This window comes from Amphiura filiformis, chromosome 5 (genome assembly GCF_039555335.1).
Source record: "Amphiura filiformis chromosome 5, Afil_fr2py, whole genome shotgun sequence".
NCBI classification, from domain to species: Eukaryota; Metazoa; Echinodermata; class Ophiuroidea; order Amphilepidida; family Amphiuridae; genus Amphiura; species Amphiura filiformis.
Window position 1 is genome coordinate 28084798 of NC_092632.1, and position 144179 is coordinate 28228976.

Here is a 144179-nt window from a genome sequence, read left to right on the forward strand (position 1 = left end):
TGCAAAGATCGCCGCCTCAAATTACCAGATCCATTGCTCAAACGATGTAGCAAGAGAAAGAAAAAAACATACAGAAAAATGGATCATGCCTAGAGTTCATTGTGCTAACACAATGAGCTAAAAACTGAAATGGCCCCGGGCCCCTGGGCAAAGTGTTATAAACTTATTGTACACATATTAACAGTGTGAGTTAATTGGACAACCAGTAGCTGTTTTTGTACCCCGTTTTGTACCATAAGTTTACAATTAACATTGGGCTCCAGTGGGGGGGAGTGGGGGGGGGGGGCATTTAAACTTTCTGAGTACATACCACTTTTAAAGGGTGACTCACATTGTGCCTCATATAATAGAGAATTAATAGTCAAGCACAAATCACGTGGTTTTATTTGAAACAAACTCAAATTGACCATAAAAACGAATTAATACAGCTGTCTCTCAACACGCGATATTCAAAATTTCCGGGCACTGAAATTGTAGCCTACAGTGCAATGACGTCCTAGTATATGGCCCGTCATTACGGCGCGGGAATTTTGAATATCGCGTGTTGAGAGTCGGCTGTTTTTATTCGTATTACAAATATATGAGTTTGTTTCAAATATGAGTTTGTTTAAAATCTTTGCCAATCTTGTTCTTCTCCTAACCCTTTCCAGCCTCATCCCAGACCCGGTCTACGAACCCTCAATTCCCGCGCTGTTCAAGTTCCTTTCCGCCGGCTTTCATTGTCCCAGAGATCATTTTATCCGTTTGCCTCCTCCATCTGGAATTATCTCCCTGAAGCTATTGTCAATGCTTCTTCCCTCCAGGCCTTCAAATTGGCCATCCAGTCCCACCTCCTCTAACCAGTTCACATAATTTATTTGTTGTTTTATTTTATTCTGTATTGATTATATGTTTTTTCTTGTAATGTTCTGATTTTAATGAAGGGCAATCCATCAATTTATTGTGTAATCAATATTGGATCTGCCTGGCCTTGTGCCAAATGTTATAAATAGTAATACAATGAAGGCTGGCAACAATTGAACACAAAATCATCATGAATGATGTCATTGCACTGCATAATTACGGCGCGGGAATTTTGAATATCGCGTGTTGAGAGTCGGCTGTTTTTATTCGTATTAAAAATATATGAGTTTGTTTCAAATATGAGTTTGTTTAAAATAAAACCATGTGATTCGTGCTTGATAATTGTTTTTCTAACATTACAAGGCATAATGTTGTGATTGCCGGAGTCATCCTTTAAGAGACATATTTTTAAGCTCCTACACTCATAGAAATGACTTGTTCGCCTTGTTGGCGCAATTCAAAAGGAGTAAGTTTGGACAACTCAAAAATAGTGTAAAACTTGCCAAAACAAAATTCATTTTCGTTATCTGAACTTAAAAAATGCTGAAAAAGCTCAAAAAGTTCCGCCAACTAATCAACTTTGTTGGCATTACTTAAAAAGTTGATGTAAGTCGTTGCGTCAACTTTTAAGTAATGCCAACTTCTGAATTCAAGTTCAGGGAATTTAGAAAATAAACAAGGTTCAAAGAACCAATTAGTTGAGTTATTGTAACTCAACATGTAAGTTGATGTAACTCGTTCATATTAAGTTACTGGTACTTATTGTTTTGAGTTATTCCAATTTAGTACTTTGTTACTTAATTCACGTAATTGGATCATTTTCTGCACAATTAGCAGTATTCGAATATTTATTTTTGTAATCAGTGCAAAATTTTGTATACTATAGCACACCTCTAGAAAAGTATGCTAACCTAGTTTTATTTTCTGAGTTGTAACAACTCAGTAAAGTAAGTGCAAATGAGTGCGACCAACATAATGATATCGAGTCAGCGTTACTCAAAATTGTACGCGTTGGCATTACTCGGAAAGTTGACGCAACGACTTACATCAACTTACTGAGTAATGCCAACGAACAATTTCTATGAGTGTACCATTTGAAAAAAATGGTACATTGCAAGTGTATTTCATCAGCTCTGAAGAATGCCAATTGCTGACGAAGTTTAGAAAATATCACCTCAAACCCCAATCAAGTTGATAATAACAGAACAATGTTGCATAAAGTCCGAAATTGTGCCCCCCCCAGCTCGAACTCAACCTTTTTTCAATCCGCCATTTTAGGCAAATGCACTTCATTATGAGTACCATCTCCCGACACACCCCAATAAATATTTAGCCCGTGCGGTTTATGCAGACCCCTTCCCGACGAGTCTTAGCACTTCGTGAAGAAATATTCCATACTAAATGTCAAGTCTGTACTAACACAGAGGAATCGGATATCAACGTTTGCACATATTTTTTGTGGGACTGAGAGCAAATCAGACACACCAACTTACATTCTGAATACGAGGAATGTCCTTCTGATATAAAATAATTTGATTTCTTTGAAATTAGCGATTTAATATTTTATATAAATCTAATGATACTTAGTGTAAAAGCCGTCCATCATTTGAAACTTCTGACGTTTCGTATACATCCCCCCAATTGTTACGTCTTTCGGGAAATAAATGTATATCTTCAATATAAAAGGTCAACATTTTCAAATGACGGTCGACTTTTGTTAAAGTTTATTTCGAATACTATTTAAATGTCAAAATATCAATATTTAATCACGTGCCATAAAATTTGTATTATATCGCGAATCTCAATAACGAATCATCAAGGCATTCCTCGTATTCAGAATGCAATTTAGTGTCTGATATGCTCTCATGTCCCACAAAAAATACTGTGCAAACGTTGCTAACCCTAATTCTACCCCAAACCCTAACTTAAACTGTTTTCGGACTACATATGGGTCAAATATGGAATGAAGTGCTCTCTCAAGGAATCCAATTACTACACTGAAATTTCAGTGACTCAAGACAAGCGGTTCAGTATATATGATCGGAAATGAGGTACATCCTAGCGGTGCCTTATTTCTGATCATAAATAACGAACCGCTCGTCTTGGGTCACTGAAATTCCAGTGTAGTAATTGGATTCCTTGCCCCTATAATATATAATAATTTGCAAATATGAAACTTTCTGCTTTTTCTGAAATTTTATCAATGGACAGACGAACATGCGTATTAAATGCTTGCAGCATTTCACAATCACAAGAATCAGATTTTGCATTTAGGGTTGTTTTACAATCAGGGTACACCGTTTGTGTCACTAGGGGTGAAAAATGAAGTGTCTAGTTTTTCATAAATTTCTTGTATTGTGGATGGGTCAAATAGGAAATCTGTAAAATTTTTAGGCGTCAAGTGTTCAGATTTTTAAGTTATGCCAGAAACATGTTTATGATGTACATGTTTCTGTATACCCAATTTTCGGAGAGGACACATTTTGACGGAACCATGACTTCCAACTTTCAAACATGCGATACATGGAAACTAAGTGCGAGTGGGCTAAGTGTTTATTATATGTTTGTAGGATATATATTAGTGGTTTTCAAGAAAATATAATTTTAATCTTTGGTCAATTTTAACTATAGATTACGAGCCTGAATTCGGAGAGGACATTTTTTGACGGAATTTTCAACATAAATTTGAAGAAATGGCGCAATTAATAAAACAGTCGCAATCTTACATGGTTCTCAATTTTTAATAATCATGTTTCAAACATTACTTCTGAATTGTCAAAATATGTTTTCATGTTATTGCTGGCAGTGATATTTCATTTGCAAAGTTCACTAAGGTCAAATGAGACAGCTATTTTGTCCCAAAATGATACAGAAATGTATATTTTCATCATTTGCTAAGCATTTCAAACAGTTTCTTCGTGGCTGTAGGTGGAACTAATAGGGGCCAATAATTAGGCATGGCAACTTAATTTTCAGTAAATCTTATGTTTGAAAGAGGGCACAATATGGTGCTCAGCCGAAATGTACCCTGATTGTAAAACAACCCTTTATAAGGTTCTATGTTAAAAATTACTTCACACAAATGATCAGGCCAACACAAAATGATTTAAGTCCACTGCTAATGACCATCGTCTTTATTGATTCGGCAAAGAATCACACAAAGTTCACAAGTAACCAATCGGTAAAACATTTGCATTAGGCTAAAAAAACCAAGTTTGTTTTCTGTGGGTGGCTTGAAAACCAAAAATGCGGTATGCGTTTTTTTGGCTCAAATCATAAATATTTAATATCCTATCAGTGTAGAGTAGGTGCCCCAAAAACAAAATGCTCGCACGCGGCTAACGGGATACAAACTTGATTTTTGTTTAGCCTTGTAAACATTTTCTGCATTTGAATGACAACACTTCAAATACACTCAACTCAGTTCTTATACATACTGACCTGACTTAATTACTACTTTCCCATTCTTTATCACCACATAGAAAGTATTAATACACAACAACAATAATGAGATCTAAATACTTGCAAGTTTTTTAATGCTAATGCAATATAGAAGTGCTTCACAGAACAAACTCATGACAAAATTCACACTATATATTTTTGTACGTAGCCGTAACTGGCTCATGCTTTTAATCAACTGTCTTTTTTTTTTATGGGAAAAGCTATAGAGACAAAAGTTAAGTCAGGTTGGTAAATGTTCAGATTTTAACTGAAAAAAGACACTGTAGTTAACCTATATATTGAACTGTTGTTATTTTAAACATGTACTATACAAAACACTCATGCCCAACAGTTATAATTACACAGTAAACCAAGAGAACCAACTTTTAAGAAGTTTTCTTTAACTTATGATACTATGTTATTAATATATGCAGTAATGATTTTATGTTAACTTACAACACACACTGCAATTTCAAATGACCTGTTAATAGCAAGGCCATAGAAAAGACATAATTTGACGATTATGATTATGTAACTAAATATGACATCTTCATTGAAGCAGTATTGGAAGCTATAATAATATTTTTTCATTCATATTTTGACACACAAATCCAATACAATCGGAACAACTGCTATCGGGTATGCAAACTTGTAGCCAGGGAATGTAAGCTTATGTAACCGCAAGTCATTTCAACTTCAATCGCACATTTTCATGATTAAAATGATTTTATAACCTGTGGTTAATCAACATTAAACAACTTTGTGACACAATTTTGCACCAAACAATAATTATTTTTACCAACTTACAACAAAAAATAAAACAAACATTAGAATTTTGAATGGCAGGGCTAGAATTTCGGCGAGGATCCAAGAATAGATTCTCGCAAACAACTAATTCAAGTATGATTCACGCACTGTGTGACAAAATGTTATCCCCGATGGGTGCACCCTCTGAATACCAATAACACATGTGTTGAATCAAAATGTATCAGTTTCAAACATTTCATCACCAAATGTTGTTTTTTAATAATGTAAAATTTCAAAAATTATGCTATCCTTAAAATACGTCACAAGATATCTTGGCACCGGTAGATTTGAAAGTATACAGGAGAGCTGAAAAAATGCTGATGATTGGGCAAAAAATGAAGGTATATATACTATGCTTATCGGTGCGACTTAATATAAAGACGACCATCAATTGCGAGCACTACCAAAATACTTTATGGAATAAAATTTACTATGAAAGGACATCAGCTAATTCACAGACAGTAAAAAACAAAAGAACAGTAACCTAATTTACAAACTCAGACCTTTTTGACTAGTACCTGCTACAGAAAAAAAATCCCTTGTTATAGTTATGTTTTTAATACCTGAATAACAAGGAGAGTATGTACGTCAACGAGTGCAAGTCACAGCCTGCATATTGAAGAGACAAGAAACGTTTTATGATGCCTACGACATTCTAGTTTCCCCAAAGGTATAGGAAGTTTTGATTTTGTACACAAATTAGGCTACCAGTGCTAACCACGTGGTATAGCAATACATAATTTACAAGAGTAGGCTTTTTCTCTTCTTCACATCTGTTTTTCAGTCGGTTGGTTCAAGGTGAGTTTTACTTGCTTCCTGCCTGAACTCCATCTGTCTCCATTTCACTTCCATCTTCCTTCTTATCTTTCTTACCTTCAGCTGCAACAAATCACAAATGGAGAAATTTACGTTATTTACAGCGTAACAAAAAAAGGAAATAAATAACCACAAATAAGCATGTCAAATTAGCAAAAATCAAATTTGTTGACACCAGACAGCAAAACCATAATTGTACAGTGGAAACTCAATATAACGAAGTTGTCAGGGACAGAGAAATTAGTTCTTTATATCCAAATTTCGTTATATCAGGGTTGTAAAAACAATGAATAACAAAAGAATTTTTATCTTGGTTCTGGAAAAATACTTCTTTATAACAGGGTTTTTCTTGTATCAGATTTCGTTATAATGAGGTTTTACTGTATATACAATCCAATTAGGTCCTACTGGAAAGATATGAATTTTCTGTTATGAGCCAGGAACCCTATTTGTATAACATTGGTGAATGTTACGCAAGAGTTAGGCGGGTTATACGAAGGTAGGCGCTAGGGCGTTGGCCAGTCATTGACTGTTTTCCTAGAGACCAGTGCACATCACGGATAGATTTAATTTTTGTTAAAATTGTTAAAAGGTGGGTTTCAGCCCAAATTTAGCTTGTTGGAAGTCAATTGCAGATTCGGATTATTCTGGCTAGAAAGAAAAAAGTAACAGCAGGACTACGTAGCCATAATAAGTAAGTTGTGTTCGAGTTGTCGTGATTGGAGGTGATCTATTATAGTAAGTATGATATAGGCCTTGCCTGTCTAGTTGTGATACTAATCATGCTAATCGTGTCGTGGTCGGGTAGTATCGTGTTGGTGTGTTCAAAAGGTGTAGGTTACTTAACTTACTTAACACAAATTTTTCACGATAGGTTCTTGCACTGTCCATTGTCTCCTCAAGAACGGTGTTCCCCTATTCTTAATATTTTTTATGTTCCTTTTAGTTAAAAGGGGAGGGGCAAATACGGGGGAGGGCGGTATAGAAAATATTTTATTTACGTTTGAGGGTACCGAATTAGTAAATAAAACAATTTTAACACTTACTCAAATATCAACATTTTATGGAATCAAGAGTACCAATGTCCAGTTAAACCACTATTTGCTGTTATTCCACCCACTTCAAACCACAGAAGTACATAGACCTTTACAACTTATCACCTCAATGAAAATGCACTTAAAATCATCCTTTACCCATTTTTTCTTTAAAAAACAAAATCACAATTTTCTTACCATCATCACCATCGGCATCGTCTCCATCACGTCGCCTCTTGCGGTTGCGGTTCCCACGACGACCAAGATTACGAGCCTGGGTATACAGTGGCTCCATTCCTAGGACCTTGTGGATTTGACGGAATACTATTAGCCGCAGAGCATGCTGTAATGGGAATAGAATAAAAAGTTTGCTTTAACCTTTCTTGAACCTTGTGTAGCCATAGAATTGGTTTCCTTAAGAAACTGTGTTTGGATAATAGCGAATAATTACAGAAATTACAGATGCCAACAGTGAAGACATACGAAAAGTTTATTCTATCCATATTCTTGAATTACACAGGATCTTTCACAACATGCAATGGTTGTCTGTGACACGTAAGTTTTGCTGCCATATTTATTATCCCTATGATTGGCATCATTCAGCCATACCAAGAGATTGCGAACAGTGTAGTTAAATTGTCTACATGCCATACAGGTTGAGCAATGTCTTGCACACTGAATGACCACATGGCAACTTCAATGGACAGAAACATTAGTTCCAATGATAACATATTTTGTACCTTTCAAGTTCCAAGGCATTTTTATTTTATGCAATCTACATTAGTTTTGAACTATTTTGTGCATGTAACATATGCTATGAAAGCAACTGATTGGCCAAAACAATAGCTTACCTGAGCACTAGCAGTGATGTCTTCTCTCTGCTGTGGCGTTAGATGTGACAAGGCATCGGTTGCCTCCCTTTCACATGGATCATACAGACCAGGTCCTCCTGAAGCAAGAAATATCAATATGTACATAATACAATGTTGATCACCACTAAATTTAGGTTCAATAATTGTAGAATAGGCCAAAAGTATGCCAAATTTGGGCTATGGAAATAGCTTGTTTGCTTAAATACAATTGAGCTAACACTTAGGGAACAGTTTACCTTAATCAAGATATTTTTGAATCTTAGAAATTTTGACAGGATTACTTTTGGCGGCCAGGGTATATACACAACACATCAATTTTCTTCTTTCAATTATACTTTATCACACAAAATGCTGCCATACACACTGATTTCAGCTGTACCATTCATCTGATAACTATTATAAAACGTACCTGGTAGAAGCAAACCGCCAGCAATAGCTTCAAACACACGACGCAGAGCATCTCCTGGACGAAGTGGTTGTCCAGTGCTTGCTATGACACGTTCACACAAAAGCTCCATGGGCTGTAACAAAACAGGCATTCATTGAAATGAAAATCTCATCTAAACACATCGTAGCTGTATTGTCCAATTATGTATCATGCCCTCAGCTCTCATAATCTTATGGATCATTGGTGGCCTCCTCCAGACACTTAAGCACAGTGGGAAAACAGGAAGCAAAGAAGTGGAAAGCAAGGAAGGGGAAGAAGTAAAAGAAATGAAGAAGAAGAAGAACGTGGGTGATAGAGTGCCTTAGTATCCAGTAGCTACACCTCTAGGCATCATTTCACATCATAGGGCATGGCCTTATTGTATCTTACTATAAATAGGGGAATGTTGTATGTATCTATGTATCTATCTATGTATGCACATAAAGGCTCCGTCAGTTTCGATCCAAATGTCACCAAATTCATACGGGAGATTGAGGAATATACGGAGACGGTAATGCGGAAAAATTTGGTTGAAAAGCGGTCAAGAATTGGCCTCAAAATCAGTGAAAATGTGGTCCGTTGCTATACTAGGTAAACAAAAAAGGAGTCAGTTACTAAGCTAGCCCTGCGCGTCGCACGGGCGTATCTAATGCCAAGCCGCTCGCGTAGCGCAGCGATACCCCGCGGGTAACGCTAAACGACGCAGATACCAGGCATGAGACTGCACTTTCCTAAAAAAAACTGAAAAAACTGAAAATGCGCGTGAAATTGGGCAAAAAGTACCCAAAACAGGCTGAAATTAAATAAAGTTGCGGAAATTTTGACTATAAAAAAAACTGAATTCAGTTTTTTACCTGAAAATTCTCATGCCTGAGAGACACGTAATGAATGATATTAACGACCGTAGCGTAATAGATACGGGAAAAAGGTGGACGGACGGGTCACGGGATTATGATAATAAGTGAACACGTCCGCAGACACGCTATGAGAGGACGTAATAAATGCGGCGGGAAAAAGATGTGTGCTGTATAAACACAACATGAAGCGGTACTATAAAGAAAAATTAAATTATAATGTGGACATAAAAGGTACGAGTAAAAGGCCAACGGGTTAACTAAATGAAACGGGAAAGAATCAAAGAATTGAAGGAAAGAAACTGATCAGGAAATGTAAGAAAAAAAGAAGCTAAAATAATTAGAACAGAATTCAATAAAAAAAAACATGGAAACGGGATATCACAAACAGTAAATAAAGAAGAAGCTAAAAGGGAAATGTAAGAAAGAATAGAAGATACAGATTAAGATAAATAAAATGTACCTTTTCAATGATTCTACCTGTTCAGTAATTATTCCTGTTATAGTGAACGCTCCCATTTACTCATCTAGCGGGGACCCGCGCGAAGCGCGGGTATCCCGCTAGTCTTACTATAAACAGGGAAATGTTGTATGTATCTATGTATCGCTATAAAGGCTCCGTCAGTTTCGATCCAAATGTCGCCAAATTCATACAGGAGATCGAGGAATATACGGGAAATTTCCTGGACATTATTTGGTTGAAAGCGGTCAAGAATTGGCTGCAAAAACAGTGAAAATATGGGTAAAAAAGCGGGTTTTTGTTATGAAATACTGCAGCTGCGCAGGCAGCGAGTCAGCGCCGCGTGCGTAATGCGCACTACGCCAATGGGCGAGTAACGGCGCAGAGCCACGCGACTGCGAGCCAGAGACCAGTGGACATGATATGCCTAATACGGAAAGAAGGAAAAATAAAGGACAAAAAGGTACATGGACGGGTCACAGGATACCGGGTGAACACGTCCATGAGACACGCTATGAGAGGACGTAATAAATACGGGAAAAAGATGTGGTTAAATAACGGGTTAAATAAATAAATAACATGGAAACGGAAAATCACAAGCTAAGCAGAACAAACTAAAAAAAGAAAATGTAGGCTAGGCCTATCGAAGAGACAGATTTAGATAAATAAAAATGTACCTTTTCAATGATTCTATCTGTTCAGTAATTCTTCCTGTTATAGTGAACGCTCCCATTTACTCATCTAGCGCGGACCCGCGCGAAGCGCGGGTATCCCGCTAGTACTTTCAACTTTTGTTTTTTGCATTTTATATTTAGTTGCAAAAATATTCCAGTTGGACACAGATGCTATGTCTGCAGCAGTGTATGTTGGTTTAACTCTTGCCATCACAATATTGCGAAAAGTTACAAATTCAAACCAAATAGATTCCTTACCCATCCATTGAGTGGTACCCATGTTGGAATGCGTTCACACAGATCTCGTAGGACACGGATGACTATGACACACGACTGCAACCCTGTAGCCCTGGCCTGTTAGTAATACCAGGATATAGAGGGGAAAAATTGGAATATTTCTTTAGTGACAGTGATGGTAAACAACTTCAATCTTCCCCAAGCATTCAATGTCCATTCATATACTGAAAGATATCAATGAACATTGAAGTACTTGTACACAATGGGAGCACAAATCTAGCTTATGTTTAATTTGTTTAACTTAAAATCTATCAATACATTTACAATCTTAAGAATTGTAATTAATATTTAAGTATCTTAAATAATTGCCTTAACAAATTTATGAAATGATGAGTAAAACTGAAAAATGATTTTAAAATTTAAGTATGTCTATGCCTCATTGGTGCTGAGGGAATGACATACTTAAAACATCAATGTTAAGCTGTTGTCAAAAAAAAGTTACCTCAGTAAGATAAATAGCAAATTCTGTTCCAAGTAATCAATATTTAAGGTTTTTTTGCTAAATCCTAGTTAGGAAAAAAATTCCACAGAATAAAAATTTATTATTTGGTCTAACCCTAAGATACAGAATGTGCTTTCTATCTGAGTTTGTTTAAATGGTTATGTTACTTATTTTTTACTATTAGTTGCTTTACAAACAATTCGCTCAACAGTCACACAGCAATTTCACATAGTAGGTTTAAAAGAAGAAAGCAGTTATCGTCTTGCAACTTTTAATTCCCTTGGAGAAAAATTTCCAATGTTAATTAGGAGCAAAGGAACATTTTCTTTGCGGAATTTTGTTTCTGCACTTCCACCACATAGCTTTCTTAAAACACATCGCTGTAATCCTCCAATGTAGGATGTGAAACAACAAACTACAGCAAATAAAAACCACTGAGCTCTTACTGTTGATTAATGTATAGATATTTCCAAGTATTTTTATCGATAGGATTCATATGTGAAATTACTGCGATCAAGGGAGAGTGGCAAGACATTGTTCACACAACAACTTGTCACTCCTCTTGAACAGACTGTGCTCAATATCGTAAAAAATTATTACAAGTATTACAACTAAATATTTAAAAAATAGAATACATGGATGTCGAACCTGAAACCACTTAGCATGGCGTAAGGCTGCCAAGGCTTCGAGACATTTTTGCCTGTCCAGGACGTCCGGAGGATCTTTGGCAGTATCTAAGCAAAAATTGGTATCACACCAAGTTGGGATGGGTGTTTGACCAACGTGTCGGGCCCACTTGGCCACGGTTATTGCCCCCAGCTATAGGGCAACTGTTGCAACCTACAGAAGGGCCACAACCAACCTGTACTGATCTGGGGTAGCGAAGCAAATGTGAGGAGTATGACACAACACTACTATAGGGCTTGCAATATACTGTGCTCAATATGTAAATCACTACTCAACATATTAGTTGTTAACAAGTGAACAAATTAAGCCTAGCTCCTAATGATTTTGTCTTGACTCAATCACCAGTGCAGGATGCCGAGATCAAAATACCCTTGATGGTAAAATGGTAATTTTGTTTAAGCAATGAAAAAAGCAACAACCATTGTAACCACAATTACACCTACCAAGTATATGTGCAAGCTTTCAAGTGCTAAAATAATCTTGTGTACCAAAGCACAGTGCCGACTTCCACAAAAATATATAAACATTAAACTTGTGTAATTTTTTTAAGTCCAAATATAATTTCATGTCTTCTAATACCCACCTCTTCCTGTGCCTGACTTTCCCAATAAATACATTCATATGAAAAACCAACAAAAACCAACATAAATAAAATTGGCTAACACTGGTTAGACTAGCCTGTGGTTTAATCTAGCAGCTGTCTAGCCCCTTGGTTCCATGAAATAAGCTCTATTTGCACTTGCAGTGCTCATGCATAATAGGTTAAGCATTCAGTAACTGCTTGGTAAACATGCTCAGCGTGGGTTGATATCAGGGATGACACAAGACAGAAAGAGAGAGAAAGAAGCCTCCTCAAACAAATAACAAATCATTTTTAGCAGCCTCAAGCCACCCCCAGATCATGGTAGTGTACATCGGTCAGTCAAGGCGGCCCTCGTGTGCGGGCCCAACAGATGGTCAAAAATCCTCCTCAGGTGAATGAGAGAGAGCTTGCCCTGTGCGTGCGTGATTGGTAGTACTGAAGCTGTATGGGCAAAGAATCTTTGCACGGAGAGAAGACTGAGAGAAGTAGAAGAAGGCATCTCACTGGCATATTGAAAGGCCAGTTAAGTCGCCAATTAGTCAACACATTTCATCATAACAAAAACAATGGTAGAAAATTCATAGTGCTGTTGGTTAAGAGAACGAGGTGACTTTTAAGGTGTCAGGGGCAATTATATCATACCTAGCATTATGCACAGTCTTTGCCTTCAACTGTCTACTTGGCTTTTTACTCTCAGTGCAAATTAATAAGGGACATATCAGAAATAAAACATGAGCCAAAAGCGTGTGCTAAAACCAGTTGTGTCCAAAATATATTCCAAAAGTTTTTATTTTTTGGTAATGGTGCCAGTCTAGCCATTGGCCTTTTGCTGAATTTCTTACTTGCCTGACCAAATTTATGTGTGTTTGTGTGTGATCAAAGAACAGAGGAATTTCAAGCCTATCCCAGAATACTAGTTTTTATTGGAAGGATTTTTAATACTAGTCTAGGCACAAAAAGGTTAAAATGTGTCACAACAGGGCAACTAACCAAAGCTGGCATCATTTTTGAACGTCCAAACCAAAATGCACATAATTTGACTAATTAACACTGATTTTGCATGTTTTAAAATATTTTTGAATCAATTACAAAAAAGATCTGCCAATTTACGGGTCAAAGTTCAATTTACCATGTGGAATATACTTACTTCTCCTGCAAAGAAAACTTGTTAATAAGATGCATTTGATGAAACACAATCGATCGTTTCTATTTCAACTTTCAATTCACAAATAAACAAAGATTATACATTTCAGAAGTTTTCAAATTGGGCAGTTTGCAACTAAAATTTTTCTCGATCAGATATTGCACTTTCTTGTTGGTGAAGCCTCTTCCACAAATCAAGAGACACTACTGGGAGAGAAATATAAGAATATGTCACTTATTACAAAATATTTGCCATGTGGAACAATCAACTTTGCTTTTCCCCTAACATTTTCATTGTGAATTCAAAGAGCAAGAGAACTGCATAGAAAACACCCACACCATCCACCATCACCACTGCTTTCTAATGGATCATGTGGAAAATAAATGTTCTTCTTTCTTTCAATGTATTTACTGGAAGATTGGATTCCATAGGCTGACTGCTTACACATGTAGGAATCAACTTGTTTTTGAACAATTCCACCAAGGCTCTGATCTCCAGCATCAATACATCTACAAGTTTAGTTATGGTGCAGAGCAGATGCATTGTGTACCTCATGTGCAGAGTGCAACTGTTATACAACTGAACTGCTCACTGTGCATGAAATACACAGTGCATCAACTCTGCACTGTAACTAAAACTTGTAACCGTTCTTCACAGTTGTGTTCACAGCAGTATTGCTTGGTCACTTCAGATAACTTACAATTTGGCTGTAAATTGGCCTGCACACAATCGTTGCTAGATGTTAACTTTGTGTTTGCCTGCTGTGGTACACCACATGATCCATAAACAGTTTTTTGGATTCCAGTTAGAAGTGGTTGAAATAATGACTATGGATGGAAAGATTATCAATCAACTATCCTTCTAGGGTAACCAAGACCCATCACCAAACCATCTCCCGTTTCACATTGGGAAGCGATAAACTAACCTGTCTCTGGCTGATCACGCATAATAGGCGAGGTGAGAGTGATCTTCATGGTCATCTGTGGCTCAGTCTGATTGGTCACTACGATACTGGCTTCCTCAACACATAGTTTGATGTCCAGCTTCTCGTCAGATTCCTACCAAAAATTAATATTTAATACATACTGTTCAAATTAATCTGAACCATCTACAGCAGACTTGTAGTATTGGGACCCGTCATGAGTGCGGGTGCGGGTCCCGGACCATGAGTACGGGTGCGGGTGCGGGTCCCAAGCCATGGGTGCGGGTACGGGTACGGGTCCCAGGTCATGGGTACGGGTCCCAGTCCATGAGTACGGGTACAGGTACGGGTCCAAAGTCAAAATAGGGTATGAGTACAGGTACGGGTCCGAAGCCACGAGTGCAGTGCGGGTATGCAGGTACGGAAATTGGGACTCGAGTATGCGGGTAATGGGTCCCAGTATGGAATGCGGTACGGGTATGGGTCCAATTATGGGTATGAGTATAAATAAATTAAATTAAATTAATTAAACATGTACAAGAAGAGATTAAATATTTCAAGTCTGGACTCGGACTCAAGTCCACTTTTTGCTGGACTCGGACTCGGCTCAGAATTGAACATTAAAAGGCTTAGCTCAGCTCGGTCAAAAAATAGGACTCGGGCTCGAAGTCGACCCCAGTCCGATTCCAGTCCAATCAATCCATGTACAATGTGGAAAAATTATTTATCTTAAACATCAATTGGAATTAAATTAATTGTCAATTTTCCAAGTACATTCATGCACATATACACAATACACATCCAACAGATTTTCCATTAGCTTAATCATTGTAATTATTACCATTAATTATGCACATCTGGATAATTATATCCATGTTTTATTTTATATTTTAAAACTCCTTTAAATCTCTTTCAATATCAAATCCCAAATTCCTGTATGGTAAGGCCCTCTCTATTCATTTGTCTCAGATGCACTAGCCCAAGCCTGGCACAAGAAGTATGTACACTGTATGCTCATATGTGGCTGGCAGAAAAGTCACACCAGTCACATTATCATTAGTTATACATGTGTGCAGCATACAAGTAGTGGAGTGTATTTGAATGGAAAATATCAAAATGATTAGTAGAAGCTAAAATAATGATATTTTAACATGATAACTTGAAATTCACCACAAAAGAAAACATCTTTGCTGGGTCTTTTTCTGTATTGATCAGTCATTGTGTGAATGAGACATGTGTATGGGTGGCAGTAGTGTGCACAGGCTGCTACATTGTACATGTGCAGCATTCATGTTCATTTTGTGTAGCCAGGGCTGGATTTATCTTTTTCAGGGCCCTGGACCAGGCTAAAATAAATTTAAAGGCATTTGCTATAGCTTTCCATTTACTCCCCATCCAACCCCATCCATGATGTAGGCCAAGTGGGCCTAACCTATTTGTTTTAATTATGAATTTATGATCAGAGGACTCACAGTGGGATTCATGAGTGGAGTTAACATGCATTTGGGAAGTGAGAGTATTCTATTCTCACTTTCCTGCATTTTGTGTAACCATGTACTGTATGGTACCCGTACCCATGGGTACGGGTACGGGTCCCTGACCATGAGGACGGGTAAGGGTACAGGTCCCAGGCCATGGAGTGCAGGTCCGGGTCCCAGGTCATGGGTGCGGTGCAGGTCCCAGTCCATGAGTACGAGTGCAGTGCAGGTACGAAGTCAAACCACGGCATGAAATGCAGTGTACGGGTCCGAGCCCGCAGTAGTGCAGTGCGGGTGCAGGTGCGGAAATTGGGACTCGAGTGCGGGTGCGGGTACTACAAGTCTGATCTACAGTATCATTTATACATACATTATGTGGTATCATTTATAGTGTCATCTTTGTGGTTTTGTGATCATAAAGAACTTCCATAAAAATATTCCATATATGGGGTCATAGGTCCACTTTCCCTTCTTACCCAACAACCCAAGTAACATACATTACATACCTGCATTTGTTTGGGCAAATTATTGGCGACTCTCTCTAGTAGAGTGCGAGTTGGTTTCTCAGTACATATGACCACAAGTCCCATGTTGCGCTCTCCCTTGAGAAGCAGGCCCTTGGCAAGGACTCCAACACGCATGACTCCCTTGAGCACCCTCGGTGGTGGTTGGTTCTCATTCTTGGTCCTGTATGTGTGCATAAATTAAGTGAGAAAATGTAGATCACGGATGATGACACATTGAAGATAATGATTGCAGTTGATCATCTTGTTCCCTCCCCCTCACTCTTCTCACCCAGACAACTGCATAGCGTGTAGATACAGTAATGACAGCAAGTCAGCGACTCAACTTTAACATGTCTTCCATCATATTACTATATTCCACAAAACATAGAATGTATGTGCACTGAATTTTGAATTCAGGCTCACATTTTGATACCCTCAGCTCTCATAATCTTATGGATCATTGGTGGCCTCCTCCAGACACATAGGCACAGTGGGAAAACAGGTAGCAGAGTGGAAAACAAGGAAGAGGAAGAAGTAAAAGAAACAAAGAAGAGGAAGAACATGGGTGACAGAGTGCCTTAGTATCCAGTAGCTACACCTCTTGGCATCGGTTCACATCATAGGGCATGGCTTTATTTTTTAACCATCTACATAATAGCTCAAAATAATTTTTAACCATTTCAGTTTCATGGACATAGATGTATGTTGGTTTTAAGTACCCAGTTGATTGGTTTTGCAAGCAAGATCTTGAAAATTGGAATATTTATAACCAATCATATCTTAAATGCAATCTTTCATTACTACATACCCTTCAGGTTTCTCTCCATCAGCTGGCTCTGTCTTGATCTCTGCTGGTTTCTTTTCTGCTTCCTTGGCATCTGTCTCCATACCAGCTGGATTGTCTTCCTCGGCGATGTGGTCGGATACCAGGCGGAGGGCCTTCTCTACAGTGGAGACCATGTTCTGTACACCACCCAACTGTGAGAGTAAACAGAGGTACAACACTAATCAGGACAAGTTGGGCTATTATAGTCGGCATAAACTACCAAATTCCTATTGTTGCTATCCAACTTGGTCTGCCAGAGATGATCATCATAACTTCCTACAAATCCTGGAATGCCCTTTTATGGAGCTGGTTTCTATGCAGTTCTAGTTTTAAGCAGGACCAGTTATTACTAGTTGTCAACGTTTACCTAAATAGATAACTGCTTGTGCTGCTAATGAATTTGGTATATATGAACAAAAGCTTGCAATAACTGACCTCTTGTTCTGATGGATAAATGGTGTTGTGCTTAGCCATTACATGTCTGTCTATCTGGGTGTCTGGTCTCTTCATGTGCATCTCGAGGGCTGCTGGTGGTTTGGGTGGTACGGGACGGGGATGAGGGACTCCACGGCGGCGCTGCCACTCGTAGAACTCCATCTCTTCCTCATAGCGCCTGCGCTCTTCCCAGTAGTGTTCCTCTTCCATGCGACGCCAATACATGTCTTCTTCATAGCGTCTACAAAATCACAAGATATTCAAGTTCAATACTGAGGTAATACTACAAATATCCCTGCAAGTTGCTTAATTTCTCCTTTCTTAATTGCTATTAACGTTTTAATCCAAGTCTGCCATGCCAAAACTAATTTAAAGCCCCAAGTTTACATCTTCAAATCAAACATTACAGCCACTTAAGTACCTTTTTATGATAGTAACACTACAACACTTACCTCATCTCCGCTCTCCACCGGTTCTCCTCTTCACGTTGGCGCATGAACTCTTCTTTGGCCATCTGTCGACGCATCTTCTCTTCCTGCATTTTGCGAGATCGAGCTGACGGTTTCAAATCCACCACGTACGATGGATCAACCTTTTTCTGTAAACATAACAAAATTTGTAGGTTTGATTTAATAGAACAATTTATGTTGCTCACAAAGTGTTAAAAATTACAGTGAAGGAAGATATGTGGAAAGAGAGAGGGATGATGATGATGAAAGGAGAGGTAGCAAATTCCGTTTACACTTTTATTTTATGTAAAGGAGGATTTGGTGATCCTAGCATCCTCTATTTATGACATTTTTCAGTAGATATCCACGAAAAAAGCCTATTCCCAAAATTTCAGTTGATTCCGATTTTGCGTAATTACGAGTTATGCATGATTATGTGTATTACACTTACACTGCTCCATAGGCCACTGTTGTATTTTCGTTCTGGTATACCAGAACGAAATTCAAATTTGACGATATTTTTGCTAAACGAATTAATCTGCAAGAAATATTTGGTTCACAAACATGCAGCCATAGGTTTCCAGTGGTATAAAAATCTCAACTTTTTTTGAGGAAAGTGGGGGGAGGGGGGATGAGGCTGTGGATCACAAAACGTCCTTTTAATGTCACTATTATTTATTATTAACGGACATCACCTTGTACTGCAGACGATGTCTGCGTCCCTTCATGTGCATCTCTTTGGCATTGGGGTCGTTAAAGCGGCATTCACACAGCTTACAGTTGAAGCTGATCACTTTGCCGGCATCACTCTTCACCTCCTCTATGTAATCTTCACCCACAGGTACGACATCTTTATCAAAGTCCATCAGAGATGGAGTATCTTCCGGTGTGGTGGGTGTTGCCGGCATAGACGCTGCAGGAGGGATCTGCGTGGTCTTGACCTCGACCTTCTCAGAACCAGGAGTACTCAAAAGTTTGGAGCCACCTGCAACAAATAAACAATGTTATCACATTGCTCAACTATGATCTAACCTTAATGAAGAAATGTTGAAAATATTGTTTTACAGAACTTGCTTGTGGGAAAGAGAAATCACCATTGTGGAATTTGGCCATTTATATAGTTTAGAAACAAGCATAAATTTTACAACATTCCTACACTCAATCAGTTGAAAACACAAGTAATCACAGCGAGGAAAAAGATGTACCATTATGCACAAGTTGACTCCTGGTTTAACCATGGCAAATTACAGAATTTATCACTTCAATCATTAATACATTGTACAATTAAACCTGTTTGAGGGGGCATTTTAACAGCAAAAACAATCGCTTGGTTGCGTGGAAACATAACAATCGCCATTTTGATTTGGTGATGGATAAAGGGCAGCATCACAGCAGTATTTTTTATTATTTTGAGGAGGTAGATAAGTAAATCATTACCAATCCTAAATTTGTGTGAATCAAGGATTGGCGCCATATTCTCCTGTGAGAATCCAGGCCTGACTAGACTTACAATCAACTCAATTTACATGTGCAATGGTGTACGTACCAACAAAAGTGATTTTAGGTGTGGCAGCTTTCTTAACAGTAACGGCAGGCTTCTTAGCAGCTGCCGCAGATGCACCAGCTCCTGCAGTGGTGGGCTTGGCAGCTGATGCGGATGCTGCAGCCGCCGCCGCCTGCTTCACTGGGTCAGTTGACGGAATTGGTTTGCCAAGTTTGGTATGGAGCTTCAGTACCTACGAGATTAGAATTATTTTATCAAGTAATTAGTTAGTACTTAGTTATGGATGATGGTTAACACCAAGTTTTATTTTTCTACACTGATCCCCCGTTAAATAATAACACACTTATGCCACACAGGATTTTAATATTTTGTTAGCCCACAAAGAGTCAAAATTCAGGGCTGTGATTCGGATTAAGAAAAAAAAAAAAAAAAAAACCCAATGTTTCTGTGGAGCAAACCCCAATTATTTTTTACTTACTCTGGATTATTTTTTCTCTTTACATGAATGGGAAAGAGGAAGATGATATATAAAAACATAAACAAATATGGACAAATCAGGTATATCACAAGGCTGAATCTTATTTGTAATCAACATTACAATACTAATGTTTGAAATTTACCTTCTGATGCTTAGCTCCTCTGATGTGAGCATTGTATGCATCTACGCCAGTACAGCACACATCGCACAGTTCACACTTCAGACCCTGCTGTGAACCACGGCTTGCGGGGACGGCTACACCTGTCTTAGAAGCATTTTCCTTCTTCTTGTGCTTCTGTCCTTCAAGATGCTCTCTGTAAGTCTGCAAGGGACAAAAATAAACCACTTTCTTACTTATCTATATTTACAAATTTTGTGGATTACACTTGCGATTACAACTTGGTAAAATCTGCAGTAGAGTTAACCAAAATTACCTTTAAACTGAGCTGTTCAATTAGACTTCAAGTTCATAGGTACAAACTAATGCAGATTCCAAATTGGAAAATTTGGTGCTTCTGCCTTCTACGCAAGCTTGCTTTGGCCGATGCCCACCACAGGTTTTTACACACTTCTGTGAATCACTTGAAAGATGCTACTTTCTATATATCTTAGTTGGAAATGCAACATATAAGATGGATTCAGACTGATCAATACAAACAAATTTGCTCCACTGATCCACAATTTTTCATTGCAACAACTATGTCTGTTCCACATTCAGATCTTACCTGAGGTCCAGCACAGCTGATCTTGCACACCTCACAGTAGTGAATCTGTGGTGCTTTTGGTGGGGGTTTGTCCTTCTTCACCTTGTTCTGAGCAAATTGTGCTTTGCCCTTGAAACCCCAGCTATTGCCACCAGTCTTGCTGGCCTGTTGCTGCTGGTAGTAATTGGTGGCTGCAGAGTAGACAGCCTGATCATATGGAGTGGTTGTGGAAGCAGCACCGTAATTGCTACCTGAAAATTCAACAGGATCAAATCATTGAATATATATGGAGCTTTCATGCACAATTCATGATAAAATTACTTCACTGTCTTGCCATATTCATTGCAGTTTAAATTAGAGACCATACCTATTTGCAAGGGCACAGCCTTCCCCATCTTGGCCGGGGAATCCCTCCTTCAATGCTAGCTGCAGTTTACCCAAGTCTGGGTGGGGAAAGCTGCACCTTTGTAAATGGGTATGATAGTAAATCGGATATAGTTGGCAAACTTGGCAAAGAAAAGCTTACGCTGGACCAGATGATGTGAGTGCACTTTTATTGTTTCAATATTAGCTGCATGCCCAAATTTTGGACTGGATCAATTACATCCACCTTAGGGTACTTTGTTTTATATCATCTTATTTCGGTTGTTCTTGCTGCTTCCAATACATTACAAAGGCAAGCAATGGATGGAAAATTGATTTTAACATCCCAAGTTGTGGTCTTAGCGCAATTGGCATTTACATGCATATTTTTTTCGCACACATTTCAGTTACTTTTATGAATATAAGTAAATTACTGGTATCATAATATCAAACCATAAAGCAACAGATCTCCATGAACCTGAAGCATTTGCAGTCAGTGTATTTTGCAGGATGGAATGTTCCTGTATTACCTGCAATCCGAGCAAGTCAGCTTTTGTTTGGTTGCTGTTGCAAACAGCACAACTAATTCATAACATAAAGCATGCAATTTACATTCTTGATCTGAATACACAAACAGCTTTTCAGTGCTTCATATTTATTATTGACAAAAGCAGAATATGATGGATAAGTAAGTATGCTATTTGAAATTGATGGATGTTCAGTCATCCAGTTGTAGTAACATGAAATTTGGAATTAAATCAAAATACTGGACTTGCTATTTTAAGCAATGCTACGTTGCATGTGATACCATCACACTTGATCAGGCAACTGCCTAGTTGGACTGGTTATGTGACAGACGGCTAGGGATCGGCTTGATGGCGTCTGTCATGTGACCAGTCCAGGGGGTCAGATGCCTGATGAAGCGTGATGGTATCACATGCAACGGAGCATTGCTAAATATAGTAAGTCCAGTATTTTGTTTTAATTCCAAATTTTATGCTAACTTTGATATGTGAACAAAGGAGGAAGTCCCAAACCATTATTCCTATAGCTATACTTTTGAAATAAACACTAAATATTCAGGTTTGAAGCTATCCCCACAAATTTCCATCTACCACAACATCATGAATGCCACAATTAAAATGTAAATGTTTCTATACTCTGTCCAACATGAGGAAATCAAGAAAATAGTTTGATACTTTTTACACAATAAGCAAAAAATTTGACCACAAAAAATGCAGTGTAATTCCTAGTGAAACCTCTCTGGGTAATATTACGTTGCATTTATTTCATTTTTCTACTTTCAGGCTAGACAAGAGTATAAAATCATATTACTAAATCATAATATTACTGCTAAGTCGGTTCAAATCATAAGTGTTTTTCAAAAATAGGAATAAAATACCCAACAGAAACGGCAAAACGCAAAGATAGAAAAGGCAAACACAAATTGTGAAAGAATAACACTGTTGTTAACAACGAGAAAGGCAAGTTGGATTATTTTTTATCAATTGGGACATCTTCCCTAACCAGAAATCTAAATTTGTAATTTAAATTGGCATCATGCAACACAATAACATAGTAAAGAGTAATTTTAGTAGTAGTACAGCATCAGTTAACGATATTGAAATTTGAATGTGTTTCGTTTACGGTGGGTAAACAAACACTGTCATGGGGGCACAGAATCTATATAGTGAACTTGTTTACTAAGAAAGTGCAAATTGTGTTGAGTTTTTCTACACTGTTCAAACAACAATATTATTGACAATAACGACCTTAGCAGGCAGCTTAGCACGCCGAGAAAGCTGCACACTTGTAAAGTGCACACAGTACACAGATTTGTCAAGTGCTGTCAAAATAATAGAGAAATCGTTTGAAACTATGTGAAAAACAAAACACTTCCAACTGGTGTTAAAATAAATAAATCCCTTTTCTTCTACATGCTGCTTAGGAATGGAATTACCTGGCATGCCACATACAGCTTGCCATCATTCCACCCAAAACAGCACATTTGCCCAACAGATTGCAAGCAGCATTCTATCTACATCAATACATTTTTGTTTCTGAAAATTATTGACAAGTGCTTGGAAAACCGTGTTCAACTCAACGTGTAGATTCAAAGACCGCTTTGGCAAGCGACATTCTTGAAATATGCCAGCGCTGAAAAATGTTTAATATCACTGTTTTGAGAAGACATCATTTATTAGGGGCAAGCTGCATTAACAGTTGTTTTTAAGCTTCCAACACAAGTCAATAACGCATCAAGCTATGCTTTTACAAAGAAACCTTCGCCATGCATGCAATAGTGATTTTCTCCCATGCTGAATCTCTACAACATGTGAATGAAACTTGAACATGACAACTCCCATAAATTACAGCCCATAACAAAAAAAGAAAAAAATAGAAAAAGCAAATTCCATTTAAAATTGGTCTTGTTTCGTCATCTTTTTGTTCAATCACGAGCAGTAAAACATGATTTGTTAATAAGTGAGAACTCCAATGAGAATATATAAATGATGTTAACACCAAACACAAGTCCACATAGCATGGTTTAGCGACAATATACGACAATTTCTCTCTCACGATTGCTTCCTGTAGCTGTAGATAAACCTTGCTATGTTCTGCAGTTTTCAATTTACCTTTGTTGGGGTTGTTGTAGGTCTTGTGTTGACCTTGCTGAACATCTGGATATCAAACAAAATGTCCATAAAACTGTATGCACTGGGTACCCACTAAACCAGATGCGATATATCGAACACAACATCATTTACAAACTAGTGTCTTATTGCTCTCCATTGTCTTATAAACAAGCACACCCTTTTGCATTTTCTGGTATGTACATGTCAACTGATCTGAAATTCGATCAGGTCCTTGGCCAGCTGGCCGAGAGCTTGAGTGCGACATATTTATGGGGCTTGTCCGGGGAATAGGTAACAGCTGAGGTTTAAAGGGGCATCACCACTCCCAAAAAATGTTTCGCTCTTTTAATTTAATGATGAAACACCATCACCCAATTCCCGAAATGTTAAACAAAATTAAATAAGGCCAAATAAAAAATAGATTTGTCTCATGTCCCCAGCACGCATTAGATTTATGGTGTGCATTTACTCATGAAAAATCTATTTTATTTTTCATTTTAACGAAAATTTTGCTTAAAATCTGCTATATTACTGTTCAGTTTCAAATGTGAAATAAACACATGAATAATTCAAACCCATGAAATTGCAGTAGTGCAGGGTGAAATGCCATTTCAATTTTCAATAAAATTCTGTAGACCATACTTTCACCTACATTGGGATGTGCTGTATGACAAACTATAGAATTACATTTGGGATTAAAACAATAACACAAATTGGCATTGTTTTAATTATAAAAAAAAACCCAGCATACTGCATTATATTTTCAAATTCCCAGGAGATGAGACATATCAATATTTTTGTTTAGCCCAAGAATGATTTTTTTTTAAACATCTAGATTTATTACATTTACATGTGTATGGCCCCATTTCCGGAATTCTGGAAGAATCACATCCTACTTCTTGAATATTATCTATGACACTATGTAACTTTTATCATGTTAACATGTTAAATCCAACCAAAATTTACAAAAATCATAGGGTAATTTTGGGCAAGTCCACTCCTTTTCAAAGTATGGTGGCAATTTTAGCGGTTCATATAAGATTCAGAAAAGAATATGGCAAAGTATGAAGCGTAGAATCCCTTGCAGACATGCTACTTTGTTTCATTATAGCCTGACGAAAGCAAAGGTGGGCAGGTTCATTTGTTGCGATCAACACAATGTGCATCTGCAATGTAAGCACCTGTATCATTCCAGCATCTAGAGAGATTCTACCCCACAAACCAATTTCAAACAATTGAAAAGATTCTGATGCTAACATGATGCACTCTACATCAGTCAGAAGTCATGCTCATCACATATATTTGATTTTGGCAAACAAAAGATAATTTGTATGAATCCACTGCAATTCATCAATAGGAGTTTCCCAGAGTGAATCAACACAATAGTGAAATACCCAAAATTACCCTACAATAAGTTATCAGTTTCAATTTACCTTTGTTGGGGTTGTTGTAGGTCTTGTGTTGACCTTGCTGAACATCTGAATATCAAACAAAATTTCCATAAAACTGTATGCATTTGGGTGCCCACATAATATGATAACAATTATAATTTACTAATTTAAATTGTCTTGCTGCATTGTTGAACATCATAAACAGTTGAATCATTATGCGCCATAGAAGCGATGATGTAACAGGATTAACTACCATAGCAATAGGTTAAAACAATTTTTGAATATATCGTTCTGCACTATAAGCAGGTTGCACTCATCACTTATCTGCAATCAATAGATTGAGCACAATACCGCATCACAGATTGAATACAATACCGCTCTTTTCAAAGATACTAATCAGCATGATATGAATATTGACAATATTCTATAGAATTACGATCCAGGTCTTCATCCCTGTTCTTAGACAGCTATGGTTCAATACAGAGGCACAGCATGAACGTACTAGCGCAATTCAATATATATATATATATTCAAAAATTGTTTTAATCTATTGCTGTAGTAGTCAATCCTGTTACATCATCACTTCTGATAAAAAAATTGATAAAATTCAATCAAGGCAACCTGTACAATATGGAACAGGAATTTTGAAAATGAATAAATGAATATGAATAATGTAGGCCTACTCTTTTATATCCGTTTTAAAACTCAGAACTCAACAGTCATGTAGATTATTACAAAAGTTAATTTAAGGGAGGTCTTAACTCTGATAGTACAGAAATTTTTGGGCCTGCTAAATTATTGGTCCAAAGTATATACTTAGAATGGCAAAAACTTGATGATAAATTCATCTGTGAGATCAAATTTGGGCAAAAATGCTAATTTTTGGAGATATTTTTATCTAGTTTAAAAAAATTAATAATTTCTTTTTTTTACGGGTCCAAAACAAATTGAGCCAAAAATGAGCATTTTTGCCAAAATTTGACCTCACAGATGAATTCATCAGGTCTTCACCATTCTAAATATGTACACTTTTTATATACTTCAGAACAATAATCTAGCAGTTATGAGGCCCAAAAGTTTCCATAATTCCAGGGTTAAGAACACTCATAAAGCTAGACTGAAGTTTGCCTACTTCTACTAAAATTCTCAATTTATAATTTTTTTTACCCAAATGTAGTCATTTACGTCTAGTGAGCATGTAGCAAATTTGTATTGTCCAACTAATACATGTATCCAGGCGTTTGCTGCATTTCAGATATCACTGCATCAATTATATTGAAACACAGGAATATATTATACGCTGCCATGTTGAAAATTATCATCACTCCTGGATTGCCTCATAATATGCCAAAAGGAAATAATTTTTATTGTTTCTAGCGCACCCTTTCTAAAGTCTCATAAAAATACAACAGAAATTAATGAAGGTCACCATTCAATTTTGGCCACCTCATACTAGGATCACAACCAAGCAGTTTGGAATCTCATCACTTTCACATGCACTAGTCTGACAATCTAGTTTGGGTACGCTAGTTTATTTACAATACAAGTTTGCCAGTTGCTCAACTTTTTTACAGATATTATCCTACCTCTGTTACTATTGTAAGTCTTGTGCTGTGGTTGAGCTACATCTGAAAAGACAAAAGTTAGTTAACATTATTCTCTCTACTATTAATGTAAGGCAGCAAATTATATTAAATGCCAAAGTTTGAATAAATGATCGATTGGATCGATGAATCAGACATTTGTTAAATTACGCTTTCAAAAAAAGAAAATGAGGTGTTTACTTCCTTAATTTAATATTTGGCAGGCAAAATACAACTGAGCAATTCCAGAGAGCCCAACCTTCAAATATAAAAGTGTGTAATTTTCCTTAAACTTCCCCCATTGTATGTTACAGAATTCTTGAATTTGTAGAATAGCGGAGTACAAGCAAATCTATAGAAGAAAAGCCAGTTCTTTTAGCTATTCATTGCTCTACCTCCCAATACTACACAGTCTAATTATGAGATGATGCTAGGCTGTGGTAAGCTATGAGAGGGGTTAATAATGGACTTATTTATAAATAAGGCTAACATTTGCAACACATCAGTAAGGATCCACAACTTTACGAAAAGAGATTTTAAAATAAACCTACTTGTTGGTTTTGTGTAAGTGGCTGTAGTAGTGGACACATATGCAGGTGCTGTGGTCTGTACAGCATAGGCATAGGTCACCATAGATTTCTGCTGGACTGGTTTCTGTGCAGGCTGGTGGGCTACTGCTGTGTAGGCAGAGGCTGCTGTGCCACCATAAGCTGTGCCAGTTTTCGCTGTAAAGGGAAGATGAGGCAATAGAGCAAGTACTTGATTAAATTTGTCTGACATGTCAATAATTCCAATCATAAATTCTTGGTCCGACTGGATAAGTTTACAACGTAATTTGACATTTCTATTACTCATGAATACCAATCTAAAATTGTTACTTTTGACACATTTTTTCCACGTCCAATGACACAGTAACCTGCCACAGGAATACGGGTTGATGAAATGAAAACAGAACTGGCATACACTATTAACTATATAAGTGCGACAGTCAAAATATAATCACAAGGTGAAAGATTGGAACAATACATCTTTCATCAAGTGATTATTTAGACTGTACAATGTATACATATGCACAACTTGTTTGACACTCATACATTTATTCTATTTAAAATACAATTTATGTTACCACATAAATTTTTTTCATCAACATTTAAACACATTCCACCTGTTTGGGTAACCAAATCGGCGAGTCAAGGAGTCGGTGCACGTAAGGGTGGTTCTTAATTTTCAAAAGTCTGAAATACCTTGCTCCCACCCCTTCAAATGGTGATCCTGGATGAAAAACTTATTCTCTGAAATTTTCAGAAATATTGAATATGATTTAGAGGTAGCTCAAGAGCCCGCAATGTGGCGCTTGACTTAGCGAATTTTAGTTGTCGGACATTTTAAGGAAGTTTACAAGGGTCTATTTTCAAAATAAAGTGTTTCTTGATACCCAGTCTTTGTAATTGCATTAACAATAACTAGTTTAACATACAAATAGCAAAAGATGTCTTGTATTTACATCCATTGTGATTATAAACCAGACCAAAAATGGCATTTCGTGCCACGGAATGCTAAAATACTGCCCGTCAGCCTTTTTGGACAATTTTGAGGGACACTAGTTTAAAAAAAGAGAATATCATGATGCTCAAAACTTTGTAATTGCATTAACATTTAACTACCTAAATATATAAATAACAAAAAATATCTTGTATTGTCATTCATTATTGTTTAAACTCAGCCAAATATAGTACTTTGTGACATGAATACCCCAAAAATACCGGTACTATGTATTGGCCATTTCGGGCAATTTTACAAGGGTCTATTTTCAAAACGCAGTGTCTCTTGGTACTGAATCTTTGTAATTGCATTAACAAAAAGTAGTTTTACACATTATATAGCTCAAGATGTCTTGTTATTACTTCTAGGCCTGGCATTTTCGGGTAATTTTGTACCCGGGTACCCGCCGCATTTTTTCGGGCGGGTAACCAGGTACCAATACCAAAAAAAAAAAAAAAAAAAAAAAAAAAAAAAAAAAAAAAAAAAAAATTTTTAAATTTTTTTTTTTTCGGTTTATAATGTCCCTGGACCTAGACCTAAATGCCAGGATCATTCATGGTTGACCTAAAAAAAAAAAAAAAAATTTTCAAGATATTTTGTATTTTTAATATGAAAATCGATACTTTGTATTCATGTCATACTCTATTAATGATTTCAAAATGCATTCAAATTCAATGCATTTTGAAATCATTAATAGACTATGACATGAATACAAATTAGGCCAAATAAAAAATAAAACATGTTTCACGTCCGGGTTTTTGAAAAAAAGGAGGAGGAGGGGGCTTTTTATTTTCTATTTTTTATCGCAAAATTGGTGTAAATACCCATACTTAGAGCTGTTTTAGCGTATACAATAATGCCTGGAAAAAGAAGGAGGCCCTTTTTTTATTTGTTGTTCTGAGAGTTACACCCCCTCCAATGATCACAAAACCTTCCTAAAATGTTTCTTGTATCTTAACAAGGCTATAGAAAGCATTCCAACTTCCTAGACATATTTTTTGAAAAGTTATAACTGAATTTCAAAAAATAAAAATATTTGAGGAAACCTCAAAAAGGAAGCGGGAGGGCGTGAAACATGTTAATTTTTTTATTTTGCCTTATCAATTTTCATATTAAAAATACAAAAACATCTTGATTTTTTTTTTTTTTTTTTTTTTTTTTTTCCATGAATGATTCTAGCATTTAGTTTTGTTCCAGGAACATTTTACAAAACCGAAAAAATAAAAAACTTTAAAATTTTTTTTTTTTTTTTTTTTTTTTTTTTTTTTTTTTTTGAATTTGGTACCCGGGAGGGTATTTCCTACCGGGTAATGTTATCTCGGCGGTACCCGTTTACCCGACCGAAAATGCCAGCCTTAATTACTTCCATTATTGTTTTAAGATAAACCAAATATGGTACCTTGTGCCATTTGACCCCGAAATAATGTGTGTCAGCTCAGTCGGCCATTTTGTGCAATTTTACAAGGGTCTATTTTCAAAACACAGTGTCTCCTGATACTAAATCTTTGTATTTGCATTTACAGTAACTAGTTGAACACAATAATCTATGTCTTGTATTTACTTCCATTATTGTTTTCAAATGTGGTACATGTACTTTGTGACATTGCGTGTCAGTTGGCCATTTTGAGCAATTTTACATGGGCCTATTTTCAAAACAGAGTGTCTCTTGATATTAAATGTTTGTAATTGCATTGAGAGAAACATTTCCACATATTTTTAAACAAAATATGCCTTGTAAAGTTGTATTGACTGCCATTGCTGTTTTATTCTAATTTTAAATTTATTAATTGTTGTGGTCGTTGCGATAGATATGTTGTATGTTAAATTTACAGGTAAGTTCTAGGCACTCGAGAGCTTTTTTATTGTCATTCCCCTCTTACCATGCTTACAAAGGTTATTACCCCTCACCGCGAGTTACTTGAGCTCTCTATCATCTTCCTTGGAGGCTTTCCCCCTCATGATACCCACTTCATGAAACAGGGTCCCTTGAATCACGCACCGTTCGATGGCCAAGATCATTTTACTCATTGGATGTTCCAAGGGCAAAAATTCTGTGGCTCTAAGCATGGTTCACTGCACCCCTAGCATGCCTAGCAGCCTGTGCTCCACATAATGATATCCAGCTAATTGCAGGCTTATGAAGACAACCATCATGTTTTTACAAACACATAGCACACTATGACAATGAAGTCCAGCTGCAGTTCCTGCTTCAAGTTGTATCTGAGCATCGGCACCAGTTTGCTAGTCAACCTTGGCAGATTCTTAGTTTAAAATGAAAGCAACTAAGGGGAATCTTTTGTTATAAATATGTTGAACAAGTTGCTGCTAATGCAATTACAAAGATTTATTATCAAGAGACACTCTGTTTTGAAAATAGGCCCCATTATGTACACATGTAAAGCTCAAAATGGCTATTACTGACAAACAGTTTTTGGGCCATGGCACAAAGAATCATATTTGGTTGATCAAAAAACAATAATGGAAGTAAATACAAGACATCTGGTACTATAATATGTGTTCAACTAGTTACTGTAAATGCAAATACAAAGATTTAGTATCAGGAGACACTGTGTTTTGAAAGTAGACCCTTGTAAAATTGCTCAAATGGCCGATTGACACGCAGTATTTCGGGGTCAAATGGCACAATGTACCATATTTGGTTGATTTTAAAACAATAATGGAAGTAAAAACAAGGTATCTAATGCTATATATGTGTTAAACTACTTAATGTTAATGCAATCACAAAGATTCAGTACCTAGAGACACTGTGTTTTGAAAATAGAACCTTGTAAAATTGCCCAAAATGGCCGATACACAGTATTTTTGGGGTGTTCATGTCACAAAGTACTATATTTGGTTAAGTTTAAAACAATAATGAATGACAATACAAGATATTTTATGTTATTTATATGTTTAAGTAGTTAATGTTAATGCAATTACAAAGTTTTGAGCATCATGATATTCTCTTTTTTAAACTAGTGGCCCTCATAATTGCTCAAAAAGGCTGACGAGCAGTATTTTTTGCAGTGCGTGGCATGAAATGCCATTTTTGGTCTGGTTTATAATCACAATGGAAGTAAATACAAGACATCTTTTGCTATTGGTATGTTAAACTAGTTATTGTTAATGCAATTACAAAGACTGAGTATCAAGAAACACATGATTTTGAAAATAGACCCTTGCATTCTTTCTAAAAAATGTCCGGCGACTAAATTTCGCCAAATCGGCCACATTGAGGGCTCTTGAGCTACCTCTAAATCATATTCAATAATTCTGAAAATTTCAGAGAATAAGTTTTTCATCCAGGATCACCATTTGAAGGGGTGGGAGCAAGGTATTTCAGACTTTTGAAAATTAAGAACCACCCTAGTGCACGTGCACTAGCACTACGGCACAGCACTGTGATGGTTTAAACTTTCACAATGAGAGGCCGATGGTAAAAATGATGAATGGCCATCAACCAATGAATTGTAAGGACATTTTTGCATGAGTATTAACTTTAAAATAAACTAACAGTAACAAGTTTGTAACAACTTTTGCCGCTTTAATATCAGTTGGCCTGATGATGCATCCGAGATAGGATGTGAAATATTGCCACTCACAAAAACGTATTCAAGTCCAGTAGATCAGATTATAATAATTTCATAGTTATTTATACCTGGATGAATGATAATCTTCATAATCGTAATAACAAGTTTGGTTTGTTTAGAACACATTGGGACTGGAGACCATGGTGCATTCTATAACATACATTGTACCATGGTATTCATTATTCAATATTCCTTTTCCCAAGCACTTTGACAGGCAAAGTAGGCCTACACTTGCGCAATTTATTCTTTCAGTAAAATATTCAACCATTCCTCATTATTTGTTATAAAAAAGATTATTCTTGAATTTGTAGAATAGCGGAGTACAAGCAAATCTATAGAAGAAAAGCCAGTTCTTTTAGCTATCCATTGCTCTACCTCCCAATACTACACAGTCTAATTATGAGATGACACTAGGCTGTGGTAAGCTATGAGAGGGGTTATGAATTCTTTTTTGTTTCTATAATACCAAATAGAAACATCAGACAAGACTGGAACTGGGTCACTTACCTAAATATCAAGTTAAAACCATTTGCCTGAATGTTTTTAAATGTGTACATCATCAGGGTTGTCACTGCATCATGGTTGGTGCTGGTCAGTAGTAACCAGCACTCAGACTGACACCAGCACTCACTTAGGGAATTTAAGTCTATGAGGACTTGTCAACTGGCACAGAAATAGATAATCTGTACTTTTTTGCCCTTCAAAAGAGCTGAAAAAGTATTAAGTATTTGGACAAAGTACATGAAAATTAAGTAACAACCCTGTCATGAGTACATGTATAAGATGACATGGAAGAATTAAAAAAGGGGGTACTACACCCCTAGCCAATTTTGTGCCTATTTTTGCATTTGTCTAAAAAATTATAGCACATAGGTGACAAGTAAGATGTATATTATAGGGGCAAGGACTACAACTACTGCATTGAAAATTCAGCAACTCAAGGCAAGTAGTTATTGATTTATTGATCAAATATTGGTTTTCCCTCATTTTTTACTGTAACTCCACAACTGTTGTATGTGCTGAAATAAAATTTCCAGTGCAGTACTTGCCCCAATAATATACATATCTTACTTGTCACCAATGCGCTGTAATTTTTGAGAAAAATGCAATAGGCACAAAATTGGGCAGGGGTGTAGTACCCCCTTAACATTGTGTAATATGGCAAATGAAACGCTTCTCCTCAAGGTTATGGCCAACAGGAAGATGGTTGAATTGAAAAGCATGTACAGAGCAGCAGATGAGATGGCAATGCTTACCCTTACCACTTTGTTGTGTATAATATGTATCGCTGGCAGCGTGCTGCTGAGTCTGTGGTTGCTGATAGTAGGATTGTTTGTCATAAGTACTTGTCGTTGAGGACTGGGCATAGCTGTATGGCTCCCTATAAGTTGCCTGACTGGTGGCAGAAGCCTGTGTTACAGGATCTTGCCTTTGTCTAGGTGGAAAGAAAAGTTGGTTATCAGAAACAATGACTATTTGGGGAGCATTAGACCTTGACCATAGGGAACAGCATAATTGATCTTCTTTAAACTGCAGAAAATATGTGTGAAGTTGTCTATTCTTTGGTTCACCTCAAGTTCAGTAGTGATGTCAATGCCTTTTTTCAAGACTGCTCTGTAAGTGTCGACAACCAGCCCTTGTACGCCCTACGTGATTAACATTATTGATACCACTACCGAACATGCGGTGAATCAATGTATCCTGGAAATTGGTTTAACAATAAGAGTTACTACTATTGTCTGTCCAATTAACTTAGACACCCAGTTTTTGTTACTTAAAAAAAAAAATATACACTTTGAAAGAAATTCATGAAAGAAAAGTGTTAACATTCGCTGCGACCTAACGGGATTTTTGTGTTTCCAAAGCATTGAGTGAGAGTTTACCAGAAATTCTTTTGAAATTGGAAGGTTTTTCTCAACACTTTAAAAATAATCCGGTAGAAGTTGGGTACCATTATTTTGGAAGGTCTCATTAGACAGATTTGTAGGTATGGTGATTTTGGATAGTGAATGGATGAATAGTAAATTAATTATACTCCTCACCAAAAACATTTTATAAAAATGAAAAATATAATGCATATATTTATTCTTAGTGTATTAACTCAGTGATCCCAGCTGTCCCTCAACCAATTACAACAATTCGGCGCGGTATTTGAATCTTCTTCTGTGCATGCTTTTGGCTTGGCACAATTCTAAGAAAATACAAATTGTATGCCATATAAATGTTCTGATATTATTGGTGAGGAGTATAATTCACAATACACTCCAGACGCATAGCAACTTGCCCTATCATTTGTTATAATGCACCAATTGTGACATCTTTTGAGTTATAGAGGTTGTGCATGAAATTATTGATTGGCTCAAAACAAAGGATTTGAAACGGTGTCCTTCACCGAAATCATGGCACAGTGTAGTCCATTCAATCAAATATTGTCATCAACCTATTTGATCGTAGTGTATTTGTTATGCGTGTGACGACCTCTGTGGTAGATTGCAAACATGCTTTTGTTGAATGCATTTGAGTAGACCGCCATTATTGTGAATTAGTAAAAGGATCAAAGGATCAAGGATCAAAGGGTGGAATCACTGATCAATATGCATGATTACAATGTTCAAACACCCCTTACTGTAAATAGATTATCCCATCAAAAGTTTCAAGTCATTAGGAATATTCGGCTGGACCCAGATATCTTGCTGTAAATTGGTCAAAATTGAATAAAAGTAGACAAGGAAGAATATTTTTTTATCGCTTTACTGATCATTTCTGTTAGGTCTGACCGTGTTTAGCCACTTTTCTTTCATGACTTTTTGCCAAAGTGAAAACTTTTCGAAATATATCCTAAAAACCGGGTGTCTAAGTTATTTGGACAGACAATAATGCAATTAACCAATGGCATATTCTCCTTATGAATGTCCTCAAACTTCTAGCGCCTTTCCCATAAGGATGGTTCGTGGCCCACTTTAACACACACACAAAAGCATAAAAATTCACTTACGCATAACTGTACTGTCCGGTGGTCTGATGTGAGGCTGCTGCTGCTGTGTAGCTGGTATCGTAAGCTGCAGCAGCAGTGTGAGTTTGACGAGCGGGAGTTGCTGTAGCGTAAGTTGGGTTATGGGCAGCTGCCGCAGGGGTTTGATAGGCAATGTGGCCAGCAGCTCCGGCAGTAGCAGCTGAATGCTGAGCGTAAGTTGTAGCCTGTTGGGTTGGTTGACTCACTTGGCTGAGGAAAATGAATACAATGTACGCAAACGTTTAAATATAACATTAAGTAATGCTGCAGGAAATTAGAATCTAGTGAGGGGCAGCTTTAAGGGATCGGATAGCGACTCTTGCACAGTATTTTTTGTGGGACCTGAGAGCACATCAGATACACCAAATTGCATTCTGAATATGACCTTCTAACAAATAATTTGGAATTTTTTGAAATTCACAATATAATACTTATTTTATAGCAAATTAAATATTTGTGTTTTTGGCATTAAAGGGCAGGTCTATTGCAAAAACAAGTTTATCTCTATTCGAAGAAAATAATTATTACATTACAAGTTGACACTCGTTGCAATTTTTTTTATGCGTATTTCTCCTGAATAAAGAGAAATTGTGTGGGTAAAGTGCATTGGGAATTCTGTATTCTGTGCATTGGGAATGTTTAATAGTCCCTTCTTGCAAAGCAGGCAGTCATTTCATGACGTCAACTTTTTTCTAGGTCAAATCTGTCTCGTTCGGAGGAACTCATCGCTTAAGTTGGTTTTTGCGGAAAATCAATTTTAAACATCTTATTTTCTCAAAAAAAGTGTCATTTTCATTGTCCTCATAATATTAGCTTGCCAATGATATGATGTTGTCCGAGCAATATATGACCTTTAAGGGGGTACTACACCCCTGCCCAATTGTAAGCCTATTTTTGCATTTTTCTCAAAAATTATAGTGCATTGGGGACAAGTAAGATATGTATAGGGGCAAGGACTACAACTACTGCACTGGAAATTTTATTTCAGCACAGACAACAGTTGTGGAGTTACAGTCAAAAATGAGGGAAACCAATATTTGATCAATAAATCAATAACTACTTGCTTTGAGTTGCTGAATTTTCAGTACAGTAGATGTAGTCCTTGCCCCTATAATATACATATCTTACTTGTCACCAATGTGCTATTATTTTTGATAAAATTGCAAAAATAGGCACAAAATTGGCCAGGGGTGTAGTAACCCCTTAAACAGTCAAGTTGACTTTATTTATCCAATATGTAGTACTTACAGCAATGCCCTCCACTTGCTACTGCCCTCTATTGCTACAATTATTATTAGGCCGCATTGCAGTCACGCTAATGCTGCATTTTTGACCCCATACAACCTTTGACCTCGGTTTGATTTTGTTCATGCTCCCATGATATGGAGAATACTTTTAGCCAGATTGGGTGAAGTTTGAAATGTTGACCCCGGTATGATTGATCGTGAATTTCAGATGGACGCATGTCTGGACGCATGTTTTTGCAACCTTGTCAGCAAATTTGCGTCACAACGGACGCACATTTTTAAAACCTTAACGGGAACCCTATTTGTGATAGGCCTACAATATAATACAATACAAAAAGAGCATTTGCGCCATTTCCAAATATGTTGGTCCTTGGTGATGTAATCAAGCAAAATCAGTTGGAACTTGGAAATATTAAATCTTCAGTTTCTTAGGAGCCCAGGGTGGAAGGTAAAATGGGGGGGAGGGGGGGAAGAAATTTTTGACGAGCGAAGGGGGGAAGCAATTTTGGCCAGCCGAGAGGGGGGGCCAAGTGATTATTGGCACACACGTTTTTCTAAAAAGGCTTCGGAAACAGTACAGAACCCTTTAATATGCAAATTTTCCTGCTCGCTGTGCTCGCAACATATCTAGACCATAAAATGTTTGCAAATTGGGATCCCAAAAATTTGGCATGTGCAAGGGGGGCAAAGCTTTTTTGGCGGGCCGAGGGCAAACGATTTTTGCCAGGCCGAGGGGGGGGGGGCAAGCAATTTTTGACGAGCCGTTCGAAATTTTACCCCCAGGAAGCTCATAATTATTGCACAGCCCCTTTAAATAGTTAGTTTATTAGGCCATGGGAATTAAAGTAGTAGATTTGCGTCCAGAACTTTTTTCATTATTCATTATTTCTATTCTACTAGGCACAAACGAACTACCCCCGTTTACGCTGTACAAAGTTAGAAGTAAAGGAGCCGGTTAGCACGCCAGGCACCACAAAGCATGCAAAGTGCATACTGCATAGCATCGGAATTTTGGTGATCCCCGTCATCTTTTTTACCGTTTGAGGCAGTATCGCGCAGCTCATTAAATATTCATGAACCCAATCACGTGGTCTTAATCGGTAGCTCGGAGTGGTTGAGATTGACCAGGCATGTTTTTATGAATGAAATTATGACCTTAACAGGGCAGGGTCATGCATTTATAGCATATTCATGTGGTTTTTTTTTTCCAAGATGGCTGTTGGCTACCAGCATTGCCTGGCCTGTCACCTGTCATGCGTGTTGTACTGAACTACACGTCCGGGACTCGCTGTGAACAACCAACACGGGTGAACAACATCATTGCAGACTCATTTTCACGGTTTTTACGACTGTTTTACCAACTTCAAACTTGTTGATTTTATGTTTGAAAGCCATTTTTTCATGTTTCTGGTAAATAATGAAATTTTTTGCAAATAATGAAAAAATATGCAGTAGGTTTTGGAGCATGCGGGCGGTGGACGCAGGCAGATCTACTACTTTAATTCCCCGCCATGGCCTTAAATAGTAAAAAGCATTACAAATCTGGATTTTGCAGAAAACGCCATTCAAATCTTGAACATCCATTTCCAATGAACAATCAAAGAGTTTCCAAAATAGCAGAAAACAAAAGGAAATGGTTTTAGGTATCCTAGGTGAATTCAAATTTGCCATCAAATTGCATCGTTTTATATATCAAATTAAAGCCCTTGAGTAAACTAAGCCAAAACTGAAAACCTTTTTTTTCATAGCACTTTCCGTAGCAAAGTTACATCTTGTCAAAGATTGACTTTCATCAAAAAGATTCAGCTGGCAAAATTCCCCAAAACGGCATTTCGGGGGTGTTTCTAGATCTTAGTCTCATGGCGATGGCAGCTTTTTTAATGGAACTGCTATCAAAATCCTCTAAAATTCCATGTGCGACTTGATTATCACCATAAAAAATCATATATTTGGGTCAAGTGAAGTATAGAAAACATATTTATGTAGGTTTCCTTCACCCACCTATTCTCGAAAAAAATTCAAATTTCTATGTAAATATGCATTGTGTTGGGGCCCCGGTCTCGGCGAATTCGCTGACTAGTAAATGTGTAACTAAGGTTTGCCTAGGTTACCTAATGGTTTGTATCATGATTTATTTTAGAATGTCAAATGTGCAAGCAAAAATAAATAATTTTTCCCTTGCATTCGACTTTAACCAGATAATATCAGTTTGTTAATTAAAACAAATATGTGCCATGTTCATATTTTTAATAACAAAACATGAACAAAAGACGAAAACTTGGAGCTAGAAGTAAGTAGCAAACATGCATGCATGAAACAAAATGGCCCTGGCCTTGTTGTCTCGTATGCAAATGCACGCATGTCTGATTTTTCCAGACGCTGCTGGTGCACATTTTCATGTGTAATAGAAGGGCAATTTTTTATACTTGTAAACTGTTTTACTACACGAAAATGGTATCAAATTGTTCTGTGCATTTTCATTTATAAATTAACTTTATTCATTTGAACAGGAAACCTACCTGTACTGTGTACCGCCGTGAGTAAAAGCACTAAAGTAATTTCCAGACGCCATGCTTCCTCGGCCAAAGCGAAAAGGATGACTCGCTATTCGGCACGTGTAATTTGCATAAAAGATATTTAAACCTCAACTACGGCGACACGGTTCGTTTTTATTTATGTTATGTTATTGTAACTGCGCATTCTAAGGCCGTATCTCCAAAACCCGAACTTATCCGGAAATTTATGAAGAGGCAGGAATAATCATTAATTTCCATAGATAACACGAATTAAATCATGATATCCTTACAAAAGCCTTTACTACATGTTTATTTTATATTCTGGTCAAAACATTACACCCGTCTCTTTTTCAATAGTCGCTGAATTTAGAGGTGGAATTTTCGGGAGTGGTATTATTTCCCCATTGTTTCGGGTGTTTCCGTAAAAAGTCGAAATGTCCCGAATATGAGGTCAACAAACCGCAAGATAAGGGTCAAATTTGTCAATAATCTCCAGCCAGAGCTGGAGTTGAGCGAGAAGATTGCATGGCAAAGTAACACTGCATACTTGATGTTTTTTGACATGTAGTGTTGTATATATGTTACGCTTATCATTTCTGATTGTTTTGGTAAGCAAGAGCTTTACTGGAAATTATCAAAATCATTTAAACTCGGTGACCATTAATTTTACTGCAAGCTTACCTAACATTCAACCGGGGTTCGTTCAGTTTCAGACGTCGTACGTAACTACAAGCCAATCTCAGCTCCGCTAGCTAGCACGACAGTGCATGAGTGCACACTCAATATCTGTAACAGCAAAAAACTTATTTGCTGATTGACAAGAAGAAGCAAGAAAGTGCCATATGTTTCTTTCTCCACATGACACTTCAAGTTCATGAAGTTCTGAAATAAAAAATGGAGAGTAATGGACGCAAAACAAATGGTAAGGAAACTGTATGTGCAGGCTGCAGCCATGCCAGTGAATCATTTATCATGTTTATTACTATAACATTCATGACCCTTAAGCTGAATTTATACTCAATCGCAGAGCGATTGCGATTAAACGCTTTTGAAAAGCGATGGGCAATCGCCGAATTTTGCGATGCATCGCTCGTCGCTTTTGCATTTATACTTATCACGGCGATAGCGATTGCAGACGGCAATTAAAATATTCTAAATGCCACAAAATACATTTTTAAAACATCAGTTGCTGTCAATAATTATTGCTTTGAATTAATTCATCACCAAAAATTAATAATCGAGAAAGGTAAATTAATTAGCAAAATAATAGATCCAGTTGGTTGTATATGATTGGTTGGCGCATTCACGTGTCAAGCGATATCGCTGGGAAGTTGAGATTTCTTCAACTTGCAAAAGCGACATCGTTTTTTTGCCTCCGCGATTTGAATCGATTGATCGGCTTGATGCTCTGGAAATGTAAGTAAACATTGAGCATGCGTGAAAATCGCTTTTCTGCAAAAGCGATCAAGTATAAATTCAGCTTTAGTCCCTACATTTATCAAGTACTTTGTTCCTTCCTCAGGTCAGTCCTCACTCGCTCTGTGCAGGTACTGAAATGAGGTGTGAGTAAAGTTGTTTTCTTTAAACTTCCGTGGTCCGGGTACGCGCTGGTGAAATGCGAACGCGTAGAAGTGACAAGGTCGCCTACTACGTGCCGCGCCGAAGTAAGACCAATGGGTCAGCCGGCTTGTTGTCAAGTGCATTGATCAGCCAATCGGCGTGATTGTAATATTGCTTAAATTGTGTTTACGCTCGTGTACGCGATACGCACAGACACGACCACGGAAGTTTAAAGAAAACAACTTTAGTGTTCTTAACATGTTTAAAATATTTTAAAATTTATTTAAGGTCATTAAGGGGCCATAAAGGGATCAAAGGTCAAGTTTTTCAAAATGCTCCAATTGAGCTGAAATTTAAATGCAATGATCCTTATGAAAAAAAAAAAAAGCGCAGTGATTTATAGTGCGCTACGCACAGGCACAATGCCTAGACGTTGATCCACAAGCCTCAGCACACTTTACAGGGTGTCGCTGACCACTTCGACCCCACATCATTCCATAAACCATTAAACAACAAATCAGGGACTTTGCTGCTTCAAGAGCGCACACCCTAGACATTCCACAAATAACCATCGCAACCAGGATCAGCTCCCCGAGTTTCGTACGGGTTACAACGAGACAAATTAGCAGTAAGTTCCTTGTCCAGGGGAATTTCAAGCTAACTCAATTATTTTCCACGAGAGCGTACTAGGCACCACCAGGGTTCGAACCCGCAACCTCTCGCACCATAGTCGAACGCCTAGCGCCTTATCGATTGAGCTAACTTGACTGCTAAAGGGGTCATAAAGGGGTCAAAGGTCAAGTGTTCCAAAATGCTCCAATTGAGCTGAAATTTAAATGCAATGATCCTTATGACATTCTAAACATGTTGAAAATATTTTGAAATTCATTTAAGGTCATTAAGGTTAGCCGAGAGTTTTTCATGCGCTTGATTTCAGAGGGCGTAAGTTCATAACAGAAACAGCCATGCAGAAAATGAACAAGCGTGCGGGACGTAGAGCCTACTTACAACAGAATATCGATCCACGGTCAAGACATGAAAAGGCTATGAAACTTGGCTTAGCTCGTGCCCGGAGCTCGGATGCCGGGGGGGGGGGGGGGGCACACGCCGTTTTCGGCACTTTTCACAAGGATTTTATAAATTTTAAAATTGATTGGGGGCACTTCGTCAAGCTACGCCCTGAAAAATGTGTTGATTTTGAATTTATAGCCTTGATATCTTTGATGAAATCAATGCTGCTATTCCCTTGATTACAATGTAATAGGGTAGGCAACAACAACAATATCAAAAAGCAATTATTTGTAAATCGAATTTGGGATGAAAATCAACAAGACAGATTTAGCAGGCCTACAAATTTCTGAATTATATAAAGTGAAAAACAATCAATCACATCAAATAAAACTAAAAAGAAAGGAGCAAGAAAGAATAAAGAAATAGGCTAGTGAAACAGACAAAGAAAGAGAGAGAAAGAAAATGAACGAAAAAGAAAGAAAGAAAAAATAAAGAAATGAAAAAGAAAGGGAGAAAGAAAAGAGGAAAGAAAGGAGGTAAAAATGAGAAAAGAGAAAAAAAAATGAAAATTCAGCCACACGGAGACTCGAACCCACAAAAATAGTTCATATTAGATTCCCAGTCAAACGCTCTATCCACTCCGCCATAGATCAGCTTACGGAATTGACTGTTCTCAAAGCGAATGATATAACTATAATTGGATGCAATTACATATGATTACAATCACGTCCGCATTATGGCTCTTAGAATAAACACGCATGTCGGCGCTGAAATTTTGAACGAACTGATGGAGGAAAAACTCGTTTTTTGCAAAACAAGCTTCAATTTGGAGTGAAAATCAAATGGAATAGCAATTGGCAGAATATTGAGAAATAATGTAGGTATTCAGATGTCTAAATTAACGTCTCGTAATCAAGATATCGATAATTTCACAAACCAGCTTTTTCTCAAGCAAATTCTCCAAAATTTTCCCCCCCAAACGTGCTTTTAAAATTTAATCGGTACTGTATTTGGTTCTTCCCCATGGCAACATTATTTCTTTGATCGATTTGTAATACAATAAGAAAAAGAAGAAAACAATCACTCGGTGTGGATTTATACGGAGCGCACATTTGAAAAAACCTCATGGAGCGTGTTTTTGATCTTGTGAACATGGTGGGTAAAAATGCTTTAAACGAAGGATTTTCAAATTTATTCTAATAATTTGTATATAACACACACAAAAATGTTAAGCTACATCCAATGCACCAACATTTCACTCGCTGCGATATTTGATTACTGAGAAAACTCTGTTTTAGAGAACAACTTTATACGTCTTTTATACGTTTTTATATCGTCTCTTTGTGTAACCTTAAGGGGGTCAAAGGTCAAGTTTTCAAAATGTTTCAATTGAGCTGAAATTTAAATGCAATGATCCTTATGACATTCTTAACATGTTTTAAATATTTTAAAATTCATTTAAGGTCATTAAGGAGGTCAAAGGTCAAGTTTTCAAAATGCCAGCTTTCTACGATCAAGGTATATTAAAACGGCAATTAATGAAACAGTCTGATTAAAATTAATACTATCCATCCAGCACAGTGTTGCTGCTGTATCAGATCGTCACAGTCATCCCATCCGCCTAACTTACCTCGTGCCCTTGCAAAGGGCACAGTTGCTCTAGTTGAAATTGTTTTGTTTAGAAAGGTGATTAGGCCAATTACAATTGATCCTTAGTTTCCTGTTTCCCTCGCGCGTCCAAAATCAAGAATGGAAAAATATTTAATTATTTTATTTTTATTTAGGTATTTCCATCTTTTAATTGACTTTGTAATTACTTTTATTTGCTAATATCTGTTTTTGATCATCTCAACTTTGATTATGAATATAAAACAAGAACATTGTAGGGTCCCCTACAAATATTAATGTAAAAAATCAATTATAAAGGTAAAATAATTAAATCCGTAGTCTTAGTCAAAATGACCAAATGGACTGTTGATAATAGTCGCGACCACATTTTCAAAATAAAGAAAGTAATAGATAATTAATAATTAATAGATAATTAATAATTAAAAGTCACCTCGTCCTTCATTTTCAAACTTGAAACAGGAAACTAAGAATTAATTGTGAAGGGCCTTATTTTATGCACTATGCTTCAGCTGACGTCATAGTTACCACGTAAAGAAACCTTGAAGTTGCAATGTCAGTAAATAGCTGACCGGCTTTACCAAGCCTCCCTCCTCCTGCATGCTGTGATCCTTCTTGAAGGACTATTGAATCATGTAATATGTCCGTGTCAGTCAGTGGATCATTGTTTGACATTAGTTACATGTATACAAATGATATTAATTATGGGAGATTCTGGTTCAACTTGGTTCATTCATTGGCATTGCATGATCAGGCCTCGAAATAAGCCAGAATTTCTCAGGGCCATTTGGGGGCCATTTGGGCCCTCGATCATAAATGTTTGAGGGCCCAAATTTGGGCCATTGGTTTTAATCTATGAACCCCACAAAAAAGAAAGAAAAATTGTAAATTGTTTGCGTGCCATTTGGGCCCACTGGATCATGTATCTTTTGCGGGCCCTCATCAGTTGCTGTCAATAATTATTGCTTTGAATTAATTCATCACCAAAAATTAATAATCGAGAAAGGTAAATTAATTAGCAAAATAATAGATCCAGTTGGTTGTACAATGTATATGATTGGTTGACGCATTCACGTGTCAAGCGATATCGCTGGGAAGTTGAGATTTCTTCAACTTGCAAAAGCGACATCGTTTTTTTTGCCTCCGCGATTTGAATCGATTGATCGGCTTGATGCTCTGGAAATGTAAGTAAACATTGAGCATGCGTGAAAATCGCTTTTCTGCAAAAGCGATCAAGTATAAATTCAGCTTTAGTCCCTACATTTATCAAGTACTTGTTCCTTCCTCAGGTCAGTCCTCACTCGCTCTGTGCAGGTACTGAAATGAGGTGTGAGTAAAGTTGTTTTCTTTAAACTTCCGTGGTCCGGGTACGCGCTGGTGAAATGCGATCGCGTAGAAGTGACAAGGTCGCCTACTACGTGCCGCGCCGAAGTAAGACCAATGGGTCAGCCGGCTTGTTGTCAAGTGCATTGATCAGCCAATCAGCGTGATTGTAATATTGCTTAAATTGTGTTTACGCTCGTGTACGCGATACGCACAGACACGACCACGGAAGTTTAAAGAAAACAACTTTAGTGTTCTTAAGGGGGTACTACACCCCTGTCCAATTTTGCGCCTATTTTTGCAATTTTCTCAAAAATTATAGCACATTGGTGACAAGTAAGATATGGTCGCATGTCATAAGTTGGGTACAATTTCCATTACATGGTAAAAAATGACAAAAAATGTATTCTTTGATATGTTGTATATATTGACAATCTCTAATAATTAACACCATTTTTAACCTTAACACCTGCTTAATTTTTGAGATAATGCTTAATTACTAATTAATTAATACACAGGCGTCTATGTAAATCTCAATTTTCAAATGCGTTTTTCTCAAATCGAACCTCAATTACAAAAATGACTGTAAAATTTTTATTTTATGCAAGAATGTCATCAGATTTGGAGTATATGTTCTCAAAACATTAATGCTTCAAATGAACTATTGAAAATAATTGTATACATGTATGTTAATTACATTGTAAAGGTCAATGACCTTTTTATGAATAATTGGCGAGATGGTTATTCTATTATTGAGGAAATGAATATCAAGAAGAGAATTGTACATTAGCATATTGCTAAAAATACTGAAATTCAACTTAGGATTTCATTAAAAATGAAAAAAATGGAACATATAACCCTTTAAGGTGGTACTACACACCTTGATAAATTTGTGACTATTTTTGCATTTTTCTCAAAAAATAATATCACACTGGTAACAAAAGTCATGTATATTATAGGGGTAAGGAATCCAGTTACTACACTGGAATTTCAGTGACTCAATCCAAGCGGTACGTTATTTATGATAAGAAAAGAGGTACCGCTAGAATGTACCTCACTTCTTAACATATATAATGAACCCCTTGTCTTGAATCACTGAAATTTCAGTGAAGTAATTAGATTCCTTGCCCCTATAATATACATATAACTTTTGTTACCAGTGTATAGTTACTTTTTGAGAAAAATGCAAAATTTGTCACAAAATTTATCAGAGGGTGTGGTGCTACCTTAAGTAGTCAGTTATTGTTTTAGTTGTACAAATTCAACATTCAAAGCTGTCAATACATCATACCCTCCCTAGATTTGAAAAAGTAACCAGTAGTTTTGACATGCTGACATGTGAATTTTCACATATGCCCTATTGCACACTCCCGCATCCGCCTGCTCCACATCCGCCTGCTCCTCCACCCCTGGCATTTTTATTTCAACTGCTGTGATTTTTTTACTGAATAATTTATAATTATATGCTTCAGTAGACTGAAAGAGTATAATATTAGGCTTAAAATGAGGTATCGACCACTGCTGTAGGATATGGGGTTACGGAAAGCCAATCAAATTTGTATCGCAATTTTCAGAAAAGTGTAATCCCTCCACCCTTTTAGCATACCCAACTTATGACATGCGACCATATGTATATTATAGGGGCAAGGACTACAACTACTGTACTGAAAATACAGCAACACAAAGCAAGTAGTTATTGATTTATTGATCAAATATTGGTTTTCCCTCATTTTTGACTGTAACTCCACAACTGTTGGCTGTGCTGAAATAAAATTTCCAGTGCAGTAGTTGTAGTCCTTGCCCCTATAATATACATATCTTACTTGTCCCCCAATGCGCCATAATTTTTGAGAAAAATGCAAAAATAGGCACAAAATTGGGCAGGGGTGTAGTACCCCCTTAACATGTTTAAAATATTTTAAAATTTATTTAAGGTCATTAGGGGGCCATAAAGGGGTCAAAGGTCAAGTTTTTCAAAATGCTCCAATTGAGCTGAAATTTAAATGCAATGATCCTTATGGAAAAAAAAAAAAAAGCGCAGTGATTTATAGTGCGCTACGCACAGGCACAACGCCTAGACGTTGATCCACAAGCCTCAGCACACTTTACAGGGTGTCGCTGACCACTTCGGCCCCACATCATTCCATAAACCATTAAACAACAAATCAGGGACTTTGCTGGTTCAAGAGCGCACACCCTAGACGTTCCACAAATAACCATCGCAACCAGGATCAGCTCCCCGAGTTTCGTACGGGTTACAACGAGACAAATTAGCAGTAAGTTCCTTGTCCAGGGAATTTCAAGCTAACTCAATTATTTTCCACGAGAGCGTACTAGGCACCACCAGGGTTCGAACCCGCAACCTCTCGCACCATAGTCGAACGCCTTATCGATTGAGCTAACTTGACTGCTAAAGGGGTCATAAAGGGGTCAAAGGTCAAGTGTTCCAAAATGCTCCAATTGAGCTGAAATTTAAATGCAATGATCCTTATGACATTCTAAACATGTTGAAAATATTTTGAAATTCATTTAAGGTCATTAAGGGGGTCAAAGGTCAAGTTTTCAAAATGTTTCAATTGAGCTGAAATTTAAATGCAATGATAACTTACCTCGTGCCCTTGCAAAGGGCACAGTTGCTCTAGTTGAAATTGTTTTGTTTAGAAAGGTGATTATTTTATGCACTATGCTTCAGCTGACGTCATAGCTACCACGTAAAGAAACCTTGAAGTTGCAATGTCAGTAAATAGCTGACCGGCTTTACCAAGCCTCCCTCCTCCTGCATGCTGTGGTCCTTCTTGAAGGACTATTGAATCATGTAAATATGTCCGTGTCATTCAGTGGATCATTGTTTGACATTAGTTACATGTATACAAATGATATTAATTATGGGAGATTCTGGTTCAACTTGGTTCATTCATTGGCATTGCATGATCAGGCCTCGAAATAAGCCAGAATTTCTCAGGGCCATTTGGGCCCTCGATCATAAATGTTTGAGGGCCCAAATTTGGGCCATTGGTTTTAATCTATGAACCCCACAAAAAAGTGAGAAAAATTGTAAATTGTTTGCGGGCCATTTGGGCCCACTGGATCATGTATCTTTTGCGGGCCCTCACCAATTTTCGGGGGCTTAGGGCCCTTATTTCGAGCCCTGTGCATGATTGGTAGACTGAAATTATAAATTAATAGTTAATACTATTTCTTATTTTGCATGACAAACCCAGAAATATTACTCACGGCTTGAGCTTTCGCCATCTTGGCTGATGGTGATCAAGCCATCAGCCAAGATGGCGAAAGCTGTGAGTAATATTTCTGGGTTTGTCATGCAAAATAAGAAATAGTTTGATCTACAACCCTACTGATGCATCTGTTTACGGTTAATAGTTAATAGTTCATGATTCCCGACTTATGTCTTCCCCAGATTCAATTGTATTTTTCATGTTTTAAAAATCCTTTTCACCGGTTTAAAAAGGCATTTTGTGATCCACATCATCACCCCCCCTCCCCACTTTTCTTTAAAAAAGGTGAGATTTTTATATCAATGAAAACATCTGGCTACATAATGTTTATGTACGGTACAAAACATTTCATGCAGATTAATTCATTTTGCAAAGATATTGTGAAATTTGAATTTCGTTCTGGTATACCAGAACAAAATTACAACACATTGTCTATGGAGCAGTGTAATACACATAATCATGCATAACTCGCAAAATTAGAAGCTTTTTTCGAAGATATATAGGCCTACTGAAAAATGTCATAAAAAGAAGATGCTATTATCACGAAATACTTGTTGAAGCCAAGGTTTGACAAAGGGTGGTACGTATTTTCTGGTGGGCTTTTTCAAGCGCTGTTTGATTTTGACCTCAGATTGTGAAAACTGAAAAAGGCAATTTAAAACCATACAACATGCTCATTTAGTTTTTGGTACACCCTGTATATTTTCTCGCACACCCTGAATATTGATTTCAAGTTTAGGTCACTGTAATCTGTGTTCTTTTATGCTTCTACATGTAGCAATGTATACTTTTACATGTATTTTGTACAAAGATTATGACCATAAAAAAGTGATGTTTTCACCTATATGAAAAGAGTTCTCATAATGTATTTATCACAAAATAGGGTTTCAACTTAGGACACATTGCCTTTTAGCAGGGCAGCGAAAAATAATTTCCTTTCTGGGAACGTGAACTGTTGTTTGAAATATTTTCTGCGATTGCGGAGCCGGAGCGCGAGTATGAACACAACTATTGAACAGGTGCGGCCCAGGGGCAAAGCCCCAGCGCAGTCCAGGCAGGGGTTAGGAAGTGTTCATAAATACTTTGGTGGAGTCCAGTGAATCCAGCACCTTTTGCTGACAAAATAAGTTTATGGTACAAATGCGCACGAAGCGCGCAAAATTTTTTTGCCATATTGAAGCTAAACTGGTGAAATATAGTACAAAACTGGAATTGACACTTTTGATTTTAAAGCCAACTATGGGTTTATTTTGGTTAGAAACCCATAGTGATACATGGCGTCAATGTTTGGGGGATGATTGTATGGATCATATGTAAAGCTATACATTTTGCAGAAAACCCCATTGAAATTGAACATTAATTTAGTTCCAAAGATATGAACAGTTGAAGTTTTTCCAAACAATATGCAACAAAAGAAATTATTTCCCTTGACAAATCAATGAAAACCCTGCTTTTCTGGGGGACGAATCCCGGTTAGGCTCTACTACTGCATGTTGAAAAACTTATTTATCAGTTATCGTCCAAGTTCGCAGAAAATATTTCACGAGTGGTATAGTAGTATTCACAGAATATTTTCAGAGCTTCAGAAAAATGATACTGCACCCTTCGATAAATTTGTGACTATTTTTGCATTTTTCTCAAAAACTAATAACACAGTGGTAACAAAAGTTACGTATATTATAGAGCAAGGAATCCAATTACTACACTGGAATTTCAGTGACACAAAACAGGCGGTTCGTTATTTATGATAAAAAATGAGGTACCGCTAGGGTACCGCTTATCTTGGGTCACTGAAATTCCAGTGTAGTAATTGGATTCCTTGCCCCTATAATATACATAACTTTTGTTACCAGTGTGTTATTAGTTTTTGAGAAAAATACAAAAATATACACAAATTTACCACAAGGGGTGTAGTACCCCCTTAAAGATTAGGATGTTTTAAATTATTTTTCCCTTCTTGATTTTTTTCTGCGACTCTGAATTTTTTTTCTGGGAACGCCGGTACCACGATACCGGTGATTTCGTAGCCCTGCCTTTTAGGAGCATGGGCGGGTATTATCGTCCCTGCCGTCACTGAATTTTGGAGATTTTGTTATTCTTCTTATTTGCTCCCTTTTTCTTGACGGCTGTTTCTGGTTGGAGCTGATGTATGTGGCGCTGTTAGGAGTTGGTCATAAATACATGTACCGGTATATACAGAAGAAAGTAAAATCCCCTTGTCTCTGTTGAGTGTTTTGGTCTCCTTTAGGCAACAAGATCTTTTCAGTGGAAATTGTTTCTTTGAAATAATCCTGCCAAAACAACCAAATATCATTCATAGGTATTCTTATGTACCGTAGAATGGGGTGAATAGGGACGCAGGGGTGAATAGGGACAGGAAAGAGAACAGTTTTTCAAATCTCATTTTTTCACGTAGACATGGTTAACACCTTTTTTTCTTTTTCCACAGATTGAAAGAGCAATCAAACAGTATTTAGAAAATGGTTCAGCAGATGTGAAAGAATAAATTTAGGATACAGGGTGTCCAAAATAAAATTATCTAAAAAAGGTTCTAAAAACGGGGTGGTCAAAACTTTCCTGCTCCCATGGCCACTATTTTAGAAAATGAGCTGAAAATTCACCAGGACCTAGCCTGCTAGGTCCTACAACTTAATCTATAAAAGATTATTTAATAATTCTGACAGGAATTGTTATAACAATTTTTTTAATATTTTTCAGATAAATGTCACCTAATACGGGGTGAATAGGAACACCCTTGCCACAACCACCCTTACTCCACCACACCCTACCCTGCCTCACCCTTACCCCACTACCCTCATGAACCTACCCCACCACCTAAACCCTACCACCACCACCCTTAAATCACTATACCACACCTTGACCCCACTAGCCTCATTAAGCCTGCCATCCCCACTATCCTACCCCACTACCACACCACCCTACCCAGGCTACGACCCTCATCCACCCCTAATACTATCATGCCACTGCCAGAACTCACTACCCCAGCACTCCACCACCCTACCCCACCCATCTACCCCACCACCCCCTCCCCTACCCACCACCCTATCCACTGCTCCACCACCACCACTTTAATCCACTACCTCTACCAACCTGATAGCTTTTCTCATACCCCACCACCCTGATCCCACTACCCCAACACCCTTCTCATACCTACCTACTTCCCTACCACCCAGAACCCTACCCCAGCCACCCTTACCCCACCACATCCTACCCCACCTCTTCTTGTACTGACGAGCCTGATTAATGTTGTCAAGAAATCAGATTTTAATCAGTTATGATGGTATGAATTACCCTGACATGTTTCTATTGCTTTTTAAAACACACTTGGTGTCCCTTTTCCCTCTATGTGGGGGTAAAAATGCATGTAAACTCCTTCAAAGTTGTACTTTCCTTATCAAGACCAGTGCTGTCCCTATTGACCCCGAAGTCGGGGGTCAATATGGACACCAAGATTTTATTTAAAAAATATATACCCCCACATATTATTAATTTTTTATTATGGTGGATTAAAGGCATCATGGGTGGACATAATATGCCCTCAAAAGTTTGGCTTAATATGGGGCTACAGGAAAAAAACTACAATCTAGAGAGTGCCCAAAATGTCCTTATTCACCCATTCTACGGTGCGCTTGATTGATTAGTTCCAATTATCACAGATAATTCGTAATAAATTGCTTTATAGAGTCTTGACCACATGAGCCAAGTAACCTCATGTACAAGTTTTAAACTTGTTCTACAAAAAAGGAAATTTGGGCATTTCTGACCTTAGTATTTGCAGTCTTGCCTACATGTATACAGCGTGGTTACAAATTTCTGACTGAGTGAGGTCCCCCCTCTTCCCTGTGGCTTCAAAGAGCAGGTACCCAGTACTGGATTTTTGTTGTATGCTACGGGTTACCGGTACTGGTTTTGAGCCACATTATCCAGTATATTTTGTCACAATTTACAGAAAAAATGTCAATATTTAGAATTCATACATGAGCATATAGTTACATGTATAATAATCCTTGAATTAAATTTAAAATCTAAAACTTGCAAAGTAGTATGTTTAGTTTTTAAAACAGTCAAAGCCAAATTCTGCAGTACAGTGTATAACTTGGCAATATAGGGATTGCAGCTTTATGTACATGTCCTGTGGGTAGCCAGCTGTTATCAAGAGAAATTTAATACATGTACTGATTGGTAGCAAGAGGCTCTAATTGATAATTAAGAGCTATCTTGTCATCATGGCCTGCATTTTCCACTTACATTTGTAGCTGCACAAACATTGATTATCTCATACCAGTTTAAATTAAAGAACTTTGAGATCAGATTAAAAAAAATTAATATTGCACTTCTGAAATGGAGGAGCTAAATTGTGGGTTGGGATACAGGGTGATATTTTTGCATGGCGCTGGGTGGTTTTTTTCCCAAAAGGTGTGTTGCTTTTTGCAGGGTGTGAAGTGATGTACTTACAGGGTGCGGGTGAGTCACTTGCAGGGGTGCAGGGTGAGTTACTTGCGGGGGAGAGCCACTTGTGAGGTGAGTTACTTGAGGGGTGAGTTACCTGCAGGGTGAGTTACCTGCAGGGTGTGGGGAATTACCAAACTTACAGGGTGGATTACAGGGTGTGGGATGGATTATGTGATTAGTACAATTTTTTTCTCTCAGTGCAGATCCCTTTTTTGCAGGGTACTTTCTTCAGCCAGTTTTATAATGTAATGGCCAGAGCAATGCTCAACTTTCTAATCCCTTGGGCACTCCACTTTAGAAATGACAGGTATGTGCCTACAGACGTCAGGAAATATCTTTAGCAATACTGGCCAATGCTTCAGGTCTCCAGGATCTGGTGTTCAGGTGAAACCAGATGGGCACAAATGGTTGTGCATATATATGCGGATTGCTTTTTATTGGAGTTCCTTTGTGTGGTTGTTTATCCCATGATTCACCCTGCAAGTAACTTGCCCGGCAAGTAAGTTTTACCCACCCCACACTCTGCAAGTAACTCACCCACACCCGCAAGTAACTCACCATGCATCCTACAAGTAACTCATCTATCAACCTACAAGTAACTTACCCACCCACACCCTGCAAAAAGTAACACACCTATGGGCAAAAACCCACCCTGCATCTAGCAAAAAACACCCCACAGCAAATCCACCCCGCATCCTGCAAATTCTTAGGAGCTTGTTATTGATGCTGATATAATAGAGTGATTTATGATCAAATTTTATTAAGTGAACTTTATTTAGGAGGGATAAATGTGTATCACTGCATAATCAATCAGTGACTGTGACATGAGTTGAGGATTGGTTGGTACTCCGGGTTGGTACTTTTTGCTAGCATGTTTGTTGGCTAGCTGTAAAATGTAGGGTAGATGGTAAAACAAACAATAACAAACATGTTTTTGTTTTCGTTACAAATGAAGCCCATGATGCCAGTTCACAAGAAGGATGACTGACTGCATAAACCAAAATACTCTCTTGTGAATACGGTTATACTTATAGTGTCAGTTAAAAGGCAATTTATAAATTAAAGTCAATTTCCCATGGGTATGTACAAAGTGAGAATGTATACATGTCTGCATTGTATTCTACTTTTGTAGAATATAAAAGTTCAGACTGATACAAATTCTCACAAGAAATCTGTGAAATGGAGCTTTTAGTCATGGCTCAATCAACAAACAAACAAAAAACATGCAAAATACACACAGATGAACCAGAGAAAAAACTCTGGACATACTTGCCCGTCCAGGGATTTGAACCCCAGACTAATCACTTGCTCGGTGAATGCCCAACACTGATAATCAGGGCTCAAGTCTGGTACTTATGGATATGAGCAGTCTATGCGTGCAGTGTTTGAAATAGGGCCGGTCAGCCGGCCATTGGCCTGTAACTTTTTGGCCTGGCCGGTAACTTTTCTGACTGGCATCAATTTTAAGGTCAAGCCCGGCTGGCCTGTAACTTTCTAAGGCATGTATTTCGAACACTGTATGCGTGTCATGTTTTCTTGTATTCATGTTTCATTGTGCTAGTGTGCAGGGTTGTAGCTAGAAAACTTTTGTGCCGGGTGGTATTTGAGGCCATTTTAGTGAAATTGACAATTCTATTGAAAATTGCCTAAATTTGGCAAAATTCTATGTGATTTTGCAATTTTTGACACCTGAGTGCTGGGTGCTAGAGCTTAAATTGTTTATCAGTGGTGGGCTCAAAATACGAGTGCCGGGCTCTGCTACCCGCCACTGGCCACCGCCCACCGTAGCTACATGTATGTCCCTGCTAGTGTGTGATGCATGGTTCTTCTTTCGCCTGTATATTGATAGTAAGAATTACGATTACGCATTATTCATTTGATCTCGTGCATTAGTTTGTAATGTTTGAATATTTCTATGTTCCAATGTACGATGCGTAAGCATCTCCCTTGTTTGTGGTAATTAATGTGAAAAATATCAATTATTCTCTATTTCATGTCTGTACAAATAATGAGGGCCCTGTAAAATTTTAGAGCTACAGGCCCAATTAAACGGCCCTTGAAAATGTTGCCTTATTTCTAACACTGGTGGTATGTCATGCATGTACAATGTAGATTGCAATAACAAACAAGGTAACTGCTAACTGCTAACTGATTCCAAATTTCACCAGGAAGATTAATTATCATTCAATATATATTGGGGTTTAAAAAAAACTTGCCAGCAATCTCTAGTCTCTACATTAGAAGATGCTAGTTTCATGTCTTGCAGGGAATATAGATAAGGAGGAACAAATGCCACAAGGAAGGACATCCTACATGTATGTAATGTTATTTGAATTCATCAGTGACATACCACATTATCTACATAATTTGCAGTGTTATTAATGATATCCTTTTTATATCACAAGTACTACTAGGATGTTTATTCATATGTCTAGAACCGTAGATAATGAAAGACGTCATTCATTACAGTCAGTGACTGATCAGGGATGCCAATACTGCGGTTTAGCATGCCACGCTTCTGAATTAGGCTACTTGATGATTACTTAGCTCAGCGCAGAAAAGATCATGCCAAGACTTGCCTTAATTGAGGTACTTTTGTAAAACTATGTCCAGCCAAGAAATATTTTTGATATAGATTTTTTTCTCCTTAAGGGGGTACTACACCCCTCGATAAATTTGTGTCTATTTTTGCATTTTTCTCAAAAACTAATAACACACTGGTAACAAAAGTTATGTATATTATTGGGGCAAGGAATCCAATTACTACACTGGAATTTCAGTGACCCAAGACAAGCGGTTCGTTATTTATGATAAGAAATGAGGTACCGCTAGGATGTACCTCATTTCCTATCATATATACTGAACTGCTTGTCTTGAGTCACTGAAATTTCAGGGTAGTAATCGGATTCCTTGCCCCAATAATATACGTAACTTTTGTTACCAGTGTGTTATTATTTTTGAGAAAAATGCAAAAATAGTCACAAATTTACCATAGGGTGTAGTACCCCCTTAAATGTAATATTAGCCAATTTGAAGGGTTATAATGCAAGAACAATGTCCATTTTATAACCATCAATTGAGCGGACACTTTGTTTCTTCTGGCCAGCTGGGCCAGATTCAGTAAAATCACCCAAATATTTTGTCTTACAAGTTTGTTTTTTGTGCATGGCTATTGGTTGAAATTTTGTTTGCTAAAGATATTGTCAACACCGTCAGTGATGTTTATGGTGAAAAGCAAAATGTTATCAGGAAATTATCTGAGTTGTTGGCATACATCTGAAACCATCCAGAGGTTCCCACTGTGATATGGATGATTTATTTAACCAATTTACATTCTTGTCATTTTCAAAAATGCTTGATTTACTTCACCAGTGTAATTAGAAGAATAAATAAATAAATAAATAAATAAAACTTTTTAAAGGTGGGTAGTATTCAAGGCATATTAAAGGCTGCGTTCACATAGAAATATACTGTATACGGTATTCGCTATACGATATACGCTCATTTGATCAGGCTGAGTTCATATAGTATACTCCTATGTAAACTCAGCCTGATCGAATGAGCATATAGCGAATACCGTATATTTCTATGTGAACACAGCCTAAAAGCAATCTTGTTTATTATTGGCTTAAGGGATCTAAAATGAGCATTTATTGCGTTCGACAGTATTTTTTGTGGAACATGAGAGCACCTCAGACCTATCGAATTGCATTCTGAATACGAAGCATGTCTTTCTGATATCAAATAATTTTCATTTTTTGAAAATCACAATACAATACAAATTTTATGACAAATTATAAAAATTTGATATTTTTCAAATTTTTGATATATAACAGTCCTCAGTAAATTATATAAATCTAATGATATATTCTTAAAGTGTATGTAGCAGGGAGGAAAAGCCGACGGTCAATTGAAAATTTTGACCTTTCATATTGAAGATACAGCTTTTTTTTCCCCAAAAGACCTAATTTTTTTTGGTGTTTTGGGGAAAAATCCACATCTTCAATACGTAAAGGTCAAAATTTTCAATTGATCGTCGGCTTTTCATCCCACCTACATACACTTTAAGTATAAATCATCAGATTTATAAAGTTTACTTCAAGTACTGTTAAGTATCAAAAATATCAATTTTTAATGATTTGCCATAAAATGTGTATTCAATTGCGAATTTCAAAAATCGAAATTATTTGATATCAGAATGACATTCTTCGTATTCAGAATGCAATTCGATATGTCTGATGTGCTCTAATGTCCCAAAATAAATACTGTCCAAACGTTCATACCCCACCCCTTAATGCTAGCGGGAAATATTGCTGTTATTTATTTTTTTGGTTTTGGAGTATCTTCATACTAGGATCATTCATGATTGAAATAAATCAGGATGACCTAATCGACAGCCCCATACCACCACTTTCCCTCATCAAAACTGACCAGAACATTGAGTTAAACCTGTAATAGAATTGTTTTACTATCATTTTGTATCATACATGTACACTGTATACATCTAAAATATATTGTTGTAGTTGTTTACCTAACACCACAGATGAGTGCGTCATTGTTGGAAAACGCTTCCTATATTAAATGGGACATGTGTGCTGCTTGGATGATGTTACATCAAGGTCACACTTTGAAAATCGTATCCAAGGATTATGCACTCCCCGGGCTCTTAATAAAATGGTTTATTGTGTGTGTGTGTGCAGGGGTGTGTGAGATTGAGTGAAAGAGAGTGAGTGAGAGAGAAATGCGGTTGGTCTTTAATACAACATATCGGTTTCTTTGATCACCTCCTTATTGTCTCGCCTGAATGTTCAGGGAGAGACTTAGTAATCACTATGGTGTGTGTGTGTCCGTGTGTGTGTGTGTGTGGGCGTGTGGGCGTGTGTGCGTGTGTGCGTGTGTGTGTTGGGAAAAAGCTTGTGAACGCGTTATCTTGAGAACCGTAAGTGCTATGATGATGAAACTTTATAGGGGGTAGCATGACCAGAGGGTGTCGACCTGATTAGATTTTGAGCGCAAAATATGGTAATTAAGTACCTAATTTGCATAATTTATGCGTAATAAGCAAAATACCTTGTGAACAGATTATCTGGAGATCCGTATGGGGTACAGTGGACGTAACTTGGTGGGGAGTAAGCGTGGCCAGATGTTCTCGACCTGATTAGATTTTCAGCGCAAAATATGCTAATTAAGTACCTAATTTGCATAATTTATGCGTATTTGATGCGGATCAAGCAAAAAAACCCTTGTGAACAGCTTATCTGGAGATCCGTATGGGGTACAGTGACGTAACTTGGTGGGGAGAAGCGTGGCCAGATGTTCTCGACCTGATTAGATTTTCAGCGCAAAATATGCTAATTAAGTACCTAATTTGCATAATTTATGCGTATTTGATGCGTATCAAGCAAAAACCCTTGTGAACAGCTTATCTGGAGATCCGTATGGGGTACAGTGACGTAACTTGGTGAGGAGTAGCGGGGACAGAGGTTCTCGACCTGATTAGATTTTGAGCGTAAAATATGGTAATTAAGTACCTAATTTGCATAATATATGCTTAATAAGCAAAATACCTTGTGAACAGATTATCTGGAGATCCGTATGGGGTACAGTGACGTAACTTGGTGGGGAGTTGCGTGGTCAGAGGTACTCGACCTGATTAGATTTTCATAAGGTCAAAGGTCACATACAAGGTCAAAGGTCAACTGAGGTCACCAAATCTTTTAATAATTAATTTTCAACTGTGCATCACATATCCCAATAACAGCTTGATCGGTCATGTAATTAAGGAAATATAGCGACTTTAAGATAGTCGCTTTCTTTGTAAAGTATAGCAAAGTAGCACTTTCAATGAGTGATAACTTTCGTAAAGGAAGCATCTTTCTGTTTTGATTTATTTGATGAAATAGTTCTTTGGTATTGCCAAATTTGATTTTTCAGCGCAACATACTTTTTCCAATTTCGTGAGGTCAAAGGTCACATACAAGGTCAAAGGTCAACTGAGGTCACCAAATCTTTTAACAATTAATTTTTAACTGTGCATCACATATCCCAATAACAGCTTGATCGATCATGTAATTAAGGAAATATGAGCGACTTTAAGATAGTCGCTTTCCATGTAAAGTATAGCAAAGTAGCACTTTCAATGAGTGATAACTCGTAAAGGAAGCATCTTTCTGTTTTGATTTATTACTTTGATGAAATAGTTCTTTGGTTTTGCCAAATTTTTTGTATGTTCATTACGGGGTCATCCGAGGTCACTCAGGGGTCATCTGAGGTCAAGTTATTAAAAACTCGTATGGGCATGAAACTTGGTGGGTACAGTCATCATTTAAAGCCAAATTTTTGGAAGGTCATTTTGGGGTCACCAGGGGTCATCTGAGGTCAAATTAGTAAAAACTGTTGTATGGACATGAAACTTGGTGGGTACAGTCAACATTTAGAGCCAAGTTTTGGAAGGTCATTTTGGGGTCACCAGGGGTCATCTGAGGTCAAATTAGTAAAACTGTCGTATGGACATGAAACTTGGTGGGTACAGTCAACATTTCAAGCCAAATTTTTGGAAGGTCATTTCGGGGTCATCTGAGGTCAAATTAGTAAAAACTGTTGGATGGACATGGAACTTGGTGGGTACAGTCAACATTTAAAGCCAAATATTTGGAAGGTAATTTGAGTCACCAGGGGTCATCTGAGGACAAATTAGTAAAAACTCGTATGGGCATGAAACTTGATGGGTACAGTCAACATTTAAAGCCATATTTTTGGAAGGTCATTTCGAGGCCACCAGGGGTCATCTGAGGTCAAATTAGTAACAACTGTCGTATGGGCATGAAACTTAGCACGAGGGGTACAGTCAACATTTAGAGCCAAAATTTTAGAAGGTCATTTCAGGGCATATTAGTAAAAACTGTTGCATGGGCATGAAACTTGGTGGGTACAGTTACCATCGGCCAGATAATCGTGCCCAGCCGATAACCGCCAAATTCATTTACCTCTCTACCAACAGTTATCGCAAAAGCAGGCGGTCACAAAAGCAGGCGAGACTCGTGGTTCGAGAACCGCCTTGTATTATATAAACTTCATATTGGATATCGACTACATTAGTAACCTCATCATGTGTGTTTGTTTTCTCCATTGTAGCATTCCATGTGACCCGTGTGTATGAATATGATGAGAATGATGCCACCTTCCATCATGCTACCCTGCTGTCAGATCAAGGTTGGATTACATCAGACCATAGCTTTCTAAAACCATTTACCTTCCTCAAGTCGGTGATCATTGGTGATGCCAAACAGGGCTCAAAATACTTCTTTGGTTATGCAAGCTATTTCGAACAGATTTCATGAAAAGTAGCTCTTGTGTGTACATTTCTTCACGCTCTACAAATATGGGGGGGGGGGGTATTTTGTCAAATGTGGGGGAAATTGGCCTTGGACTTTGGGTATTTTGAGCCCTGCTGCCAAACTCATACAGACCGTGGTTAGAATTTGTCACACTGCGAAAGAATGAATCCTGATTCTTACAAAGCAGAGGCGTAGCCAGGACTTTTTTGGGGGGGAGCAAACTTTGATGAAAAATATCAAAAATGTGCCAAAACAAACAAAAAAAAGCCTAAAAATCTTTTTTTAAATATCAGGGTAAAGAGAGTGGGGGAAAGACTCACTGGGTGTCAGTCCCCCCCCCCCTTTCCCCTGTCTATGCCACTGTTGCAAAGTAATCTTGTGGGTATCATTTGATTCTTGCAAAGTACCTACTGTTTAGAATTTGATCTAAAGTTTAAGACAATTAACTTTGAAAGTGAATACAGATCAATGTACTTTACAACAAGAATCTATTTTGCGGATTCAGGTTGAAATTCTAACCCTGACAGGCTATCACAAAAATGACACAATGCTTGCTTATTTTTGCACAAGGTGAGAGGAGGGAAAGCATGAAGAAGTAATTTAGTATGATCATGGTTACTTTCACATAATCTTTGCACTGGTGTCACTGACTTGATGAGGGAGGAAATAAAGCATCACTATAAGGTCTTTGATTGCATCCAATGTATTAATCTGCATCATGAGATTCTTGATTGCATGACAATTGAATATGGACTTTGAAATAACTACATGTAAGCTTTGTTGACAATAACAAATTTGTCTGATTTGATTTCATTGATTTGATTTGCAGGTTCTTTATGTTACATTGAAATATAATGGTATAGATACATTAATTAATTAATTGAAGTTCCTAGTTGCATGAGATAATTTTTATCTAAACAATATAAAAACACTGTTTACTAAATAATATTGTGATTTTACTAGCCAAATTGCCACTCAATCTGTCTGGCAAATAATCTACTGCATCCACTTTATAGCTTATATATTTTTATATTAGCTTGAAAGAAGTTTCTATTATTTTATATTTAGCCTATATCTAATAGGCATATACATTTATGAATAACTATCTAATGGCTAATATATTATAATCTCTAAAAAGTTGTAGCACATTAACAGCTATAAATATAAGTGATATAATATCTTCATTAATCATCAGTTATTAGCAACAAGTATCTATTAGCTTATATATTAGCAAGAATCGAATGTAAATTAATGGCTAATATCTTGTAAAGTTTACAACAGAAGGTATAAAAGTAAGTATATGCAATCCACATTATCAGATATTAGCAATAGCAAGAATGATTTAAAAAATAGCTCATATATTGGCAAGAAGTAACTATTAGTTACTATCTTACCTTGATACATCTAATGAATTTTTGGCAAGCTGCAACTTCGTTGAGGAGAATCATTGCAAATATCCCCACCAAATTTTGTCCTTAATTGCTGATCTTTGCTGACAAGGCCATGCTGCATCTCAAATGTTTATAGTTGCACACAAAATGTATAGCCACCTTTAAAGCCTTAATGTATGATCTTTTTTCAGAATATACCTTTATTTTTTCAAAACTGATTTTTTGGCATATTTGTAATACTTACATATGTTCCAACTTAAATTTATGAGCAAACTGTCAAATTAGCCCTATTTGTAATAAAACGGGATGATTTTCTGTTGGTCCGACATATCATAATTTTTCAGATTATGATAATATGTCTGAACGATCTCAAATTGTAGTCTGCTACAAAGCCAGTTTGGTTACGTTCCCTCCACATGTGGAGAGAGCGTACGTAACCAAATTGACTACGTAGGAGACTAACTCTGATGCCCCACTCGCCATCCTAATCCAAAAAGTGTGAGATATTTCGAGTGATAGAGGTGAAGTTTATGATGTTGTTTCTTTGCAAATTCCCAATGTTTTTCATGTCCGTCCAAATGTATTGGGAACTATCATAATGATTGCATATTATCATTTTGGAAGAAAAAAAGAAAAATCTAAAAATTTAAAAAGATTGTACATTAAGGCTTTAATGTCAGCCCTATTGTTTTGCAAGCAACCTTGTACAAACCCACTGTAAACAATATTCATGGCATTCAGGGTATTATCATGTAGAACATTTTAACAGCCAAAGCCAAAAATAATATTGTAAATTATTGTACCGAACTATTGAGCTTCAAAAAACCAATGGGCATTTGCTTCAGATTATTTATTAGAAAATGATTCAGCCTAACTCTTGAACAAATTCATCAGGACTGTTCTATAAAACTGTATATTTTTTTCATATACTAGTCCAGGTAAAACACACTTACGTGCAGACGTTTCGATAGCTATCAGCTATCTTTCTCAATGCTACTGTTGATGTGATGATCGTTGAACAGCTGTTGTTGATTGCTGCTTGGCAACAGAGTTGCCAGACGATTTCTCCATCAACAGGTCGTCAAAGATGTGACTTAGGTTGTACTGGCCCTCGTCTCGTTCATTGTGGTGCCTTGTTTTCTGATAGTGATGGCCTCCTTTATCCATCTTGTGTATTTGTCACTCTCTTTACCAACGATCTTTGCCTCGTCCCAATTGATGACATGATTATTGTCCACAACATGGTCAGTTATCGCTGATTTGTGGATGGTTGACTGCGATGCTTTCCTGTTGGCTCTAGTGCGGATATTAGTAGCAACCTTCTCTGCCTGATTTCTGTGTTCGTCTAAGCGTTGACCGAATTTTCTGCCGGTTTCACCTATGTAAGTAAGGTCACAGTTTTTGCAACGGAATAGAGTAAATGACGCCGGTAGAGTTGTGTGGTTCAAGCGTTTATCTTTGGGATGGACGAGAAGATTGCGTAATGTACTGTGGGGTTTCATTGCGGCATGAATGTTGTATGATTTCATGATTCTAGCAACGCTCGGACACCCCTTCTACATACGGTAGCGTCACCAAACCTCTGGATTTTTCACTGTTGTCTTTACTAGATTTCTTTGCTTTTTGCTTGGGGGTGGCCATTTTACTCTTGACATTTTCCACACACCAGTCCGGGTACCCACACTGTTTTAGAGCACCTTTAATTATCTTTTCCTCATCTTCCTTATCCTGATCTTCCGTGACAATTTTATCTTTCCTGTCAAGCAGTATGCGAACTACACCAAGTTTTTGGTGAAGGGGGTGGTGGGACTTGAAGTTCAGGTACTGGTTGGTGTGTGTGGCTTTCCGATAGACTAAGAGCTTCACGGATCCATTTTCACGACGAACGATAAGCGTATCCAAGAATGGTATTTTTCCGTCGACTTCCTCCTCAAAAGTGAATTTGATTGACTGCGTATCGTCCACTTGGTTGAGATGGTCAGTAAGCGGCTTAACTGCGTCTTTGGCTACTACTTCCAGGATGTCGTCGACGTATCTTTTCCAAAACTTGGGCTTACATTCAATGGGGGCTGTCATGATGGCTGCTTGTTCTAAGTATTCCATGTAGATGTTGGCTGCTAATGGGGATACGGGCTACCCATCGCCGCTCCAAGCGTTGTCTAAAAATCTTGCGCGAAACGTAAAGTACGTGGTGGACAAAATGAAGTCTAAGAGCTCAACTACATCCTCCGCAGTCAGATTGAAACCTTGCGATTGGTTATAGTCTTTGAGCCAGCGTTCTTTATTGACTCTTTCTTTCACTATTTCTAATACTTTGCTGATGGGAGTGCAAGTAAATAACGCGACTACGTCGTGGGAATTAAATATGTCCCCTTCGTCTATGAGAATATCCACAAGCTCTTCTGCAAGATGACTTGAGTTCTTAACATGATGCACTGTGTTCCCTACCATAGGGGCTAGGATATCCGCAAGCCATCTCGATGTGGCATAGCCAATCGTAGATGTGTAGTCCACTATGGGTCTAAGGGGTGCATTTGGTTTGTGGATTTTTGGAGTGCAGTACAGCCTGGGAATATTCTCGGCAGTCGGGTATAACTGTTTGTATTACTCTATTCCGTGCAAAAACTGTGACCTTACTTACATAGGTGAAACCGGCAGAAAATTCGGTAAACGCTTAGACGAACACAGAAATGAGGCAGAGAAAGTTGCTACTAATATCCGCACTAGAGCCAACAGGAAAGCATCGCAGTCAACCATCCACAAATCAGCGATAACTGACCATGTTGTGGACAATAATCATGTCATCAATTGGGACGAGGCAAAGATCATTGGTAAAGAGAGTGACAAATACACAAGATGGATAAAGGAGGCCATCACTATCAGAAAACAAGGCACCACAATGAACCGAGACGAGGGCCAGTACAACCTAAGTCACATCTTTGACGACCTGTTGATGGAGAAATCGCCTGGCCACTCCGTTGCCAAGCAGCAATCAACAACAGCTGTTCAACGATCATCACATCAACAGTAGCATTGAGAAAGATAGCTGATAGCTATCGAAACGTCTGCACGTAAGTGTGTTTTACCTGGACTAGTATATGAAAAAATATACTGATTCAGCCTAAATATTTATATAAGAAACCTGCAAACCTTTTGCTAATTTTTTTTATAAAAAAATGTTCATAGCAGCAAACTGTTAATTGTTTTTGAAATATGATTTGTACTACACTATCAGATTGCATTTTTTCACATGTAATATCACTTTGTGCAGTAGAACATTGGGTGCCTCCCCAACCTAGTGTTAGGTTTTAAGGTTAGGAATAGGATTAAGAAATTGTGATATTGATCTGAGATTAGGGATAGGGAACAATTTAAAATAGCGTCTGAAGCATAACATTGATGCTTTCGAAAGCTTAGGAGAAAGGTAATTTAATAGCCCCCCCCTCCATACAAAATCTAGTTCTGTGTATACAATATCATCAATCTTTTGGTTTTTTTCCCTTGGAGACACTATATTTCCAAAGTTTTTCTGTGCAGAAGAAAATATACATAAAATGTCTTGATTCCTGTAAGGAAATTATGGGACAACTTGAAAATATGTCTGCTGAATTTTTACATGAACACGTTATAACACAATTTGTTACTGCATTTACTCAACAACATTGAACCATGCATTGGCAATTGATTTGAATAGTCTTTTTTCATGTTTCAACATGGTGCTTGGTAAAGGCACGGATGTTTATAGATGAACATCATGAGTTGGTCATGGGTGAATACGATTAGACTTGACGTGATGAATAATGCTGCCAATGCCATGTCAATTGACTATAAAGGCAATGGCTGCCTTTGGGTAAAATCTCAGATGCTACATGGCAGCTATAGCATATCGTCTTCATAATATGATACCGGTATGTCATCATTTTATAGACCGATACAAATTATAGACAACATGTCCTCATCACAAACTGTCATAACCATCACATATCGAACCAACTTTACTATATGAAACTACCCAGTAGTAATTTTGCATATTAGTTTGTTGAAAATAATATTATAGAATACAGATTTTACCTGTCCAGCACCCGAATGACTGCAAAGAACTAGAAAATATGGATGTCGTACACACATTTTACCCATTATACAGATTTCAGCATTATAACTAACATGATATATTTTGATTTGGATGTTTGGTTTGGTTTGCATGATGAGATGTTCAGGGAGATGGTCACATTTGCACATCAAATCAGAATAGTGATCATTGATGGTAATAGTTGATTTATTTGTTCACTGCCTTTGATTTCTGGAATATATAAAATTGTTTCCATTCAGGTTCCTATGGGTAAGGTGCCATATTGCCAGTATTGGTTGAGGAGACATGCACAGTCAATGAAAAACAGTTGCTGGTGGACTTGGTCAGTGTGTTTTTATGTATGCACATCTTATAAATGACCATATGTCTGTAATATTTGATGCCATCAGGCAAAGTGAATATCTTGCCAGGCAAAATCTATTGTCATCTTTTGGTTTTATTTATTGCCTATTTCACAGGCTGTTTAATAAAATAGGCAGAAAATGTTATTCAATAACGGACGTTCCTGAAATTATCTTAATTTTCTTGTTGCTGAAACAGTGAAAATACAAAAGGAGTTGAGGCTTTTTGTAGCCACATCTCAGAAATCATATCGATTGATATCAGACCATAGATAGTGAAGGAGCTATCAGACTCATATATTGATTGGATAAGCCCAATATGGATGACCTAATTTTAGTGAAGGATGAAACAAGATTAATTAGTCTGGTATGTTGACATGATTTTCAATCTGGGCTGGTTTACCAGCCATAAATACACATGTGGCACAGTTTCTACTTCAGGGTGATAGTTAGAACTAATAGATTTCTGATCAGTTTGAGGAATCAGGATCTCCCATAGAAGTAGGTGAAATGACATTCGGGTAGAAATGCACAGTGGCAATATTAAAGGTAAGATTATAAATTTGTGTTTATTTTCTTGATTTGCAGTTTTTATATTTTGAATTACTTGTGTGAGTTGATCGATGTCTGTTGAGAAAAAATAAACATTTGGCCCAATATATTGGGATATCTGGTTGGGGGTCTTCTGCAAAAATACATAAAATGTCGAAACAGCAAGGATGTTACTAGCAGTCATATTAAAATTATGTTTAATGCCATTCTAAAATAAATACTAAATATAGGCAAATTTAGGCTTATAAGCAAGAACTTTCAAGGAGGTTTTTTTTTGTTTTTTTTTTGGTGGGGGGTGGGTCATTCAATGGTTAAGTCCCCAGTTGCATATGAATTTTGACAAATGAGACCAAAAAGGTGCAGTGTTTGATTTTATCATTGGTTTCAACATACAAAGCATGCTTACTGTTCCTGTAGGCCTACACGTAGTCTAAGTAACCACAAATGAAAGTGAAATGCCAGTGAAGCCAAAGGGCAGTTTAACTTCTTCCTGTTATTGTTCAACATTTTGCATGTTTACTGACACAGTGATTTACCATACCAATCAATCTAATGTTGCCAAAATGTATATTTATGCTAAAACAATATAAAACATCAGAAAAAATTGTTTACAGAAACTTTACAGATACACAGAACTTGACAATAGCCTATACAAGTGATCAACATATTAATTTTATACACTCATACATGTAGCTGAACATATAAATGTCATGTCAGAAGTTGGATGGTGACAAAATTGGAGATGACTTGATGAGATAAGACTATCCAATATGAGACCAACTAAAAGCTTGATCTATGCAGCGTTCAGAAGCCGTATGTGCACATTGATATGTATGATGGTGTCAGAGGAGATATCTTATGCTTCCCATAATGCATTTCTCCCATTTCTGTACTAATGCAACATGGGTGGATAATGATGAAATTTACCTCAATGAACGAAGCACCTCCAGATCTTGCAAAATATGTTTATTTCTTGACTATCGACCCATGTTTAGCCAGTTTATTTTTTAAATGAAAACAATAGGATGAATATGTACAAATGTAATGGGAGCATCATTTGATGAAATGAGGTGATGTATCGTAGATCGTGTTGCAAAGGAGTCTGGGAAGGGTAAGATATCTTTTTTGATTGGGTGATGTCCAGTAAATTGCATAAGCAGTGTCATGACATTTATAAGTGTTATTGAATCTTCCCGAGGTAGATGCTACTTGCAGTGAGTTGGTAAATTGTTAATTGAATTATACACATATGATATGGTTCATATTTCATCAAAAATCTGGTAGTTAATGTCAAGGCTAACGATGAAATTTAGTATAAAAATATAGATTGATTTTATACTTTTAAAATATTGCAAAAATATCAATTTATTACTTTCCTTTTTTTTAATTTGCAGGCTCAGGGACCCATGAACATGCTGCAATTAATTATTACATTGATATTTCAATTTGCTGGTTGCCATCACTCAGACCATTAACTGACACAGCTGACTGGTAATTGTTTCAGTATTCACAATATGTTATTCACTATCTATTGATCATCATCAGTTTTCATGCAATTCAATGAATTAAAGATGTAGTTTGATTCTATACATCTATTTTTATCATCCATCAACTCTATTGAGAGAGGAGTATAACACCAATGTTGTATTTGAATTTGATACACCATAGTGAGGGCTGCCCCAAAGCTGTCATTCTGCCATATGGTACCGTCTGGTAACTTGTGATATAGGTGGCACTCATTAGGGTTTCTTAGTTTTTGGAAGTTTTTTGTTCTTCTAGTGCACAGTACAATTTAATGAAAAGAAACATTTTCAAATTAATTTGAGAGCTTCTAAATACTAAATATTGAATCTTGGGGTTCATGAGGTGCTTTAAAGGTTACATTCTATTCTTGCATCAAGAGAGCAATTATTTACAGCAAATTCAGTGCCCCTTGATCGATTACGCACCTCTCCAAACAGAGAAAGGTCAACATTTTCACAGGCTTTGCACACTGGTGGTAAAGCAAGGATATTTCAGTGGAATTTTGAAAATCTGTCAGTGGAAATATTAGGGAATTTTGTTTTTGTGAAATGCTGGGAACCCTGAACTATGTGGATTTGCATTGCAAATTTAATGAACATAGAACATCAGGGATTTTATTTCTGATTCATTGCTATATCAAATTGTTTGTTTCATGCAAATACACTTACACCAGAAAATACAAACATAAAGCAGGACTTTTTGGCAACTTTTTAGACTGATGCACTTACTTATGTGTCAAAGTTTGACTTCCAAAATAAGAAACTTCCACATCATTGTGTTTCCACTGTGTGCGTCTTTTATAAACACTCTTTGTCAGTAAGTTTATTTTAAAATTGTATTCTGAGAAAACAGGATATAAAAATATAGATATGCAAAGTTAATTGTCCATCCGTAAGTGTTCTGCTCAATGACGTCAGAATATGGTGTGTAATTGATGACACCTTGAAGGAACAGTAGTAAATATTAGGTGTTTAATATCTAAAATGGAAATGCACTCAAATAAATTGCACTTGAGCAAGACTTTTGCAAACCTGAAAAAAATTAAACAGCATGGTTAATAATTATTAGTAAATAAGAGTGGTATGCCTTTTTTGCCCTGATGAAGCAGTGATGTCAAAGCGTTGAGGCAGCTTTTTCGCATGCACATATGTACTGTGTCTTTAAGGGTAGACAAGGTATTGTTGGTCGAAGTAGCCATAAAATTGATTTTCATTATCTAAATCAATATAATTGAAAAATAACACTTTGATGTTTTGCAAAAGTTCATTCTACAAATCATATACTTTGAAAACTCACTTGATTTATTGTTGTTAAAATGAGTTAATGTTAATGTACATTTTACAAAAGTGTATTTAGTAGATCCATTAAATAAGAGTTTTGGAACAAACCGTTTTAATTTTTTGGGAATTTAATCCACAGATTTAATCACAATATTTCGGCCCTAGGCCTTTATCAAGTGTGAGCTGCGATCCGCGTACCTGAAAACAACCAAAGAAAAGATTGTTGCGTGAAGCGTGTGCGTGTGAAAAGCGAGCGTGTGTTGTGACTTGTGCGTGCACGTTAAGCGCACATGTGTTTCAGCCCTCTTTACAACATAACTCAAGACCCATACAGGACCTACAAAAGTATATCTGTGATATTTGAATTCTTCTGCACACTTGCTATGAAATGATTAATGCAAATTTTGCCAAAGCTCACTGCCATTTGCAAGATGCTGTGAACTACTAAATCGCAAAAGTTTAAAATAGTTGCTAACCTTAAGCATGAGCGTCTGCAGTGTACGCCGGCGATTTGAAACTAAGCCAGTGAGCTGTGCCTAGTTAAATGCGCACTGACGTCACCATCACATCAGGGTGAAAAATGATATAGTCTTTACTCTTTGGGTAAAGTATTAATTTGAAATAATGTTTTGACAACCAAACCCACCATAATTGAAAAGGGATTCATTCTCACCACAGTTCTCTCTTCACTTATTACACACCTCAACTGCCCTGGGGCCATAGGTAGGCAATATCATATCATCATAACTATTAATTCTTGTTCTGCATACATTTGTGTATCCCTGATATACCATGTACATAAATAGTGTAGCAGAATTCAATCCATAATTAATTTCTTGACGTCACTACGTCCTGGCAATGTCGAAAGGGCATTGTGGGAAAGATAATTATTTTAAATTGCAAATACGATTCTTTTGAAACTCATGTAGCTCTCTCTAATAATGATTCTCAAAGGTACATTGTGCAGATTAAATTAATTGTCATTGACAGTTATTTATAGCATCAATGAAGAAGACAGTTTCTTGTACATAGACTCAGATAGTTGTTTATTTTTATTTTTTAGCTTTGTGGTAAAAGTACATGAACATATTAATTTCATAATATATATCCTTGATTGTTCCTTCAATTGCTTCAATTGGTCCTTTTCCACAAAAGGAATTACAATCATGCACTAAAATGTTGTGACACTTTGTATTTGTTTCATATATCCCCGGCCCCACTCCACTTAATCAATGTTGAATGCTCAAAATGCTAGTAGTAGTACTTAATTTAAAGGTGGTTGCGCTAATTGTCTGACATTACAAATTACCCAATCTTACGTCAAGGAGGGGGAGTAAGCAAGTACATAACATTATACTACAAAACAAGTTTAGCCTGCCTCATACACAAATTATTCATTAGGAGTTTGATCTTCAAGATACTTGCCCAGTGATTTTTGCTCAAGATTGTAGAATATTGTCATATCATACACAATTTAGCTACATCTTAATCCTGTGGAATTGTTTAGTGCAGTGATAGAGCTGTTTTAAGATGAGTTTCACATAAATTCCATTTGTTTGTTAAAGTATGAATTTTTGTCACAACTCTTGACTTAATATTAGTTCACATTATTTCATAACACTATTGTAATAGTGCAAACTATGTAACTTGTAATGGATTATCTTACTGTGTTCTTTCTTTATTATCCTGGTTACTCAATGGGGCTATTCCCTCTGCAATCCATATAACCATGGAAGATAAGGCCCTAATGTTCCACACAGGGAGTGTGAATTTCAAATGGGGTTACCAAAATGGGTGATTCCATTTGAAATCTACTCCCCCTGTATGAAATGTTAATGCCATGTCTTCTATGGTGTGTATGGTGTAATTTCAACTGGAATAGCCATCCTATAATTCATTCAGTGGATAAATTATCTTAGGGATGCATGATTTTAATAGTAAACACTACTGTATACACTACAACATCTCGGCAACTAACTAAATAGTAAATACTAGTAAGTGAATTAACAGTTTTGCTTGGGTTGCATACATGTATTAACCCGTTAAGTAAATCAATTATTTATGTTATTGCAGTCATTTAGTAATGTAATATTTTTGTTACCTAATGTACCTTCAAGGTCTAATAATATTAATAACTGATTTGGAGAGTTTATTTGAACTTTGAAAACTAATATGTTACAGAGGTTGTGTGTCTCTTAGCACAATTGATTTTTTACCATTTTTCTTGGACAGAAATTGCCTGTGTGCCTGTGAAAGCCCATAGGTTTTGTGTGTTTAATCTGGTCAACTTCTGGTGTGTGTCATCTGTTTATTACAGGAAGAGGATAAACATGTCTGGAAGTGTCATTTCCAAGTGAAATTTGGACACACTCCAGAATTTATATAGAAAATATTGAAGGTGACTGAACTTCACACAAAAAAAGCAAAGGCTGACGTCATTGTGATGAGTTCTAGCAAAGAAAAATCAGACAAATTCAATCTGATGATGTCATGCACCCTATGCCCCTATGATTTTGTGTGTAGATCATGTGAGTAGATGTGTTGACTGATAGTGGTGTATGTTTCCATCAGCTATGGACATTTGTACGAAAACGCCTCCAAACGTGGATGCACGCAAAACGCCTCCAAACGTGGATGCACGCAAAACGCCCAAACGTGGATGCACGCAAAACGCCTCCAAAACGTGGATGCATACAACCATTTTTGAATTCATTGAATCTGAGTATAGTAAATTGTGTGTTATTTTATAATGTAAATCTTCAGCTTTGCAAAAATTTGAACATAAATGAAGTTGATGATTATGTCATGCAACACATACTCACAACACTGATCCTGGAGACTCTTGGTTGCTAGTAGTTTTACCAAAGTGTGGTAAGTACTCTATATTGCACATGTGTAAATGCAGGTATCTGAAACATAAAATAATGAGTTGTCTAACTGTTTCATTATTCATCATTTTATCTTTGAAAGGAAATCACCCAGTTGCAAGTATAGAGACAAAAGCTCCTGGAATCAGCTGGGAACCACCCAAAATATCCCTCCTGGTAAAGCCAAACAAGTGTTTGTGTGTGATCAAAATATAAATAATTTGTAAACAGTTTTGGGTGGTTTTTTGTGTGTTAATATTTTCAATCATCCGGGTAGATCATATAAAGCTAAGAAGGTAATTATTACTTCATTCCATCTTAACTTACTATTTTTTTTTGTTATTCATCCTAGTTGCATCATCAGGCCTACTCATCTGATGCTGAATTGTTGCCTCATGATAAGGTTGGATGATGTCATGGGAGAGTCGTCAAGGTACAGTCGTCAAGGTACCACATGTCCAGTACGAGGAGGCTGTACTTGTCAAGGGCAAGGAACCTTCACTCAAGCGCAAGGAACCTTCACTTAATTGAGGAGGGGACTACACCACAACCTTTCAAGGACCTACGATGCAGCAATCAAGAAAGTACCTCAACAATTCTCACATGATGTCATTCCAACCTTGTCATGGGTCAACAATAAATAATAAGTTAGGATGAAATGATTTATTCTTAAACACTTCAGTAAGTTCCCGCAATCTTACTGGTTGTAAGGTGTGTTATATGACACACAATATAACACAGTTCAGCACATACCTGTATCAGTGTATGAGCTACTTGAACTAATTGGAGGCACATACATGTAGCAACAACAGGACTGATCAATTCTAAGCCCTAGATAATTCCTTGTAAAAGTAGGATTTAATTTGATTCAAATTTGGTATACTTATGATTAATATGTTTATTTGAATTGAAGTGTTTAAGAATGAGAATAAAGGTAGTGTTTTTAGCCGCGGTCATTACATCTAGCTATCTCATATAACACGGGTGACATCTTATCTGAGTAAAACAGCTCAGCTTCACCACGTTCTACATAAAATAGTGATGTTGCCCATGTTTAATGAGATAAAAGATGCAAGACAGCAGCTAAACCAATCCCTTTATTCACTAAATGATTACCTTCTTTAGTTTTGGGTGCTATAAGCACAAAACTAATTACTTATTGTTAATTAATTGCACTAACAATCAGAATATGATGTTTTAATATTAAAACGTTTTTACCCCTTCAAGTTACAAATTAATGTTGACGTTATAAACACAACCTTTTGTTGCTTTTTTTTTTGCTTGATTTGAAATTGTTTTGGGTGTGTGTGTGTATGAGGGGATAATTTGAGTGTGTGTGACTGGTGTTTGGAAGAGGTAGGAATCATATTAAAGGCATAATGTGTGATTTGCTTCACAGCGACGCCTCAATTTTACTCTTTTTGCATAATTATAATGCCCAGTGGTGCACTAAAATACCACATAAAAGACCGAGCCTGAAGTGCTTTAATAGCAGTAAAATTTAACTTTAAAACTGGGAGACCCAGTTTTATTCACAAATCACAATTCACCGATTGAGTGCTTGCTAACATGTCCTGTGGATGTCAGCTTATGTGTACACATGTCGAGCGCGACATCTGCTCCGTGCAGTATTACATGTAATATGATCAGCGAGCGTAGTACATACATTGTAGGTACTGGAATCAAATCACAATTTTCTTCGTTATACCTCATTTGTTTGGCTCAAAATTAAAAGGGATAATATGATCAGCGAAAACAAACATTTAAGTAGGAATCCATTTTTTATGCAAATCACACATTATTGCTTTAAAGGTGACAGGGAAGTTAAACAAATTATCGATCATCTCTTATTAAACCATTTTAACATAACATAGAAAAATGTTCAATAACCCACCCAGGCTTATGATTACTAATTTTCAATAAACCACCAGGTTCACACTTCATCACACTGTGTATATTACATTCTTCATTTGATTTTCTCAAGACAGTGACATTGGAGCTGGTTTTGTAAGTGTGCATCTGCTGTGTTAATGCCTTGTAAGAACTGCATTTTACTTTGCAAGCAGACTGATTTGAAACTATCTGCCTCCAAAAGTATAAATGTAGTATCTGCCAAGTCATTTACCTGCTGATAACTGCATATTTGCTTTGGGAACAGAGCGTTTTAAAAGTAACCATAACCTGTACCTAAGTAAAACAATATACAGGGTTGCCAAAAATGTCAGCTTGTATCGAGGGTCAAATAATCAAAAAGTCACCCAATTTTTCTCTTAACCATTGGTTTCTATGGGACAGGAAACTACCGGAAGTCGTTGGAACCAATGTTGAAATGTTGCCCAATTTTTTCTTAACCATTGGTTCCTGACATGAAACTACCGGAAGTCGTTGGAGCCAATGTTGAGATGTGGCCTAATTTCTGTGTGATGGGACACTCAAAAGTTGTGTTGAAAATCTTCACAATTCACCAAGTTGGACTACCAAATCACAGGTTTGGTGACCCTGGCAGTAAATGCTATAATAACACAAATACTACTTCTTGGAAGAGCATATAATGCTTCAGTGCATGTGACAGATCACATGATTGCACAAATCACATGATTTGAGTTGCACACACATGCCACTGACTGGTGGAAGGAATACACACTTATACATTATTAATGCTCATTCTCATTAACTATTTTGTTGTTTAAGGTGACATAATGGGTGAAAGCCACCCTCTCTAACTTGTTTGTATGCTTATATTGTACAAAAATGTACATTTCATTATAAACTTGTACTTGCTGGAACTGAAAATTGCTTTTTATTTCAGTTAGACATGAACTTCAGAATAATTCTGAATTATCCTGTGCACCATCCTCACCCTTACTATAAGCCTAACCCTATCCCTAAAACACAGGATGTGCACTGCATGGTATACCAGAATTATTCCTGAATTTCAAAATACCATCAAGTTTGAATGAAATGGAACTAACAGTTGAAGAACTAGAGGGTATTTCATTTCCTTGCAATTTTTACATAATACGGCAAGTGTATGTATGAATTTAAAAATCCAAGATACACTAATCTGAGAATTATTGGATTACCTATGCAGGCCTGTGTGCAGGATTTATTTCGGAAGTGTGGGACTTACAAAAAAAGTGGACCTCTTTTTTTTCAATTGAAAATCGCACATTTGAATATTTTTTTGTAAAAAATGGACTTGTACCAAAAAGTGGACCTTTTGTCACTTTCCTCCACTTTTGGACCTTTTTATTGAAGTAGTGGACCTTTGTGAATTTCTTTTTTCGGGGGGAACCACCTACACTCAGTCTGCATACAGGTCTGCATTTATGTCACCTTAATGTGCACTTTAACACCATCAATTCATACCTTCAAAGTTCAGACATGTATTTACATATTGCTGGTTACATCTCTATGTAACATATTAATGTGAAATAATGGTTTTATCAATATTGTACTGGAATGCACCCTGTACATAGACACATAATCTGTATCTTAACAACAAGCTGTATACCTGAAATAGCTATGTTGCATGACTGTTACTGAAAAAAGTACCAGAAATTGCTGCTGTAGAGAGCCAACATGTATGTCACTGCATCTAAAAGACTACATTAGCTATGTCATGATACCATTTGGCAAATATGATTATCATAATTGGAGCTTTGGATGCCCCCGCTTTTGAAACAATATTGCAAAAAGTAGATGGCCTAAATGCATTTTCTGGTGTGTAAACTTGTCCCATATTTATCAAGAAATCAAAAGAGTTCTGCAGACTAACTCCTCAAACTTACAGCAGCTAATATGAAAGTAAGTACTGTATGCATGCAAATAAAATCATACTGCATGACTGCTACCAACCAACCATTCATCTCACTGAGCAATGTCAATACATGTCTGAATCCTTGATGCACTTTTCATGGTCATCTAATATAGAGCTAAATAGTATTGTTGCATGATTCTTGCTCTTTGCAGACTGCATGTGTTGCTGCTTCTGCTGTGCATTAACCACACTTGGTGCGTAAACTAGCATGGGGCTATGGCCAACTCATCATCACGAAACTACCAATACATTCCCCTCAAGACTATGATAGCCATGTCTAAATCACCTGATGATGCAGGCAATGTTGTTAATACCACTCTTCTACCTTCCATATTGGTCACAGATGACAGCGACGGCACCGATGGCACAGGACACCACCAGGGAGCAACAACTGACCCGGATGGAATGGTCAACTTGGATCTTCAAGAGGTAGACCTGAACGAAATCCGAAGACGAACCCAGTCAAGCATTGACCCGGACAAGATTGACATCGGCTATCCTATAAAGATTCTGAAAACGCCTAGAGAGATCAAAATCAAGCTTGTTGTGGTAACCTTGTTTCTTATCATCATAGCCGTGACAACATGCGTATTAATTTTTTATGTTGAAGAACCATTGCATTTTGATATCGGTCATGCAACGTTGTACGTGGACAGTAAATTGTTTGAATTACGTCATGATAACAGAGTGACTCGAGGTCAGATAGGGCTTCGCATTCCTAATGTTTTGCCTTCCACATGTGCCCCATCCAACAAGAATACGCTGTGCGTAGAATGGAATGGATATGCACAATTGCGTGTTGATTGGGATGAGGATCCCATTAAAAGTACACATCTTGATTGTTACAAGGTGTCATGGGTGTCATATTTAAATGACTTAAGCCACAGAGACTGTTATAGTTTAACTAATGCTCACTGGTATGGAGGCGCTGAAGTTATGGATCAAAATTGGCCGTTAGAAAAGGGTGACCTTCTGCGTTCTGCATATCTTACAGGGAATGAAGTTTACGAATTTGGTCCAGTAGCTGAACGCTATTGGATTTCATCTCATGGTGTAGCTATACGTGTAGATAAAGATTCGCCATTGTACGTCAGTGTTAACATGGTTAATTCGGAACTTGGCAAAGCTCTATGCTTTGAAGCTGACTATAGCTATGACAACAAGTCACCTTACCCTAATGCAAATAACAGCAATGCTCAACTTGAGTATACAATGTGCTTTTCAAAAGAGGTTAAAACTGTCCATAGAAATATGACTGTTAATTATTTGAGTAAACCCCAGTGCTTCCCGGCGAATCCATCCTTACCTACCCCACATGGTCAACCCCTTCATGCGGAGAGAACGACTATATCGATCAAACTGGCATACTTGAGATGGCAAAAGCGTTGAATCAAAGTGGCTTTCAAAAGGCACCTTGGAAATCCGATGCGGTTATTCCTCAAAAGACGGCGATCTTGATTTTGCCAAAAGTAGATTCATAGATTCAGCTGGTATGATAGCTCAAATTAAAGACTATGGATTTCAAGTAGCAGTGAGTGTTAATCCGTTTGCAAATGTTGACTCAAAACGCTTTCAAGTTGGTGTGATGAATAATTATTGGGTCAAAGAAGCTAGAGGTGAAGCCCCTGGCTTATCCAGATGGAACAGAGGCATTGCTTCATTGCTGGACACTTCAAGCTCAAATGCTGTGGACTGGTTCTCCAGCAAACTTGACTCTTTCCAACAATACTCTGGCCTAGATTATTTTACTTTTGATTATGGGGAAGCAAAATATTTACCAATTGACTACAAGACAAAACAGTTACTTCGGAATCCATGTGACTACACAACAAACTATGCAAATATGGCATATAAGAAAGGAAACCCTGAAAATGGGTCAAATGAGAAAGGAAACCCTACAGTGGTACGTTCGGTTTTTTTAAATCAAAATATATCTGCAATTGTACAAACTATCCCAAAATCATTAAATAATTCAGATGATTTGAAGACCATCATACCTACTGTGCTTACTCTTGGTATCGTAGGGTATCCGTATGTCATGCTGGATATGGCATTTCCTTTGAATGCTACGGTGCCGCCTAAAGAACTCTTTGTCCGTTGGTTGCAAATCTCTGCTTTCCTACCAGCTATGAAAATCCCTGTACCGATATGGGAGTATGATGAAGATACTGTTAGAATCATCAAAAATTGGATCAACTTTCATCAAGACACAATTGCACCAAAAGTCGCATCTCTTGGCAGCTCAGTGATGACATATAGAGACCCGATCATCCGACCAATGTGGTGGATGCTTCCTGACGATGAGAATGCCCAGAATTGCGATTCGCAGTTCCTTATTGGTGATGATATCATCGTTGCACCCATTTTGGATCTCATCGAATCAGGGAAGAGCAAAGCTTCACGACAGGTGTACCTTCCAGCAGGTGTATGGGTAAATCAGCTGACAGATCAACAACAGAAAGTTGAAAAACCAGATTGGTATGATGTTGAGGCATCTTTGGAAGAGGTGCCATATTTTACCAGGATAACAAAGGGGTATCAAACACCCTCACCAGAGAGATAAAAGCAGTTAAGTTATACCTATGTCAACCAGTAATAGGTAGGACTCACAATGTGGCTAATTGATATACCAACAGCTGGGTGCAGCACTCTTACGCCACTTACATATTGTGTGACTGGTTCGAGCTTTGTGAATTTATACATTGGCAAGTTGAACTTTATCGGTGCTATGTACCAAGAAGCTAATAATTTTTCCAGTTTTAAGTTGAATAAATGTATCTAATTAGAATGCAGATTTAAACAACAGTTTAACCTATTAACCTATGATCATGATGATCAAGACCGGTGTTAGTGAGTTGCTCATTATTGTTCCATGTTTTACAAATCATGTGTCAAAAAAATTGTTGTATTGGAGTAACCTCTCTTACCCTAAAATTGGGCCCTACCCCTAGACTTTTCACACAAAAAAATCAGAAAAACCACTAGATGCGGTTCTCCTCTCCAAAATGGAATACAACTAACACCGAAAATTACGATCGCAGAACACTAGAGTGCAAAGTAAAGCATTTTTCAGAGTTGGCAAAATTGTTTTGTCATTTTGTGTTATTTGACTGCGAGATCAAGTATAGTATATTCAATATAGTACAGGAAATGGAAAAGGAAAAACAATAAAACTACTACTACTTTGCAATGGCCCGTTACTCCAATACAACACTATTTTTTTGGCCTAATGATGTTAATAGTGATGCAGATGTATAGTACTTTGGCGTATAAATTATGTGTGGTCACGAATTGTCTATAAACTCATTATAAACACCAACTGTTCTTGGAATGTACAGTACATAGTCTCGGTCCTAGCAGGCTTGTGCTCCTTCGTCATTATGTGTAATGATGAAAGTGCACAAGCCGGCTGAAGCTGAGATGAGTATATAATGTGCTCAAAACTTGGCCTAGATGGTATATTTACTATAAACTTGCTTAATGAGCTATTGTAAGATGGAAAATACTTTGCCTCTGTATATCAAACACATAAGAAATGCACTTTGGTGACAATAATCATTGTCCTTGTGTCTACTGATTTTGGCAGCTGAAGATGTACATAGATGGTGTATCATGTCAAAAGCTAAATATTTTTGTAATTATATTATATACAGATCCATAAACGAGAACATAGCTTCCCTTCTTGAAATTTTTTTGTCTAATATCAATAACGGGTAGGTAAAGATTGGCATAAATTTAGGGTAGTATACTGAAGATAAATTTTCCAAAACTTGCCTCGTCCATCACTACCACATTCTTCATTTATTAATGTTTGGTCAAAAATGAACAGTCATTTTTTTCCTAAGAGTTAGATGCACATGTATGTTATATTGACTTATTGTTGTCTGAAATGGTGAATATTCTGCAATTTAATGATTTTGTAAATAATTGCTACTTTGTGACCCAAAATAGTAAGCAAGTAATATGAGGCATGGTAGACTGAGCAAGGTTTTGGAACAGCATTCTTCATATAAACTGTCCATTACAAACATTGTGTTTGATAGGGTCAGTAAGGTTTGTACAGAGTCTCTTTAGATGCTATGATGTAGAGTATATGCTTCCATCAATGTTTTTTGCCAAACTGTCAAGTCTTTCCACAGACAAAGGAGAGGGGGAGCATTTGGGTATATGATAATGTGATCAAGTAAAATAATAAAATGTCTATACAAGAACATTCACAAATCATAAGTTTTAAGATACAGTATGCATGGCAACAAACAAAATTCTGGTCTCATTGAAGGTTGGGAATGCCATGCGGTATGCAGATTTTCTTTTGTTGTTTTTTTATTGTTTGGTTTTTCCCTAAATGGTGTATTGTTTGGATTTTATTATTTTTAATGATTTTGCTGGATACATTCTATAGATAAAATTTACAAAAAAAACCCTAAAAAACAAAATGAAGGAAATAAACTAGGAAGAAAATGTATTATCTGCACGATTTTATGAACGCTCGCGTTTGTCCAGAGACAAATGTTGTTATTTTTTGGCCAAATAATCTCAAAGCATTAAATTTGCTTTTACTTTTACATTTACTTTTTGTAACTTTTATAAAATAATGTTATGTTTAATATATTCAGAGAAGGTGCATGTGTATTTGGTGTCTCCTAGATATGACACAATAAGCTTTTCAAGGATGCTATATATCCACTGCAGGAATCGAGGAGTAAAACCACAAGGAGTATAATAATGGACCATTCCTGTAATTGGCACTTTTCTGCCGTTGATGGGGTGAACATCAATATCACACTTTCCTAGACCTTGCTTTTGTTCCTTTGTAATTATGATCATACCTTTCTTGGCCTTGTTTTTGTTATTTTAATTTTATAATCATGCTATACCCTTTAGGTCCTCGCTTTCACAATGTTCACCCCATCAACAGCAGGAAAGTGCCATTTAGTCTAGCTGAAATTATGTGTATCAGAAATTGTGAGTGGTGTTGCCTAGTTTTAAAGTGTGATTTGTTTCACAGACATAATTTATTGTATCGGTGGCAATTGGATTGGTCTTTGTCAAAATGGAAAAGAAAGTCAATGTGGTTGTATACTTTTTCAAGGTCCTGCACTGTATCAGAAAGTGCTTACAGTCGCCACGGAAGGTTAAAACAGTCTGAGAGAACAGAATCAAAGCAATTAATTATCTAATTGTTTTGTTTCTATTTTTCAGGCTGTTTTAACCTTAGTGTATCATTCAGGCCTACCTTTTTTTATTTTGTTTTAAAAAATATGCGTATGTTTTTTTGCAAATTTGTCAATTTATTTTATATCATGTTTCATTATTCTGGTGCTATGTGTGTGTTTCAATGTTGTCTATGGTGGAGTGAGAGTTGTTACTTTGCACAATAGCTGCCATATAATACTGCTTAAATACAGGGTGTCTCAACTAATTAGTACTGGTACACAATGTATTCAAAGCCATTGGAGAACCTGTTTATCATTCTTATCATTGAAGTTGAATGTCTAGTTTTTGCAATGCAAAGTTGAGGGAAGACATATTTTGTCGTGCACATAAGTCATGGAAACTATGATATTGATATCATAATCATGTTAATACCATAATAAATTATATTTTGGGACACCCTGTATGATGAACTATCCCAAAATTTGTTAAATAAAAGTTGGTCTTGCTGGTCAGTCTTTGTTTTATCCCTCTGTGGTATGTCCAGGGGTGGTGGTTGGGATGGTGGTGGGGGAGGGAAGATGTACTTGAGTTCTCCAGCAAAATCAATAGTTCAGTGTTAAAAACTGTAAATTTACATATGTGATGCGATCAAGCAAAATCAGTCGGAACTGGGAAATATTGATTTTGAGATATAGCCAAACAAAGGATATATTTCCTTTTGTTTCCTATTGTTTTGGAGACTCTTTAATTGCTCATATCTTTGGAACTGGTTGTTCAGTTTCAACAGGATTTTCTGCAAAATCCAGATTTGTAAATGCTTTTTACTATTCCGACTGTTTTTGCTTGATTGCATCACATATATAATGTCTTACACAATGAGTTCTGGAGTACACATGTATGTATCATCAATTTGGAGCTAACTGATTGGTGCAAAATGGTTTGATATGAACTGTAGATATTTGCTAATGTTTAATTACATGAAATGCTATGCAGAAATTTAATTGCCCTTAAATTAATTTAACATGGACTTTCAATTGCACTTGATATTTTATTTATAATCATCCATCTGATGTTCATGTATTTGCCTGTTATGACCTCAGAATAAATACCCAGAATGGTAAATATTGAAAGGATATTTTTAGATTGCTCAAACAGAACTGTTTTCAGTGAATATGCTAAGGCTACATGTAGGTCAAGTGTGTCTGTCTGTGGTAACTTTCACACAATTATCTAATCAAAACATTTAAAACAATTTTTTTTATTAACTTACAAATTAATGATTTTTGTGTATTTGATCACTTTAAGCACAAGTGCAAAAATAATGTAGCATGAAATTTTCCCCTTTTATGTATATACACAGTGAATGTTTGCAAATTATATCTTCATACAATTGAACTTGAGTACTTGTGTGTGATCTCATTGATCAAAATGAATGAGCAATGGTAATACCGTATGTTCTCTTACAAACACTCCCATTCTAATAAACACCCCACCATTTTTTCAACTAAATTGTTCTATAAATGCTGTGAAAATACCATACAGTATTGGTATTTTCGAAGATGCGATCACCAATTTCTCTATCCATGTGTGTGTCCATTGTTATCAACAGTATTTACTGTTATTTACAGTATTTAAAAAATCCTTATTGTTTGTGGAGCACAGTAGCATTTTGCTAGATGGCACTAACAATGTTTTTAAATGTGAATTTCAATGAAAATGCTTATAGAGAATATACAGTATATGTGCTTGAAATGTTTCCAATATACGCATTAACACCTCACCACTAGAAAGCTGTTAGTAAATCAATACATAGTCGGATCCACACAAGATTGTAACATTTTACTCTGATTCCAAATATTACTATTGCTTTAGCTGCAACTTGGAAACTATGAAGCTAGCATTTTAAATTTGAGGCAAATATTGTGACAAATCTAATGTGTGGCCAGGTATTTTTAAATAAAGGGAAACATATTTGGTTTCTTGGCTAGTGGTGTGGTGTTACACAATAACTTTGAAATGCATTTTGAATTCTAAATTTATTTTTTGAATGCGTGTTTGTCTCTAGGCTTAGTCATTTCATACTTCACTGCACTGCAGTCTGCAGGGAATTGCAGTGACTGTAATTTGCAATGAAATGTAATATTAATGTACTAAATACCAGTTGTGATTAATTTATCTTTGAAAACATTCTTTTAACTGGATTTTTACCAGGTAGGCATGAACTTTGCCAGCCAATGCAATTATTTGTCGTATGCAGTACAGTGGAGTATGAATATACCTTTATGCACTATGTTTGCTTGAGGTGGGAATAAAAATGAAATTGTAAATTGTACTTCCTTCATGTAAACCCAAATTGAAATTATGAAGACAAGGGGCTGTGCTAGTGCTAAATATCAATTATTGCCATGATAATGAGGCTACTGAAAGTGTATTAATCTGTGATTTGTAATATGCAAGCTGTGTCAGTTGAAACATGTTGTGAACTTTTTTTATCAATTATGTAGAGAAAATAATGAAATACGATTTTGCATATTTTTTGTAATGTACAATGTAGAGCTATAAGCTTTTTTGTAATGTTGGGTATGTGAGGCAACACAAAAAATGTACCTCATCAGTATGTATAAAATGCACATTCACAAATTGGATATTTTTAGAGATTGCTAGAGCTAAATTGTAGCTCAGCCTCGACCTGTGTATTGGGTTATTACATTTGAAATTCATATACCCTCTATGGAAGACATGACCTTAATCTACCATACACGGAGTATGGAGTTACCCATCCAAGTAACCCAATTTGAAATTCATACTCCCTGTGTGGGAGATTAATGTTACGTCTTTGTTAGGGGTTAAATGGTTTTTAACTGGAATTAGCCCAATTTCCATACAGTTTTTTGTACTAGTGTGATATTCCTATGGTATGTATGGCCCATTACTCAAATGGGGACATCAGTATCGACTGAAGGTATAGTATACATGCATATTATATTTTGTGATCAGGTGGTTTTCTGTGTGGCTTGTTATTGTGACATATTAATGTGCAGAACTTGCAGTCTGATGTTACTGTAGTGCTATAATGAATCCAAATTTAAAGATACATGAACATTTTCATGATATTCTGAGATATACTCAACACCGTGTGTATATAGAATCCTATAGTGGAAATGTCAATTGAATGAACACAGCTTTCAACAGCTGTATTTGATTCAACCTCAATCGTATTTTGCGTATTTCAAACTACAACACTAACGCACAACCTTGGATATAGTACTAACCATTCACGAGCGCATTGGCATGGTTGGATTCACTTCCATATTGCGCAGTTGCACACGCTGGCGTACATCACACAGTGTAAGCAAAAAATTGTCATGCTATGTCAGGCTGTGTTCATTCAGTTGAAATTTCCACTACAGTTATATACCCCTCTCAAGTCAGACATATGATGCACCCTTAAGTATAAGAATAAGGGTAGACAAGAGCAAGAAGTCACAGTAAATGAGTTGTAACAGTGTGCAGGTGCAGGACTTGCTTTGATAATTAACCAAAGACATTTTTGATCATATTGGAAAATTATCCCTCAAAATAAATGCACCAAAACAATCCTTTCTGAAAAGTCAAACCAATACTCACTTTTGCAAGCTACAAAACTAGATTGCCTGGGGCTATTTTATGTTTATAAATTAACTGCAGCAGAGGGCTGATGGTTTTATATTTGATATTTGTACTCTTGTAGAGACTTATTGCCCGGAAATATCCTAGCTATCCGGCAGTGTCATATATAATCCATATCATGGACATTATGATTTCCGTTCTGCTGGGCTGAAAAACTCTTGTGTAGAATAATTGGAAATTTATTAATCACAATCGCCAAAACAGTAGGATGATTATATGTTATGACCTCAGAATAAATACCCAGAAAGGTAAATATTGAAAGCATATTTTTAGATTGAACAAACAGAGCTGTTTTCAGTGAACATGCTAAGGCTAAATGTAGGTCAGGTGTGTCTGTCAGTGGTAACTTTCACACAATTGTATCTGCTAGATGATTTCAAACGCTTTTTTTTACATCAACTTACAAATTAATGATTTTTGTGTATTTGTTTATTTTATGCACTTGAAGTGTAAAATAATGTAGCATGAAAATTTTCACTTTGAACAGTGAATGTTTGCAAATATCTTTGTACACCTGAACTTAAGTACTTGTGTGTGATCTCATTGATCAAAATGAATGGGAAATTAACTAGATGTAATGTGTTACTCTAATATCTTTGAACAGGTGGGTTTAAAGTGTAACTATTGCCAAATGTAACAGATCAGTCCTTATGCTATTCCAGTTAAGATTCATACACCCCTATGGAAGACATGACCTTAATCTCACACACAGGGTGTGCGAATTTCAAATGGGAGTACCTGAATGAGTGACTCCTTTTGAAATCTACACCCCCTATGTTGGAGATTGAGGTCATGTCTTTCATAGAGGGTGTATGGCTTTCAACTAGAATATCCCAATATTATGTAAGATGCGATGTGATCAAACCAGGCCAAAGGCGGAATTGTGAAATTGAAATGCCAGCAAAAATGGGGAGCAAAAAGCTACAAAATTTAAAATCATTATTATAAAAGCGCATGACTTTCTAATCAAGTGTACTATGGCTGTGAGGATTTCAGATTTTAGCATGCTTGGTAATAATTGTGCTAGTTGATGAGGATGGACATTTTTTAAAGTGCCTCGTTTTTGGTCAAGCCCTGGATTATAGAGACCATATCGGAAATCTGTCATTGTGAAGTGTGAAATAGTAAGAATTTAAAATGGATTCATGAAAAGTAAATAAATGAAATTGTGGCATAATGGTCAGTATGTTGGAACAGATTTTATAATATGTAGCCGGGTTGTCATCAAGCTGGATTCAGTAAAATGTTGATAGAATTAATAATGAGATTTGTCCAAAGGAACCTTTCAAATTAAAATAAGATTGTTTGATGATCATATCTCGGGAAACATTATTCTCATTTGATGCATTTTGTATGAGCATCACATGTATACAATGATAAGATGCAGTACTGAGTACACTTTCCATAAAATTACCTGCCATGCCGTTTACTGGGCTTATGAAGTGCTTTTGAGAATCTTTTAGTTACACAGAATATTTCAAAACATACTAATAAGGTGCTGAAATGAATAAAATAAAAGATAATGAAGTAGAAATGTTGATATAAGCAAAGACATTTCAGAGAACAGTTGCCAAACGGTTCCATAAGATGTGTGTAATATAAGACATGCAATCCATTAGCTGGCCATTGCACTATGATAAAATTTGCTTCATTAATTGGAATTGTTCATTGTCGTGTGTAACAATACGAAAAAGCAATTGTACTTTGAAGAATTATGTTTGCTTCATTAAATGTAGTTATCCATTATTGTACGTAGCAAAACTACAAAAAGGTAATTACATTTGATGAATTAAATTAGCTACAATAATTTGCTTGAATAATGATCACTTATTCGTTTAGGATTAATTATACAATAATTGCAGCTGTTCATTAATGTGTAGTGTATATGATGACTGACAATGTAGTGAAATGTATACTAAACATGAAAGTTCCATCTCTTTCTCTTTTGATGAATTTATGCAAACCAGCGTTCAATAAGAGACCCTTGGTTATAAGAATATGAACTGTTTGCCCATTTCCCATAATGCATTATAATTAGATACAAACTGTCACATGCTTGCAGGATAGCAGACATTGTTGAGCAGGGTATTTTATGATGTAATTCAATTTGATTGCAGTGAATTATGGGATAAAGACAAGTAATTGCAATTAGTAAAAGATTCATTATTGTAAGTTATAGAAACAGGTGATTACATGTGAATTCAGTAGATAAAGTGTTTTAATTTCTGATTATTTTTTATCATCGCATATATAATAATTGTGTCACGCATTGTCTTACACCTTGCATATAGAAGCATATAGATTGGCTAATTTCTTCATTATTCAAATTGTTTGCGCAAAGAAATACATTATGGGGGAAAACATGCCATGAAGTATTTGAATTGCTGATAAATTAAATATGGAAGTAAACTTTGAACTGAATTGGGCTATTCTAATCCATACACCATCTATGGACAACATGACCTCAATCTCCCACACCCAGGGTGTAGATTTCAAATGAAGTAACCCGTTCAGGTAACCCCGTTTGAAATTCACACCCCCATATGGAAGGTGAAGTTCATGTCTTGCGTAGGGGGTGTATGGATTTCAACTGGGATAGCCCATTGATATAATATTTTGTGTACTTTGAATACAAACTATTTACATGTATATCACAACCACTTCATACAAGAGCAGCAGCAATGTAAGGACAGTGTCTGTTACACAGTCCCTAGTGCAAGTGTGTAGTCTAGATTTGGCCTTTTGTAATGTACAAATGTAAGCTAGATTTGTTATATCAACTATTAACAATAATTGAACAAGCAGCTTGTGGCAAAATATATACAAAGTGTTTATAATAAAATTTATATCTTACAAGAATGTGCTTGTTTCATTTGCAATTTGAGAAAATTGTTAGTATCCTTTGTACAAAGAGCAATGTTACTATGCGAGCAATAAGTGTACAAAAGGCCGTACCAAAAAATCTGTAATGACTGTCTTTCCACTAAATTACAAAGTAATTGTATATAAATTGTCCTTGGATTATTAAGAAGTATTACAGTACATGCATTAAGAGCAGCAATTGCAAATGCATCATCTTTATAAAGTAATTTAGCTACATATGTAATTGAAGACCTCAGAACTTAAAGGGGAGTTTAGTAAAAATAAATCATAAAAATGAGTTAGTGTCAATTTTGGAGGGCTACCTAACAGGCCTGGATAAAATGAAATAAAATTTGGGAAGCTCCATGCTGGGAATTATGTGTTTTGGAGGGAAATTCAGCTTCTCTAGATAGATAAATACATACCTGGTAGGAAATCCTGCCCAGCAGGAGGGAAATTTGGGTTGTCTTTCCGGGAAATAAACATTTTTTTCAAGGCCTGCCTATACCTGCTGTTTTATAGTGAAATAGAGGTTTGCATTATGGTGCAAATGGGCTCCTTTGCCTTATGATAGATTTATTTCAGATACAAATGGAGAGCTTGCTCCTCCGAAAATCCCAACTAGAATTATATGCTGGAGGGAATTTTACAGAAGCGCACATTTAGTTTGTGCCTAAAATTCCAGTTATGTCAAGAAGTCCATATGTACCATTAGACAAATCTTTTTGGTAATGTTGTAGAAAATTGAAACTACATGGACAAAAAAACCTTCTATGCCATGTATCTTGAAATGCACTCAATGCGACTTTTAGTTCCAGGGTCTTCTATTGTGTTTGAAATGGTATATCCTAGTTTTGCATTATGGACATATCATCATTTATACTGGTGTGGTAAATATCAACAAGATAGGTGCATTAAAGACCAGAAGTATTCTGAATGAGAATGTGTAGTTTAACAATATATATGAACAGTGTTAATTGTACTGTGATAATATATCTGTAGTAATTGGCAATTGCTATGGAATTTGAAATTTATCGATTATATTTTTCTGTATATTAATATGTCATCATTTGAATTTCTAAAATTGACAGAATATATACTTGTTTGAAATCAAACAGCTGATAAATATTGCAGTGTTTATAAATACCATCTGCAAAGTGTAAGTTTGTTCATGCAAGTAGATTATTCAAATATAGTACAAGATTTGCCAATTTATATCATATCACAAAAGTTGTGTTCATTCAATTTCTTCATGGAAAATAAATTATGGTGAAAGCTTCATTGTCTTTGACAGACTAGATAAAGGTAATATATGATAAATTATTTTTATTCTCACAGAATTATGGAGTAAAGCGACAAAAAAAGAAACCCTGTTCTAAGGTCTGACATAAATATTTGAAAATTGGCCAAAGGTTGTTTCCTCTACAAATGAATACCAACTCAAATTTAGAAAATTTCTGAAAACATTTGGTTTTTTTAATATCTGATTATTTGGTTTTGTAATTCATTCTGAATTGATAAAAGTGCTTTTCTTGACAATTCTTAATAAACTGAAAAAATTAATCTAAATAATATAACAAAATATGAGACCTATAATGTATTGAAGTACATGTACTACGCAAAACAAAAAAGCACCCCAACCAACCAACCGACCCAACCAACTTCATCAAGAGTCCCTCCGCCTGTAGAACAGTGTTTTCTTTTTTCGTCACATTGGAGATGATTTAAGGACGTTGAATTTGCCTATAATGTTTGAAGTGAAGATACAAAGTTTAAAGAATGTTCATTGTTTGACAATAATACCTGGCATTGCATATATTAGAAATTGAATATGAATGCAAACCTTGGATAGATTTTATATACTTGGGCAAACACTACCTTTTATATCAAATACACCAATTTAATGTAATTCCTTGAATTTATATGGCTATATATATATATATTTCCATGCTGTCATGTTTTAATTAAGTTCAATATTTCTTTTCATTTCTTATTTCTTAAATGTTTTCTGTGAATAGAGATATATTACTTGCAGAGTTATTGTATATATTATGTGTAGGGAATATTTTTGTATCTACCGTAATTATATTCTGTAGTACATAGTATCGTAGATTATATATAGAGATATAGCAGCTACATAGTACACAATAGAGTAAAGAGAGTTGACATATCAAGTTTTATATAGAGAGATATAGCCATAGACCTTTTCCCCCAGACATCACAAATCAATCGATATTGGGTCCAGCATTCCAGTCATCCGCACCCGAACACAAAATGCTCTGCTGGCACGCATGATCAAAGTTGCATGATGCCATGCTCATAGTGGCCAGTTTAAGAAAAATGATAAATTTGCCATGCCATAAAAGTAAACTTGCATGATATGAACAAACATGGATCGAGTGTTTTTTGTTTCTTTTGTATTTTTCCGATCTAAACAAGCAGAAATAATACAATTTAGGTTTATATAATTTGTTTTTGTGGAAACTGGTGGAAGTATAGTTAAAACCAAAGATAAACTAAGCGGCAAGAATGTGTTTAATCACATTTCACCCTCTTGAATGAGCTAATCCAGTTGAAATCCATACACCCCTATGCATGGAAGACATGACCTTAATCTCCAACACAGGGGGTGTAGATTTCAAATGGAGTCACCCATTCAGATAACCTCATTTGGAATTCACACTCCTTGTGTGGGAGATGTCTTTCATAGGGGGTATGTGGATTTCAACTGGCATAACCAATGCATGTGCTATTTGTTTACTTCTGGACCCAATATCAATTAATGATGTCACAGGAAAGAGGTTTATATGTCGGGATGAGCAATGTTTACAAGTATTACAGGTGATATTGTAATCCCAAAATATAGTATATTGTGAAAAGTATTTTGGAAAAAATATAATTATATTTTCATTTGATTCTCACTTATGCACAAAATGTATGTCTCAAGCGCATGTTCCTTTTATGTGCAAATTTGTTTTTACTAAATTTGCCAGTAGAATTTTTCCCATCTGTTTTTCTTGAAAAATGTAAAAGATTGCATGAAAATCTGTATAAGAATTTTTTGGAATAATTGTTTCATTAGTGTATTAATGAAAGTAAATTGCACATTGTGTAGGTTTCAAGCATCACAAACTTATTTTGACCATAAGTTTAAGTCGGGAAAGAAAAGGAGAAGAAAACCAGGCAAAAGAACAATGCATTCCGCATTGGAGGATTTTGACATCTTTGAGACATACCATTTTTTCTCTTATCATTGCATTGTAGAATGATATCCAAGATTTGTTTTTTGATCATAAGTTGATATTAGAGAAAGAACAAGAAGGTTAACAGAATAACAGGGGTCTTACACCCAATACTCTGTAGAGCCAATGAAGCTATAAAGAATTTTGGATTTTATGTAGATGCAAAACAAAGCTCCATAAGGAAAAATGTACCACAGGACATAATTGGTGTAAATTGACTGTAACAATAAAGTAAAGGTCTCCAAGGGATATAGCCTGTGGAGATGTTGGTGTCTTGATGGTGTGTGGTTCCATTAGGTATGCCCTGTGGAACCAATAATGGGTTCAAGTAAAACCATATGTGGATAATTTTGCTCCATAAAAAACAAATTGGAACATTTCCAGAAAATGTTCACAAGTGTGTGATTTTTGTAAGATATGGAGTTGTGTAGGCCAATGGGTTTCCTGGATGGGTTTGCGTGTACAGCCAGTTATTTTCCATGTATGTTTTGCAAGCTTTTCTGTTTATTATCCATCTTTGTAGAATAATAACAAATAAACCTATTTCAAGTTGTCATAGACTCTGATTAGTCTTGGAATGTTGCAATTGAAAAGAGGGCCTGATTGAAACATTTAGTCAGTAATATAGCCCCCTCATATTTAACCTTGCATGTACTACACATTCTTCATGAGAGAGGGCAGTATAGCTCGTTATATGGCTGCTACTGAGTGCTACTAATCTTTCCAGTTAGTGCTTTATCAGGATTCCCAAAGACTTGTGGAAAGTCTTGCAATTTTGAAAAATGCAAACATTATGGAATTATGGTATTATTGGAATTATTTTCAAGTGAGAATGCAAAATATGTGAAAATGAATGTCAAGGAGAGAATAGGATAAAAATACATTGTTTGTTGATAAAAATTGGCTGTTGAGGCAAGATGAGCTGGATGAAGGAAGGTTGTTACATCTCTGTCTGCACGAATATTGTTATGCAGTCATGGAATTTTAACATTGAAAGTGTGTGGGTGCCATGTTTACATGGGCATAGAAATAGATAGTGGCATTTTTCTAAAACTGTGATGCTGGTGTACTATGCGTCCTCTTCAAGCTTGATACAAGTAGTTTGTTTACAATGAACTGTCTAGCAGCAGGTATGAAGCTACTACACCATTGCATATTCACTGCTGCTGTTGTTTTCATCACATACTTGTGGTGGAGTGGAAATCAGATGCCACAAACATGTTCATGGCCTGGTTCATACTTTTTATTTGTTGCAACAAGTATTTGTTATTCAATTTATTTCCAGTCATGAATGCTCGATAAATATATATCCCCCAGATATTTCAAGTAAAATTGGAATTGATTTTTCGTCAACAAATATTTGTTAGAAGATCAAAATGAATTGAATCGGATTGAATAACGAATGCTTGTTGGACAAATATTCAATGTCAAATGAATGGAGTATGATTCTTGTTTTGCAGCGGTGTTAGGCACCACATCAAATTTGTTCCTATAGCACCAACAGTACTTTATTATACCGAGAGATGTAATAAATTGTATCAAGCATTATAATAAAAATTCGCATAGTATGTATCACTTTTCCTTTTAAATAAAATACAAAGCACTGTGCAAATGTTCAGAGTATGAAAGAAAGATCCATTGGTAACTATCGAGTCACAGATAATGCTATAGGACAAAATGAGATGTTGTGCTTTTACTGCCTTGCCATTAAGCGGAGGTGCCGTATTTAGCGTTAGCTTTGGACAAATTATTTTCTTATTTTTCACCCGGGTAAGCCGGGTGGAAAATAAAGAAAATAATTTAATATTAAATATTAAAAGCTAACACTAAATACGGCATCTCCAACTAATGCCTTCATGTAAGGATACTCAGAGTTAGCCTAGTGTCAAGACGGGGATTTTACAAAGCTGTCTAGAATACCTCAACGAAGTCTTGACAATGGGCTAATTTTGTATACGCTTATATGAAGGATAAGGACCTTTGTAGCTTATTGCCCCATGATGGTATTACATCATATTTCAAGCTATATAAACTACAAGGGGTGAATACTTACTTCATTGTACATTAAGGAATAAATATCTAAATGTTCATCAGCAGTGCTCTAAGGTCATATATGACTTGGCTTGTTAATACTGATATGTGTGTCGTCTTTCACCCAGTCATATTATGTCATTGTCGGCTGTATTTGATCATTGTTCCTTATGTTGTATTATCAGATACAACTTCTTTATCATTACATTGTAAACAATGTGTATATTGCCAAATAAAAAGCAGGGTCAAATCATGATATGCTTGGATTTTCTTGTCTTTCGTGATTTGTATTTAGATGTCTATTGTATAGCCTATACAGGGGGAGTCAAAATGATATGTACACAACTTAACATATTTTCCATCTTGGAGACCCTGAGTAAAAGGTTTAGGTACTCGTAATGCCTTGCCTATTACATGGTGGAAGCTTGGCTGGGGAATCCTTTAGCTTCCCTTCACTTTCCTAAGCCGTCGCAGTTTTTTGCAGCTTCAGTGTGTATATCATGCATTTAAAGTGATGAAAATATGAATGCCAATTTTTCATTGCATGACCGTAGGACTTCATGAAACACTGCACCAGTGATTTGGCAGTGCAAGCATGCATCTAATCATCAAAATTAATACGGAAATCTGCAAAAAGCTGGGCAGCTCAGCTTAGCCAGCCAAACTGACACCAAAGTTTTTAGGTACAAGCCCATATGATATCGTTCCATTCACTCACAATACAAAAGGGGTCCCTTCTCAAAGGTAAGGTTAAGGATACGATACATGATTTACCGACAAGTGACTCATTTCGAATGCGATCATGAATTTTGAAGAAAAAAAAAGTTTCCACAGGCTTCGTTGGGACTCGAACCAGCGATTCTAAACTTCCTTCGATTACGCGTCTAGCGCTTTACCGCTCGGCCACCGTGGCAGTTGAGCGGATGAGTGTAATGATAAAAGATGTTTACTAAAAAAAGACGCGTTTTGTAAAGATATATTAGCCGTTTTATGCATAAATAGCACGAACGTTTGGGAAAGGTTTCAAACAAATAAAGACACTGATGTGATGATGAAATTGCGTAAGTCGGGAATTATCTGCATCGCAATGTTTTGTTTTGGTTTTTGGACATCATTCGAAATCAACAAAAGATATTTCAACACTATATATGTCCCCATTCTTTCTCTAGAATGTTTTGCACATGTATGTGAAACAGCTTCAACAATGGTTCGCTGCATAATGGTAAAAAGAGTCTTGACCTAAAAAAGGGCGAGAGGTACCATATTTACGGATTCAGGCTAAATTTAAAATTGATATAAAACGTTTGTTTTTGATCGATTACAAAAATTAATTTTTGTCGTATAAAGAAATTGTATCTGGCGTGAATTACACTACAGTTTTTATTCCTAGGGCTCTTTGACTTCTTCAAATAATTTTTTTAATGATAGAGTGAATCCCCTGGCCCTCTATAATTATGCACAAAAGATCGAGTTCCCTTAATTCACAGGTGTACATGAAGCTATGGACATGACTCATGTTTCATATTGCTTGGTGTCTCATATGGCACAATTGATGACATGCCTCCATGAGTTTTATGGTCTACAGATCAACCCAGCAACGTTTTTGACATTTAAAACAAGTTGACAGAAAATGTGTAAATGTCTGGGTATTTATTTAAAGGGTATAAAACGTTTCATAAACATTCAAAAGACATTTTTGAAAACTTGCTGCCAAATATTCTACCATAAAGGTTTTTGTAGTGATTTTTCCATACAAAACGTTTTTAAACGTTTTATGACCTTTATAATATAATCCGATATTTTTTTAAAAAACCAAAATAAAGCCGCTTTAAAACGTTTTCAAAACGTCCTGTGTTCGCCGCAACATCTCGCTATCTCTAAGGACCGTTATCTCTAAGGTTCGCTATCACTAATGTGTAAGTCTATGGAGATGAGAATCCCGCTATCTCTAAAAGAGAAAAGGGTTCGCTATACCTAAGGTTCGATATCACTAATTCAGAATAAGGTTCGCTATTTCTAAGGTTCGATATCACTAATTTTAATAAGGCTCGCTAGCACTAATTTTAAATAAGGAGTCTAGAAGGTTCGCTATCATTGATTTTGAATAAGGCCCGCTATCTCAAATTTTAAATAAGGTTCGCTAGCTCTAATTTATAAGGCCCACTATCATAGGGGCTATCATTTTCTTCGGAAGGGAGGGTCCCAAATATACGGAGGGTCATATATATTTTGAAAGAAAAATAGGGGCCATAAATGACCACTGACATATAAATCAAAGTGATCACTGACCCCCAAATGCATTTATGTTTATTTAAAATAAAATTACTGCTCGCTAGCACTAATTTTAAATAAAGGAGTCTAGAAGGTTCGCTATCATTGATTTTGAATAAGGCCCGCTATCTCAAATTTTAAATAAGGTTCGCTAGCTCTAATTTATAAGGCCCACTATCATAGGGGCTATCATTTTCTTCGGAAGGGAGGGTCCCAAATATACGGAGGGTCATATATATTTTTGAAAGAAAAATAGGGGCCATAAATGACCACTGACATATAAATCAAAGTGATCACTGACCCCCAAATGCATTTATGTTTATTTAAAATAAAATTACTGACCATAGTGAACCTTATAGCGAATTAGAGGTAGCGGGCCCTATTTTAAATTAGATAGGCCTATAGCGGGCCTTATTTTTAAATTAGAGATAGTGGGCCTTATTTAAAATAAAAATAGCGAACCTTTTTTAAAATTACAGATAGCGGGCCTTATTTCAAATTAGAGATAACGAACCTTAGGGATACCAGGCTTGTTAAAATTAGAAATAGCGGGCCTTATTTAAAATTAGTGATCGCAAACCTTTGATATGTAGCGAACCTTCAATAAATTAGTGATAGCAGGCCTTATTTAAAATTAGTGATTGGGAACCTTATTTAAAATGAGTGATATCGAACCTTAGAAATACCGAACCTTATTCCAAATTAGTGATATATCGAACCTTATAGGTACGGTATTAGTGGACCTTTTTTGTAATTAGTGATAGCGAGCCTTAGAGATAGCGAACCTTATAGATAGCGAACCTTATAGATAGCGGTCCTTAGAGATAGCGAACCGGCACTATGTTCGCTGGGTGCCGAACTCCTTCATGTGCAACCGCTTCCCTGGGTATACCGATGTTTGATTTTTTTATAACAGTAGACATACCCTGCAGATGACGCTTCAAAACGTAAAGATATACAGATTCACCCTGTAACCAGTGGCGGCGCCAGGATTTTTTTTCGAGGGGTGGGCATGGGGGAGGGGGAAAGTGAATTTTAGGGGGGGGCAAAATTGCCGCAAAAGTGGAAATTGACTGATTTTGGGGTGTTGCCTCATAAGGGGGGGTGGGGGGGCAAGAAAAATATGGGGGATGCCCCCGTAGCGCCGCCACTGCCTGTAACACCCATATACCTCACTGTACAAACCTTAGCCATTAAAAGTGTTCAAGTGTTAATATTAAGTGTTGCTGGAGTGTAGGCCTACTTTCAGACAAGCACACACAGAAATGTTCTTAAAATGTTTTCTTCAAAACGTTTTAAGGGATGGGTTTATATGTGTGTAAATGGAGGAGAAATGGGAGGATTTTGGCATGTTTGCTGTGATTGTTTGCCTAGCAATATTGATCACAAGTACACAATTGATGGTGCATATCAAGGACCAAACTCTATAGTTTTATATTTGAGCACGATCACTTCTGTAAGGTCATGGGAAATTATGTAAATCGGCATTTATATTTGATGTTGCATATCGGCTCACGCACTTTTTTTTTGTACCCAGTATTTCACAAAGTCCCTGTACTCTGATGACCATATGACTTTTTGCTGGTATGTTGAGCACTTTAAACAATTAATTATAGTACTTACCTCCTACTTTAGGAACATGCGTATGCCTTAATGTATGTCGACCATGTCAACAACCCAGTGTAGTTTTACATGGTTGGAAAAGTCTATTTCCTTTTGCTATTTTGCCAATCATAATTCATAAATTGTCCAACTTTTTGACAAAAAGAGTTTTGCAACTATTCCGCCAGCAAGGAAACACAAATTTATGTGTATCCAGTGCGTCCTTTACGTTTAAATAGTTCAGTTTATTGTCAAGTTGTGCCTCTATACGCCATATTTACGGAATTGATGATACGAGCTGATACGGAATTTTTGAACCCAAATTTCTTGAAATATACATTACCTTTTTAACTTCTCGCCACGAAATTGGATTCATAAGAAGGTCAAATACAAGCCTTCCATTATGGCTGGTATCATCATCTCGATTGGTGTCTTGTGTTAGTATTATTCCATATTTTGCTGGTAGAAGTTCAATGAAACCCTCCATAATTCACGACTACTGTCACTTGTGTTATAAACTCGATGTGTTTACTATAATGTCGCTCGGGTCCGCGACTAATCGCAGCGACCGGTCTATCATTAGCTATTCTATACACGTTTCAATAGCCTTATTGTGATGTGTGGGAGTTTTAAAAGCCGAGCCATGAACAAAATATAATGCGAGCACTCGGGGGGCATCAACTTTAGAGGTGACGGTATGTGCCTGTCAATATATGCCCCTCTTTTGAAGCCGACTATACCCGATGACCAGGCACCTTCAGTTTTCAAAATATTATACCCAATGACCCCTTTTTCATTTTGATTGTACATAATGACCCTTTTTTATAAAAAAACCCAACGTTTTGTACTGATATGCGCCTACTTCGCGACGCTTGTAGGCACATATACCCATCAATTCTAAAGTTGAGTGCCCCGGGGCGAGCGCATACTGCGGGCCAATGAACAATGAGATAGTAGCTTTTCTGATATAGCTTTGAGGAACTGTTGAAGTATAAATCAGCCAACGAGTAGGTGTGTCCAAATTGCACATCTTGAATTGAGACCAAGACATGCTGTTATTTCAATTGTTCCGGTTGGTTTATTACCTACCATTGCCTACGAGATGCAGTTGTAAGGTGACAGAGGGACAGGTCTGCAATTCGATTCCACAACCATTCATACCTTTCATCTGTTTTATTGTATTATCGTGCGAATTGCTCCGTGGTACCTTACGGGTACCTGAATTTTATTTGAATGAAGATGACTCTGTCATGTTCGACGTCATATTGCATAATTTCTATACAGTATATGCAATAAACCAACCAGAACAGTATAACAATTGAAATAATAGGCAGTTCTAAGATAGGTTAAGAAGAATATAACGTCACAATTCTGTATTATTATTCAAGGTTGTAACGTGTGTCTATGCTGTCATGTAGGCCTTCCTGGCAACAGACACGCCCCGGTACAAACAGATGAAATTTGTAGAAAAGCGTGATTATGACAAAAACATTAAAAATGATACTTTGAGGTATTGTTTTTTAAATTTTTGTATGGCAGATCATACATACACATGTGCTGAGGTCAAAAAGGTAAAAAATTTGTTTTTGACCCCTGACTCACCTGTCATTCCAAACAACCCCTTAATAACATTTAAATGTCGGGTTATATAAACGTCATAAAAACGTTTCTAAAACGTTATTGCAAATATTTTGGGCAAACATTTTTCGCAAAATATTTTTTCAACCCCAAAATAACATTCTGTTTAGAATGTTTTGTATCATATCGTCTTTATCCAATGCCTAGCTTGGATATGTCAGCGTACCAAGACCGCATGGATGTGGAAGAAGGATCAAGTTGTCCTGCCATGACTCGCGGAACAAATTCGCGAAAAGTTACAATTGTCAGCTTATTTTAAAGAGTCGAGCCGGTTTAGGCCAGCTGCGCCATTGATTCCATGTTCCAAACTGGTCACAAAGTTTTTTTTCTTTGTGCGTTTTCTGTTACTTAAATGAGTTCTACTGTCAATGTTCAGAGTTCTAGTCACGGAACAGCAATAACCATTGTGAAATATGGGACGTCCTCTAATGGCACTTCAACGTCTCGAAGCCATAAACCATCAGCCGGGTATAATTGATTGTTCGAAGAATCTTCCCAGTATTTCATTTCCTGACCTTGCGTTTCTAACTTGGGAAGATACACGTCTCTAGACCTTGTCGCATTGGACACTATGGGTGCTACTAGTAAATCGTCTCCAACCAAAAATTGAGAATCAATGGCATAGGTTTCTGGATCATTAGGAGCAATCCACCAAAGTGGTCTAATGAGAGGGTACCCATTCACAATTGATTCATCCTTAGCGAGCTGGATTAATTTCGGTGTTATGACCTCTTCGTGGAATTCCACCCATTTCTTGGCGATGTCGACGACTTCTTGATCGTATTGCCAAGGAGAGATCGAGAATTGCATGGCAGGCAGGAATGCTGTCAGTTCCAACCAGCGAATGTACAACTCACGAGTAGGTTTGTCCTGATCGTGGAAACCACCTTCGTAGACATTGCCGCCAATCATATCAGGAAGAATATACGAATAACCGAGTGTGCTGAAAGTCAAAGTCGTCGTGATGAGTGTTTTGAGTCCATTATCCCATCCCCATTTTGAATCTTTGTCCATCATTCGAAGAAAAATGGGGAGATTTTGATTTTCAAAAGCGGCACGTACTTCCACTTGTGTGCCAAGACGCGCTGCCATCTCAGCGTGAAGGGTAGTGTATTCACACGGATTAGTAATAGGTTTGAATGTATCAAAGTCTGTTACCAGATAGTTGGTCTCACCCGCGTCAAATTTGAAAGAATCAATACCTATGTCTTGTCGGACTTTTTCAAGACGATTCACAAACCAGTCAACAGCATCGGGGTTTGTTACATCCAGCATTCCAGCAATACCATTCCACCAAATGACATTTCCTGGGCTAGTCTGACCCTTCTTTCTTACGAAGTACCCAAGTTCAGCGCCTTCGTCATACGCGTCAGAGTTAAGGTTCGCAAATGGAGTAACCCACATCGTAACGCGAAATCCTTTATCGTGTAATTCGGACACCATTCCGGCAGGATCAGCAAATTTCTCCGGATCAAAATTAAAATCACCATATTTGGTTTGATAACCATCGTCAATTTCAATTTGACTGTTACTAAATCCGTTAGACATGATCTCATCTGCGTAACTTAAAATGACGCTTTCATTGATGAAGATTTTAAATCGCGCCCATGTAGACCAGATTGGGGATTTGATCATACGTTCATCGGGTAATTCGGTAGGCGGGTTGACGTAACGTCCTGTCATGAAGTCATGAACTCTGCGGACATCGGGTCCAGTGCAGATGGTGTAATTCATTCGCGGTGGATCGCTGTCTGCGTTAGGATAGTAACTGTTGGTATAGGTACTACGGAAACAAACCTTTCTGTCGCCATTGTCATTCAGACTAACATGAAGAGGTGTGTCGTGGCTTACGCGAATTGCAACTCCTCTGGAAGACAACCAGTATCGTTCCAGAAGTGACCCATAATCTTGATGATTAGCGTACATATCACCAGAGACGTATATGGTCATCGTCTCATTCCATTCATCAATCGGCCAGTGTTGATAAAACATTTCAGCACTACCGTACCAATATGCATCCTCCAAATCGTAACAGTCCTGCAATGGAGCCACCGCTTCGTCATTTTCGGCACGTGCTTCAGCTTGCCAATAGACGTCGGTACATTTGATTTTGTCGTCATAACTATTTTGTTTTAATCGTACTGTAGCTATGTTTGACCACTGCATACATGTTTCATATCCATCTTTTGGACAATCTGACAAACTGTCATTGGATGGAAGAATGACTCCAAGGACACCTTGGAGGACTTCATCGCCGTTGTGCTTGAAGAGTGTTATATTGCCAGTTTCTTTGTCAACTTGGAAGGCATCAACGATCTGTCCTCTCTTTGTAAACACAACTGCTAATGTCACAAAAACTGCCATTGCTACTAAAAGTGCAGCCAGTGTTACGATTCCCCAGATGGTCTTGCTCATGATGACAAACTCGGTTTCACTGCTGCGGGTACCGGGTATAAAAGCAGGCTAAACGGGTTGTATGCGACGCAAAAATCCAAACCCGAACCCACTAAGGACAGCATGCACAGAGATTTTGGTTATCACTGAAATCAAGGATATGACGTGTCTCCATGTAACACCACTACCAGTTCAAAGTACATAATGAACATCACGTTTGACAGCGTCATATCAGTAGTATTTATGTTGACAAAGCGATAACCGATTCCATAACTATAGGCCTACCAAATTAGCTACTAATCATGATCACTGGAGATCTTATCTGCTTTCTTAGCGCTAAGTATAAAACTTCAACCTGTCTGATACTGCTTCACACCATTATTTTTGATCCGAGGGCATCGCAATCTTCGTATGATTAGTTGTTTGCATGATCTATTCTATCGGCTGCCCATGCAACTATCGAACTATTCTACACTAGGCCTACTCCATGGAAAGTTGAGTTTACTGTTAGTCCGGCTAAGGGGTTAAATATTCCGAACTGACGTTCTTCCATCAAGAGCCGTTATTTGGAAGGCCCATTTATATTCGGAATAACAACCTTCAGAACTTTCGGAATAATGACCGTCGAAAACGAATAGGGTCTCTACCAATAAAGCCTCAAATTTTAACAGCAAATACACCCAGAGCTCGAAAGAAAATTGAAACTTCAAACTGCCTTGTACAATTCAAAAGTATATACCCTGTAGAGCGACGTATATTGCATGAGAAATGTTCTTGCTACAAACATTGACTTGCGACCCAAAAGTTTAGACTCGAATGTTCTTTTGAGTAAAAAGCGCAACTTTAGGCTCTTTGTCCAAAGTAAATTTGCCTTCTTAAGCATATTAAGACGTGACATAAACAATGATTAAGTATTGAGTTGGCCCTCGGGTTGGCTGGGTGGGGTTGGGGGCTGTCCGACTGACCGAACGACCCAACTTTGACTTCGATCCGCTCGGAAAGCACGGTTTGCTTCTTTCTTCGCCCAAAGACTATCAGATATAGACAATATTTTCTTAAATCTTGGACTAAACCGAGACAAAGATTTTGAGGCCCAAGGCCGAGTTCTTAAGGTCCAAGACCCGAGACCGGGACCCAAGACCTGCAAAAACAATCCTGGAGAATGGTATTCTTGTTTATGAGCTTTCTGTCTTACCTTTTAATATTTGGCTATATAGGAGTTTTCGTCAGTTTGTGCCATTTTTGCCGGTTTAAAACAGGTTTATGCCAGTTTTTGCCACTTTTCCGAACCCTGCAGTTTGGGCCCTTCTTTATATTAATCAATATTGTAGGCCAGTCAAAGTACAAAATCACCCACCACTATTAAATTGCAACAGTGCCACGCAGACTTTCGAATGCAGACTTTCTCTATACCTACTTTTTCCTGTTTTTGCCACCCATCAGTATACCAATTATTTTTCACCAAAATCACACAAAAAACACCCAAATATGCCCTAATTGGTCACTTTACGGGCACTTTTGCCCAAATGTGCCCAATTGGGCGCATTGGTCTTCACTAAACCCACCCACCGATATACCAAAATCGCTGAAAAGGTACCCCAATACCTTCAACTATGCAGAACCCCTCCGGGGTTGTAATATACCTTAAATTGTTCCTCATTGCTACGATTTGCTTTTAAAAGATACTTTTGTCACATTGTACTATAGGATGCTTAGTTCAGGAGTTATAGAGCAAATTAGGTCAAATGTCAAATATCTTCATGTACAGGGGCTAAAGTTACCGTGACAAAATGCACCGATTCAATCGCGTCTTGTCAGTCTCAATTTTCTCAATGAAATTACTCCTGTGAAACAATGCGAGTATCGAACCAAATAACATTTCTTCCAAATTTGTCACAGAATTTAATGATTTTAAGGCAAAAAAAAATGATAAAAAAAGTTTCGATAAAATCAGATCATGATTTCGACCTCTGTGTATACGCAAGTTTTGACAGAACTCCTGAACCGAGCACCGTAGAAAAATATTACAATTAACTTTATGTGATGAGGAAGGCAATTTAAGATACCGTAAACGTTCGCCTAATGGCGCTTTTGGATTCTTAGAAATGTGAGAGCGCCATCCCTGTAAAAGCCGACTATTATCACTGATCATTAAGGGTACGTGTAGTTAACCTATCGACACATACAATAATTATGAACAAGATCGAACAAACTTGTTCATGATAATGCGGTAATCATTCACCTGATACGTTGTGGCCCAGTGAGCAGAGCATTAGACTATAGTGCGAGGATAAAGAGAACTTGTGGAGAAGATTGATGGTTCGAATCTCATGCAGTAATTTCTGACAGATGATGACGTCTGTCAATGTTTTTTTTCTGATTTGAGGAAATTTTATTCTCTATTTTCTTGATTTTATCTTTAACATTGTTTATATAATTTTATTATTTTATCTTGTATGTGTCTTTTTTCATGATTTTTTGTTTTTATCGTTTCATTTTAGAGTAACTCAATCCATTCAATCAAATGTTGTAATGAACCTATTTGATTGTCTAGGCATTTGTTATGTGTGTGAGACGAACTGTCGCGTGCGACAAGTCTTTCAATTCGCGCGAGTGTCCTTGCTTATGCATCAGTGGTCATAAGAGGTATATCATTTCATTCGAAAGGGGGGGGGGTCTCAAATATACGGGGGTCATAAAGTCTTGGAAAGAATAATAGGAGGGGTCATAAAATGTTTTATGACCAAAATGTATAAGGAGTCACACGATGACCACAGAAAGTGTGTTATTTTATTCAAAAAGACTGATTTCAATAGGCTACAATTTTGGGGTTTGGGATCATAAAATTGTTGTTGTCGAAAAAGGGGGTGCGCAATTTTATTGACGCAGACTTTTGGTAAATTTGGGACCCCCTTCCGAAAAAAAATGATAGCCCTCTAAGAGGATTCAAAAGATAACCTCTACCCCAATAATCCCTAGCTATATTTGTTTGAAACTGTTCCACGGAGGATGTATCATAATAGGCTCAGTCTTCAAATGATATAAATAAAATTTGAATGAGTGAACGAACAAAATCATGCAACGACCAACTGAATAGAGGCTGTGCATATGACGTATCATCCCGTAAATATGGCGGACTACTCAAATGCATTCAACAAAAGCATGATTGCATCTACCGCGACAGTTCGTCTCACACACATAACAAAATGCACTACGATCAAATAGGTTGATGACAACATTTGATTGAATGGACTGCACTGCGCCATGATTACAGGGAAGAAACCGATTCAAATCCTTTGTTTTTGGAGCCAATCGATAAACGCAAGGCATCTATAGCTATCATTGAATACTGGCAATGATTCTACAATACAATGAGGACATGTTATAAGGCGCTTTGGAAGGCACACAATACCCCAATGGCTTTCCATATTATGTGCACTCAAGAACTATTCAGTATCGAAGCTCGGTATCGAAGTTACGTAATGTTACTATGTCAACGGGATCACGCGCTTAAGTAATGCATGAATGAACCACGATCGAAACAATCAGTACACAAAAAAGGCATACCAAAATAGCGTGATCGTAATGATCGCCATACAAACAGTGCTTGGTTCCGATACCATCACGGAGTTACGTAACTACTTCGTGGTCTGATAGTTATATGATCAATGGTCTGATCTACTTGGGTTCGATCATTTTAAGAAAAGAAAAAATAACTGATCATTTATAATGCATAAATGAATAAAGTAATGTTGTTACACAATTTGAAACATTGAGGCCGTTCTATTTTTCAAAGGTCATTTAACTGTTAAATGTAGTGGAATATATCACGCATTGATAGGTAGCAGGTGGAGCAACTTTTGTCAGCGGTTTTTGTTGCCGTTTGTTCGCAGTGCCTATTTATCTTAAAAAAATAAGAAAATTAAAATTAAATTTAAAAAAATTCACAACATTCATTCGTAAAATGGGGACAAAATCCAAAAACATTTCTTGACCCTTCTTCACATAAAAGCGGGGGCAGAAATCAAGATTCGAACAAGTAACATTCACCATTCAAGGCGCACCCTCTACCGACTGAGCTAACGGGTCAGACAATAGAAGGGTGTAATTTTGAACTGAAGAATATTAAAAAAATATGAAGAAATTACAATGTTATAAAAAGGTTTACCAAAATGAGTTAGGTATAACGTATGAATCGATTTACAAATTAAGTCCAATGGCACTTTGAGAAAGAATACCTGAAGAAACCCCAAAACATTTGCTGCTCTAGAAACTAACTAGTGACCTAAAGTATTGGGTCATGTCACGATATTTTTTTCTGAGGCATTATGTCCAGGTTGCTCAATTTAACATAGGCCTACACGTATCCTTAATGCTGTTGCGATTTTACAAGGATGGCGCTCTCACATTTCTAAGAATCCAAAAGCGCCATTAGGCGAACGTTTACGGTATATTACAAGTTTTGGCCACACGGTAACCTTTGAACTCTCGTGGGAACGGAGTGCCGTTTTAAATTTTGGTCAGCTTCGTCATTCTAACATTTCATTATAGCTTTACATTCGGCCTAATGCCGATTTTTCTAAGCGCGCAGCCCCGGTCAATGTAGTGTTACCATTTCGCGCCGAAAATCATCATCTACAACGCGTGTTAGGCAATTTTTTTCTTTTTTTTGAACATTATTATTTTTTGATTTTTTTTTGCTTGTTATCTTCTGAAGACAGCATTTAGAGCCTACGAAGAAAATAATCATACCTCCAGCGGAAACTGTTAAAAACATCTTTTTATATAATTGTTTTTTCTTTATGTTTAATATTTTTAATGATTATTATTTTGACTATCTACTGCACTGAAGTGCCGTTTTAAATTTGGGTCATCTTCGTCATTCTCATTCTAACATTTCTTTATAGCTTTGCATTCGGCCTTATGTTGGTTTTTTTCTAAGCGCGCAGCCCCGGCCAATGCAGTTTTGCCGTTTCTCACCGTACTGAATCATCAGCTACACTCATGACTTGTTCGCCTTGTTGGCGCAATTCAAAAGGAGTAAGTTTGGACAACTCAAAAATAGTGTAAAAGTTGCCAAAACAAAATTCATTTTGTTATCCGAACTTAAAAAATGCTGAAAAAGCTCAAAAAATTCCGTCAACTAATCAACTTTGTTGGCATTACTTAAAAAGTTGATGTAAGTCGTTGCGTCAACTTTTTAAGTAATGCCAACTTCTGAATTCAAGTTCAGGGAACTTAGAAAAGGTTCAAAGAACCAATTAGTTGAGTTATTGTAACTCAACATGTAAGTTGATGTAACTCTTTCATATTAAGTTACTGGGACTTATTGTTTTGAGTTATTCCAATTTGGTACTTTGTTACTTAATTCACGGATCATTTTCTGCACAATTAGCAGTATTCAATATTTATTTTTTTTAATCAGTGCAAAATTTTGTATACTATAGCACACCTCTAGAAAATTATGCTAACCTAGTTTCATTTTCTGAGTTGTAACAACTCAATAAAGTAAGTGCAAATGAGTACGACCAACATAATGATATCGAGTCAGCGTTACTCAAAATTGTACGCGTTGGCATTACTCGGAATGTTGACGCAACGACTTACATCAACTTACTGAGTAATGCCAACGAATGAGTGTACAACGCGTGTTAGGCAATGTTTTTTGGAACATTATTTTTTTAAATGTTTTTTGCTTGCTATCTTCTGAAGACAGCATTTAGGGCCTACGAAAAAAAAAATTAATACCTCCAGTGGAATCTGTTAAAAACATCTTTTCATAGCATTTTTTTTAATGTTTAGGCCTAATGATTTTTTAATGATTATTATTTTGACTATCTACTGAAGATAGCAATTACGGCGGGTTTATGATTTCTTGCGCACTGAATCATTATCATTTTTGTTTTGTATTGTAGGCCTATTTGTTTTGTTTTTTTGGTTTGTTTCTTATTCCTGATAATCTCTGCTATATAAAGGCTGGTTCAAAGTGAATATTTGAAGGCGAATATTCGTCTTCGAATACGTTTTGGGCGTCAAAATATATGCGGCTTCGAATATAAAACTATGAACCGGAGAAAGATATATTTCTACAATTCATAGCGTTGCCCGACTGTTAACAAGTATTGCCCGTTGACCCAAGGTAAGCAAAATTTAGAGAATTTCTTTTAAACGAAGTTAATAAAATCATAATAGGTAAACTCCATTGAACTATTGTCATGATTTAATGTCTGTATAAATGGGTCTAAATAGGAGCAGTGGCGTAACCAGTGGGGGCCGGGGTGCAAGCTGCCCCCCGGACACAAAAAACCTGGAAGAAGAGTCAAAAATTGGGAAGGGGGAAATAGAGAAAAGAGGGAAAAAAAGAGGAAGAGAAAGGGAAAGAAGAAAAGAAAAAGGGGGAAGAGAGAAGAGAAAAGGGGAAGGGACTCAAGGGAGAAGAGAAAAGGGAAAGAAAGAGAGAAGAAGATCTATAGGCCTACTACTTTCATTGTGAAATTTGTACTCTGAAACACTGATATTTTCTAATATGCCAAAAACCAGGAGCTTCATGGCGCTCAGCCCCCTTGACCCCCGCCTGAGCTTTGTCCCTGGATCCCTGAACCCCACCGACTCCACCCGTTTAACGCTTCGTGGCAAGCGAGCGTTCTCTCGAATATAAATACTAAAACTTTTGATCAGAAATTAGGAAATTTTTCAATCTTGCCCCCCGGAAGGTCAGGTCTGGTTACGCCCCTGACCTGAATAGGAGTCAAAAAGATTTGCTTTTCGGGGCATTTACGACCTGCCTGTAACAGGCGCGGAGGTTGACCCATACCTTCTTGAAGGTTTCAACTGCAAAGCAAATCAAGAAATGAATGAGTAATAGATAAATAAATTAATAAAATAAATAAATAAATAAATAAAAAATAAATAAATAAGTCAATAAATAAGTCAATAAATAAATAAATAAATAAATAAATAAATAAATAAATAAATAAATAAATAAATAAATAAATAAATAAATAAATAAATAAATAAATAAATAAATAAATATATAAATAAATATATAAATATCATAAGATATGATTGAAGCGACGACAAATATGACAGCCCTCACAAGTGTTATATATGAGACCACCCACGGTGACCCACCAAATATATATCTGTCGAGTTCAACAAAATTCAACTCCCACAAATATATTTCCGGTGAATACTTTTTCATTGGCTGATATCCACTTGAGATCGGTATCATCAAAGTAGTATTGCTCTCATTTCATGATTCATTGAGCAATCAATTTTGGCATTTGACCGAAATACGCGTCAAAAGATAAAAAGTCTCGTTCCGAACTTGTGTAGGCCTACATTGCTAGGGCCTAAGTGTGTTTTAATGCCTGATTCACAAATTATAGAAATAAACAAGAATTTATTTTAAAAGAACACGCAATGATAGGGTACCAACGCTCGTGGTTTTGGTTGTTCTGCATAGTTTATGAAGAGATTCATTGCAAAGCGCTATATATCCATTCCTACATATTACTTATTTTGCCCTCTTAATTATTAATTATAATTATGAATTTGACTGATAACAACGCATTACATCTTTATTCGGCCCAAAATAACAAAAATGGGTGAACTTCCATGGCAAACGCATTTTTATATCAATAACCAATGATTTACCACCCCGGACCTCACACGTCCTCTGCCAGGGGCAGATGCATAGGACCTAGAACTGGGGCCAAACATTATTTATGTAAAACCGGGGTGGAGGCATAAATCTGAATTTGGAGTTAGACTTTTTTTTTGCATTTGTCGATTTAAATAGAGCTACGTTAATATGGATACATTCACTTGTACATTTAGGTTATGTTTGTAAGCCTAAATATCATATTATTTGCATAAAACATTACTAATCATATAAAAATGGGTACTTTTGTACCGCACTAATAAGGGGCACACCACTAAATCAATGCGCCATTTGTGTAACCCTAATGAGTTCCGGTAAAATACAGAAACTATTTGAGGTATTTTGGGCTGGTCTTTAGACTTATTAATCAGAAAGAGTGGCGAATTATAGCTTAAATAAAAGTGGCAAGCCTATACATAAATTTGAGTCACCAAAAAATCCATATCTTCAATATGAAAGGGCAAAATTTTCAATTGATCGCCGGCTTTTCCTCTCAGCTACATACACTTTAAGGAAATATCATTAGATTTATAATGTTTACTTCGAGGACTGTTATATATCAATATGTGAAAAATATCACATTCTAATAATTTGTCATAAAATTTGTATTATATCGTGTATTTCAAAAAATGAAAATTATTTGATATCAGAAAGACATTCTTCGTATTCATAATGTAATTCGATATGTCTGATGTGCTCTCATGTCCCACAAAAATACTGTCCAAACGCTCAAAACGCTCATTCCAGATCCTTTAATTTTCATTGGGGATTTTTGAAATCATCGTTCGTCGAACGATATTCAGGTGACCTCGAGCCTTTCATATAAATCAATAGTATCTCGCTATCAGTTGCGCGATATTTAATCCGATTCAACTCATATTTTATTCGTTGCCGATGCCGTATATATTTTGACGTCACAAAAAGTATTCGAAGCCGAATATTCGCTACTTGCACGGTTCCGCCATTATGCACTATGTGCGGGGAGAGCCTCGAACTGGCAGCATACATGAAAGGATGAATTATGTAACCTTACACAGAACGTTATGACTAGTTCAATTCCCATTCATGTATGCTGCCAGTTCGAGGCTCTCCCGCACATAGTGCATAATGGCGGAACTGTGCAGTAGCGAATTGTCTTCGAATATGCACTATGAACCGACCCTAAGTCAAATACATTTCTTTATAGCTTTGCATTCGGCCTAATGCTGGTTTGTTTCTTAGGGTCGGTTCATAGTGAATATTCGAAGACGAATATTCGGCTTCGAACTTTTTGTGACGTCAAAATATATACGGCAACGAATAAAATATGATGACACGCCGAGTTGAATCGGATTAAATATCGCGCAACTGATAGCGAGATACTATTGATTTATATATAAACATCTCAAACAAAGTAACTGACCCCCCTTAAATAATGACCATTATTCACAAACGAGTAATTGTATTACAAATCTGTAAAATGCGTTGGAAGCAGAATTTATTTCTGCACATTTTGCCACCTCATTTGTAGCAATTGACTAAATATTGACGTCACAGCGTACATTTAAATCAATGTAGCCCAGGATTTGAAAGTTTGTAGTAAATTCTATTGATTTTGCATTCAGTGTAATGGAAGGAAATCTGTGTAATGATATCTGAGTGTTTTTGTAATGTAAAAATTTGTATGTAAGTGCAACTTTCAAATCTGGACCTCACTACATTAAATTGACCGGTGTTTTATTGTTTTCTGGGCTATCGTATCAAATGAGGTGTCAAAATGCGCAGAAATAAGTTCTGCTTCCAACGCATTTTACATATTTGCAATACAATAGCCCCTTTTTGAATAATGGCCATTATTTAAGGGGGGTTAGTTACTTTTTTTGAGATGTTTATGAAAGGCTCGAGGTCACCTGAATATCGTTCGACGAACGATGATTTCAAAAATCCCCAATGCAAATTAACCTGCCCAGTTGTCAAATACGCCTGGATAGTTCCAAAATGGCTGATAACGAACTAAATAATCTTACCATTGAAATACGTGTAAAAACACCGATTTTCTTTGCTCATTTTGAGGTCTTTTGGGCTCGCACACTTTGGGCTCGTTTAAATTTTTTTTATGATGACCAGTCGATTGTTAATCGATGAAAGTTTAACATATGTTTCAATGTATGGGGGTCCTTCCACCTCGTTTTCCCGCTACGAGGCCGCGAACAGCGCCCTCACTGTTTTTGACATGCTCTCAAGACTGCAAACCCGATTCTGACATTTTTTTTTTAATTCGCGGACCTATTTTCTCAATAATTATAAAAATGCGACTTTTTTGGTGACTCAAATTTATGTATAGGCTTTCCACTTTTAATTAAGCTATAATTTGCCACTCTTTCTGATTAATAAGTCTATAGACCAGCCCAAAATACCTAAAGTAGTTTCTGTATTTTACCGGAACTCATTAGCAGCTATTAGCACAAATGGCGCATTGATTTAGTGGTGTGCCCCCTTATTGGTGCGGTATACAAGCGTACCCATTTTTATATGATATGAAAGTTAGCGACTATTAAGACGTCCAGGAAAAGGAAAATGCCTGGCAGGCAATAGCATTCTAATGCTGTAGTGATGGTAAGTAATATTTTATGCAAATAATATGATATTTAGGCTTACAAACATAACCTAAATGTACAAGTGAATGTTTCCATATTAACGTAGCTCTATTTAAAAAAAAAGTCTAACTCCAAATTCAGATTTATGCCTCCACCCCGGTTTTACATAGGCCAATGTTTAGCCCCAGTTCTAGGTCTCCATATGCATCTGCCCCTGGCAGAGGATGTGTGAGGGTCTGGGGTGGTAAATCATTGGTTATTGATATAAAAATGCGTTTGCCATGGAGGTTCACCCATTTTTGTCATCTTTTCCGCACTAGCGGGATTCTCGACGTTTTTGGCACCTGTAAACGATGTTATTTTGGGCGGAATAAAGATGTAATGCGTTGTTATCAGTCAAATTCATAATTATAATTAATAAGTAACATGTAGGAATGGATATATAGCGCTTTGCAATGAATATCTTCATAAACTACCGTAAACGTTCGCCTAATGGCGCCATGGAGTTCATAGAAATGAGAGAGCGCCATCCCTGTAAAAGCCACACTATTATCACTGATCATTAAGGGCTCTAAAATGAGCGTTTATTGCGTTTCGACAGTATTTTTGTGGGACATGAGCACCTCAGACCTATCGAATTGCATTCTGAATACGAAGCATGTCTTTCTGATATCAAATAATTTTCATTTTTGAAAATCACAATATAATACAAATTTTATGACAAATTATAAAAATTTGATATTTTTCAAATTTTTGATATATAACAGTCCTCGAAGTAAATTATATAAATCTAATGATAGGCCTATATTCTTAAAGTGTATGTAGCTGGGAGGAAAAGCCGACGATCAATTGAAAATTTTGACCTTTCATATTGAAGATATGGATTTTTTTTCCAAAAAGACCTAATTTTTTTGGTGTTTTGGGAAAAAAATCCATATCTTCAATACGAAAGGTCAAAATTTCAATTGATAGTCGGCTTTTCATCCCACCTACATACACTTTAAGTATAAATAATCAGATTTATAAAGTTTACTTCAAGTACTGTTAAATATCAAAAATATCAATTTTTAATGATTTGCCATAAAATGTGTATTAACTTGCGAATTTCAAAAAATCAAAATTATTTGATATCAGAATGACATTCTTCGTATTCAGAATGCAATTCGATATGTCTGATGTGCTCTAATGTCCCTAAATAAATACTGTCCAAAGTCAAACGTTCATACCCCAGCCCTTAAGGATACGTGTAGTTAAAGGGTGAAAACTATCGACACATACAATTCTGGACAAGATCAAACAAACGGATACTTTGTGGCCCAGTGAGCAGAGCATTAAACTATAGCATGATACAGTCATGTCTACAGTAGAATTCACCTCGAACTTTGCAGGACTTCAACCCCATTAAAAGCTATTAAACCAAGATAACACTCATTGAAACAGCTCAACTGATTAAATCGTATCTTCTCTGGTTGTGCACATTTGTCTGTTTTATATGTGCGGTATCGCTATGAGCTGGTATAATACAGCTTCAGTTGGGTCGATTATAAAGGAAACGCAAGGAAACAATGGTATGTGGACCTTTGTTCACGAAATGAGACAATGGTCTGCTTTTTGTTAACCAGCATTCTTGAAAATGAGCAACATAATGATTGTTGACTTAACACGGTTTGGAAATAATTTCTTCATATTTTTAGTGTTATCTGTCGTTTACATATCCTTCATAAAACACAAAAGTGCGACTATTTCCAAACACCTAAATTAGCTAAAAATTTAGGACATGTTACAAAACTATATTTTCTAGAATTTCATAGAATACTTTAAATGTAGCTTGTACCGTTCTTTTGTGGCATCCTTCAGAACTGAGCGGTCCGTTACCAATATAGCTCAATATTGTCGGTCAAATCTCCATTCAATTAACACGGGGAGTTGGCTAGCTATGCGCTAGCTATGCCTTGACCTCACTCATATTTTACGAAAGTGCGACTATTTCTGAACATCTAACCTAGCTGTAATTTTAGGTCATGTTAGAGAAATATATTTGCTAGAAGTTTGGAGAATACTTTAAATATTGGCCGGTTATTTTTCACACAGTGATGTTAACTAGGCAAATGCAATATACTTCTAACATACACTATTTGTAAAGGTCGCGCGTCAATGGTGAGAGCACTGTGTATTGTGTATAGGAAAACGGACAGTAACTGCAGTATGGTGCGAGCATAAAGAGAACTTGTGGAGAAGATTGATGGTTCAAATCTCATGCAGTATTTTCTGACAGATTATGATATCTGTCTAGGTTTTTTCTGATAGGTCAAGGTCAATAGGGGTCAATAGGCCTCAATGGTAGGGCCTACTTGACCTATTTTGCTGTGTTACCTAGGTAATGAAGCATCCAAGATGGTACAATCCTATCCTTATTTGATATGTTTGACCAAAACGAACATTTTAACACCTCTTTTGGCAATATCGGAGCACTTTGTTGTTTTCGACCCCCATGTAGGCAAAAATGTGACCTTTGACCTTTTTGGTTATAACTCAAGAACGGTACGTCCTAGATAGGTCAAACTATGCATTTTCTGAATCTTTGTGACTAGAGGAATACATTGGAATGGTTTTTAACACAATTTGAGCAAGTTTGAAATTTGACCCTGTGCAAAAGTTCGATGACCTTTTACCCCCTTTGGGGCCAGTTTATATTTGGGGAACATCCTGATTATGTTTTAGTATCATCTCAGGAACCTTAAAAAGTTGGTTTGGTTTGGTTCTGTGGGGGTGCACAGAAAGTGGTCCTAGCTCCCCGAGTAATGAGACCGCCATGGTTGAACAATTTGAACGCTGGAATTTGAAATATTTCCAATGTTTCTATAGATATTTTGTTGGAAAGTATTAAAGACCCCCCCCCCCAAAAAAAAAGAAGTGGTGATTATTGATCATTTTTATTTCGTTTTTTTCTGTATTTTCGGTGGTTTCCTGAAGCCTGATAACCAAGATATTCTGGTACAAGCACTTGGCCACCCATTCTTTTCTCAGTCTTTTTCTCATTCTCATTTGGCTCTCTCCATATACTTTGCTGTTAGGGACCGTTCACAAACACTTGTTGGGGGGCATGATGCAAAAAGGGGGACCCTGAAATTTTTGACCCTCCTAAAGGGGCCTGAAAAAATGACCACAAATTTTCCTGGAAAAATTAAGTTTATATGCTTTTCTATGGGGTTGCCCCATAATTTTCATGTCAAAAAAGGGGGGCTGAAATTTTTGAGATCTGTAAAGGGGGCCCGAAAAAGTTTCGCGATGATTTTTTTTTGCATCATGCCCCTCCCCCCTTACAAGTGTTTGTGAACGATCCCTTATGGTTTTTCACACCTGTCCTAACCCATTCAAGCCTCCACTGTTATTTAGATTTCTTTTATTATCTGCTGCTTGATCAATGTTTGAGTCAATGCAGCTTTTTATTCCGTGCCTTTTATGATTTAATATAGAGCTGGTCTCCACTACAGGGTGTCCCAGAATGATTTATACCGTGTTTGAACAAAATATCAAAAATATAATAGTCAACAGTGTATCTAATTTTAATGAGTGCAATACAATGACATAGGTCTTCTACATATTCTGTGACTTTCATGGAAATAGCTTGATTAGTTTTGGCGTCACGTTGCTATTACTGAAAATGGACGAAAACTGCAGTTGTGTAATTTACACCGCAAAGGCTTCATAACACATGGATCCTTTATCACCATCGTCCAGCCGCACTTGGAGAAATCCTGCAGTATTTAAAGGAAATACACCAAATTTGGCACAGATATAGAGCTCAAAACGCTAAATAATTCTTGATATGGGATTAAGTGAAACCTTCAATATGACTTCAGATATTTAGGTTGAGAAACACACTTTTTATGTGATTTTTACCACAATTTTTACCCCAAAATATCATTATTCCAGAGGTTATAATTTCCTAAAAGATCTTCCGCCGTAAATGTTAATCTTTTCCGTTATGTAGCTGTGGGTTTGCCAATATACTGTGGGCATAAATACACTAAGGACGCTAAGGACGAACCTTCTCTATACGATCCATCTCTGTCGGCATTTCAAATGATGAAACTCACACACCTCAATAATTGTCTTCAAAAATACCGCCAAAAAAAGAATAGTTTAAGGTCACTCAAGGGTAACAACTAACAAATCCTTTATTCCATATAAAAATTGCTTTGTAATATCACAAATAATCTATAGATATCGACTCTTTAGCAGAAGTGAGAACAGGAAATAAAATGTATAACATTTTCAAATAACTTTGTGCTGAACGGTTAGTAATTTTAGGTTTTCAAAATAGGTAGTTTTGTCAAAACTTGAAATTCACCATTTTTACGCAATATCCTGTAACTTCTATTAGAAACGTCCAATTTCTAAAATCTAAAATTCCTAAGAAAGCTAAATATATGTTAATTTTATAATTGAAAACAATACTACCAATTGTAATGCCCTTCATACCTAAAAAATACAACTTTCCCGATATAAATCATTCTGGGACACTCTGTATAATATTGAGATAGGCCTACTTTGTTTGCTGTTACGGTTTTTCACACCTGTCCTAAACCACTCAAGCCTCCACTGTTATTTAGATTTCTTTTATTTTCTGCTGCTTGATCAATGTTTGAGTCAATGCAGCTTTTATTCTTCGCCTTTTATGATTAGAGCTGGTCTTCACTATATTAAGAGCAGGTCTCTGGTATAGGACGTTGTGTCCCATGCTCTCTGCCTAGTAGGCCTCCTCCATTCAGTTCTGTCTGCTGCTTGTGTCTTTGCTTCTTGTGGTTTCATTCTCAGGTCCCTCTGAATTTGGTTAGAGTGTTAGTTATTTGGTTAGTTTTATTCCTTGAAATAGAAACGTTGTGTCTTTTCGAAACGTCGGGGTTTTTAAACTTTGTTTATACAGTTTGAGTTATTCCCCGATTTATGTCATATTTTCCCTGTGTTTAATTCTATCCATTGCTAGTGTGACATTGTTGTATCCTTTTGGATCCATCTCCGATGTGGTTCCCTGCTGGTCATTTCGAACAGATCCCCCCTTTTTATATAGATTAGAGAGCAGTATAGCAACATGGTGGAAATATATGACTTCCATTTGCATTATTTTAGTTGTGACAAACCTATGAAACCGTAGCCTTGGTAACGGAAGCACAAGCTGGCTGGGACCGAGACTGTAACCGAGACTAGTGTAGCGTAGCCTGTGGTCCGTTTTGGAGACAGCCTGTGTTACTACCTACGATTGTGTAAAAGCGCCCCCTATAATAATGACTCGGGAGAAAAAAAATATCACAAATCATTCGGACTTTGATTTCCTTAATAATGATTTGTGATTGCTAGGGGACGTTTACAGCCAAGAACCCTAAACCTGGCCACCTAATCACCCATCCAACGTGAGGAAAGGCTTACACTTTAGCACCACATTTAAAGTTCTAATCACAACTTGTATATATATTCACCAAAAGTACGAATATATAATCCGTGGTGTCAACACGAAAAGTATTTTTTAAACTCAAAGTAGGGTAGTATCACCTTAAAGTGACTAAAAATAAGATGAAAATGTTTTCGCCCTCTATTCGTGTCGAACGAGCTCGACAACAGAGGGGGTACTTCTAGGAGTGTATGATTTCACTTAAAACTAAATGGAGAACAGCACGTTCTGAATGCTGATTGGTCACACCCACTTTACTCCCCCCTTTGTGCTTGTTTTATACTCCAGTATATAGCGACGAGCGATAAACACTTACTAATGAGGTTGAGTGTTTCTTTGTCCAACAGAAAGTACGATCAATCTCATTGGATCAAACTATATATAAAGTTCTTAGGATTGGTGTATCATGCAATAAGCTATCGAATTCCTATAAAATATCACAGTTCATTGACGCAAATCTACTATAAGTAAACAAAAATATGGTCTATAAAGATAACAGTGAATAGAATAATAATCATATTCGACTTTTGCTCTGCTCGGGATACTATATCTGAAATTACAGATTCACATAAACTTCAATGTTGACATTTTCTTTATTATATGTATCCAGACTAGTTGTATTCCGAAGACCCAACAGTTTGCCAAGTTAAATGGGGGGGGGGTAATTTTCGTGAGATTGCTAAAAATCACATGTTTATCGCAGAGTCATCTCGGGCTGGGTTCTAATGCCCGGGTGTGATTGATTTATATTATAAAATAATTGTCATTCGACCATCTTTACCCGGGGGAAATCCAAACACCTAGCAACGATTGTTGTAAAGAGAAAGGTAGGGGGGGGGGGGGGGGGGAGAACCAAAGTTTGATTACTCATGGCATGCAACATTGGTTATTTTAGTGATTTTGAAGAGTCATTATAAGAGGTTCAACTGGGATTCATTCTAGTTGACGAAGTTGTCCGTAATATTTTGTGTCAACTTGGAGGGAATTGTAAAATGTCTGTACTCATGAATATTTCGCATTATAGAGGATATGCAATACAACGACACTCATGACACTCAGTCATCATCATGTTAGAATAAAATTATGTCCCTCGGAATGTCCCATGATTATACAATAAAAACAGTATAGTATGAATGGTTCTGAATCGATCATTGCCCTTCACACCCACTAGGATCCACAACATGCTCATCTATCAGGGGAACAGTTCTTAAACCCCAATAAATGTGTACATTCATTGAATGACATTTGAAGATTTGGGTACAAAAACTCATACTCTGCAAACTTGAGGTCAAATTTTGTGTATGATTTATGTAATTAAGGTTATTGGACTATGCCATTGGGATGAGGCTTTTGTGGGCCATAGTGACCAGCAATTTATGATCAGGCATGGGCATCAAATTAGATTGAATTACAGACGGTCCCTGATTGTATGGTGTAAATCCTGTGGTGCGAATCCGCATACCACAACACTTTTGTAGTCGGTTTGGCTTGGTTACACAGCAGACCAGATTCGATAATACCAAACTTGCTTTCAAACAGAAGCAAGCTCAGTCACATTCCCCAGTATTGTTATGAATACTATTGATCTGATCTGAATGATGTGTGTATGCTATCGATATTACAAGATAAAATAATTATCAAACTATTTGGCCAGATTTCATCAATAAACACATCCAAAAAGAAAGTCCCCCCTATTTTCAGTTAATTTAAAGCAATATAACTGATATGACAATGTGGATCATTTAGTTCACTGCGGTATATCAAACTTGGAATTGGTATTTGCTTGGTTCTCCTCCTGAATACACACAAAAAAGAGTTTAAAGGTGTATTTGACCCGATTGATAGCTTCATCCTCCATTGGTATCAGAAGAAAGCTCATATTCCGTGGCGTAGATTTCTTTTTGACAGTTGGGGAGATGGGGTTGGAAACAATTTGTTGAAGTAGGCCTATAGTGAATCCAGCACCTTTTTGCGACCAAACAAAATGTATTGTATAAATGCGCACGAAGCACGCGAAAGACTTTGCGAAAGATTTTGATTAGAAAACACAGGCGTCAATATTGGGGACGCATGGTGGGTGATTGTATGGACCATCCCCTGGCAAAATATTGGGGATTAACTCCCCCCGGATCTACGCCTATGCTCATATTTTCCTCATTACTCGATATTTTGTTTAAAAGGGCATTTCGTGATCCACAGCCTCATCCCCCACTTTCCCCCTAAAAAAGTTTAGATTTTTTACCACTGGAAACCTCTGGCTACATAATATTTGTGTACCAAAAATTTCTTGCAGATTAATTCGTTTAGCAAAAATATCGTCAAATTTGAAGTTCGTTTTGGAATACCAGAACGAAATTACAACAGTGGCCCATGGAGCAGAATAATAATACATGATCATGCATAACTCGCCAACGCAAAATCGGAATCAACTGAAATTTTTGGAATAAGCATTTTTCGTGGATATTTATTGATAAATGTCATAAAAAGAGGGAGGATGCTAGGATCACGAAGATCCTTTAATATGCACGTTTTTTAATCTAAACGAAATCCCCGGGCGAAATCCTCCTGAACGATGTGAAGCCGATGATCAATTGAAAAATTTGACCTTTAATATTGAAGATATGCACCCCCCCCCAAAAAAAAGACATCTATTTTTTATGTTTGGGGATCCATATCTTCAACACGAAAGGTCAACATTTTCAATTGACCATCGGCTTTTCATCCCAGCTACAATACATGCACTTAAGTGCATATCATTAGATTTATATAGTTTACTTCGAGGACTGTTAAGTATCAAAAATATAAATTTTTCATAATTTACATAAAAATGTGTATTATATCGCAAATTTAAAAAAATCCAAATTATTTGATATCAGAAGGACGTTCTTCATATTCAGAATGCAATAATCGATATGTCTGATGTGTTCTCATATCCCACAAAAACTGCTGTCCAAACGTTGCTACGAGAGCCGTTAAGGCCAGAGTAATGGAAGACACATTCGTTCTCGCCTGAATTTGAGATTTCTTGATATTTATCAACACTAAGATGTATTCTTTCACTTGAAACTGATAAAATACAACTTGCTAATATTTACTCGTATTTTTGCTTGATTTGTTTCACTCTTTTCAACTCTAAAAAGTCACATGGCTCAAGACAGCTTAGTAAATTGGCGGGAAATAATGAGTCAGAAATGCGCGAATGCGAAATATTGTGATTACGCGCGCGATTCGCGCGTGTGACGCGGCGCAACTCTGCGCGTATGTCCAACGCAGTCAAGGCGCATTCGGTATGTTGTTCACGCCAGCAAATGTGGTGTAAACAAAACAAAAACTTGCAGTCAAAATGCCACTTAAGATTTTTTAATTATTTTGAATTTTGGCGCACTGAAAGCAGACATTATAGATTTATTGGTGCAAAAAGATACATATTTAGACCATGCACCAGATACAGCTTTTACAAGCGTGAAAGTCTTACCGTTTTAAAATATAAGGACGTTTTGTGCATAATTTTGACATTTTTTTACTAAAACATCGATTTCTCAGAGTTCACTTTTGACAATATTGCACGATTTTTGTGACAAGATAACTCGAAAAATATGTAAGCAAAAGGTAAACTTTTGCACTATCGTTTAGAGTACATTAAAGCCTAGGGAAGGTTTTCTCATTTTTCAAAATATTTGTTTTAAACAAAAATATACACCGTTCTGTGCAATTTTTAGCATAATAGAGTGACAAAATTGCTTTTTTCACATGTTTTTTCAATATTTCGAAAAAGAGACGAATTTCAAAAAAATAAAAAACCTTCCCTAAGTTCATGTCTCTTCTTTATGAAAAGCTAACTGATTTTTTTTTTACTCCGAACGGATTTTTTTCTAAGTTGTCACAAAAATTGGGGTAAAAAAAGTGAATTTTTGTGGTTTTTTTCAAAAACTCGAGATTTTTGAACAAATCTGACGTCACCATGGGATTCCTTGACTCATTTCCTTTCCAAAAATGTATAGTTTTATATACTTTTGACATACAATTTAGAAATAATGATGTTCTAAAAGGTCCATGTTCGCTCCCATTACACTGCCCTTAAGTTGATTCTGCCCCTCAAAGCATATACTATTCAAAAAAATCATTCCACTGAAATGAAAACTTTTTCGATAAAAAATTGTGTTTGAAATACTGGAATGCCTTATCATGCTTATGTAGCAACTGAGATTATCACTATATCGATTATTCATCGAATGTATAGGAAGGTATTTTATGCGTTCTCATTAGATTCTATATGGCAGGGGTTAGGGGCCTACTTGTACCTGAAGTGGACCAGTATTATGCAGCGCCTAGTAATAGATCAATATCATGATATCACTTCAACTGGGAATTTCTTGTTGTACTTTATGCAAGCATCATACCTTCTGCAGATTTGAACTAATATCATTTCGTGAAATCGCCCTACCCTATAGGCCGATATGCACAATTTGATGACGAACTTCAGTGACGGGGTTAGACCCCTTAGAGTGCCACAAAAACACTTGACAGTGATTAGCATTCAGCATTAACATTCTAAATCTCTGGCTACATAGTATCTATGTACAATTTTTTTTTTGCAGATTCATTCGTTTAGCAAAAAATATCGTCAAATTTGAATTAGACTCTGGTGTACCAGAACGAAATGACAACATTGGCATATGGAGCAGTGTAACATAATCACGCATAAACTCGCTAACGCAAACTCGGAATCAACTGAAATTTTGGGAATAATCTTTTTTCGTAGATATCTGCTGGAAAATGTCATAAAAGGAGGATGGATGCTAGGATCACGAAATACTCCTTTAGATTTAATATGAAAATTAAAAAAGAAAGAAAAAAGAACTGATCCCAGAAAGTGAGGAGGGAGCTGTGATTCTTGTCTCAGAGAGGGAGGTCAAGAACCGAAAATGTATTTACTAGTAATTATAGATATTTTCAGTGACTTTTGTTCCAACACCGGGGTCAAAAAAAGAGAAAAGCCCAAGTTTCACTTCCATGCAACCCTAGAAACAATCAATTGTGTTGCCCCGTGTACCTTCACCCTGTTAGTGATGAAAACACAAATTGCCTGACTTTTATGATCATGATGGCAAATCAGTATAGAGGCCCTGCGCGCTTTTATCGATTGGCTCCAAACAAAGGATTTGAACCGGTGTTCTTCACCGTAATCATGGCGTAGTGCAGTCCATTCAATCAAATGTTGTCATCAACCTATTTGATCGTATATGTGTGTGCAGGCCCGTACGCAGGGGGGGGGGGTGCAGGGGTGCGACGCACCCCCCCAAATTTACCAAAGCGTACCAAAAGTCCAAAAATTTCAGAATTTGCGAGCGTAGCGAGCCCAAAAATCAGGGTTTGTACGCTTTTTTGGACAAAAAAGTCCAAATTTTAGGAAGAAAGTCCACTTTTCACAAAAAAAAAAAAAAAGGTCCACTTTTTCAAAATCAGCACCCCCCCCAAATGAAATCCTGCGTACTGGCCTGTGTGTGTGAGACCAACTGGGCTATCTTTTAGAATACCATACCATATTTTTACATTCACACTGTATGTGTATGGGTCATAAAGACGCCATTGAAAATCTAGGGTATTCCAAAAAAATCCAGGAACTGTCGCGGTTCATGCTTTTGTTGAATGTATTTGAGAAGTCCGTCGCATTTACGGTATGATACATGCACAACCTATGTATAATAATTCATTGCGGAGTACGGTGTCGCTTCATAACATTAAATCTCAGATCATCCCTGAAAATCGATTTTCAGTTTATAGCACCTTATGAAAAGGTTTCGTAAATCCAGTATTATAATGAGACCTAGCGTTAGGATCTCAAACATCACCATCTGACAGGGCATAGTTCCTTAACCCCAAATAGATTTCTACATTCATAGAATGACCTTCCATGTGTTGGGCACAAAAGCTCATCCTCCAAGACTCAATATTAACTTTTGAGCTGCGGATTGTTGAATGTAGGTTATTGAACTCAAGTTGCTATTAGTACATGGAGTTACATGGTGATATTTGTGTTAAAATCATCTTATTGTATTCCTCTCATTATTAGGATTCAGAAAAAGTGTAGTTTGACCTGTCTCCGATGTACAGTTCTTGAGTTATAGGCATAAAGGTCTTAATGGTTATGTACAGGGATAAAAAAATAAAAAATGCTCTCAATTTCGCTCAAAGTGGTCTCAAATTGTTCCACTTGGAAAAAAAATTAACCAAAGCCTACTTTGCCGTATCTCAGGTGTTTTGTTACATTTCTATGAATCCAATAGCGCCATTAGGCGAACGTTTATGGCAAGCCAAGGGGGCCAAAAGCGTGGAACTGCTACGCGTAGCTTCTTTCTCGTTACGTGCAGCTTATTAACCAATCAGATTCGCGGTTTTAAACACGTGGAGCTGATGTAAACATCCTCTCTCACAAATATTACGTTGTTAATTTTTGTAAATGAAAATATCTGTAGTATATCAGCAAAAAATGGTAGGGCCTATAGGTGCTATTAAAGTAATATCTGAACAGAATGATGATTGTTCTATATTTAGGGGCTATCATTTTCTTCGGAAGGGGATCCCAAATATAGGGGGTCATACTTTTTTGGAAAGACAAATAAGGGGGAGGGGGTCATAAATTGATAATGACAAAATGTAGGGAGTCACAAGATGACTACAGATAGTGTATTTATTGTATTCAAAAAGACTGATTTCAATACAATTTTAGCCTGTCTAGGGGGTAAGGTGTATCGGTGGTGGGAGTCGGGGGTACGGTCATAACATTTTTGATTCCGAAATAGTGAGGGCCTCAATTTTATTGACGCCGACCTTTTGTAAATTTAGGACCCCCCCGTTTCGAAAAAAATGATGACCCATTTTACTCTCTCCATATTTACACAGTGGCATGTGATATCGCTTTCCCTGCAATATCTTTACATCAGTAGTAGTTGTTGTTTGACCTTCATATCCCCTGCACCGCTAATACAGCCCGAGTATAAAGTTACTTGCTATTAAACACGGAGTAAACTTGGAAACACTAAATAAATATGCTTTGTGTCATTTTAGCCAGGCATTAGCAACATGTTCTCTTGACACGTGCTGTGATTTGGCCTGCTTACCCGTTCGTTATCTATGCTAATTCCGTAAATTAATTACAAGATAATAATTGTGAAAGAGGATACCTAGCACTATACTACGCGCAGCTAACGACCCAACCACGTGATTAAATTTGACTATTTTGATTGGTCAAACAGCTGCTCGTAACGAGAAAGAAGCTACGCGTAGCAGTTCCACGCTTTTGGACCCCTTGGCTTGCCATAAACGTTTACGGTATGCAGAACAACCAAAACCACGAGCGTTGGTGCCCTATCATTGCGTGTTCTTTTTTAAAAAAATCTTGTTTATTTCTATAATTTGTGAATCAGGCATTAAAACACACTTAGGCCCTAGCAATGTAGGCCTACACAAGTTCGGATTCGGAACGAGACTTTTTATCTTTTGACGCGTATTTCGGTCGAATGCCAAAATTGATTGCTCAATGAATCATGAAATGAGAGCAATACTACTTTGATGATACCGATCATGAAAAAAGTATTCACCGGAAATATATTTGTGGGAGTTGAATTTTGTTGAACTCGGCAGATATATATATTTGGTGGGTCACCGTGGGTGGTCTCATATATAACACTTGTGAGGGCTGTCATATTTGTCGTCGCTTCAATCATATCTTATGATATATATATATTTATTTATTTATTTATTTATTTATTTATTTATTTATTTATTTATTTATTTATTTATTTATTTATTTATTTATTTATTTATTTATTTATTTATTTATTTATTTATTTATTTGTTTATTTATTTATTGACTTATTTATTGACTTATTTATTTATTTTTTATTTATTTATCTATTGACTCATTCATTTCTTGATTTGCTTTGTAGTTGAAACCTGCAAGAAGGTATGGGTCAACCTCCGCGCCGGTTACAGACTAGACTATGCCATAGTCGAATTTTATTAAAAATATGTTATTATTAGTCATGATGAACCAATTTCGTTGAACTCAAAATTATACTGATGTTTATTAAAATTAAAGTATTCAATAGTAAAATGGTCATAAAGAGTTAAAAATATCAGATGATTAGTGACAATAAAAGTAATTGAATGCAACATTATCTTGCATAATTATAATGGCTCACTTTAATACTGAACAATTCTGATTTTAGAATCTACCGGTTTATTGATAGCGAACCCCGAAAATTCGACTATGGACTTTGAATTGTAAGCAGAACTTTACCCCCTGGACTTTGCTCTCTAAAAACACACTGTCAAGCATACTTGTTTATCAGTCCATTAACCACAAGTACGCGCTAGATGTTTGATGAGAGATTAACTTTCGCGTCAACACAAAAGCGCCGCAAATACCACAGACAGTTGTATACGGTGTAGTTAATGGTAATGGTGCGGGCCCAGAAGATTTAAACCATAGCGAGATATGGGCGACCAATCACAAGGCAGATAAATTTAAAGATGCATTACATCATGGCCAATTGGCCTAACTCTCCATAGAGTCCCGTGTTAAAAATCTTAACCGCAAGGCAAAGTCAGTAGTCTACTTGGGAAGCTAACAAAGAGAGGGAGTATGGTGACTGAAAAGATCAGATGTGAAAATCTATCAATTGTGCACACATTAATTAAATCAGAGGTTTAAGCTTAAATACAATATCCAGAGTATGCACAATGGGCAAGTGGACTACGGGGTAGTCTAGTTACAGACAGGCAGATCGTAAATGCCCCGAAAAGCAAATCTTTTTGACTCCTTCAGGTCAGGGGCGTAACCAGACCTGACCTTCCGGGGGGCAAGATTGAAACATTTTTCAATTTCTGATCAAAAGTTTTAGTAGGCCTATTTATGTTCGAGAGAAAGCTCGCTTGCCGCGAAGCGTTAAACCAGGGCCTGACCATAGACATATCCCTTGTTTGTCTGGGGCCCTGACACTCAGTTCAGAAGTATGTTACTGTGTGGAAGCGGCCAATGACCCTGTAATCGAGTATCCTGGAACTACCCCGGGGGGGACACTCAACTGAAATTTTGGTAGGGGTGTGCGGCGCGGAGCGCCGAACTTTGGGAACTAAGAACTGATTTTGGGAAAAATAGGGGCTTGATGAACTGAAATTTCAACATTTTTGGTGGGTCTTGTGAACTAAAATTGGGCCAAATTATAGGCGTTTATAAACGTTTCCAAATTTTGGCTAAAGAGCTACAATTGCCAGAGTTTGAGGCTCAAAGAACTGGAGCATGATCCAAATGTGGGTCTTAAGGAACTGCCGGGGAGCCTGAAAAAGGGACCCTTGTCCTTGACCGCCGCACATACCCCATTTACATGTGAGTACCCCCTCCGGGGGAACTACCGGCCGCGTAGGCGCACTGTATGCGCCCTATACGCGTTATTGATCGCGTTGGACGCTTGTGCTGGCGACGCGTTCATTAGCACCCCAGCAGCACCATAGACATACCAAGGGGGTGACACTAAATTCACGGTTATTCTATTAGCAACGCAAAACCTATGAAAAATTCAGCTTCCACCATTAAATCGGTAAGCTGACCCGACAGTGTATTAACGCTTTACCTAGCAGACTACTGTCAATAAGTGATCAAACGAGAGTAGCCGTAAGCTCAAAAGGCACACATTAGCCGCTGATGCAGTTCGTTGTGACCCCACTGACTGTAGGTACTTCATTTAAGGGGGTACTACACCCCTCAATAAATTTTGTGACTATTTTGCATTTTTCTCAAAAACTATTAACACACTGGTAACAAAAAGTTATGTATATTATTGGGGCAAGGAATCCAATTACTACACTGGAATTTCAGTGACCCAAGACAAGCGGTTCGATACTTATGATAGAAAATGAGGTACCGCTAGGATGTACCTCATTTCCTATCATATTTAGTGAACCGCTCGTCTTGAGTCACTGAAATTTCAGTGTAGTAATTGGATTCCTTGCCCCAATAATATACACAACTTTTGTTACCAGTGTGTTATTAATTTTTGAGAAAAATGCAAAAATAGTCTCAAATTTACCACATGGGTGTAGTACCCCCTTAAATAAATTGAATGCGATTGCTGAATGATTCAGATCAAGGCTGCCATGTCTGCGTGTCTATTACTGTATAATGGTAATAGCTACGTATACATGTAACATATAATAAGTATACCAGTATACGCCGTAGAAGTGACGTCATAATCGGATTAACTACCATAGCAATAGATGAATACAATTTTTGAATATACCGCGCTGCACTGCAGCATGTTGCACTCATCACCTGTCTTCAATCATATAATAGATTGAATACAATACCGCTCTTTTCAAATAGACCAATCTTACAGGTGCAATCTATGGTTCAATGCATCGGTACCGCATGACGTTGTAGTGCGGGGCGATATAGCCAAAATTGTATTCATCTATTGCTATGGTAGTTAATCTGATTAACTACGTCACTTCTACGGCGTATAGGCCTATATAAAAGTTGTTTCACAAAATAATTGACATTTTATTTTATTTTAAGAAGGAGAATGTCATAAACAGTGGCGTACTGAAGGGGGGCAGCTCTTTTGTGAGTGGTCTTGGGAGGGGATGAGGGAGGAAGAGGTGGGGGAGGGGACATGAAAAATGAGAGGGGGCTGGAGGAAGAGAAAAAGAGGAACAAAAAGTATGAGGGGATGGAGAAGGGAAGGGAGATAAGAAGAGGGAGTGATACTTTAGCAAGGAAAGAATAAGTACAGAGAAAGGAAAAGAAAGGAATGACAAATAAATGTAGGTCTTATAATAATTATTATAGAAACTAAACACAGCCCCCACACACATAGGCCTAACACTAACAGCACTATAGGCAGCCATTCGATGATGTCAATGCCTTTATGCGTTACGTATTTAAAACGCCCAGTCAGATGTATTTTACACCTGCCAAGCACAAGTCACCCAATTTCGAAAATTGGACGTTGAATGTACACTCTCATGAATATTGATTGGCAACATTTTCCAATATGTCAGCGCTCAAATCGGACACAATAGAACAATAGACCATTCAGTGCGCTGGCAGCGCCCATACGTGTGCCAATTTGTGGTTCGCGGGATCTTTTCGTCAGGCTCTGTAGCGTGCAAATTTAGCTGGTGCGATTTTACAGTCTACCGTGTGGTTAAACGGATGGAGTCGGTAAGGTCCAGTGGCAGAGCCCAGGCGGGAGTCAAGGGGGCTGAGCGCCATATGAAGCTCCTGGTTTTCGGCATATTAGAAAATTTAAGTGTTTCAGAGTACAAATTTCACAATGAAAGTAGTAGGCCTATATAGATCTTCTTCTCTCTTTCTTTCCCTTTTCTCTTCTCCCTTGAGTCCCTTCCCCTTTTCTTCCCTCTTTTTTCTTTTCTTCTTTCCCCTTTCTCTTCCCTCTTTCTTTCCCTTTTTTTCTCTTCTCCCTTCCCCTTTTTTCTCTTCTTCCCCTTTCTCTTCCCTCTTTTTTCTTCCCTCTTTTTCTCTCTTCCCCCTTTTTCCCTTCCCAATTTTGGACTCTTCTTCCAGGTTTTTTGTGTCCGGGGGCAGCTTGCACCCCCGGCCCCCACTGGTTACGCCACTGCTCCTATTTAGACCCATTTATACAGACATTAAATCATGACAATAGTTCAATGGAGTTTACCTGTTATGATTTTATTAACTCCGTTAAAGAAATTCTCTAAATTTTGCTTACCTTGGTCAACGGGCAATACTTGTTAACAGTCGGGAAACGCTGTGAATTGTAGAAATATATCTTTCTCCGGTTCATAGTTTTATATTCGAAGCCGCACATCATGCAGTTATTGTTAACTACATGTATGCACACAACACAGGGGCACTCACAATAGGCAATTGAACCCTACTGGTAGCGCTGTATCTTTGCTGTTGGGGATGAACTAGTTAGTATCATATATCAAAAAGTATAAAAGCTATGATTTTAGTACTTTCTCTCTGTTTCAATTACTTATTCTTTTCCAAATATCTGAATCTTCAACTCGGTACAAGCTTTAATAACGGGGGAACATACCTTTTTATTAAAAAGAAATCCTACCATCTATCCAAACTCGCCGTGTTATTCCAATGCACATTTTACTTCACCGGGCAGCCATTTTTTGATCGTATTTTGAAGATTGGCGTCATAAAACCGGCATAGGTACAAATTTAGTACTTTCTGTCAATCAATTATGGCTTATTCTCTACATGTCAATCTTTAAATAATTGGCATAGTCCTTATAATAACGGCACTCCGCCTTGATGAGTAAATGACAGCAAACAGCTGCAAACCAGTGAAAAATATCCCAAAACTCGGTCAGTGGGGCTCCGTTCGTACATGTCAATTGAGTCATTATCGATTGGATTAGTCGTCCGTAGCGGACAATTCGGTCGCTCATTGGATCAATATTATCAGGTGGTGGGAGGAGTCGGCGACCTTCACGTGGTCTCCCCTGTTAACTCGCTAAAAACGAGAACGAACGTCGACAATGAGTCAAGGAAGAAAGCGACATATCGCTAGTCAACGCAGTGTTACCCAGGAGCAGCGCCGTGACCCTGAGCCCTGCTTCGCGTCCTTCTCAGGACGGACAGCTACTGCTGTCGAAGGTTACGGTGTAACGACGTTGCAACTGAACGTAGAAGGCCTCACCTCTGCCAAGATGAACATCATTGAGCAGCTGGCAGTCAACAACAAAGCCATTGTGATCCTTCTCCAAGAAACACACAGTGAAACCAATGAAAAGCTAACTCTACCTAACTTCTCACTGGCAGGCTACATCCCAAGCAAACACCATGGACTAGCAACCTTCATCAGCCAAGACACAGATGACTGGTCTCTTGAGGCCCAGTCCTCACCCGACTCTGATACTGAATGGATCGCAGTGAAAGTGCTTGGCATCAACATCATCAATGTGTACAAACCACCTCCAGTACGCCTGACCAACACATCTCTACCTTATTATCCAGCACCATGTGTATACGCAGGAGACTTTAACTGCCAGCACACTGACTGGGGCTACTCTCGCTGCAATAGTGATGAGACTTGCCTCGCGGAATGGGCTTCTACCAACAACCTGACCCTCTTGTTCAATCCTAAGGTACCTGACAGCTTCTTCTCAGGACGGTGGAATACTGGCACCAACCCAGACCTGGCTTTTGCTGAACCCAGCCAAGGAAACCAACTCCCTGTGCGTAAAATCCTGGACAAGTTCCCAAGATCTCAGCACCGACCATCTCTGATAACCCAACCTGCTCTAGTGCTCTGGTGTCTCCAACAGCTAGCAAACCAGTAAAGCGGTGGAACTTCCGGAAAGCAAAGTGGGACAAGTTCTCTGCCGAGGTCGACCAGCGTGTTACCAAACTACCACCACCAGAGAGTGATGATATTAACACCACATACTCAGCCTACTGTAACTTGCTCATAGATGCAGCCAAGTTGTCGATCCCAAGGGGATACCAGAAGAGCTACATCCCATGCTGGGACGATGAGTGCCAAACTCTGTATGAAGACTTTACCTCGGCTCCATCGAAGGAAGAATCTGACTCCTGCGCTTCCACTCTCCTCACAAGACTGGATGAGAAACGCAAAGAACGCTGGATCGAGACTGTGGAATCAATCGACTTCACCTACTCAAGCAGAAGGGCCTGGCAAACCGTCAACCGCCTGACAGGCAGATCAACACCAAATGCCGGAAAGTGTCCAGTAACTGCGAACGCCATCGCCAGCGTACTTGTGAACAACGGCCGCTTCACCAACCCTGACCGTGATCACTCCAGGCGGGTCAAGAAGGAAGTGTCCAATCTTTGGAAGATGCCATCCACCTCCGATCTCTGCAGCGATTACACCATGCAGGAAGTAGAAGATGCTTTGAAACTACTCAAAGCAGGTAAGGCACCTGGACCAGACAGTATCCACCCAGAATTCCTCCATCATGCTGGCTCTGCTGCAACCAACTGGCTATGCAAGTTCCTGTCATCCTGTATGAAACGATGCAAGATACCAAAGATTTGGCGCAAGGCAACTGTCATCGCACTGCCCAAACCTAATAAGCCAAAGGATGACCCTAAGAGCTACCGTCCAATCTCTCTTCTCTGCATCCCCTACAAGCTACTGGAGCGCCTGATCCATAGCCGTATCAACCCGATTGTAGACCCACAGCTTCCTCACGAGCAGGCCGGTTTTCGTCGGGGCAGATCAACAGTGGACCAGGTCACCCTCCTCACCCAAGACATCGAAGACAGCTTTGAAGGGAACCAGAAGACTGGTGCTGTATTTGTAGATCTGACAGCAGCATACGACACCGTTTGGCATAGAGGCCTGATATGCAAACTCCTCAAGCTCATACCAGACAGACGGATGGTGTCCTTCATCGTGCAGCTAATCTCGAACCGCAACTTCATTCTTAAGACCAGCGACGGCCAAGCTAGTAGACCACGCAGTCTGAGGAACGGTGTGCCACAGGGCTCCGTCCTAGCACCCTCTTATTCAACATCTACATCCATGACCTGCCCAATACCATTGCTAAGAAGTATGGATACGCAGATGACCTGGCAATCCTGAAGTCGAGCAACTCTTGGGACACAATTGAGAGAGCGCTCAGCCTAGATATGGACACCCTAGATACTTACCTCTACCAATGGCGGCTCAAGCTGAGTGTTGCTAAGACTGTCTCCTCTGCCTTCCATCTCAACAACAGGGAAGCCAACCGAGAACTCAATGTTACCATCAAGTCCAAGCGACTGAACTTCGAGGCTTGTCCCACATACCTAGGAGTGAAACTGGACAGAGCCCTCACCTACCGGCAGCACTTGGTTAATCTAAGGGACAAGGTCACAGCAAGATGCGCATTGATTCGTCACCTAGCCGGCACCAGCTGGGGAGCAAGCGCCAAGACCCTCAGAACATCAACCCTGGCCTTGGTATACGCACCAGCAGAATACTGTGCACCAGTATGGAACAGGAGCCACCACACCCACCAGGTAGACACTGGTCTAAATGAAGCAATGCGCACTGTGTCAGGATGTCTGCGACCAACTCCAACCGAACAGCTTCCGGTTTTAGCAGGAATCCCTCCGCCGGACATCAGAAGGAAAGCAGCCTCCGTAGCTATAGCACTCCGATCTGAAGAACCAGGACACCTCCTTCATGACACCCTGTCAAGAGCTAGGAACAGTGAGGGGAAAGCAGGAGATTGGTATCCAGGAAGCCGTTTGCTCAGCAAGCAATAGTCTTGATGAAGACGACACAGCCTAACCAGACAGCCAAGGACTGGACAGCTAAGGCATGGAAAGACCAATGGCTTCAGTCTTCCTCACCACTCCAGCGCTTTGTCACAGACCCAACAGACACCATCCCAGGCTTCAATCTACCCAGGTCTGCTTGGACAAAATTAAACCGCCTGAGAAGTGGAGTTGGACGCTTCAATGCCAACCTGTTCCAATGGGGCTTAAAGGAAAGCCCAGCTTGCGAGTGCGGTAGTGAGGAACAAACAGCCGACCACATCATCTCATCCTGTCACCTCCATAGACCACCGAATGGTATCTCCGGCCTGATTGAAGTCGATGAAGCCACCAGGGACTGGTTGATGCGTACTGGGCTTGAAATTTAATGAAATTTATGCTTTGGCTTTTATATCTTGTTTCTTCCTGACATACGCAAGAAGAAGAATCAGGTGGTAATAAATTTGCATTGGACAATAGATTACTATATAATGGTTTAGTACTGCATATATCGGTTTAATCTTCAATAAGCGGGTTTATGGCTGGAAAGGTCACGGTGAATTCGCCGTGGACGTAAGTGCACTATGATATATTAGAGACCTTGCGAAATGAAGTTACTTTAACTTTAACTTTAACGTCTAGAGGATTATAGAGGATTATGTATTCAAAACCAAGGTGGTTTTGAATACATAAACCTCTAGACGTTAAAGTTAAAGTTAAAGTAACTTCATTTCGTAAGGTCTCTATTTTGACTCCCAAAGCGTATTCGAACTTTGAACCGTATTTTTTTGGGGGGCCTTTGGGGTGCCAGCCCCGGGGTAAAACAATGGGCCGCCAAAATGAAGGGGCGGCGGAAGAAGAAGGGGCGGCAAAAACAGGGGCGGCAAAAACGAAGGGGCGGCAAAAAGAATTAGTAAATAAAAACGGGCGGCAAAATTTGATAAAGCATAAAAATTTTTGAAAAAAATGGTACATCAATATGTGCTGCTTTTAGAGCGCTAGCGCCCGAAACCTTTTTTTTTTGCTCTTCACCGGAAAAAAATTGGGTCAACCTTTTCGGGCTTTTGAGGAAGGGGCGGCAAAATTGTATTTTCTTCAGCCCCCCAGGGTTGGGGCAGCCACGGTACGCCACTGCTTAAGCGCGCAGCCCCGGTCAATGCAGTTTTGCCGTTTCACGCCGTACTGAATCATCGATCTAGCACTTACAACGCGTTTTAGTCAATATTTTTTGGAACATTATTATTTTTTTATGCTTTTTTTGCTTGCTATCTTCAGAAGACAACATTTAGGGCCTACGAAGAAAATAATTTTAGTAGATAGTCAAAATAATAATCATTAAACAAATTAAACATAAAGAATTATTAAAAGATGTTTTTAACAGATTCCGCTGGAGGTATTAATTATTTTCTTCGTAGGCTCTAAATGCTATCTTCAGAAGATAGCAAGCAAAAAACATTTAAAAAAAAAAAATGTTCAAAAAACATTGCCTAACACGGGGGTACACATAATTATTGCACCACCCTTAGGCCAAGTAAAATAAAAAGCATGTTTCACGTCCGGATTTTTGAAAAAAAGGAGGAGGGGTCTTTTTATTTTTTGTCGCAAAATCGGTATAAATACCCATAATTAGAGCTATTTTAGTGTACACAATAATGCCTGGAAAAAGGAGGAGGCCTCTTTTTATTTGTTGTTCAGAGAGGTAGGCCCCCTCTCATAATCTCAAAACCTTCCAAAAGTGTTTCTTGTGTATTAGCAAGGCTATAGAAAGCATCTCTACTTCCTAGACATAATTTTTGAAAAGTTATAACTGAATTTCAAAAAATAAAAAAATAATTGAAGAAACCTCAAAAAAAGGAAGCGGGAGGGGACGTGAAACATGTTTTTTTTTTATTTGGCTTTATTAGGCTATATAAACTTTCTTAAAGTTACGTCAATCGTTGTTACAAACGCAGCCAATCACAGCAAGAATATTTTCTCCATAATTGGCACACGGGCTGCGTTTAACAGAAACCAGTCTTTGCAATAATTTTTTAAGCTTACTGATACGTCTTGCACCACATTCACGGTAAGTTTTACTTATTAATTATTATAACATGTAAATATGCACGTCCTTTATGTTATTAAAAAGTCTCTTACCAGGCATAAATCATGTTGCGGAACAGCAGTCATGCAAATTGCAATCCCAGGCCAATATTTATAATATTTTTGACCGGTTGTCAATCATTATCATTTAAGGTTATTAATTATTTTAAACTGTTGTGATTTGGTAGTTCACAGCATCTTACGAATGGTAGTGAGCTTTGGCAAAAACTGCATAGCTCAATTCATAGCGAGCATGTAGAAGAATTAAAATATCACAGATATACTTTTATAGGTGCTGCGGTTCTTGAGTTACGTTGTAAAGAGGGCTGAAACAACAACACTTTCAGCTTTTGTAAAACGTACATAACTCATTTATAACAATAAATTAAGCAAGTTTGTAAAGTATACGATTTGTAGAATGGACTTTTGCAAAACATCAAGGTGTTAATTTTCAATAATATATTGAACTAGATAATGAAAATCGATTTTTAGGTTGCTTCGACCAACAATACCTCGTCTACCCTTAAAGTAGGTATGCTAGGTGAATTCAAATTTGCCATCAAACTGCATCATTTTATATATCAAATCAAAGCCCTTGAGTAAACAAAGCCAAAACTGAAAACCATTTTTCATAGCACTTTCCGTAGCAAAGTTACATCTTGTCAAAGATTGACTTTCATCAAAAAGTTTCAGCTAGCAAAATTCCCCAAAAGCGGCATTTCGGGGTGTTTCTAGATCTTAGTCTCATTATGATAGCAGCTTTTTTAATGGAACTGCTATCCAAATCCCTCTAAAACTCCATGTGCGAGTGACTTATCACCATAAAAAATCATATATTTGGGTCAAGTGAAGTATAGAAAACATATGTATGTATGTTTCCTTCTTCGGCCAGATGTTTTAAATTTCTATGTAAATATGCATTGACATTGTCGTGAATTTGGCTGACTAGCAAATGTGTTAACTAAGGTTTGCCTGGGTTACCTACTTAAAGCCATATTATAACATTTGCTGAGGAAGACGCCCTCACTGAATTTTTAAAATTCCTTTTTTACACGATTAAATTGTACTTTATTAAACCAATATACACTGCAAAAATCAAGACTCTAAGTGCTGTAGTTTTGTCAAAATCCGTGATTTTGAATTAAAGGCTGATTCAGCGCTTTATTATTACGATGGAATTATTTTTTTAACGCATACACGATGTTCATAACACACAGTACGTCCACGGCGTGCGGGACGGTGATATACACAACAAAGGGTCGTACCACAACATGACCGAAGGAGTGGTACGTATTGGCGACATGTAGGCTGGTAGTAAATTCCTATTTTCTTTGCTTTGCCGTAGTTTTAGGCTCAAAAATAAAAGGGATATATCTGACAGTAAAAGCTAACATTTTATGGCAAAGAAATGCTAATCTATTTTGTTTGAAAATGTTATAATATTGCTTTAATATGTATGATTGATAATGATATTGATGATTGTATATTGCCTTGGTTTAAATATTAAAACATAAATTGTGCTACGCTAGTTATTATACATCATACTATCCAAGAATTTGCTCACTGATAGCTTCACATTCTATATTTTATTTATTTTTTTATTTTATTCATCTGGCAATTAACAACAAAATTGAGACAAAACAACAAATTGGGTCTACTGAGCTGCCAGGGAACACTGAAAGCACAAAAGAGCACTGTCACCACAAGGCAGAGATGTAGACTTGAGTCGTGTGACTTGGACTCGAGTCTGACTCAAGTCACTATTTTTGGGACTTGTGACTTGACTTGCAACTTTTGCAAAATGACTTGACTTACTTGTGACTTAGACACAATGAAGCAAGATCACGAGAAGGGGGTAGTTCTAGTACTTGACTGTTTCGTTTGTTTCCTTCTTTTGTCATTGATGTTGTCCCCTTTTAAAGGACCCCAATGGAAATAAGCCTCCATGGCTTTTTGGGCTATCCTTGGTCTTATCAACGTGATCTCTATAAATATGTGCTGTTTATATTCTTATTCTGTTTTTATAAAATGTATTTAAGTATTTTCTATATGTGCCTTTTAAAATGTCAATTGTTGTTGTTGATAAGACTTAATAAATATGAAATGAAATGAAATGAAATGACTTGGACTTGGACTTGGACTTGAAAAAATTGACTTGTTACCAACACAAGTCTGAGGTTATACTTTTCTGTAAATTGAAATTTATGGATAGAATTTATGAATATTAATAGGCCTACAATAACATTAATGAATTATCCGCTGGCGGGCCTGTGTCGGCATAACCTGAACTGGAAATAAATAAATATATAAATAGTGCCCTCAATCAGCGACACGGGCTCGGCGTGGGAAGTAAAAGTATGTCGGGTTGAAAACTCGGAGTCCTGTCCCAGCAAACACAAAACTGGTGAATAGACTTGTAGTGACTTGTGACAAGTTGTGACTTACTTGCGACTTGACTTGTGATTTGATGACTTGTGACTTGACTTGACTTCAACTTTTTCAAAATGACTTGACTTAACTTGGGACTTGGACAAAAGGACTTGTGACTTGGACTTGACTTGCAAAAAATGACTTGTTGACATCTCTGCCACAAGGTGCAGCGCTCCCAACTCAGCAGACCACACACATACAAATCATATCATTGGAAAAAAATACAAAAAGGCATCAATACAAATTAGGGGCTGTGCAATAATTATGAGCCCTGGGGGAGGGTAAAATTGGGGGGGAAGGAATTTTTGGCGAGCCAAAGGGGGGCAAGCAATTTTGGCAAGCTGAGAGGGGGGGCAAGCGATTTTTGGCACACACTCATGGGGCGCCTTTTTAATAAAAGCGCTCTAAAAGGCTTAGGAAAACAGTACTGAAGCGCTTAAATATGCATTTTCCTGCTCACAAGCTGCGCTCATAACAGGTATATAGACCATTTAAGGTTTGTAAATTGGGATCCCAAAAATTTGGCATCATGGGGGGGCAAAGAATTTTTGGCGGGCCGAGAGGGGGGGCAGCGATTTTTGGCAGGCCGAGAGGGGGCAAGCGATTTTGGCGAGCCGTTTGAAATTTTACCCCCGTGGGGCTCATAATTATTGCACAGCCCTTAATCATCATGCTCCATATAGTGAGATTTGAGTTGAGATTTAAAAGTATAGACTTGCTACTCGGATGGAATTGAAGACCATAACACTGGGAAATGAACTAAAAGACTTTTTGTAAGCATCTGTTTTAGGAGTGATTGATTGTTTAAAACAACAAAACAACAAATTGGGTCTACTATAAAGCTGCCAGGGAACACTGAAAGCACAAAAGAGCACTGTCACCACAAGGTGCAGCGCTCCCAACTCAGCAGACCACACACATACAAATCATATCATTGGAAAAAAATACAAAAAGGCATCAATACAAATTAATCATCATGCTCCATATAGTGAGATTTGAGTTGAGATTTAAAAGTATAGACTTGCTACTCGGATGGAATTGAAGACCATAACACTGGGAAATGAACTAAAAGACTTTTTGTAAGCATCTGTTTTAGGAGTGATTGATTGTTTAAAAGTTAAAGCTTCATGTCTCGTATTAACACACCACCTGTATAAAAGAAAGGGATTGGCATTAGTAAGACATGAACAAGCGAATGAAACATACAAATAAGTCCTTCTAGTTTTCAAAGTTGTCAGATTTAGAGTTCTGAGTCTGTCCTTGTTATATGATTGAGCCCCCCTATGTTGACAAAGAATTGACCTAGTAGCACGATGCTGTATTTGTTCCAATTTATCAATATTACATTTCTTGTAAACATTCCAAACAGGCGAGCAGTAATCTAGTATATTGGCAAAATGAGCGACTGGTAAAGTTTGAGTAGAACGTACAAAAAAATGTATAGGAGTTCTTACTTTCCGCGACAATTCTGGTAAAACCAAGTAATATATTGCACTTTTTGACAATGTTGTTGACATGACAATTCCACGAAAGATCGCTGGAGACTGTTACACCCAGGAGACGAAGGTTATCAGAAGTAGCAAGACTAGTGTTATTGACGCGGTAGACAGGAACAGGTTTGTTTTTGCACCTGCTTATGCACATGACTTGGCATTTAGATGGGTTTAATTGAAGAGCGTTATTGTTTGACCACCAGTTTAATTTGTCCAGATCAGATTGCAATATAGTAATATCCGTGTCATCTTTAATAATCCTAAAAATGAACGTGTCATCAGCATAAGCGTACATGGGAGACTGAAGATGAAGATCATTAACGTATATATATTAAACAAAAGTGGGCCCAAAACAGATCCCTGAGGGACCCCAGATAATACATTGGTCCACTCAGAACTAGCACCATGAAACATGACACGTTGTCAATGGCCAGTAAGGAAAGATGTTATCCATTGCAATAAAGGTCCGCGAATGCCGTAGGTCTTATGAAGCTTTTTTTAAATGAGCACATGGTGTGAAATAGAATCAAATGCGTGGCTGTAATCCACTGATATAAGATCGATACGCGCAGTTGGATTAGTCCGACGATTAAGGGCACCAAGCCATTCTGTGGTGGCTTCACAAAGGGCTGTGGTGCATGATTTGCATGGAGAGAACCCATGCTGATTTTCAAACATGAGACCATTTGTTTTCTATACTTCACTTGACCCAAATATATGATTTTTTATGGTGATAAGTCACCCGCACATGGAATTTTAGAGGGATTTGGATAGCATTTCCATTAAAAAAAGCTGCTATCATAATGAGACTAAGATCTAGAAACACCCCCGAAATGCCGTTTTGGGGTATTTTGCTAGCTGAAACTTTTGATGAAAGTCAATCTTTGACAAGATGTAACTTTGCTACGGAAAGTGCTATGAAAAAATGGTATTCAGTTTTGGCTTTGTTTACTCAAGGGCTTTAATTAGAGGTTAATAACTGCGCATCGGTTATTTGGAGGGCATTGTGAAAAATCTAAACATTTTGCCTTTGGAACCGAGGAATATCCCGAGGGGCGTTTTTCACAATGCCCGACATATTACCGATGCAAAGTTATTAACCTCATTCATAACCGTCACTTAATCTCTTCACCTTACAAAATAACACAAAATTTTGCTCAAAAGTTGATAAAAATAGATGATTTTTACATCTTCCCTTGCCAAAAATCGATCAGGCTAAAGCAGAACGCCCAATAACAAAAGTGCGTATCACAATCTGTGCAAATATGGTAGCGCCATAATCCAAATCTGGCAGCCAGCAGGCAGCAGCAGTTTGTTGGACGCACAATACCGCGCGCATGCAGAAGTCAATTGTGTGCGACATTGGAACAATTACGCATTTTGCGGTCAATTGTGAGATATTAATGACCTCGATTTGCGTTAGCGTTTTCGCAAATAATAAAATATGATTGGATCGCACGCATCACGTTTATTAATGAGGTTATGAATTTGATATATAAAATGATGCAGTTTGATGGCAAATTTAATAATAATTTAATAGGTCTATAGTTAGTCAAAGTAAAACGATCCCCCTTCTTGTACACAGGGACTACATGGGCTATTTTCCAACCCATGGGCAATTTGCCTAATGCAGCAGACATACTAAAGATATGCAGATATGCGCAAGAACTGGGGCTATGCTATGAGCACACAACACATCTTTAACTAGTGTTGGCAGATACCGATCTGTGAATCAGAGATCGGTGCCGATATGGACTGCATCGGCCTTGAATCTGAATCGGCAGATGAGCTATCAGCTGCCGATCTAGCTACCGATCTCTGAACTTGACAGTAATAAAAGTACACAACAATTCTTTAAGCTTACCATTACTTTCTTATGTAACATTACTACTATTTAATGCCAATATATTTCCAAAAAACGTTGTTACCACCGCAAGAATCATGTCGTTTCGTACTGTATTTTATAATATTATCCACTCAGTGACAACACTCCCGACTGTACAGGGCATCCCTGGGAAAAATTTGTAAACACTTTAACACTCGACACGTAGGCCCTTCAATGTCGGGTTTCCCAAGGTGAATTTGAGGGCATGTTATTTTTAGAATCGCGCTATTCCTCCTCACACGGACAATTTCATCTCTTAATCTCCGAACACATGAATTCTTTCTGTAAATAACTCTGCACAACCAATCAGGATGGGAATTCCGCGGTATTCCCCAATACGTCATATGCATAAATTATTATAATATCGATGGAGCTGATTTAGCTGCAGGGTCATCGAATCAATTCGGCATGAGTGATTCGCCTAACTTGGTACACACGCAAATCAAAGTTGATTCGCGGAGAAGAAAGAAGAATAAAACAATCAAGAGAAATGGATTAATGATTAAACTTCCGACAATCGGAGGCACTGAGTGAAATAGCGCTGGGACTTGGGGTGTAAAATGGTATTTTATTTGGGTTGATATTGACATGAAAAACCTCTAAAAGCGGTCATCATATTACATAGTTACAGGTTTGGGGAATTAAGCTTTGACCGTTAACATTACTGGGGCCCGACTTGAATGAACTTGTACTGGTTGTAGAATAACATTTAAGGAATCTGAATCGGGATCGGATCGGCCCGATCTGCTAATTTTCAGATCGGAGATCGGCAGATCCGATCTTGGGTTGGATCGGCCAACACTATCTTTAACATACGGCCCGAGATGTTATCAGGCCCGACGGCTTTATCAGCAGCCAATTGTTTAATTCTGTTTAGAACCATTTTAGAACCATTGCATTCAAAATCTAGTTGGATTCGCTGAATTTCAGCATGACACCGTGTAAAGCAATGGAAGTTCAGAAGTAAACACAGCCGATCATGGCAGACGAATGCATCAAAAATGTTGCTAAAATTACACTTCAGCAAAATTTTAGACTGTCCAAAATAAGCAAATCTTTCACAAAAGATACAGTTGACTCATCGAAATAACTTTCATGCAAAATTCAACATGAACAGAATAAATAACCTCCGGTGCAAAAAATTGCACTGCTAACCAACCAAAAAAACGATAGCAAAGCACTCTAGCATCGAATGTGTAACTATCATGTGCAAATTCAAAGCTAGAGTTCTTGAGTAACAAAGCTCCTTTCCTTGTATGGCACGTCCTCATCGTTCTTGATACAAGGCGTACCCAGCCAGGTATTTTTATTAACTCCAACTCTTTCCTATGGCTTTGCTGGTTGTGTCCACCTTGTGTTAAGAAATACCAGGTCCAGGGACCACCGCTGTCTCACCATTTTGTCACAAACAGTGAAACCACTAGCCATCGGGTGTAAAATTGTTGAAGTATCCTGTGTTATCTTTGAGTGACTCTGACCCATCAAGCCTTGAACCCATGATCCCTGAGCCATGATCCCTGAGGTAAAAAGGTGAGCACTCTATTGCATAGCCCATAAGAGGACTTCACCATCTGCATCTGGTGTATGACATTAATGCACTTTACCTTACCTCGGTGACACTAGCGTATGAAGTTACACTGCACGATTTGAGGTTATATTGTTCAGAACTTGGGCTATAACCATGCTCGTATTTGGGGGGGGGGCGCTTTGGGGGCGCCAGCCCCTCTGGGTAAAAGCAGGGGGTGGCAGAAGAAGAAGGGTGGCAAAAAGAGTTATTAAAAGAACAAATGGCGGAAAAAACTTTTGTTTTTATGTTGCTAGAGCCTGTGCTAGAGCTTATTATCTTTTTTTTTACTCTTCACTTTTTCAAACCATTGAGTTAGTGGGTCAACCGTGGCGGGATGTTGAAGGGGGCAGTAAAATTGCACCTTTTCTCCAGCCCCTCGGATGGGAGCAGCCACAAAACGCTATTGTACTGACCGCATGATCATTACCAAAATCGCAGAAAAAAAAGTTTAAGTTTAAATTATTAAGTAATCTACAACCATCATGCAAAAATGTTAGTGAAGCTTGCAACCCTGAAAATACTGGATTTCAGTAGTCCAATTGTACAGCATAAAGTGTGTGGGACCATTCACATTTAAAAGCATACCTCAATCAAATTTGGGACAGCCAAAGCTTATTGTGATGTTGAAACCAGATGATGACATCATTTCACAGCAATATATTGACACACCATGTGACTTGACATTGTAGGTCTTGATCGTGGAATTTCCATGGACCCAAGTGTATGGCCCTTATGGAACAAGCTAGGCAAATAAAAAACAAACAAACACATGTATTCCAAGATGGAGAGATCCATTATTATACAATGTATGTTGAAAATGATACATATAAGTCACCCTCAAGTCCCCTTTATGTTGTTTGATAGGCATATCAAAATTAAAGGACAGTCAATGTTTTTGCTTTGACTTGATTGATAAAATGTTAGTTTACAGTAAGGAGTTGTGGATTAAGTAAACATGTAATAAATATTGTGATAATTTTCACAATATTTATTATGTTATTTTTAAAACCAATTGTAACGTTTGTATAAAATAGGTTGTTTATTTATTCCCCACAATATGACAGTTTTCACAAGGAGATTTAATTTTGAGCTGAACAAAATGAAGTAAAACTATTTCTTTCCAACGCCTATCTTGTCATTCAGGTATGTTCCCCTGGAGGGACACTTGTTTTTGGATAGCACAGACCCAAAAGATCCCTAAATGCTATCAAAACAGAGAACTGAAATACTCTTGATTTTGATAATTCCAGCTCTAAAAGATCCCCAAAATGGTAATTCTTTTCATTTCTGTTTATTTCCAAGGCAATTTTCAACCAGAAAGCCACGAAAGACCTTTGATTTTTACAATTTGTTCTGAAAGACCCCCTTTCAATTATGCTGTCACAGCCAGGCACATATGCAGTGGTGCGGGGTCCAAAATCCGCAAAGTTCCTCTTATTGCTTTTTTTTTTCAGTAAAAAGGTAAAAAAATGGCATACAAATTGACCACTTTTTGGTGAAAAGGCATTCAAAAAGTACAGCACCCCCCCAAATCCTGTGTACTAGCTAGCTATCAACTCCCAAAAACACACCATTTTCTATTTTGTAAAAAACGTACCTACCAAACAATTATGCCCCCAGTCCAAGTGTCTATAAACACCGATCTGAAATAGTGCAGGGTTGTCAATTATTTTGCACACCAAGGTGCACATAAAGTACTTCAGTTTTGTTCATAATATGTTGTTTATGCTGAGGCACAAAATGTGGCTTAAAGTGCAGTCAGAAGCTGAACTAGAAAAGTAGCCCATCTGTTACAATCATTGGGTTCCTCTTTGGTGTCTAAATGCACCCAAAAGGTGCAGCAGATGCCTAAAAATAGTAGCCCATCTGTTACAATCATTGCATTCCTCTTCGTCATAATGCACCCGAAAGATGCAGCAGATGCCTACAAATAGTACATGTAGCCCAACTGTTATAATCATTGGGTTCCTCTTTGATGTCATAATGCACCCAAAAGGTACAGCAGATGCCTAAAATTGGATAATTTATATGAGCCCAACTGTGTGTAAAAGGTACTGTGTAGCAACACATGATTAAATGTTGACATTTGAAGCAATTAGCGGCAACATGGGATCACATTCAAGCCTGTTATGAATAATTGGATTTATATAAGAGAGGCTGTCATCTTATCAGATTCCTCTTATATTACTATTCCCTTTTCATCAGGTTGAACTGCAGTCAAGTTGACAAATTTGTTTTCCTTTTTCTGTGCAAGGAACAACAAATTGACCCCTTTTTCTGTGATTTTGGTAACGATCATGCGGTCAGTACCTCAACTTGAGTGACACCACCAGGATTATGGCTTGAATAGAAACAGCCAAATTTGTTGAGTTTATAGGACAACAGAGCAATTTTGAAATATTGTCATAATTATGACATTACATCCCCCATTGAGTTCCACAGCTAATGGTCAAGATAGCAAGCGAGTTTTCTTTCAGTTGACCTCATTATTTTGGGTTAAAATGGACAGAAAACCTTCCTAACAATAATTGTTATTATTTCATAATTTTTTGAAGAATAACAAAATTCAGATTTTACTATATCATATATTATGGCTGGTTGAAACATTTTGATATGTCTTTAAGGTGTGTTTCAAATTAAGTGCAGGCATGAAGTTATCGATCCTACAGAGAGTTTTATGTTTCAGTCTATTTCAGGTAACGTTAATAAAACAAATTGGCATGAATGTTACAGGTATGGCTGGAGGCTTTCCATGTTTATTTATAAAATTGCCACATTTAAAATGTCAGTTTGTTATATAAGAAAAACAAAATTTGAATAAAATGGATTTTCTTACAAGGAAAAATCTGACCAGTTTGCTGTTTGGGCCCGGGGCTCAAGTTTGGTCTGGGTAGTGAGACTTTGCCATACAGTTGATTTTTGAGAAATTCCAAATTTGCCAATGTTGTTCATCCTAAATAATGTTTGCAGCTTTAATTGATATTATAAAGATGTAGATCAAATTAATCTAGGCTTAATGTGTCTGTGGTCTGCTGTGAACAGTTTGTTTTGAGCTTTGCCTGCAATATTATACACTTAGCGAGCGAGAATACGCGTTATGCGAGAGCGCGTAAAATTCGTCATGTCTGGAACCTTTGTGTGTATGCAAGCTTACAAGTTGAATTCAGTATTTTTCAGGTAGCGGCTAAACATTGCCGTTTTATTCTGTAGTTTTTAATGCTGATATCAACAGAGAAATCATCGAAGTTTTTGTAAGGCTGAGTGGGAAATAATCGTGAATTATACGATTTAGCTTCATTTTGTTGTTGAAAGGGATTCAATTATGTTTCACCGTTGTTCATCCCCGATTAACAACGATGCGTCCGCGTCGTCTGCGTGGTTTACCTCGCGAGGGTAGCTTTAGGTGCCCGAGCGAAGTAAACCACGCAGACGCGCCGATTGAATCCCTAATTGAAATATATTAATTTGTTAATTTAGTGATCCAAATTGGATGACACAGAACAATCTCACCCATTGACGACAACGGACATCAGCTACAACTGCAGAGCTTGGGGGGAGCTACAAAACTGGTTAGGCAGAAGGAATATGGTTCTGAAAAGATTAATGTGGAAAATCTACTAATTGTGCACAAATCAAGGTTTATGTATAGTTGATTACAAAATAGTAATAAGCCCCATTTTTGGTCCCACTTCCAGACTTTCAGAGTTACAGCTCTAGCTAGACTTCTCAGTAGTCTGCTTGCCAATCATGCAGAGTTGCATGTATCTCTTTGCTCATACTCCAGAATGATAAATAGTAGATGGATAAACTATATATTTTCTGAATCCTTATGATGTTGGAATAATTTGGCATAGATGTGGGCACAATTTTACCAGTATTGAATTTTGACCCTTGACCTT

General features: G+C 37.3%; 5 protein-coding genes across 10 annotated transcripts; 2 read left to right on the forward strand and 3 right to left on the reverse strand.

Moving 5' to 3' along the window:
• Positions 1-3948: 3948 nt before the first annotated feature.
• LOC140152908 (zinc finger RNA-binding protein-like) lies at positions 3949-38721 on the reverse strand. Of its 6 annotated transcripts, none has more exons than XM_072175445.1 (22): positions 38568-38720; positions 34784-35011; positions 33051-33223; positions 27208-27381; positions 26660-26701; positions 25116-25160; positions 23683-23727; positions 20705-20934; positions 20122-20301; positions 19544-19733; positions 18693-18982; positions 18001-18146; positions 17549-17789; positions 17096-17265; positions 16288-16468; positions 14307-14439; positions 11616-11701; positions 10487-10582; positions 8223-8334; positions 7793-7890; positions 7140-7284; positions 3949-5970 (listed from the first exon to the last, which is right to left on the reverse strand). In XM_072175445.1, the coding sequence occupies exons 1-22, from the start codon at positions 38618-38620 to the stop codon at positions 5897-5899; spliced, it is 3132 nt and encodes a 1043-aa protein (XP_072031546.1). In that variant the 5' UTR covers positions 38621-38720; the 3' UTR covers positions 3949-5896. The 6 variants fall into 6 exon arrangements, with proteins under 6 accessions (XP_072031546.1, XP_072031545.1, XP_072031548.1 ...); XM_072175444.1 differs by having other exon boundaries at positions 33045-33223; XM_072175447.1 differs by lacking the exon at positions 25116-25160 and having other exon boundaries at positions 33045-33223.
• A 592-nt stretch (positions 38722-39313) lies between these two features.
• Positions 39314-81784, forward strand: LOC140152909 (myogenesis-regulating glycosidase-like). Its single transcript, XM_072175450.1, is given in 5 exon segments — positions 39314-39486; positions 58928-59005; positions 71279-71352; positions 75148-76378; positions 76380-81784. Coding segments are annotated over 2 exon segments (2346 nt in total). The 5' UTR covers positions 39314-39486; positions 58928-59005; positions 71279-71352; positions 75148-75211; the 3' UTR covers positions 77559-81784.
• On the reverse strand, positions 62055-62624 carry LOC140152109 (uncharacterized). Its single transcript, XM_072174406.1, has one exon. It carries the CDS (start codon positions 62622-62624, stop codon positions 62055-62057), a length of 570 nt encoding a protein of 189 aa, XP_072030507.1.
• Positions 81785-97531: 15747 nt separating the features above from the next.
• Positions 97532-99951, reverse strand: LOC140152914 (myogenesis-regulating glycosidase-like). The gene has a single exon (XM_072175454.1). The coding sequence runs from the start codon at positions 99880-99882 to the stop codon at positions 97852-97854; it is 2031 nt and encodes a 676-aa protein (XP_072031555.1). The 5' UTR covers positions 99883-99951; the 3' UTR covers positions 97532-97851.
• Positions 99952-130211: 30260 nt separating this feature from the next.
• LOC140152110 (uncharacterized) lies at positions 130212-130832 on the forward strand. The gene has a single exon (XM_072174407.1). It carries the CDS (start codon positions 130212-130214, stop codon positions 130830-130832), a length of 621 nt encoding a protein of 206 aa, XP_072030508.1.
• Positions 130833-144179: the final 13347 nt, after the last annotated feature.

What these genes read in the sequence shown, in the direction of transcription:
- LOC140152109 (XM_072174406.1), bottom strand. Translation starts at nt 62,624, where the DNA reads ATGGAATACTTAGAACAAGCAGCCATCATGACAGCCCCCATTGAATGT.
- LOC140152914 (XM_072175454.1), bottom strand. Translation starts at nt 99,882, where the DNA reads ATGAGCAAGACCATCTGGGGAATCGTAACACTGGCTGCACTTTTAGTA.
- LOC140152908 (XM_072175444.1), bottom strand. Translation starts at nt 38,620, where the DNA reads ATGGCGTCTGGAAATTACTTTAGTGCTTTTACTCACGGCGGTACACAG. An exon ending in GACTTACAATAGTAACAGAG is followed by an intron (nt 25,161 to 26,659) that starts GTAGGATAATAT and finishes TTTGATATTCAG; the next exon opens with ATGTTCAGCAAGGTCAACAC. An exon ending in ACATCACTGCTAGTGCTCAG is followed by an intron (nt 7,285 to 7,792) that starts GTAAGCTATTGT and finishes TTCCCATTACAG; the next exon opens with CATGCTCTGCGGCTAATAGT.
- LOC140152110 (XM_072174407.1), top strand. Translation starts at nt 130,212, where the DNA reads ATGGACACCCTAGATACTTACCTCTACCAATGGCGGCTCAAGCTGAGT.